This window comes from Leuciscus leuciscus (genome assembly GCF_965113295.1).
Source record: "Leuciscus leuciscus genome assembly, chromosome: 19".
NCBI classification, from domain to species: domain Eukaryota; kingdom Metazoa; phylum Chordata; class Actinopteri; order Cypriniformes; family Leuciscidae; genus Leuciscus; species Leuciscus leuciscus.
Window position 1 is genome coordinate 25,147,005 of NC_138743.1, and position 144,179 is coordinate 25,291,183.

The following is a 144,179-nucleotide window of genomic DNA, read 5'->3' on the forward strand; positions in this document are numbered from 1 at the left end:
CAGCTTCTATGGCGCCTTTTCGGCAGAGCGGAAGTCGACCTCTTTGCGTCAGACGACAACGCCCACTGCCCGAAATTCTTCTCGAAGAGCGAGGATGCGCTGGCCCAAGCCTGGCCCAGCGTCCCGCTGTACGTTTTTCCCCCAATCTCGCTGTTACCCCTCTACGAGACGGCTCAATGCGTCAAAATGGTCTGTGTTTAACAAGTGGTGCACGGGGAAAAATCTAGACCCACAAACGTGTGGGGTTTCGTGGGTTCTGTGCTTCCTTCAAGAGCTGCAGGTCCCCCCTCCACGCTCAAAGTTTATGTTGCGACTATTGCAGCGTTCGCCGACTCGGCGCGCGGCCACACATTAGGAAGGAATGAATTCATCATCCGCTTCCTCAGAGGAGCCAGGAGGATGAATCACCCCCGGCCCCCCTCGGTTCCGATTTGGGATTTGTCTTTGGTCCTAGAGGCCCCGAAAGCTCATCCCTTCGAAGCCTTAGACACTGTGGATCTGAAATACCTCACGTTCAAAACCGTTTTTCTGATAGCTTTGTCTTCAGTAAACGCGTGGGTGACTTATACGCGTTATCAGTTAACGCGGCGTACGGGTTCGGACCTAATGATTCAAAAGTCATTCTCAAACCGAGACATGGTTATGTCCCCAAAGTGATGGGCACTCCTTTCAGAGCGCAGGTCATTTCTCTCTCAGCCCTACCGGCATCCGGCAGCGAGGTTGATAGTAACCTCCTCTGCCCTGTCAGGGCTCTGAGGAATTACGTCACGCGCTCCGCCGCTTTCAGGCGCTCGGAGCAGCTTTTCGTTTCGTTTGGAGGGCGCACCAAAGGTCTCGCCACCTCGAAACACAGTCTGTCCAGATGGATAGTAGACGCTATTGCGGCAGCTTATGCGTCTAAACACCTGGAGTGCCCTTTGGGCATCCGGGCTCATTCCACCAGAGGCATGGCCTCATCGTGGGCATGGTCCAGCGGGATTTCCATTCATGACATTTGTACAGCGGCAGGTTGGGCCTCCCCCTCTACATTTGTTAGGTTTTATAACCTGGAAGTTCCCGCCCTGCAGGCTAAACTTCTATCAGTCTAAGTCGTGTGTATGCCCTGCCCAGACTATTGTGCGCGGGCTACTTACTCGATTTAGCTCTCCTGGTTGAGCTGCACTAGAAAGGGTTGTGTCAGTATCTGTATAGACCGGCCGAGCCGCTCTACTCCCCCTAATGTGTGCTTATGAACATGTGCTGGCCCACTCTGTCGGCCACCTGTTTCCCACTTATCAGTGTTCCCCGGGCTTCCCCTGGGACTCATGTAGTGGATGCTAGGCGCGCACGGCGTTGACAAGGGGTTCCCGTAGCGTAAGCTAACTTACGCAATACGAGAGAACCTCTCGTAAGAGAACGTAATCGGTTACTAACGTAACCTCGGTTCTCTCTAGAAGAGGGAACGAGTATTGCGTAACCCGCCGTGCTCGCGCCACGAGCTCATTTCGCTTCAGTCGACGAAAACCAGGGTATCAGCCTCCGAGCCTTCCTTTTATACGCTAAGCCACCCCCATTCTGGCGGGCTGTGACGCGTGAGGACGCGTGCGCCCTCATTGGGCGTGACGTCACGCCAGGCTCACTGGTAGGCTGCTGCAGTTGCCGCGGAGCAGCCAATGAGCGCGCTAGATAGCCTGCTCTAGGTCTGCTAGCTGCTGCACTGCGTTGACAATGAATAAAAATTAAGGATAATTTTTTGGCTTCATATCTCGAGAAAAGATGACTTTACCCGTAGCGTAAGCTCACTTACGCAATACTCGTTCCCTCTTCTAGAGAGAACCGAGGTTACGTTAGTAACCGATTACGTTTTTCTGGATAAAAACCAAAAAAATTTTACATTTATCAACCGATTTCAGTGGTTTATATGTGGTGTACAAAAAAGTTCCATCTCTAGTTATTTAAAATCTCGATAGTTAGACTTATAAAATATTTTTTTAATAAGGAATGGCCAAAGCTCAGGCTTGTCATGTATTTGGCTTTTTATTCTTGGATAAGAATTGTGAACACCCCCATACTGAGATATAATTTAATTTTCACATTAAATTAAATAAAGTTTTCTTATTGTGGAAAAAGCATATTCTGTCATTGACCCGATTTTAGCAATAACAAAGATAACTTATGGATCCTTTATGGTAATACATATGATATGGTACAACTACAGTGCAATGCAAATAGTAAATATAAGATAAAGTGAGAAGTAGGCTAATAGTAAATAGTTTAGTCAATAAAATAAACAAACAGTATACAGCAAATAAAATATTAATGAAAAGTATAATTATATAATATCATAAGTACTATAATTTAATAATAATAATAATAATATATTGATAATAGCATATAGTTTATGTATAATACTATAATAATAGCAATAGAATATGAAATATCAATTACAGAATATAGACAATAAAAAATAATAAGTTAAATAGTTACTATGAATAGTACAATAATTGAACAGCATAACTATAATAGATTGATAATTGCATGTGGTATATTATTATAATAACAATAATAAATCATGTAAATGTATATATTTGAAAATATTTTTACATACGGCTATATAAAATAAAATGACACAACCCTGTCTCTTTTTGTTAAATTTCAGTTTTTAAAAGGTATAAGAAGCTATACAAGTCAAGAAATAAAGTAAACGATTCAGTCAAACATACAGCAGGCTACAACGTTAAAGTTAAATAGCCTAAATATATAAAGTTATGATACTTCACTTTGCCCTCAGCCAAAACGATTTGCCAAGGAACAAATTATAGATTAATGAGACCAAAGATCGCCGTTAGATATACACAAGACACTAGACTAAAGACATCAGATCCAGCGGCGAACGTCAGAAGCACTAGCCGAGGTAAGGCTGTTCTCGGCAGGGTACATGAGCGCTGAGCGCCCGGTGATCGCTGGATCTCACAACTCCGAAACCGTCAGATAACATTTTTAAATAGGCGCTATCTTTATAAATAAACCGCAGATTTGAGCTTTAAACAACTACATTGTCGACTGAAAAACTCTAAAAACTACATTTCGTGACACAATACCAGTAGTATTTTTAAATTTTGCGGCCTTTCTCCTCTGAAAATAAAAATAGTAAATGAAATACAACCAGAAACACATTTTCAGTTTTGCTTGAAAGGTAATTCCCTGAGACCTGTTTTCAATTGTGTGGCGATTTGTAAAGCCCCAAGCAGCACACGAAATAGGCATTTTTCTCAATTCTCGTAATGAGAGGTATGGGAAAGTTGCCCTCCGCAGTATGGCGGCGCCGTTGACGTACGATCCAGCGGCCAATAAGGCGTCTATGTATTATGTCTATGTTTAAAATTGCCTAGTCATTAGATTTGTGAATTCTTTTTCTGAAAAACAAAATTATATCATTAATCTTTTAATTATTTTGGCGAAGTTTTATATCCATAAGACAAAAATAACTCAAAAGAAACCCTCCTATATTACCTTTTATAACACTGATCTCACAATATACTTATATCTTTTAAACATGAGATCACAAAACAAAGAGCTTATAAAAACAATACAAATTTTAAAGCTTTTCAAATACATATAACTGCCCTGATATTATAAACTTTCATTTCTGTATTTATTATTTATTTTATTATTATGTACATTTATACTTTAGTTGTTATTCTTTGGTTTATACATTTTGAATTGTATTTACAGTGCCTTGTATTCATTTAGTTTTTGTTGCATTGTACTTGAAATGTTTGTAATTTAAATAAATAAAGCACAATAGTGAATTAAAATTGACAACCAAGACTCCAGAGAATATTTCTGCACAGGTTTGGTTCTGATCAGGCAAAAAAAAAAACATATGACTAGCTCACAAAAGTAGGCTTTCGTAAAAAAAAAAAAAAAAGAATTTTCACCAGGATGATATCAAATCCAATATGCTTTGTCAAGCATTCCAATGATATAAGACACTTGAGTCTATGACAAATGGTTTGAGTTCTGAGCCATTACATACTTTTGATCTCAGTGGCACCACCATCAGGTCGATTGGGGTGAGCCTTGGTGACAGGGTGGGTATACTACCATCCCTCAAAGTTCTTACTTGGAAATTCTATCAATTACAATTGGGTTTCAGCATACACACTTGAACCCCCAATAAAGCATCCAGTAAGCACCAGAAAGGATATGATGCTATTGAAATGTCCTTAGTGTTGTAATAGGCCTAGCCCCACAAATGACTTGAGCAATATGCCGCCCCTCACATAGAAATAGGCTTTTTGTGGTGCTTATCTGAACAGAAACCATGTAAACTGAATAAATGTTTAAGTGTAGTATTTGTGCAAGTAAAGACAACAAAAACAAATATATTAACAACATTTATTAAGATCACCAGAAGTCGCATGACACTTCTAGTTATTTTTGGCCATAGCCATATTCTTTAACCTCGATGGGGCCGACAGATGCTCTTTCCCAGCGCAGATCTGAGGAACAAATGATTAGTGAGAACTAAAGCCATGCATGACAACAAGTTATCAGAGTTAGTCCAAACCTGTAAGCAGTTGATCACTTCCACTTCTGATGCTACAAGTAGTGTCACAGCAGCCACACACCTGGTCAGAACCATCTGCAGACACCCACCTGACAAAACAAACCCTCAATTAAGTTAAAGCAACTAATTCACCTGTACACTAATCTAGCATGCAACATACCCATTAGCAGAGAATGAACAAGCTTTCTGTTCAGAACTTGGAGAGGTTGCTGCAGCCACCTTCAAAATGCATGTGATGTAGACCTGCAGAGACAATTGTTTGTACACCATGGCAGCATATCATACAAATAGTTATTAGTACCAACTACAAGACATACATACCAGCCCACTGTCTGCTTGCTGGAACCTGAACGCCTCTAGCTGAAACCCTAGCTTATCACCTTGAGTCCGGGGCATAAAGGAAGACGTGGAGCCTGTGAGCTTGGCATCAACCAGACACCTGTGAACAGAACCCAGTAAGAAGTCACGCAACCCTTCTGGAAGCTGGGATACATGAGGTAGCACCTCTTACCCATTATTCTCAATAAAGGAGTATCTGGGGACAGATGCAACATCAGGGACTGCAGTAGCCACGCAGCTGTCCACAAACACACGGACGGGAACATGGCTGTACAAACGCACTGATGCTTCAAGATTTATCATGTCACCCAGGAAGTACTGGTTAGAAGGTCTCTCAAATCTCCAGTCATCTGCAGAGAGAGGAAAAAAAAAAAAAAAAAAAAAATTAGTCTTAACACAGATGATTCACAAGCATACTACAAATCTGTTTAGCCTACACCAACCAGTCATGAGCTTGAGGGAGAAGACAAAGACTTCCTCTGCAACCTTAGTTGAGGCATATGGGATCCAAGTGGGCATTAAGGCATCGCTGCTCACATTATGTGTTCTGTAAGAGTTAAACAAGCGGTCATCTCTTGCCCATGAACGGCAGGGTTAGAACATCCGGTGAGCCTGAATTAATTGAATCCTCACCTTGGATAATGACACTCGATACCAACCACCGCACCACTGCTCCTGACAATAGGAACACCATATGAAGCCTCTTGTGGGGTGTAGATAATGTTGAACCTATAGACAAGCTCATCCTCAGTCATCTAAACAGAAAGGTTAATAGAAGAACAGTCACATGGATGGTTCAAAATACCCATGATTTTCACAACAGAACCTTACCATTGATGTGCTGCTACATCCATGCAGTTCAGACTCAAAGATCAGCACTTGAGCAGAAGAATCCTCTCCAGTTGCAGTACAGCCTCCCAGTGTAAAACCAGAGGACAACACTGGGTGCCCAGTCCCAAAGAAGTCCTTCATCACTTCCACATATACTGAATTCTCTCCACACTGAGCAGCTACACTGTTGGCAGGGACAGGATAAGGCAACTCAAAAGGAACATCTGGCTGCTGTGGTTCCTCTGGTAGACTTGGAAAGCTCCACGTCAGTTTTGCCATTGGACCCTGCAACAGCTCTTTTAATTGAACACCCATAAGATCTTGAGAAGATTTTCCAAAGTCAGTCCTGACTGGTGTCTGGACAGGAAACTGAGCGGGAAACATTTGTGGTGCAAATACAGCGTTACTGGGAACCAAAGACATCCCGGAATCAACCTGTCGAGAAGCTTGATCTAATGTTCTAGACTTAAACTCACTTGGACTCTGATTATGTGCTTCAGAAAATCCAAATGCAAGAATAAACACCAATCCAAATCCAACCTGCCAAAACCCCATCATTGCCAAGCTTGTTTCAATGACACATTAGGGTGCTACCATCCAAATTTATGCAGATGTAAATCCTAATGGCTCCACCTCTCTCGTGACAAGCATAATTTTTCTCTGCACCTGCCAATTTACTCAGTCAATATAACACAGGTGAAAGCCATTGATTCTAAATGAAGTACCATATAAGGGCATGTTATTAGTAGCTAAACCAAATAATTGCTTATTTTAAATATCAAAATGACAGATCAATTTCCTGAAACGCAAACACTCTCAAGTCTTTTTGTGTTTTCATTTTTTATTATTTCAGAAACATGGCCACAGACAGAATTGTACATTATTCAAAATAATACAATTTAGTAAGTTTCAGGTTTAGATTGTAACAAACGTTCTTCCCTCACATCAACAGCAATCTTCACAAGGGACTGAAATGGAGAAATTTAGTTCAGAATCAAAGGAATGCAGGATCATAACATTATTTTATTATAGATTCACTGATATGTTTTCTCCCCATTACAACTGTTATGTTTAGGTTGATCAGAGTGTTTGTGGATTCATTGTAGACTTCATTCTTTCTTGAACTATATGCTGGTCAGCACCAAAAGACTATGAACAGTCTACTACAAAAACTGAATTTAAAATAATAAAAAAAAATGTTGGTGTTTAAAGCATGTTTAACAAACTCCATAGATTTTTATATCTAACTATATGAAAAACATGGCCAATGTAGTAAATCCAGATTACATAGGCATACACATATTCATACATGGGGTGAGCGGAGCTAGTTGTAACACACATGGTTTAAAACTTTACACACATGCTTGCATGACAAAACTTGGTGTATTTACTAGTTGCCATATCAACACTATAGAGAATTATTTTTAATTTTTATTTCAAAATTAAAAAATCTTTACCTTTAATCTTTAAGATATCACTGAACATTTATTTAACCATAGCAAAAGTAAATTTATCACTGAAGTTGATTTTTCATCTCTGTTTTTGTGTTCATTTAAATTCGACAAAATCTGATATTATTTTAATCTTATATATGTTATAAAATCTATTGATGATGGATGGAAATAGATTAATTAAGACTGAAAGTCAATGTTCAGAAATGATTCATTATTATTGTTTTGAACCATGCTGTATAGCTGTGTTTTGCTGTCAAACTCAAAAATCGGTTTATTTTTAATTATTAAATCCCATTATTTTATATGAAAGCGTTAATAAATGTATTTTATTGATAAAATATTTTAGTTTGTCTTGTTTTTTTGTTTTTGTTTTTTTTAGATCAAATAACATTTTAATCTGTCATATGGTCATGTTACAATGTGCCCCTCACATGTTACAACATACCCTATCTATGGGGCAAGTTGTCACATTTTACTTCCATTATTTCAGGGTAAATCAAGAAAAAAGTATACTCTGTATTAAAGAAACAAAACCACATAATTGCATGTGTGAAATTAATGTGGAAAAGAAATTCCCTGAACCCAAGTGGATTTACACAAACTGAGAAAGTCAAAAAGTGTTAGGTTGTGCCCAGCTCTCCCATACTCTCTAAAAAAAAGATGGTTCTTTAAAGGTTCTTTACACGTAGTAACAGTTCTTCTATTTAGAACTGTATCATCCTAAAGAACCATATTCTGAAATGGTTCTTAAGGGTTTCTTTATTTCCTGCCTTTTTGTTTTTCAAATCTGTAACTGTCAAAGGCGTATGTGTGGCAATGTATGAATGAATAAATAAAGTAATTATATAGCGCATTTCCTGTACTACTGTACACCCAAAGCGCTTTACAATCATGTCTCTCCTCAACCACCAGCACCAGTGCAGAATCCACTTGGACAATGCAAGGGCAGCCATAGTAGTAGCCTAAGCTGAATAATAGAATATAAAAACACAGCCTTCACAGTATTAATTAAAAACACTACAGTTATTTAGTCAAGAGCAGTGAGTCATTTTTTTTAATTTGCTATGTTGTTTGATTAACATCCTGCTGTCTCTTTAAGACTCAATGCAGCAAGGGCATAGGCAAACCAATATTTGATCAATTTCATATTTTATGTTTTATTTATTTTGTGTTTGTTAAGCAGACTCACATTGACCTGGTGTAAGAAATTATTTATTCACAGTTTTGTTCAAACTTTATAGTTTGGGGCTAAGCTCCAGCGAGCCTCTCGCTGCTCGCATCAAGTTCAAGGCACTGACGCTTGCTTACAGAACTATCACAGGCTCAGCTCCCTCCTACTTTCACTCACTCCTACGAGTCTACATCCCTACCAGACACCTACGATCGGTCAACGAGCGACGTCTCGTGGTTCCATCACAGAAAGCCACAAAATCACTTTCCAGAACATTCTCATTCACAGTTCCATGCTGGTGGAACGCTCTCCCCACCCTCATCCGGAATGCAGAATCCCTGACAACATTCAAAAGACAGCTGAAAACCAATCTCTTCCGTGAGCACTTAACCTTATAGAAAAAAAAAGAAAAAAAAAAGAAAAAAATTCCTTTCCCTTTGAAACATCACTTATCAGGCTTATGCTACTCTGAATAATACCTGAACTTCGTATTTTGAGCACTTCTTGCGTTGTTGTTGCTTTTGCCTCTTTATGATGACTCGCTGAATTTTGTCCTAATTTGTAAGTCGCTTTGGACAAAGGCGTCTGCTAAATGACTAAATGTAAATGTAAATGTAAATGTAAACTCGCTAAGACGGCCAAGGTGGTTCTTTTTTGTGGTTTCAAGCAGTTCCCGCTCTGTCATTGGTTCTTTATTGCTTTAACATGTCGAAAACTATATTTTAGCGCTGACACAAATTATATAATTAATATCAAATGTAATTTGATTTGAACTCAATCATTGAATTTTTTGTCAGACAAAAACACGGTTTGGAAAATGGATTCATGATGTACACATTTTTTAATTTTTGTAAAATTTGAAAACAAAAAAAAGTTACATACAGCAGCTTTAAAGTTGCAATTTAAAAATTAAATGAAAGATTTTGATCACAGCATTGTAACGTAAACGACTCGGGGTAAATGTGAATTAGCTCAAGACTATAGGGAATATTAATATTTATAACGCATGGTCATAATTCATAAGTCGCATGTACATTTATTTTATCAATTATCGAGATTACCTTGTTCTGTACTGTCTGATCATTACAGTTAAGAAGGGGTATCCCTTTTAAACTCCACGAAAGTTTTATCTTCTGGCCGCGAATATCAAACTTTCTGAGTTTATGAATTAAAACTACTCAAGGTAGTCAATATCGAGCTTGTAGCTTAGATCTTGAAGTTTCATTGACTTTTATAAGGTGGGTTTTCAAACACAGAGACAATTAAAAGTATAAATGGGTTTATTAATAAAATGGCACACACTAGAGATTATATAAACTACAAACATAAACGTACGTAAAAATGCAAACACCAATAAACATTTAACCGAACAAAAACATGAAATGAAAGAAAGAAAGATATAGAGGGAAGATAGAGGGTAACTTAGTCCACAGACCTAAGACCTAGACACCTGGAACAGCTTTTATAGGAATCAATATACTTGCGAGTGCTCTTTTTGGTCAGGCTGAAGCTGATGCAAGAAGCGAGGATGGTGTCCTGTTTCTGCTGCGTCTTCCGGTGTCGCGGGAAGCTTGAAAGGCTCACTGAATGTGATGTTACCGAGAAAGTTCAGATTCGTCTCCCGGGATGGGAGAGGCTGGAAATCTTAGTTGCAGAGACCGGCAGCTACGACTGGAACATGGGTTCGTTCGATGGAGAAGGCCAGGGCCTCCTTCAGATGTTCCTTGGAGAAGCGCTGCGCCGGGGAGGAGGGTCCAGAGAAGTTGGATGAGTTGGAAGCGGAAGGATGAGAGAGAAGAGAAGGTTTTGGACTTTTATCAGTGTCCCAGGTGCCGTCCCCTCCTTCGTGTAGGACGAATCAGCTGTCGAGATTTTTCGAGCGGGAAGATTCCTTTGTCCGGTTAGACACGCCCACTCGAATGAGTCATGATTGACTTTAACTGGAGAGGATTTTCTCCAGACATATGAACTTATAAAACAATGCGCATCACTGAATTCTGTTATTGGAATTCAACTCCGTTAGCTGGAGAGGATTACAAAGATATCAAAAATAGAATCTAGGCGTTGTAGCCATGCAACGATACATTATTATGCATTTGTATAGGCAATAGCAGTTCTATTAAGGTCACAAATAGGACATATGCTTTCCTATGGGTTACACACACCTCTTAACACACAAATATATATATTTAGTACCTTTAGGAGTGACTTTATGGGTAAAAGTCCTTTTCTGAAAGGGGGTTTCTGTTTCACAGTCCAGAGTGTGTTTGTATGTGTGTGTGTGTTGGAATGTTGCGACCCTGTTATCTCATGCATAGGGCTGGATAGCTCTGTGGTCAAATTTTATGACCTGCCAATGAGCTCGGGTTACGGGATGCGATTCTACTGGGAGAACATTCTTCAAAAATACATTTCAGATCCAAACACTCGAAGATCATAACTGTATGATCACAACACATTAATCACACATACATACAGGAAATTCAGATACCAGTCTGAGTTACACACATTTTAAGTTAAACACAAAAGGATGTTGGTGTGTGTGTGTGTGTGTGTGTGTGTGTGTGTGTGTGTGTGTGTACGTGTGTGTGTGTTCTGGAATGTCACGAGTCTGTGAGGTTGTAAAAGTCACAGGGAGTCCAGAGCTGAAATGGGGGTTTTAGAGGGGATTCTAAGAAAACAGGGTTTCCTTATGTGACTCAAATGTCCCTCGGGGGAGCCACAAAGATGCAATTTTGACCGTTCAAGCAGACTTGGAGATCAGGATTTACTAATTTGAACAGCATGTGACCGCATGTCATAGTCATTGTCGTTACAGCATGATTTGAGAGTAGTTTAGGTGCCATGACAAAACCAGACAGTAAGTGATAATTAAAATTCAGAAACAAATAGATTTGCACTGTTTAGAGAAGTTTATTTCAAGAAATCAAGTCAAAAGTGCCTCTAAATGAAGAACCACTCCAATTTTGTTAATTTTTGTTTGATTTAAAGGTGCTCTAAGTCAGTGGTTCCCAATCCTGGTCCTGGGGACCCACAGCTCTGCGCAGTTTGTATGTCTCCTTTATCTGACACACCCAGTTCAGTTCAGAGCTCTTTCCTAACGAGATGATGATCTGAATCAGGTGTGTTAAATGAGGGAGACATGCAAACTGTGCAGAGCTGTGGGTCCCCAGGACCAGGATTGGGAACCACTGCTCTAAGTGATGCCACTCGTTTTTTAGGCCAAAACATTTTTTGTCACATACAGCAAACATCTCCTCACTATCCGCTAGCTGCCTGTCCCCTGAACACACTGTAAAAAAAACGCGGTCTCTCTAGACACCGCAGGCTCCACAAACGGCAACAAAAACAAACTGGGCTCACCCACACCACGAAACACAACAAACAGTGCTCCAGCCAATCACCGACAAGAAGTATTTGAGGGGTGTGGTTTGGGGGTTAGTGAGCGTGGACATGAAGGGGGTGTGGAGGAGAGACGAGAGAAGCATGAAGAGGGAAGTTTGAATTATGGCCGACACACGACTAAAGAGACGACGTTCCGATGAACAAATTGTAAAGAAGAGGGACAAGGATAAGGAACGCGCGAAGTCCCGAATTTACATCGGAAAAACCCTCGAAATGTGGCGAGAACTCCGCCGGCAGAAGGGCTTCCAATCAGACATTCAGTTGCTCTGTTTTTGCAGAACAGGTAAATCCATTTTTCACCCACTGTTTGTTATGGACTTGAATGTTCATTTATAGGCTATTGACAACTTTGACTAAATTTTTTTACGACGCCGCCGTTGTTTATGCTCACTGGGAAACGCGAAGCTAACGTTATCTTGCTATTATTGCGTCCTTGTATGGGAGCTATAGTTATAACCTCAGGTGGCGAAACGATTTTAAGACAATGTTTCTCTTTTTCTGCATTCTGTTCTGCAATATATTAAAGCATTTATCTAACTTGGTGACATTACACATTGAATGAAGTATCAGTAAAACTTAACTTTGTTTTTAGTGACTACTTTGACTTTCCTTTATGCCTGAAGGGAGGGGAGGAGGGAGGAGACGGGATGAGGAGGAGGGAGGGTCTAGCTAGCCTCCGTTTTGTTTGACAACAATTCGAATGTCAACACTCCCAGCATCACTTAGAGCACCTTTAACATATAGCTCCAACTTCCGAAGTCCTCCCTGCTGCTGAGGAACAGCCAGAGCAAGACGTCCTGGTCAAGGGTAAGAATAAATCCATGAGATGTAAAAAAAAAAAAAAGCTTATAAAACAAAATATATATAACTGAATTTCATACTATGATTGTTTCTTTTATGGAACCCTATTGTGTTTCTCAGTGGTGTCTCAACACCATCAGGTTGATTGGGGTGAGCCTTGGTGACAGACAGGGTGGGTATACTACCATCCCTCAAAGTTTCAAGTTCTTACTTGGAAAGTCTATCAATTACAACAGGGTTTCAGCATACACACTTGAACCCAATAATAAAGCAAGAGCATCCAGTAAGCACCAGAAAGGATGATGCTATTGAAATGCCCTAGGGTTGTAATAGGCCTAGCCCCACAAATTACTTGAGCAATATGCCACCCCCCCCCCCCACATAGGCCAGTAGAAATAGGCTTTTTGTGGTGCATATCTGAACAGAAACCAAGTGAACTGAATAAATATGTTTAAGTAAAGTATTTGTGCAAGTAAAGACAACAAAAACAAATATATTAACAACATTTATTAAGATCACCAGAAGTCACATGACACACTTCCTGTTATTTTTGGCCATAGCCATATTCTTTAACCTCGATGGGGCCGACAGATGCTCTTTCCCAGCGTAGATCTGAGGAACAAATGATTAGTGAGAACTAAAGCCATGCATGACAACAAGTTATCAGAGTTAGTCCAAACCTGTAAGCAGTTGATCACTTCCACTTCTGATGCTACAAGTAGTGTCACAGCAGCCACACACCTGGTCAGAACCATCTGCAGACACCCACCTGACAAAACAAACCCTCAATTAAGTTAAAGCAACTAATTCACCTGTACACTAATCTAGCATGCAACATACCCATTAGCAGAGAATGAACAAGCTTTCTGTTCAGAACTTGGAGAGGTTGCTGCAGCCACCTTCAAAGTGCATGTGATGTAGACCTGCAGAGACAATTGTTTGTACACCATGGCAGCATATCATACAAATAGTTACACAACTACAAGACATACATACCAGCCCACTGTCTGCTTGCTGGAACCTGAACGCCTCTAGCTGAAACCCTAGCTTATCACCTTGAGTCCGGGGCATAAAGGAAGACGTGGAGCCTGTGAGCTTGGCATCAACCAGGCACCTGTGAACAGAACCCAGTTAGAAGTCACACAACTCTTCTGGAAGCTGGGATACATGAGGTAGCACCTCTTACCCATTATTCTCAATAAAGGAGTAACTGGGGACAGATGCAACATCAGGGACCGCAGTAGCCACGCAGCTGTCCACAAACACACGGACGGGAACATGGCTGTACAAACGCACTGATGCTTCAAGATTTATCATGTCACCCAGGAAGTACTGGTTAGAAGGTCTCTCAAATCTCCAGTCATCTGCAGAGAGAGAAAAAAAAAGTAGTATTAACACAGATGAGTCACAAGCATACTACAAATCTGTTTGGCCGACACCAACCAGTCATGAGCTTGAGGGAGAAGACAAAGACTTCCTCTGCAACCTTAGTTGAGGCATATGGGATCCAAGTGGGCATTACGGCATCGCTGCTCACATTATGTGTTCTGTAAGAGTTAAACAAGCGGTCATCTCTTGCCCATGAACGGCAGGGTTAGAACATCTAGTGAGCCTGAATTAATTGAATCCTCACCTTGGATAATGACACTCGATACCAACCACCGCACCACTGCTCCTGACAATAGGAACACCATATGAAGCCTCTTGTGGGGTGTAGATAATGTTGAACCTATAGACAAGCTCATCCTCAGTCATCTAAACAAAGGTTAATAGAAGAAAAGTCACATGGATGGTTCAAAATACCCATGATTTTCACAACAGAACCTTACCATTGATGTGCTGCTACATCCATGCAGTTCAGACTCAAAGATCAGCACTTGAGCAGAAGAATCCTCTCCAGTTGCAGTACAGCCTCCCAGTGTAAAACCAGAGGACAACACTGGGTGCCCAGTCCCAAAGAAGTCCTTCATCACTTCCACATATACTGAATTCTCTCCACACTGAGCAGCTACACTGTTGGCAGGGACAGGATAAGGCAACTCAAAAGGAACATCTGGCTGCTGTGGTTCCTCTGGTAGACTTGGAAAGCTCCACGTCAGTTTCGCCATTGGACCCTGCAACAGCTCTTTTAATTGAACACCCATAAGATCTTGAGAAGATTTTCCAAAGTCAGTCCTGACTGGTGTCTGGACAGGAAACTGAGCGGGAAACATTTGTGGTGCAAATACAGCGTTACTGGGAACCAAAGACATCCCGGAATCAACCTGTCGAGAAGCTTGATCTAATGTTCTAGACTTAAACTCACTTGGACTCTGATTATGTGCTTCAGAAAATCCAAATGCAAGAATAAACACCAATCCAAATCCAACCTGCCAAAACCCCATCATTGCCAAGCTTGTTTCAATGACACATTGGGGTGCTACCATCCAAATTTATGCAGATGTAAATCCTAATGGCTCCACCTCTCTCGTGACAAGCATAATTTTTCTCTGCACCTGCCAATTTACTCAGTCAATATAACACAGGTGAAAGTCATTGATTCTAAATGACGTACCATATAAGGGCATGTTATTAGTAGCTAAACCAAATAATTGCTTATTTTAAATATCAAAATGACAGATCAATTCCCTGAAACCAAACACCCTCAAGTCTTTTTGTGTTTTCATTTTTTATTATTTCAGAAACATGGCCACAGACAGAATTGTACATTATTCAAAATAATACAATTTAGTAAGTTTCAGGTTTAGATTGTAACAAACGTTCTTCCCTCACATCAACAGCAATCTTCACAAGGGACTGAAATGGAGAAATTTAGTTCAGAATCAAAGGAATGCAGGATCATAACATTATTTTATTATAGATTCACTGATATGTTTTCTCCCCATTACAACTGTTATGTTTAGGTTGATCAGAGTGTTTGTGGATTCATTGTAGACTTCATTCTTTCTTGAACTATATGCTGGTCAGCACCAAAAGACTATGAACAGTCTACTACAAAAATTGAATTTAAAATAAATAAAAAAATGTTGCTGTTTAAAGCGTGTTTAACAAACTCCATAGATTTTTATATCCAACTATATGAAAAACATGGCCAATGTAGTAAATCCAGATTACACACATTCATTCAAGGGGTGAGCAGAGCTAGTTGTAAGACACACATGGTTTAAAACTTTATGCATGCTTGCATGACAAAACTTGGTGTATGTACTAGTTGCCATATCAACACTATAGAGAATTATTTTTTATTTTTTTCAAAATTAAAAAATCTTTACCTTTAATCTTTAAGATATCACTGAACATTTATTTAACCATAGCAAAAGTAAATTTATCACTGAAGTTGATTTTTCATCTCTGTGTTTGTTAATTTAAAATTCGACAAATCTGTTATTATTTTAATCTTATATCTGTTATTTAACCAGCAGAAGACACTAGCAGGGTTTAAATTAGTTGCGCAGGTAGGACACAACCCTATTAGAACTATTCTTTACTTTTATAAAAATCTGTTGATGATGGATGGAAATAGATGAATAGGCTTTATGCACGATCGCTTCCGCGTTTTGTCTCAGCCCAGTTACATCCGGTGCTGCATTGGAACACGTTTTTGCATTCGGAGGAGATAATGGTAAATTACACCCGCTGTTTACGAGAACTTAACGTGAATGATGTTAACAATATTGTGAGGCAGTTAGCTGTCACACCTAAGAAGAAAGAGAAGGGCTTTAAATGATATATTTCAAGCTACATCGACAACTTTGAGGGTGAGTATTCTCTCATATCATGTGAAATCCGACTAGCGAATCGGTTTCTAAAATCGTTGTCTCCGTTTCTGAGAAAATTAATTCTAAGAAAGTTTTGGCGCTAGTACACTTCACTATAGAACGTGCTATGCGGAAGTAAAGATGCTGGCTGAGATTCTACCGGAAATACGTCAGCAGTGTTCGTGCATAGAGCGTAAGACTGAAAGTCAATGTTCAGAAATGATTAATTATTATTGTTTTGAACTATGCTGTATAGCTGTGTTTTGCTGTGTTTTTGTTGTCAAACACAAAAATTTGTTTATTTTTAATTATTAAAAAATCCCATAATTTATATGAAAAAGTGAATAATTGTATTTTATTGATAAAATATTGTAGTTTGTTTTGTATATTTTTTTTATTAAATCAAATAACATATTAATCTGTCATATGGTCATGTTACAATGTGCCCCTCGTTGTCACATTTTACTTCCATTCTTTCCGGGTAAATCAAGAAAAAAGTATACACTGTATTAAAGAAACAAAACCACATAATTGTACTAGACATGTGTGAAATTAATGTGGAAAAGAAATTCCCAGAACCCCAAGTGGATTTACACAAACTGAGAAAGTCAAAAAGTGTTAGGTTGTGCCCCGCTCTCCCCTACTCTCTAAAAAAAGATGGTTCTTTAAGGGTTCTTTACACGTAGTAACAGTTCTATTTAGAACTGAATCATCCTGAAGAACCATATTCTGAAATGGTTCTTAAGGGTTCTTTATTTCCCGCTTTTTTGTTTTTCAAATCTGTAACTGTCAAAGGCGTATGTGTAGCAATGTATGAATGAATGAATAAAGTAATTATATAGCGCATTTCCTGTACTACTGTACACCCAAAGCACTTTACAATCATGTCAGAGTCTCTCCTCAACCACCAGCACCAGTTCAGAATCCACTTGGACGATGCAAGGGCAGCCATAGTAGTAGCCTAAGTTGAATAATAGAATATAAAAACACAGCCTTCACAGTATTAATTAGAAATACTAAAGTTATTTAGTCAAGAGCAGTGAGTCATTTTTTTATTTGCTTATGTTGTTTGATTACCAATATTTTATAAATTTCGTATTTTGTGTTTTATTTCGTGTTAGTTAAGCAGACTCACATTGACCTGATGTAAGAAATTATTTATACACAGCTTTATTCAAACTTTATTGGGGCTATACTCGCTATAAGACGGCCAAGGTGGTTCTTTTTGTGGTTTATTAACTCTCAAGCAGTTCCCGCTCTGTCATTGGTTCTTTATTGCTTTAACATGTCGAAAATTATATTTTACCGCTGACACAAATGACATATCAAATATAATTTGATTTTAATTCAATCATTGAATTTTTAGTCAGACAAAAACACGGTTTGGAAAATGGATTCATGATGTACTCGCTCATTTTATATATTTTGTCAATTTTGAACACAAAAAAAGTTAGACAGCAGCTTTAAAGCTGCAATTTAAAAATTAAATGTAAGATTTTGATCACGCCATGATTTGAGAGTAGTTTAGATGCCATTACAAAACCAGACAGTATGTGAGAATTTAAATTCAGAAGCAAATAGATTTGCATTGTTTAGAGAAGTTTAATTCAAGAAATCAAGTCAAAAGTTTCCCTAAATGAAGAACCACTCTAATTTTGTTAATTTTTGTTTGATTTAACATATAGATCCAACTTCCAAAGTCCTCCCTGCTGCTGAGGAACAGCCAGAGGAGGACGTCCTGGTCAAGAGTAAGAATAAATCTGAGACAAAAAAAAAAAAAAAAAAAAATTATATTATAGCTTATAAAACAAAATATATATAATTGAATTTTATATATGATAGTTTATTTTATGGAACTCTATTTTAGTTTATTTTATGGAACTCTATTTTGTTTATCTCAGTTACGCCACCATCAGGTCACTTGGGGTGAGCCTTGGTGACAGACAGGGTGGGTATACTACCATCCCTTAAAGTTTCAAGTTCTTACTTGGAAATTCTATCAATTACAACAGGGTTTCAGCATACAACGAACCCCCAATAATAAAGCAAAAGCATCCAGTAAGCACTAGAAAGGATATGATGCTATTGAAATGCCCTTAGTGTTGTAATAGGCCTAGCCCCACAAATGACTTGAGCAATATGCCACCCCTCACATAGAAATAGGCTTTGTGGTGCATATCTGAACAGAAACCTTGTAAACTGAATAAATGTTTAAGTGTAGTATTTGTGCAAGTAAAGACAACAAAAACAAATATATTAACAACATTTATTAAGATCACCAGAAGTCACATGACATTTCCAGTTATTTTTGGCCATAGCCATATTCTTTAACCTCAATGGGGCCGACAGATGCTCTTTCCCAGCGCAGATCTGAGGAACAAATGATTAGTGAAAACTAAAGCCATGCATGACAACAAGTTATCAGAGTTAGTCCAAACCTGTAAGCAGTTGATCACTTCCACTTCTGATGCTACAAGTAGTGTCACAGCAGCCACACACCTGGTCAGAACCATCTGCAGACACCCACCTGACAAAACAAACCCTCAATTAAGTTAAAGCAACTAATTCACCTGTACACTAATCTAGCATGCAACATACCCATTAGCAGAGAATGAACAAGCTTTCTGTTCAGAACTTGGAGAGGTTGCTGCAGCCACCTTCAAAATGCATGTGATGTAGACCTGCAGAGACAATTGTTTGTACACCATGGCAGCATATCATACAAATAGTTACACAAGTACAAAACATACATACCAGCCCACTGTCTACTTGCTGGAACCTGAACGCCTCTAGCTGAAACCCTAGCTTATCACCTTGAGTCCGGGGCATAAAGTAAGACGTGGAGCCTGTGAGCTTGGCATCAACCAGGCACCTGTGAACAAAACCCAGTTATAAGTCACACAACCCTTCTGGAAGCTGGGATACATGAGGTAGCACCGCTTACCCATTATTCTCAATAAAGGAGTATCTGGGGACAGATGCAACATCAGGGACTGCAGTAGCCACGCAGCTGTCCACAAACACACGGACGGGAACATGGCTGTACAAACGCACTGATGCTTCAAGATTTATCATGTCACCCAGGAAGTACTGGTTAGAAGGTCTCTCAAATCTCCAGTCATCTGCAGAGAGAGAGAGAGAGAAAAAAAAAAAAAAAAAAAAGTAGTATTAACACGGATGAGTCACAAGCATACTACAAATCTGTTTGGCCGACACCAACCAGTCATGAGCTTGAGGGAGAAGACAAAGACTTCCTCTGCAACCTTAGTTGAGGCATATGGGATCCAAGTGGGCATTAAGGCATCGCTGCTCACATTATGTGTTCTGTAAGAGTTAAACAAGCGGTCATCTCTTGCCCATGAACGGCAGGGTTAGAACATCTAGTGAGCCTGAATTAATTGAATCCTCACCTTGGATAGTGACACTCGATACCAACCACCGCACCACTGCTCCTGACAATAGGAACACCATATGAAGCCTCTTGTGGGGTGTAGATAATGTTGAACCTATAGACAAGCTCATCCTCAGTCACCTAAACAGAAAGGTTAATAGAAGAACAGTTACATGGACGGTTCAGAATACCCATGATTGTCACAACAGAACCTTACCATTGATGTGCCGCTACATCCATGCAGTTCAGACTCAAAGATCAGCACTTGAGCAGAAGAATCCTCTCCAGTTGCAGTACAGCCTCCCAATGTAAAACCAGAGGACAACACTGGGTGCCCAGTCCCAAAGAAGTCCTTCATCACTTCCACATATACTGAATTCTCTCCACACTGAGCAGCTACACTGTTGGCAGGGACAGGATAAGGCAACTCAAAAGGAACATCTGGCTGCTGTGGTTCCTCTGGTAGACTTGGAAAGCTCCACGTCAGTTTCGCCATTGGACCCTGCAACAGCTCTTTTAATTGAACACCCATAAGATCTTGAGAAGACTTTCCAAAGTCAGTCCTGACTGGTGTCTGGATAGGAAACTGAGCGGGAAACATTTGTGGTGCAAATACAGCGTTACTGGGAACCAAAGACATCCCGGAATCAACCTGTCGAGAAGCTTGATCTAATGTTCTAGGCTTAAACTCGCTTGGACTCTGATTATGTGCTGCTCTTTCTTTCCATCGTGCTTCAGAAAATTCAAGTACAAGAATAAACACCAATCCAAATCCAACCTGCCAAAACCCCATCATTGCCAAGCTTGTTTCAATGACACATTAGGGTGCTACCATCCAAATTTATGCAGATGTAAATCAGAATGGCTCCACCTCTCTCGTGACAAGCATAATTTTTCTCTGCACCTGCCAATTTACTCAGTCAATATAACACAGGTGAAAGTCATTGATTCTAAATGAGGTACCATAAGGGCATGTTATTAGTAACTAAACCAAATAATTACTTATTTTAAATATCAAAATGACAGATCAATTCCCTGAAACACAAACACCCTCAAGTCTTTTTGTGTCTTCCTTTTTTATTATTTCAGAAACATGGCCACAGACAGAATTGTACATTATTCAAAATAATAAAATTTAGTATGTTTCAGGTTTAGATTGTAACAAACGTTCTTCCCTCACATCAACAGCAATCTTCACAATGGACTGAAATGGAGAAATTTAGTTCAGAACCAAAGGAATGCATGATCATAACATTATGTTATTATAGATTCACTGATATGTTTTCTCCCCATTACAACTGTTATGTTTAGGTTGATCAGAGTGTTTGTGGATTCATTGTAGACTTCATTCTTTCTTGAACTATATGCTGGTCAGCACCAAAAGACTATAATCTGAACAGTCTACTACAAAAATTTTATAAAAAAATAAAATAAAATAAAAAGGTTGGTGTTTAAAGCATGTTTAACAAACTCCATAGATTTTTATATCTAACTATTTGAAAAACATGGCCAATGTAGTAATCCAGATTACATATAGGCATACAAATATTCATACATGGGGTGAGCGGAGCTAGTTGTAACACACATGGTTTAAAACTTTACACACATGCTTGCATGACAAAACTTGGTGTATTTACTACTAACACTATGTAGAGAATTATTTTATTTATTTTTTTATAAAAAAATCTTTACCTTTAATCTTTAAGATATCACTGAACATTTATTTAACCAAAGCAAAAGTAAATTTCTCACTGAAGTTGATTTTTCATCTCTGTTTTTTTGTTAATTTAAAATTCGACAAATCTGATATTATTTTAATCTTATATTTTAATCTTATATCTGTTATAAAATCTATTGATGATGGATGGAAATAGATGAATTAAGACTGAAAGTCAATGTTCAGAAATGATTCATTATTATTTTGAACCATGCTGTATAGCTGTGTTTTGCTGTCAAACTCAAAAATCTGTTTATTTTTAATTATTAAATCCCATTATTTTATATGAAAACGGTAATAAATGGTTTTTATTGATAAAATATTTTAGTTTGTCTTGTTTTGTTTTTTTATGAGATCAAATAACATTTTAATCTGGCATATGGTCATGTTACAAAATGCCCCTCACATGTTACAACATACCCTATCTGTGGGGCAAGTTTTCACATTTTACTTCCATTATTTCAGGGTAAATCAAGAAAAAAGTATACACTGTATTAAAGAAACAAAACCACATAATTGTACTAGACATGTGTGAAATGAATGTGGAAAATAAATTCCCTGAACCCCAAGTGGATTTACACAAACTGAGAAAGTCAAAAAGTGTTAGGTTGTGCCCCGCTCTCCCATACTCTCTAAAAAAAGATGGTTCTTTAAGGGTTCTTTACACGTAGTAACAGTTCTATTTAGAACTGAAGAACCATATTTTGAAATGGTTCTTAAGGGTTCTTTATTTCCTGCCTTTTTGTTTTTCAAATCTGTAACTGTCAAAGGCGTATGTGTAGCAATGTATGAATGAATGAATAAAGTAATTATATAGCGCCTTTCCTGTACTACTGTACACCCAAAGCACTTTACAATCATGTCTCTCCTCAACCACCAGCACCAGTGCAGAATCCACTTGGACGATGCAAGGGCAGCCATAGTAGTAGCATAAGTTGAATAATAGAATATAAAAACACAGCCTTCACAGTATTAATTAAAAATACTAAAGTTATTTAGTCAAGAGCAGTGAGTCATTTTTTTTATTTGCTTATGTTGTTTGATTAACATCCTGCTGTCTCTTTAGGACTCAATGCAGCAAGGGCATAGGCAAAGCAATATTTTATCAATTTCATATTTTATGTTTTATTTATTTTGTGTTTGTTAAGCAGACTCACATTGACCTGGTGTAAGAAATGATTTATTCACAGCTTTGTTCAAACTTTATAGTTTGGGGCTATACTCGCTAAGACGGCCAAGGTGGTTCTTTTTTGTGGTTTCAAGCAGTTCCCGCTCTGTCATTGGTTCTCTTACGAGAGTACTCTTGTGTTGCGCAAGTTTAGCTTACGCTACGGGAAAAACTCCTTTTTCTCGAGAATACTGAAGCAGAAAATTATCCTTAATTTTTTATAATTTAAAACGCATTTGCTACAGCAGCAGACCTAGGCTAGGCAGCTCGCACGCCTATAGGCTGCTCTGCGGCAACTGCTGCAACCTGCAACCGCTACTGCTGCAACCTGCAAAACTGCTGCAACCGCTACGACGGTGCTCGACGAGATGGACGGGGATGTCATGGAGGATGACAGCTGCTCTCTCATCGCGTCCGGGAGCGAGGAATGGTTGGGAGTCCAGCGTCAGGGCTTCGGTTGACGCTGAGCTTCTCCGCCTCCTCACGAAGGCCGTGGAGGACCTCGGCCTTGAGTGGTCCGCGGCCCAGGAGCCTGCGCCCAACAAGCTGGATGGCTGCTTTCTGCCTGGACGCCGCTCTTCGCCTGTTCTGAGGCCTGCTCCCTTCCTCCCTGAACTGCACAATGAGCTCTCCAGGCCGTGGGGAGCTCTGTATTCGGATAGGCTGAGATCCTCTGTTTCCTCGACGCTCTCTGCGGTTGACGGCGCCAAAGAAAGAGGATATCTCTCAGTTCCTCCAGTCGAGGAAGCGGTGGCGACTCACTTGTGTCCGCCCTCTGCGGGATGGCGGTCCAAGTCTAGCCTGCCTACTAAAGCCTGCCGGACCACTTCGGCGTTGATCGGCCACGCTTATGCTGCCGCCGGTCAAGCCGCTTCTGCGTTACACGCTATGACGATTTTGCAAATACACCAGGCCAACCTTCTCCGCTCCCTGGACGAGGCTGGCCCGACTTCGGAGCGTGTGACGGACCTGAGGAGTGCGACGGATTTGGCTCTCAGAGCTACCAAAGGCCATTGGACATAATATGGCCTCCCTCACCGTTACAGAGCGTCATTTGTGGTTAACGCTGTCCGACATGTCTGACTCTGACCGCGCCACTTTCTTGGACGCTCCTGTGTCACCGTCGGGTCTCTTCGGTCCCTCGATGAAGGGCTTCACGGAACGCTACTCTGAGGTACAGAAGGCGTCTAAAGCCATGAGACATTTTCTGCCGCGGTGTTCCAGTTCCGCAGCGGGCCGCGTTAAAAAGCAGACGTCCGCTCGGAAACCAGCGCCCCCACCGCCTCCGCCGCCTGCCGCACAGCATCACCAGGCTCGGGAGGAACATCAGCGCTCGCGCTCCACTAGCCGACGCAGACCGCCTCCTGCCCGGGGTCCCAGGCCCAAGATCGCGCCGAACTTTGAGCCTCCTAAGTCTTCCTAGCCCCCCTAGGAAGGCGCCGATGGCTAAGTCCCGCTGCGGCCGGACCGCCATCGAAATCGGCACGGCCCGCTCTCTCAGTCCCCTCAACAGAGGCGATTCGAAGAGTGTATTCAGCAGCCAACGAGCCGGTTCCTCAACTCGCTCGCCTGCACACAAACGCCGTTCTCATGGCGACCCACATAAATCTCAAAAAGAGCATTATGTCTGGTCATATTCCGGCTCAGGCCGAAGGTGTTTTGTATGTAGGAAATGTGCCCACTACCCAGTGCCCACCCCTACACATAAGTACTACCCTCTCTGTGTGTCACACTCATCCAGGGTCAAAAACAGTAAAGCTGGCTCATGCCGCTCGACCGCTAAGTGTAGGAAAAGTGCCCACTACCCAGTGTTCACCCCTGCACATAAGCACTACCCACGCAGTGTCTCACACCACCCCGGGGTCCATATCAGTCAAACCGGCTTGTGCCGTTCATATTTCACATGTAGGGAATGTGCCCGCTGTACAGTGCTCACCCCTACCTATGAACACGACTGTATCTGTGTTATTAAGCACCCCGTGCCTCGTGCCGTGAGCTCACACAGCCTCGTCTGTAATACAACACCTCCCCGTTTCTACGGCCGAGATGTTAGTTACAAAGCCGCCGCATGAAGTGCCGACTGCCCCATTGAATATGAACTTGGTGAACAAAGTATGTCATCATGGCCGGGTTCCCAAGTCCCTGAATATCAGCGACCGGAGCCCAGATTTCATTCTACCCCTGGCCATTCACGCGAAAGCATGGGAATCGATTCCAGGGGTGCAAATGAGTGCTAGAGATAGTGAAACGGGGCTACTCGCTACAATTCGCTCGCAGACCGCCGCGCTTCACAGCCCGGGTCGAAACCTCTGTGAATCAGGAAGTAGCACACCTACTTCGCACCTAGATAGCGAATTTGCTAAGAAAAGGGGCGGTAGAGACCGTCCCCTTGGCAGAGAGCGAGTCGGGGTTTTATAGCCGTTACTTCTTAGTCCCGAAGAAGGACGGCCATACTAGATCTCAGGCTTTTGAACAAAGCTCTTATGATGCGCTCGTTCAAAATGCTCACAACCAGACAAATCCTCGCTCGAATTCGACCGGGGGACTGGTTTATATCAGTGGATCTGAAAGATGCCTACTTTCAGATTCAAATAGCAGCCCGTCACAGGCCATTCTTGAGATTCGCCTTCGAGGGCCAGGCTTATCAGTACACCGTCATTCCGTTCGGCCTGTCTTTAGCACCTTGTACATTTACGAAATGCATGGACACAGTGCTCTTGCCCCTCAGACGGAGGGGCGTGATAATTCTGAACTATTTGGACGACTGGCTGATTTTAGCGCAGTCGAGGGAGGAATTGGTATTGCACAGAGTGCTATTTGCTGGACCATCTAAAACAGTTTGGTCTCAGAGTCAACTGGGCCAAAAGCAATCTATCTCCCAGCCAGGAAATGTCTTTTCTGGGGATAGAGTTGGAATCCAGGTCGATGGTGGCGCGCCTAACGCGAGAACGCGCGGCAGTAATCCAGTGCCTAGCAGAGACATTCTTAGTGGGGAGGAATCTCCCCCTCAGAGTATTTCAGAGGAGGATGGGTCTTATGGCCTCAGCCTCGACGGTGCTGCGGCTGGGTCTGCTATACATGCACCCCTTTCAGCTATGGCTGAGGCGCCGTGTTCCGGCGCGAGCATGGACGTCAGGCTTGCTGCGTCTCACTGTGACTCAGACATGCGTGGCAGCACTGAAACCGTGGACGAGGGCCGACTGGTACCAGTCCGGCGTGAACCTGGGCTTACCCCCAGTAGTCTCGACAGACGCCTCCAACACGGGTTGGGGCGCCCTTTACGAGGGGAGGCCATCGATGGGCCTATGGTCAGACGCCGAAAAGCGTCTACACATAAACTGTCTAGAGATGAAAGCGGTCGAGAATGTCCTGCAGTTTTTCCTCCCTGTGCTGAGGAGTCAACATGTTCTAGTCAGAACAGACAATATGTCAGTGGTGTCTTATATAAACCGCCAGGGTGGCCTCAGGTCCCGGAGCCTGTTTGCAAGAGCAAAACACCTCCTTATATGGGCCCAGCACAATCTGTGCTCGCTGAGAGCAGCACATGTTCAGGGCGTCCTGAACGTGGGCCCAGACATGCTGTCCCGGGCCAAGATTTCCCCAGGGGAATGGTCCCTGCATCCCCTAGTGGTACAAAACATATGGGACATCTTCGGCAGAGCGGAGGTAGACCTATTCGCGTCACAGGCCAACGCTCATTGCCCAATGTTCTTTTCAAAAGAAAGGGACGCGCTGGCCCTAGACTGGCCCAGATGCCCTCTCTATGCATTTCCCCGGGTCGCCTTGTTACCACAGGTAATCAAGCGAATCAGGGAGTGCAAATGCTCAATAGCTTTGGTAGCCCCGCTCTGGGAGAATCAAGTTTGGTTCCCAGAGTTGATGGAACTGGGGAGCACAGCTCCATGGCTGATTGCGCGGATGAATTTGGCACCCATACCCCGAGCTGTGGGCCCTACATGTGTGGGCGATCAATTACTACCATTTCACCTCCCAGAGGGAGTGATGAACACGATCACACAGGCTAGAGCTCCGTCTACTAGATGGCTCTACGCGTCTAAATGGTCAGTGTTCGCTGAATGGTGTTCAGCTCATGAATCGGACCCGCTACATTGTGAGGTAACGGTGGTGCTTTCTTTCTTGCAAGAGTTGTTGGACAGCGGGAGAACCCCATCCACACTCAAGGTGTATGTGGCGGCCATAGCAGCATTTACAAAACCTGTAAATGGCCAGTCGCTGGGAAAGAATGACCTCATAATCCGTTTTCTCAGGGGTGCTAGGCAAGGCAAGGCAAGGCAAGGCCAGGCAAGTTGATTTATATAGCACATTTCATACACAATGGCAATTCAAAGTGCTTTACATAGAAGAAATTAAAATAATAAAAAGAAATAAGAATAATTAAAACAGTTTGGAAAAATAAAATGAAATACAGTACAGTACAGTCGGACGAACAGCGGCACAGTGCTCATTCAGTAAATGCACAGCTAAACAGAAGTGTTTTGAGTCTGGATTTGAATGTGACCACTGTAGGAGCACATCTGATCTCTTCTGGAAGCTGGTTCCAGCTGCGGCTGGCATAATAGCTAAAAGCAGACTCACCATGCTTAGAGTGAACCCTTGGTATTTCTAGCTGATATGATCCTAATGATCTGAGTGATCTGTTGGGTTTATATTCAGTGAGCATATCTGCAATGTATTGAGGTCCTAGGCCATTGAATGACTTATATACCAGTAATACAACTTTGAAATCAATCCTAAATCTAACTGGGAGCCAGTGTAAAGACCTGAGGACTGGTGTGATATGTTCATATTTTCTGGTTCTGCTCAGAATCCTCAGCTGCAACTGTCTTATGGTCTTTTTGGGAAGGCCAGTGAGGAGTCCATTACAATAATCCACCCTGCTGGTGTTGAAAGCATGCACAAGTTTCTCTAAGTCTTGTCTGGAAACAAAGCATCTAATTCTTGCAATATTTTTTAGATGATAGTATGCTGATTTAGTTATTGCTTTGACATGACTACTGAAACTAAGGTCTGACTCTAGTGTCACACCAAGATTCCTGACTTGATTTTTAGTTGTTTGACCCCTAGAGTGAAGGTATGTGTTCACCTTGAGAACTTCATCTTGGTTTCCAAATGCAATGACTTCAGTTTTATCTCTTTTTAACTGAAGAAAGTTTTGGCACATCCAACTGTTGACTTCATCAATGCATCGGCACAGGGAGTCAATGGGGCTGTAATCGTTAGGCGATAGGGCTAAGTACAGCTGTGTGTCGTCTGCATAGCTGTGGTAAGCAATTTGGTTATTTCTCATTATTTGGCTCATTGGGAGCATATACAGGTTGAACAGGAGTGGTGCAAGAATTAAGCCTTGAGGGACTCCGCATGTCATGAATGTGCACTCAGACTTATGGTCTCCTATACTCACATAATAACCTCTCCCATCTAAGTATGACCTGAACCATTTTAGGACTATCCCAGAAAGCCCCACCCAGTTTTCCAGCCTGTCGCGAAGTATGTTATGATCGACAGTGTCAAATGCAGCACTGAGGTCGAGTAGTACCAGCACTGATAATTTTCCTGAATCAGTATTTAAGCGAATATCGTTTATTATCTTTATGAGCGCTGTCTCTGTGCTGTGATGCGGTCGGAAACCAGATTGAAAATTGTCAAAGTATCCATTCGAGCATAAGAATTTGTTCAGCTGATTGAAGATAACTTTTTCAATGATCTTGCCTATGAAAGGAAGATTCGATATCGGTCTATAGTTGCTTAATATGGTCTTATCCAGATTGTTCTTTTTCAGGAGGGGCTTGACAACTGCAGTTTTCAGGGAGTTTGGAAAACTCCCAGAGAGAAGTGAGGCATTTACCACTTCTAGAAGATCTGCTTCTAAACTGTTTAACACACTTTTGAAAAAAGATGTGGGAAGTGTGTCAAGGGCGCATGTTGATGTTTTAAGGTGCTGTACGGTTTCTACCAAAATTTTGCCATACATTTTTTTGAAATCAGACAAAGTTACTACTTTTTCAGGTGGTCTGATCTGTCTGACCCCAGCACAACTCAAGGATGTGCTGATCACCTTTCTGATATTATTGATTTTGTCAGAGAAGAAAGAAGCAAACTCACTGCACTTACTGTTTGAGAGCATTTCACTGGGAATCTGGCTTGGGGGGTTTGTCAGTCTCTCTAAAGTAGCAAAAAGAGTGCGTGTGTTGTTTAAATTGCTGTTTATAATATTTGAGAAGAAAGTCTGTCTAGCTTTGCCTAGTTCCATATTGAAAGCATGAAGGCTGTCTTTGTAGATGTTATAATGGACTACAAGTTTTGTCTTCCGCCACATGCGCTCTGCTTTTCTGCATTGTCTTTTCATATTTTGCACTGCTGTTGAGTTTCTCCAAGGTGCTTTTTGTCTGCCACTCTTCTTCCTGACTTTCACAGGAGCAATATCATCAATTGCACTTTTAACTTTTGAGTTAAAAGAATCAAGGAGAAAATCAACAGAGTCAGCTGATATGCTTGGTGTTAAGGATATAGCCTTCATACATAGTACACTAGTGTTCTCATTTAAGCATCTCTTCTTGACAGACACAGATCTAGTTTCAATGGCAGGAGAGATCAATATATCAAAGAAAATACAGAAATGATCAGACAGTGCTACATCCTTAATAACAATCGATGAAATGTTTAGACCCTTACTGATAAGTAAATCTAGAGTGTGTCCATGATTGTGTGTGGGTCCATGTACATGCTGAGTCAGATCAAAAGTTTTTAAAACAGTTTTGATTTCTTTTGCCATATTGTTTTCTGCATTATCTATGTGAATGTTAAAATCTCCAGCAATGGCAAAACAGTCAAACTCTGAGGTAAAAATTGTTGATAACAGTTCTGTAAATTCCTCAGCAAAGGCTGGAGAGTATTTTGGAGGCCTGTAAATAATGATGAGTAAAATGCGTGGAGCACCTTTTAATACAATACCCAGATATTCGAAAGACGTGTAGTTCCCAAATGATATTTGCTTACATTGATAGATATCTTTAAAAAGAGCAGCTAGACCCCCATCTCTTTTAACAGCTCTGCAGACACTCATAAAAGTAAAGTTAGGAGGGGATGTTTCATTTAGGATTGTTGCACTGCAGCTGTCTTCTAGCCAGGTTTCATTTAGAAGCATAAAATCCAGGTTGTTTGTGGTTATTAAGTCATTGACTAGAAGTGATTTATTTTTAAGTGAGCGGATGTTTAAAATTGCTAACTTAACAGTCTTACTTTTTTTTCCCCTACACCAATCTTAGTTAGACGTGCAATAGGCACCAGATTAGTTGAGTTTGCTGTACGGCTATTGAAGGCCTTAGACTTTCTATCTTGTAATAGAACAGCAATAGAGAAAGATACAGGCACACTGGGTTCCCGCTTGTTCTGTAAACATTTGAGAAAGTTACTGTTATCAAAGCGGGGACCCGACACACATCACTGAGAGCTGGTATCAGTTGTTTTTGGTTCAACTCGAGCAGATGGAGGAGGGTGTGGGCCCTGGCGTTGTGGCAGAGGCCGAAGAGCTCTCACAGAGGCAGGGGGAGGGTGAGCTGGGCCCGCAGGCTTTGGTGGTAGCGGTGCCCGGCGTTTTTTGGTTGATATCTGGGGGCTTGCAGCAAAAGAGTGGGATAGTCTGGTTCCAGCATGCACCAGTTCTTCCATTTTCTGTGAGAAGCACAGAAGTGGAGTTGCTGGTGAGAGGGAAAAAGTGTCTGGTGAAAGGGGCTGTTGTTCCGGTGTTATCGGAGGCTGTAATATGCTGTCCTGGCTTCCCTGGCTGTTTTCCAGGAAGTCGTCCTTGGGTGCTGAATCTTGGAGCAGTTCTGATATGTCTGTCTGTAGTGAGCTCTGTGGGCAGGGCTCAGCTGAGATTGTGTCCGTGAGCAGAGGTTGTTGTGGCTCAGTGGTGTTATCATTGTCCTTGTGTGAAATGTCAACATCATGTCCATTCTGAAGTGAAGTCCTGTGGTCATTCATACTGTGTCCAGGTGTGTGTGTGCCGTTCTGATTGAGTGGATTGGCACACACTGCAGAAGGATGATTGAGGGAGAAGTAGATATTGTCCTTTAGCACTCTTGAGCCAAGTTTGTTTGGATGGCGGCCATCCTGATGAAACAGTTGTCTCTGACTCCAGAAGAGATTGAAGTTGTCAATGAAGTTTACTCCTTTTATATTGCAGGTTTTTTGCAGCCATGTATTAATCCCAAGAAACCGTGAAAACCTGTTTGTCCCTCTTGCTGGGAGTGGTCCACTGATGAATGTCTGAACTTTCAGTTTTTTAAGTGTTTTAAAAAGTTCATTGAAATCCTTCTTAAGGAGTTCTGACTGCTCTTTATGAATGTCATTCTTCCCCACATGAATGATGAGTCGATTTGCAGTCTTATGTTTCATTAGAATGTTCTGAAGTTCCCTGTTTATATCAGAAGTTGTTGCTTGTGGAAGGCAGCATTTATTTCTGTGTTCGATCACATTCATCACGTTTGGGGATTCCTCATTTACATTCATTAGTGCTTCAAATCTGTTCTCAAGATGTATAGGTGTTGGTAGGAGACCAGTGTTTGCAATCCTTGTCAGAGCTGTATCTGGGGTAGAGGATGCTACTGCGGTAATATGTGAAGCTCGTGACAATCTGATGTCTCGAGTGCCTTTGGGTCTCGCTCCCTGTTTGTGCCATCGATTTGTAAGTCGATCGGCTTGTTTCTCTACCTGTCGAGGAGCACTAGTTTCATGGGACTCACCGGCTATATGCTGAGGGCGTCCGTGATGAAGCTCTGTTGTGTGTTCCGTCTGGTGGTCCCGTAAATAACTTTGTTTCAAGAACTGCAATCCTTTGTAAAAGTCTGTGGCAGTTAGTGCAGCAAGTAGATTCCAGAAGAGGCATTTTCTCTCTTATCCTTGTAGGCAGTTGTGTTTTCCTTTCCCCGGAATGTAAGCTGGTCGGGTAGAAGAATTCTGCGTTTTTGTAGTAATCCAAACTTTGTCGTTTGAGCACTGTGCTGATTTGCTGAAGTTAAAATTAGGTAATAAAAGGAGCTAAAATTATAAAAGTATAGAAGATAAAATATAAAAGCGATAGAGCAAAGCGCGGAGCAGTAAGCAAGAGCGTCCGAAAAGTAGCTGAGCAGGAAGAACAATGCTAGGAGGCTGAATCCTCCTCGACCCCCCTCGGTTCCAGTTTGGGACCTTTCTACGGTCCTAGAGGCCATGAAAGGTAGCCCATTTGAACTTTTACATGCGGTGGAGCTAAAATACCTTTCCTCAAAACCGTTTTTCTGCTGGCAATGGCCTCAGTAAAACGGGTGGGCGACCTACACGCGCTCTCAGTGAGTGCTACGTGTCTGGAATTTGGGCCTAATGACAAACCAAGGCATGGTTATGTGCCGAAGGCAACTCCGTCCAGAGCGCAAGTTATTTCCCTGTCAGCCCACCCTGTACCCAACAGTGAGGATGGGGTTAATTTCCTTTGCCCAGTTAGGGCCTTGAGGATTTATGTGGTACGTTCTGCTGCCTTTAGGCAGACAGAGCAGCTTTTCGTTCTTTCGGTGGCCGTGTTAAAGGGCTAGCCACCTCGAAACAGACCCTGTCCAGATGGATAGTTGATGCTATTGCGTCAGCTTACGCCTCCAAGAGCCTGGATTGCCCCTTGGGCGTTAGAGCCCACACAACTAGAGGCATGGCCTCGTCGTGGGCATGGACAAGTGGGGTCTCACTTCACGACATTTGTATGGCAGCAGGCTGGGCCTCACTGTCTACATTTGTAAGGTTTTATAACCTAGAAGTGCCCGCCTTACAGCGGCTAAACTTACTCAACACGAGAGTACTCTCGTAAGAGAACAACACTCGGTTACTAACGTAACCTCGGTTCTCTCTAGAGAGGGAACGAGTGTTGCGTAACCTGCCGTGCTTGTGCTGCGTTATGGTTTCGCTTCCAGTTGACTGAAATCATAGTGCAACCTAAGCGATGGTTATTTATAGGCTTAGGCCACACCCATATTGGCGGGCCATGACGTAGCGCAGGGAAAGCTTCCCATTGGCGCTGAAGTCATGGCAGACGCACTGATAGGTTGCAGCAGTTGCCGCAGAGCAGCCTATAGGCGCGCGAGCTGCCTTGCCTAGGTCTGCTGCTGTAGCAAATGCGTTTTAAATTATTAAAAATTAAAGGATAATTTTCTGCTTCAGTATTCTCGAGAAAAAGGAGTTTTTCCCGTAGCGTAAGCTAAACTTACGCAACACTCGTTCCCTCTCTAGAGAGAACCGAGGTTACGTTAGTAACCAGGTGTCGTTCTTTATCGCTTTAACATGTCGAAAACTATATTTTACCGCTGACACAAATTATGTAACTAATATCAAATATAATTTGATTTGAACTCAATCACTGAATTTTTTGTCAGACAAAAACACAGTTTGGAAAATGGATTCATGATGTACTCACTCATTTTATCATTTTTGTCAATTTTGAACACAGACAAATAAAGATACAGACAGCAGCTTTAAAGTTGCAATTTAAATTAAATGAAAGATTTTGATCACGGCATGATTTGAGGATAGTTTAGCCATTACAAAACCAGACAGTATGTGAGAATTTAAATTCAGAAACAAATAGATTTGCATTGTTTAGAGAAGTTTAATTCAAGAAAACAAATCAAAAGTGCCCCTAAATGAAGAACCACTCCAATTTTATAAATTTTTGTTTGATTTAACATAAATCCAACTTCTGAAGTCCTCCCTGCTGCTGAGGAACAGCCAGAGCAGGAGGTCCTGGTCAAGGGTAAGAATAAATCTATGAGATTTAAAATATATATAATAATAATAAAGCTTATAAAATAATATATATAATTGAATTTCATACTATGATTGTTTCTTTTATGGAAACCTATGTTTCTCAGTGACACCACCATCAGGTCGATTGGGGTGAGCCTTGGTGACAGACAGGGTGGGTATACTACCATCCCTCAAAGTTTCAATTTCTTACTTGGAAATTCTATCAATTACAATAGGGTTTCAGCATACACACTTCAACCCCCAATAATAAAGCAAAAGCATCCAGTAAGCACCAGAAAGGATGATGCTATTGAAATGGCCTTAGTGTTGTAATAGTCCTGGCCCCACAAATGACTTGCGCAATATGCCGCCCTACCCAACATAGGCCAGTAGAAATAGGCTTTTTGTGGTGCATAACTGAACAGAAACCATGTAAACTGAATAAATGTTTAAGTGTAGTATTTGTGCAAGTAAAGACAACAAAAACATTAATAACATTTATTAAGATCACCAGAAGTCGCATGACATTTCCAGTTATTTTTGGCCATAGCCTTTAACCTCAATGGGGCCAACAGATGCTCTTTCCCAGCGCAGATCTGAAGAACAAATGATTAGTGAAAACTAAAGCCATGCATGACAACAAGTTATCAGAGTTAGTCCAAACCTGTAAGCAGTTGATCACTTCCACTTCTGATGCTACAAGTAGTGTCACAGCAGCCACACACCTGGTCAGAACCATCTGCAGACACCCACCTGACAAAACAAACCCTCAATTAAGTTAAAGCAACTAATTCACCTGTACACTAATCTAGCATGAAACATACCCATTAGCAGAGAATGAACAAGCTTTCTGTTCAGAACTTGGAGAGGTTGCTGCAGCCACCTTCAAAATGCATGTGATGTAGACCTGCAGAGACAATTGTTTGTACACCATGGCAGCATATCATACAAATAGTTACACAACTACAAGACATACACACTGTCTGCTTGCTGGAACCTGAACGCCTCTAGCTGAAACCCTAGCTTATCACCTTGAGTCCAGGGCATAAAGGAAGACGTGGAGCCTGTGAGCTTGGCATCAACCAGGCACCTGTGAACAGAACCCAGTTAGAAGTCACACGACCCTTCTGGAAGCTGGGACACATGAGGTAGCACCTCTTACCCATTATTCTCAATAAAGGAGTATCTGGGGACAGACGCAACATCAGGGACTGCAGTAGCCACGCAGCTGTCCACAAACACACGGACGGGAACATGGCTGTACAAACGCACTGATGCTTCAAGATTTATCATGTCACCCAGGAAGTACTGGTTAGAAGGTCTCTCAAATCTCCAGTCATCTGCAGAGAGAGAAAAAGTAGTCTTAGACAGATGGGTCACAAGCATACTACAAATCTGTTTGGCCTACACCAACCCGTCATGAGCTTGAGGGAGAAGACAAAGACTTCCTCTGCAACCTTAGTTATTTTATGGGATCCAAGTGGGCATTAAGGCATCGCTGCTCACATTATGTGTTCTGTAAGAGTTAAACAAGCGGTCATCTCTTGCCCATGAACGGCAGGGTTAGAACATCCGGTGAGCCTGAATTAATTGAATCCTCACCTTGGATAGTGACACTCGATACCAACCACCACACCTGACAATAGGAACACCATATGAAGCCTCTTGCTGGGTGTAGCTAATGTTGAACCTATAGACAAGCTCATCCTCAGTCACCTAAACAGAAAGGTTAATAGAAGAACAGTCACATGGACAGTTCAGAATACCCATGATTGTCACAACAGAACCTTACCATTGATGTGCCGCTACATCCATGCAGTTCAGACTCAAAGATCAGCACTTGAGCTGAAGAATCCTCTCCAGTTGCAGTACAGCCTCCCAGTGTAAAACCAGAGGACAACACTGGGTGCCCAGTCCCAAAGAAGTCCTTCATCACTTCCACATATACTGAATTCTCTCCACACTGAGCAGCTACACTGTTGGCAGGGACAGGATAAAGCAACTCAAAAGGAACGTCTGGCTGCTGTGGTTCCTCTGGTAGACTTGGAAAGCTCCACATCAGTTTCACCATTGGACCCTGCAACAGCTCTTTTAATTGAACACCCATAAAATCTTGAGAAGACTTTCCAAAGTCAGTCCTGACTGGTGTCTGGATAGGAAACTGAGCGGGAAACATTTGTGGTGCAAATACAGCGTTACTGGGAACCAAAGACATCCCGGAATCAACCTGTCGAGAAGCTTGATCTAATGTTCTAGGCTTAAACTCGCTTGGACTACAATTATGTGCTGCTCTTGCTCTCCATTTTGCTCCAGAAAATCCAAGCACAAGAATAAACACCAATCCAAATCCAACCTGCCACAACCCCATTATTGCCAAGCTTGTTTCAATGACACATTAGGGTGCTACCATCCAAATTTATGCAGATGTAAATCAGAATGGCTCCACCTCTCTTGTGACAAGCATAATTTTTCTCTGCACCTGCCAATTTACTCAGTCAATATAACACAGGTGAAAATCATTGATTCTAAATGAAGTACCATATAAGGGCATGTTATTAGTAGCTAAACCAAATAATTGCTTATTTTAAATATCAAAATGACAGATCAATTTCCTGAAACACAAACAACCCCAAGTCTTTTTGTGTCTTCCTTTTTTATTATTTCAGAAACATGGCCACAGACAGAATTGTACATTATTCAAAATAATAAAGTTTAGTATGTTTCAGGTTTAGATTGTAACACGTTCTTCCCTCACATCAACAGTAATCTTCACAATGGACTGAAATGGAGAAATTTTGTTCAGAACCAAAGGAATGCAGGATCATAACATTATTTTATTATAGATGCACTGATATGTTTTCTCCCCATTACAACTGTTATGTTTAGGTTGATCAGAGTGTTTGTGGATTCATTGTAGACTTCATTCTTTCTTGAACTACAGTATATGCTAGTCAGCACCAAAAGACTATAATCTGAACAGTCTACTACAAAAATTGAATTTAAAATGAAAAAAGGTTGTTGTTTAAAGCATGTTTAACAAACTCCATTGATTTTTATATCCAACTATATGAAAAACATGGCCAATGTAGTAAATACACACATTCATGGAGTGAGTGGAGCTAGTTGTAACACACATGGTTTAAAACTTTACACACATGCTTGCATGACAAAACTTGGTGTATTTACTAGTTGCCATATCAACACTGTATAGACCTTATGTAGCCCCGCCCCTTTTTAGCGCTGCAGTCGTTGTCTTTTGACTTCCGGTCTGTATTTTCACAGCGATCTTGCGTATTTATGAATGAACGGCTCGTTTTAAAATCTTCCCGGTCTACTGACATTTGTTAAGACATCTGCTTTAAACATTACAATCCTCATGATAACTTTCGTTAACTTTACATTAAGTAAATCCACTTCAAAAGCTAATTACTCCTGGACAGTAATGCCATAAATATACAAAACGACTGCAAAAACGACACTCGGTTACTAACGTAACCTCGGTTCTCTCTAGAGAGGGAACGAGTGTTGCGTAAGTTTAGCTTACGCTACGGGAAAACTCCTTTTCTCGAGAATACTGAAGCAAGAAAATTATCCTTAATTTTCCAAAATGTAAAATGCATTTGCTGCAGCAGGCAGACATAGGCGAGACAGCTCGGGTGCCCATTGGCTGCTCTGCGGCAACTGCTGCAACCTATCAGTGCGTCTTGGCATGACTCCAGCGCCAATGGGAAGCCTTCCCGCGCTACGTCATGACCCGCCAAAATGGGTGTGGCCTAAACCTATAAATACCCATCGCCCAGGTTGCACAATGATTTCAGTCGACTAGAAGCGAAACCACAATGCAGCACAAGCACGGCAGGTTACGCAACACTCGTTCCCTCTCTAGAGAGAACCGAGGTTACGCTAGTAACCGAGTGTCGTTCTCTTACGAGAGTACTCTCGTGTTGCGTAAGTTTAGCTTACGCTACGGAAACCCAATGTAAAACGCTGTGCGTGCTAAGATTCCAACACCAATCTCCCAAAGGCAGTAAGCCCGGGGCTCATGTAAAGTGGAATAAACACGAAGCGGCAGAACGGGGAGGGACGACTCGGTAATGTGAGATAGGTGCGCACACATATATACAGTTAGGGCAGTACATCAATCTTGAAACTGCATAAGCCCACAGGACGTTGCAGCATATCAACAGTCTAACCAAACTGAGTTGGGTAGACAATGTTAATATGGTATAATCAGACTGAGAACAGCCTGGCCTGTAAGGCGGGCACTTCTAGGTTATAAAACCTTACAAATGTAGACAGTGAGGCCCAGCCTGCTGCCATACAAATGTCATGAAGTGAGACTCCACTTGTCCATGCCCACGACGAGGCCATGCCTCTAGTTGAGTGGGCTCTAACCCCAAAGGGGCAATCCAGGCCCTTGGACGCATAAGCTGACGCGATAGCATCCACTATCCATCTGGACAGGCTCTGTTTCGAGATGGCTAGCCCTTTGACGCGGCCACTGAACGAAAGAAAAGCAGCTCCGTTTGCCTAAAAGCAGCAGAGCGCTGCACATAAATCCTTAAAGCCTTTACTGGGCAGAGGAAGTTAACCCCAGCCTCACTGTCGGACGCAGGGAGGGCCGAAAGGGAAATAACCTGCGCTCTAAACGGAGTCGCAAGCACCTTCGGGACGTAACCATGCCTTGGTTTGAGGGTGACCTTAGAGTCATTAGGCCCAAATTCCAGGCACGTAGCGCTCACTGAGAGCACGTGCAGGTTGCCCACCCGTTTTACGGAGGCTAGTGCCAGCAGAAAAGCGGTTTTGAAGGACAGGTACATTAGCTCCACCGCGTGTAATGGTTTGAATGGTCCACCTTTCATGGCCTCTAGGACCGTGAAAAGGTCCCAAGCTGGAACCGAGGGTGGCAGAGGACGGTTCAGTCTCCTAGCACCCCTGAGGAAACGAATTACGAGGTCATTCTTTCCCAGCGACTGGCCATTCACAGGCTTCGTAAAAGCCGCTATAGCCGCCACATACACCTTGATCGTGGATGGGGTACTCCCGTTATCCAACAGCTCGAGTAGGAAAGAGAGCACCGCCGTTACCTCACAATCTAGCGGGTTTAAGTCGTGAGCTGAGCACCATTCAGCGAACACTGACCATTTAGACGCATAGAGCCGTCTAGTAGACGGAGCTCTAGCCTGTGTGATCGTGTTCAGCACTCCCTCTGGGAGGTGAAATGATGATAGTTGATCGCCCACACATGTAGGGCCCACAGCTCGGGGTATGGGTGCCAAACTGCGCCCTGGGCCTGGGACAACATATGAGGAGGCTATTGCACGAAGGTTCCGGGACTTGAGGCCGCCCTGGCGATTTATATAGGACACCACTGACGTGTTGTCTGTTCTGACCAGAACGTGGTGGTTCCTTAACACGGGGAGGAAGAACTGAAGGGCGTTTTCGACCGCTTTCATCTCTAGACAGTTTATGTGTAGACGCTTCTCTGCGTCTGACCACAAGCCCATGGAGGGTCTCCCTTCGTAAAGGGGCGCCCCAGCCCGTGTTGGAAGCATCTGTCGAGACTACTTTGATTTGTGAGGCGGCGCCCAGGTTCACGCCGGTTCTCATCCACGGTTTCAGAGCTGCTGCGCATGTCTGATTCACCGTGAGACGAAGCAAACCTGACGTCCACGCTCGCGCTGGTACACGCCGTTTCAGCCACAGCTGACCCAGTCGCAGCACCGTCGAGTCTGAGGCCATGAGACCCATCATCCTCTGAAACACTCTGAGGGGAAGATTCTTCCCTATAGTGAATGTCGCTGCAAAGCGCTGGATCGCTGCAAAGTTCTCGCGTCAGGCGCGCCACCATAGACCTGGAGTCCAACTCTATCCCCAGAAAGGATATTTCCTGGCTGGGGGATAGAATACTCTTGGCCCAGTTGACTATGAGACCCAGCTGTTCCAGATGGGCCAGCAGTAATGCTTTGTGTAACACCAGTTCCTCCTTTGACTGGGCTAAAATTAGCCAGTTGTCCAGATAGTTCAGGACTCTCATGCCCCGTCATCGCCGCATCCATGCACTTCGTAAATGTACGAGGTGCTAAAGACAGGCCGAACGGAAGGACGGTGTACTGATAAGCCTGGCCCTCGAAGGCGAATCTCAAGAATGGCCTGTGACGGGCTGCTATTTGGATCTGAAAATAGGCGTCTTTCAGATCCACTGATATAAACCAGTCCCCCAGTCGAATTCGAGCGAGGATTTGTCTGGTTGTGATCATTTTGAACGAGCGTATCATCAGCGCTTTGTTCAAATGTCTGAGATCTAGTATAGGGCGGAGCCCGCCGTCCTTCTCTGTAAAACCCCGACTCGCTCTCGGCCAAGGGGACGTTTTCCACAGCCCCTTTTCTCAGCAAATTTGCTATCTCGGTGCGAAGTAGGTAAATGGTAAAAATGGTAAATGGACTGTATTTATATAGCGCTTCATAGACCTATGGCCACCAAAGCGCTTTACATAGCCTCACATTCACCCATTCACACACCGACGGCGGTGTCAGCCATGCAAGGCGCCATCCAGCTCATCGGGAGCAGCTGGGGTTAGGTGTCTTGCTCATGGACACCTCGACACTTGGTCAGGTGGAACCGGGGATTGAACCACCAACCTTTCGGTTTGTAGACAACCTACATGAACCACTGAGCCACTGCCGCATGAGTAGGTGTGCTACTTCCTGATTCACCGAGGTTTCGACCCGGGCTGTGAAGCGCGGCAGTCTGTGAGCGAATTGTAGCGAGTAGCCCTGTTTCACTGTCTTTAGCACCCAATTTGAAACCCCTGGGATCAATTCCCATGCTTTCGCGTGAATTGACAGGGGTAGAATGAAATCTGGGCTCCAGTCGCTCGTATTCGGGGACCCGGAGACCCAGCCATGATGACATAATTCGTTCACCATGTTCATTTCGAATGGGGCAGACAGTACTTCGTGCGGTGGCTCTGTAACTGGCACCCCGGTCATAAAGACGGGAAGATGTTGTATTACAGACACAGCTGTGTGGGCTCGCGGCGCAAGGCACGGAGAGCTTTTCACAAAGTGTGTGCGCTGAGAGGCAGACACGTGATCTGGACTTAAAACACTGCCAGCTCAAGCTGGGTTCATACGCTGAGGCGTTACGTGTGTGCGTAGCGCAGATACAGTCGTTTTCATGGGTAGGGGTGAGAGCTGTACAGCGGGCACATTTCCTATACTTAAAACATGAACGGCGTGAGCCGGTTTGACTGATATGGACCCTGTGGTGGTGTGAGATACTGCGTGCGTAGTGCTTGTGTGTAGGGGTGAACACTTGGTAGTGGGCACTTTTCCTACACTTAGCGGTCGAGTGGCCTGAGCCAGCTTTATTGTTTTCGACCCTGGATGAGTGAGACACACAGAGAGGGTAGTGTTTACGTGCAGGGGTGGGCACTGGGCAGTGGGCACCTTTCCTACATTCAAAATACCATCAGCCTGAGCCGGAATATGACCAGACATAATGCTCTTTTTGAGATTTAAAAACGTAAACGTAAAAACGGCGTTTGTGTGCAGGCGAGCGAGTTGAAGAACTGGCTCGTTGGCTGCTGAATACACTCTTCGAATCGCCTCTGTTGAGGGGACTGAGAGAGCGGGCCGTGCCGATTTCGATGGCGGTCCGGCCGCAGCGGGACTTAGCCATCGGCGCTTTCCTAGGGGGGCTAGGAACATTTAAGAGGCTCGAAGCTAGGCACAAGCCTGGGCCTGGGCCCCCGGGCAGGCGGCGGTCTGCGGCGGCTCGTAGAGCTCGAGCGCTGGCGTGCATCCCGGGCCTGGCGCTGTTGCGGGGCGTGTGGAGGAGGCGGTGGGGGCGCTGTTCTTCGAGCGGGTGGCTGCTTCTTAGACGTGTGAAATTAATGTGGAAAATAAATTCCCAGAACCCCAAGTGGATTTACACAAACTGAGAAAGTGTTAGGTTGTGCCCCGCTCTACCCTACACTCTAAAAAAAGATGGTTCTTTAACCCTTTCGCACGTACGATCACACCGGTGTGATCAGTCTTGGCTGGTCCCTGGAGCGTACGATCACACCGGTGTGATTAGAACGGTCAGTGCATGACGTGATCAACTGCTAAATTCAAATGTGCTTTCGCACGTTGGCTGGCGCTGAGCCAGAGACAGGCGCGCTCAGAGCTGTCATAAATCACAACTTTTCAGTGTTTTCAACTACATAATGTTTATTTTAGGTTCCAGACATATAAGTACTAAAAAAACTATACATTAGAGTTCGTAAAATACACACTGATGTCAAAGGAAGAGGCAATAATTTGAAAAACTCACGCTGGGGGGTCAGCCAGAATATTTTAAACTTACGTGTGAAAGGGTTAAAGGTTCTTTACACGTAGTAACAGTTCTATTTAGAACTGTATCATACTGAAGAACCATATTCTGAAATGGTTCTTTTATTTCCCGCCTTTTTGTTTTTCAAATCTGTAACTGTCAAAGGCGAATGTGTAGCAATGTATGAATGAACGAATAAAGTAATTATATAGCGCATTTCCTGTACTACTGTACACCCAAAGCGCTTTACAATCATGTCAGAGTCTCTCCTCAACCACCAGCACAAGTGCAGAATCCACTTGGATGATGCAAGGGCAGCCATAGTAGTAGCCTAAGTTGAATAATAGAATATAAAAACACAGCCTTCACAGTATTAATTAAAAACACTACAGTCAAGAGCAGTGAGTCATTTTTTTATTTGCTTATGTTGTTTGATTAACATCCTGCTGTCTCTTTAAGACTCAATGCAGCAAGGGCATAGGCAAACCAATATTTTATAAATTTCGTATTTTATATTATATTTATTTCGTGTTTGTTAAGCAGACTCACATTGACCTGGGGCCTGTACCATGAAGGTAGCTGAACAAACTCGGGGTTACAGGATTAGTTTTGAGTTGACAAAACCAAACCGATGCAATCAGGCTTTATTGGTACCATGATGCAGCTCATCAACTTTCTCTGTCAACTCAGGCTTTGATCCTCAAGCTATCTTACTCCACGCGCGCGTGCACATAAAAGAGTGACGTCGACACTGAACAACCAATCGCGGGTAGAGCGAGAGCGATATATTTGTCCGCGGAGGAGCAAGAGATAATCATTAATAATTACGATGAATTTAAATATGTATTTCAAGCTCGAAACAATACGGTCTCTGCTGCCAAAGCAAGAGAAGACTGTTGGAGAAAGATTGCTGATTGTTAATGTGTAAGTTAAACAATTATACGTTCTATATTTATGTAAAATTATGTATATATGTATGTGTAGCCTTTATGTGTAATATAGCCTATAGCCTATTTTTATAATATATAAAAATGTGCATGTACTAAGAAAGATTAATTGATTTTTAGATGCAACCCAACTCCAAATGTTCTTGGCAGCAGATAAAGGCAAAATATAAAAAATATAATTCAAAGTGGTGACGAGTATTTACCACAACCTTTTATTACTTTTGTGAACATTTTATCACAAAGACTTGTTTGCAGCAAACAGAAATAAAGAGTTAAATTCAGAAAACCAGAATACACTGTGGCAGAGGAGTTGGCTCTGAGTAGGCAATAAGGGACGGCCGATTATGGATGGGATTACAGGTGCTGTACAATCTGACCCTGGTGCTGGCTCCTCTAAGCAAGTAACACTGGGTACGTGTGCAATACGTTACTACTTTTTTAAGTTTTAAATATGGCTGACTGTATGTTCTGCAGTAGAGGGAAATACAGTGTCCCTGTTGAAGCCAGCACACATACACACAGTCTCCCACACAGAGGTCAGTATGCAGCAGATAGAACACCAAACATAACCTGCTTTACAACAGTTATGCTTTACATTGGCCTATTTTTATTTATTAGGGTGGAGGAAATGATGAAGACACTCTGTCTGTGTTCTGAGACAGTTGCTGAGGTGAATGCACTGGGCTTTTTATTATGGCAAACATTTGAATGTGTGGCATAAAAAAGGGACTGGCCCTTACACATCTCTTTTATTGTAGGATTTTTCACAAACTGCCCCAGAAACTGAGGCCTCTACCTCAATGGGCTTCAGAAGAAATGTGAACAAGGTAAGGATTTAAAACCCTTGACATAAATTACAGTCAGTCCTGTGTTTGTAGGAAGTCAAGGAACTTTTTGTGATTTAATGAGCCTCCAGAAAACTTGTAATGATCATGTTTGTGGTGGAATTATGTTTCAGGTGGAAACAGACTCAGTCAGGGCCCTGTACAAAAGGAGTCTTGAATTAGACTGCACACTAAAGGAGTCTTGAACTAGACTGCACACTAAAAGAGTCTCAAACTAGACTGCACACTAAAGGAGTCTTGAACTAGACTGACATTGAAGCGGTGCTGTGGCCCTGTCTGAGGGTCATGATAGGGGATTATTGTGTAGGTTTTTCTATCTCAGTTCAAATTAACAGTGTTTTGTACTGTATCAAATTTAACTTGCTTTCCTCAAAGCGCTGACACAACAAAGACTCACGGAAAATTTGTGTCAAGCACTGGAGCCAGGCCATTTGGCATCCAAACTTGTGATCATACGTTCATGACCACAAGTCGTCTGCAGATGAAATGTTTAGTAGATCATTGTTATATCTGTTAATGTTACTATTAATTTAAAGATTCATCTCACAGAAAATAATCATCTCACATATTCACATCATCTCTACCTGAACATTAAGGCTGTGATAGGACTTCCTATTAACATAATCTGCCTCATGTTCCCCTAGAGCAGTGGAGATTGGAGCAATAGACTGCATACATGTTGCATTGACTCTAGGGAATCATAAGATTAACAGAATAATAATAAAAAAGATTTAAAATAATTCTTAAAATGTATTGTATAGTACATTTTTTTTTTTTTTATGTGTTCATGTGATGTCACCCTATCAATATATCTTACCGGCAATTTTATAAAAGCCCTCTTTTATGGACATGGTCAATAAATTTCCGGGGAACACTATTAATGAAACTATTCCTGCAGAGCGAGGACCACCTTGCGAATGGCTCGACAAACCGTGTTTTCCCCTAGCTTCTGTGCGTCACCGTGCAAGTATGTACCACTTGCAAAAAAACGCAACGCAATATTTGCGGTACAGTAAGTGCATGAATTCGACGTGTTAAATTATTTATGTGCGGCTCAAGAAGTTCGCAAAGATAAGACATTGCTTCCGCGGAAAATCTGTATCTTTCATACAAATACTATCAGGAAAGGCAAGGGGATTTTGTCATGCTAAAAACTCTTTCTTTACGAAGTGCTCCAGACACTGGGAATAAGTTACGTCACCTACATGTTTCTTTGCTCTCAGCTGATTGGTCAAACTTCAGTCTGAGATCTTGAATCCAGAACATAACCTGCCCCGGAGCAGGTTAGCCGTGCAGCGTAAAATACCATGGCGACGAACACCGATTAAAGCCAAGCTACTTTCATAGTACCTAAAACCCAGGGTTGGCGGAAACTAAACTGAAACATAGCTGGCTAGCCACCTAAACCGGCTTCATGGTATAGGCCCCTGATGTAAGAAATTATTTATACACAGCTTTGTTCAAACTTTTTAGTTTGGGGCTATACTCGCTAAGATGGCCAAAGTGGTTCTTTTTTGTGGTTTATTAACTCTCAAGCAGTTCCCGCTCTGTCATTGGTTCTTTATTGCTTTAACATGTAGAAAATTATATTTTACCGCTGACACAAATTATATAATAAATATCAAATATAATTTGATTTTAATTCAATCATTGAATTTTTAGTCAGACAAAAACATGGTTTGGAAAATGGATTCATGATGTACTCGCTCATTTTATAATTTTTTGTAAATTAACAAAAAAAAAAGTTACAGACAGCAGCTTTAAAGTTGCAATTTAAAAATTGAATGAAAGATTTTGATCACATCATGATTTGAGAGTAGTTTAGACACCATTACAAAACCAGACAGTAAGTGAGAATTTAAATTCAGAAACAAATAGATTTGCATTGTTTAGAGAAGTTTAATTCAAAAAATCAAGTCAAAAGTGTAAATGAAGAACCACTATAATTTTGTTCATAATTTGTTTGATTTAACATATAGCTCCAACTTCCGAAGTCCTCACTGCTGCTGAGGAACCGCCAGAGCAGGAGGTCCTGGTCAAGGGTAAGAATAAATCTGAGATTTAAAAAAAAAAAAAATTGTAGCTTATAAAACAATATATATATAATTGAATTTCATAGTATGATTGTTTCTTTTATGGAATCCTATTGTGTTCCTCAGTGACGCCACCATCAGTTGATTGGGGTGAGCCTTGGTGACAGACAGGGTGGACTGGGTATACTACCATCCCTCAAAGTTTTAAGTTCTTACTGGGAAACTCTATCAATTACAACAGGGTTTCAGCATACACACTTGAACCCCCAATAATAAAGCAAAAGCATCCAGTAAGCACTAGAAAAGATATGATGCTATTGAAATGCCCTTAGTGTTGTAATAGGCCTAGCCCCACAAATGACTTGAGCAATATGCCGCCCCTCACATAGAAATAGGCTTTTTGTGGTGCACATCTGAACAGAAACCATGTAAACTGAATAAATGTTTAAGTGTAGTATTTGTGCAAGTAAAGACAACAAAAACAAATATATTAATAACATTTATTAAGATCACCAGAAGTCACATGACATTTCCAGTTATTTTTGGCCATAGCCATATTCTTTAACCTCGATGGGGCCGACAGATGCTCTTTCCCAGCGTAGATCTGAGGAACAAATGATTAGTGAGAACTAAAGCCATGCATGACAACAAGTTATCAGAGTTAGTCCAAACCTGTAAGCAGTTGATCACTTCCACTTCTGATGCTACAAGTAGTGTCACAGCAGCCACACACCTGGTCAGAACCATCTGCAGACACCCACCTGACAAAACAAACCCTCAATTAAGTTAAAGCAACTAATTCACCTGTACACTAATCTAGCATGCAACATACCCATTAGCAGAGAATGAACAAGCTTTCTGTTCAGAACTTGGAGAGGTTGCTGCAGCCACCTTCAAAATGCATGTGATGTAGACCTGCAGAGACAATTGTTTGTACACCATGGCAGCATATCATACAAATAGTTACACAACTACAAAACATACATACCAGCCCACTGTCTGCTTGCTGGAACCTGAACGCCTCTAGCTGAAACCCTAGCTTATCACCTTGAGTCCGGGGCATAAAGGAAGACGTGGAGCCTGTGAGCTTGGCATCAACCAGACACCTGTGAACAGAACCCAGTAAGAAGTCACGCAACCCTTCTGGAAGCTGGGATACATGAGGTAGCACCTCTTACCCATTATTCTCAATAAAGGAGTATCTGGGGACAGATGCAACATCAGGGACTGCAGTAGCCACGCAGCTGTCCACAAACACACGGACGGGAACATGGCTGTACAAACGCACTGATGCTTCAAGATTTATCATGTCACCCAGGAAGTACTGGTTAGAAGGTCTCTCAAATCTCCAGTCATCTGCAGAGGCAGAGAGAGAGACAATTAACAGAGACAGAGAGAATTAACACAGATGATTCACAAGCATACTACAAATCTGTTTGGCCTACACCAACCAGTCATGAGCTTGAGGGAGAAGACAAAGACTTCCTCTGCAACCTTAGTTGAGGCATATGGGATCCAAGTGGGCATTAAGGCATCGCTGCTCACATTATGTGTTCTGTAAGAGTAAAACAAGCAGTCATCTCTTGCCCATGAACGGCAGGGTTAGAACATTCGGTGAGCCTGAATTAATTGAATCCTCACCTTGGATAGTGACACTCGATACCAACCACCGCATCACTGCTCCTGACAATAGGAACACCATATGAAGCCTCTTGTGGGGTGTAGATAATGTTGAACCTATAGACAAGCTCATCCTCAGTCATCTAAACAGAAAGGTTAATAGAAGAACAGTCACATGGATGGTTCAAAATACCCATGATTTTCACAACAGAACCTTACCATTGATGTGCCGCTACATCCATGCAGTTCAGACTCAAAGATCAGCACTTGAGCAGAAGAATCCTCTCCAGTTGCAGTACAGCCTCCCAGTGTAAAACCAGAGGACAACACTGGGTGCCCAGTCCCAAAGAAGTCCTTCATCACTTCCACATATACTGAATTCTCTCCACACTGAGCAGCTACACTGTTGGCAGGGACAGGATAAGGCAACTCAAAAGGAACATCTGGCTGCTGTGGTTCCTCTGGTAGACTTGGAAAGCTCCACGTCAGTTTCGCCATTGGACCCTGCAACAGCTCTTTTAATTGAACACCCATAAGATCTTGAGAAGATTTTCCAAAGTCAGTCCTGACTGGTGTCTGGACAGGAAACTGAGCGGGAAACATTTGTGGTGCAAATACAGCGTTACTGGGAACCAAAGACATCCCGGAATCAACCTGTCGAGAAGCTTGATCTAATGTTCTAGACTTAAACTCGCTTGGACTCTGATTATGTGCTTCAGAAAATCCAAATGCAAGAATAAACACCAATCCAAATCCAACCTGCCAAAACCCCATCATTGCCAAGCTTGTTTCAATGACACATTAGGGTGCTACCATCCAAATTTATGCAGATGTAAATCAGAATGGCTCCACCTCTCTCGTGACAAGCATAATTTTTCTCTGCACCTGCCAATTTACTCAGTCAATATAACACAGGTGAAAGCCATTGATTCTAAATGAAGTACCATATAAGGGCATGTTATTAGTAGCTAAACCAAATAATTGCTTATTTTAAATATCAAAATGACAGATCAATTTCCTGAAACACAAACAACCCCAACCTTTTCCTTTTTTATTATTTCAGAAACATGGCCACAGACAGAATTGAACAGTATTCATAATAATAAAGTTTAGTATGTTTCAAGTTTAGATTGTAACAAACGTTCTTCCCTCACATCAACAGCAATCTTCACAAGGGACTGAAATGGAGAAATTTATAGATTCACTGATATGTTTTCTCCCCATTACAACTGTTATGTTTAGGTTGATCAGAGTGTTTGTGGATTCATTGTAGACTTCATTCTTTCTTGAACTATATGCTGGTCAGCACCAAAAGACTATAATCTGAACAGTCTACTACTACTACTACAAAAAAAAAAAAAAGAAAAGAAAAGACAGTTAGCTAGGGAGAAAATAGTTGCTCGAGTCAATGCTACGTTTACATTTTAATTACTATTATACAGTGATGGGTGTAATTAATTATCAAGTAATCTAAATACTGTAATTTAATTAAAGGGATTACTCTTAATTCTTCTGTAATTTAAAGTAAAATCTGATGTAATTGCATTAGACTATAGAACAATTCTGTATATTTAACATACATTTTTTAAAGGTATATTTTTAATGTAACCTTCTCCCTCTAAACACTTTGGTCAATTCAAGAATAATTCATGCAATTGTATATTGTTTATTTGAAAGCAAGTGCAGTTTCTTGTCCCTCCTTGTATTGTTCAAGTGGTTGAGGTTGATATGGGATTTAGTAGACCTAATAAGTAGACCAATACTTTCTAAAGATAGTCATTATTACATTAATCTAAATACACTGTTGAAGATGTCATTTGTAGTTAGTAATACAAGTAACTTACCCAACTGTTATAATATCAGAGGTGAAACTGAAGAACAGTATGTTATTCAACCTAATTTTAATTTTCATGTGCAATCCTGCAGGTATTAAAAGAACATGGCAGCAGCTGAAAATTAAACATAAAAAACATAGGCTAATTCAATCAAGTAAGGCTTGAGCATATCATGAGTGTAGGCTACCCGACTTTACATTTGACATATTAAATAACTAAATAGCATCCAGTGTCTAGCAGTGCAGCAGCATTTTTGGCTGAGGGAATTCCTGGAGGGACTTCAGAGCCAGTCACTCCCGAAGATCCAAGGGCCTTCATAAAATGGTTTTACATATGTAAAAAAGGTTTACATATGTGTTATTTTTTATGTAGGCTATTTTTGATATTTCCATTTATTTTACTTTGGTTTGGGTTTTCTGTTGGTCCCAACATATTCTGAAGGTAATATCTGTCTTTTGGAGCCTCCTGTCCCAACAGAACCTGCAGGCAGTTGTAAGTCGCCTACTCAAAACACCAGAAATTATGACAAATAGTGTTATAAAGTGTACTCGACCAAATGCTCATCTTCACAGGACGATGGGGATAAAGAGTTTCTGCTGCCACAGAGAGGCCTACAGAGGTAATGTTATTATATGTCTACACATCAAACAATCTACACATTCAGATTTTTTCACATTTTTATGTGGAGTAGCCTATAGAATCAAAGTTTAAATCTAAGTATAAATGGGTATTCTCATATCTCCCCCCGCCCCCAGAGTGTGGAAGAACAGCAGGAGGACGGTCCTTCAACTTCTGGTGCACAGATAAACACAGTTCAGTGATTTTCAGTAAATGCCACAGTTTAATTCTGTAGAATTTGTTTAGAACTACATTATGTAACTCTAATCTACTACTGTATTTTCAGTTGCCAGTTAAGGAGTTATATATACTTCATCTTATAAAAAAAATTGGGGGGAAAAAACAGCAGTAAAAATAGCAATATTTTATTTATTAATAAAAGATAAATTTTATTAATAAAAATGTACTGAAAGAATGAATGAGGTGTTTAAACACCGCTTCCTCTTTAAAAAAGGGGAGGAGACCGAAAGAAACTCTGGGTTTACCGAAGAAAACCTGCTCCCGACCAGGTTAGGTTCACAGAGTAAGTTACCATGGTAACTGACTCTGAATATAAGTTACCTCTCTTTCAGAAACGGGCTTGACTTACTGCTTTCTTAGGTTTGACATACCTCCCATTCTGAAACAGAAAACCCAGAGTTTCCCTCATTTCAGGGTTAAGATAAGATATTCTGAGTTTTCACTTAACCTCCTTTCTGAAACAGGCCCCTGATGTAAGAAATTATTCGGCCTGAAATCGGCCTGACATTGATGGCCAATAAGGACCACCGGGTTCCTCAGATAATTAAACTGCTGGACTGGGAGGACAACGCAGACCACTATTAATTTTCTGAAAAACATATTTTGTCGAATTCCTCCTAGGCCTCGAGTCAGATCTTCACTAAACTTTGCACACATCTAGACCAAGCTGAAAACATATTTGTCAAGTGGCCAAACATGACAATGTATTGCTGTCCAATAAAAAGAGAGTTTATACTTTATTATGCTTGGCACTGATTCCTACTGTCTGTATCTGTACTATCTATGTTCTTTTGTATAGTCAAAAGAAAAGGATATTAATAAAGAATAATAAAGTAGTGCATTGTATTATATGTCATTAATTTACTAGTGAAGTCCAGTGCCATCCTAAGGATTTTGTTATTGTAATTAATGTACATAATACACTCACCTAAAGGATTATTAGGAACACCATACTAATACTGTGTTTGACCCCCTTTCGCCTTCAGAACTGCCTTAATTCTACGTGGCATTGATTCAACAAGGTGCTGAAAGCATTCTTTAGAAATGTTGGCCCATATTGATAGGATAGCATCTTGCAGTTGATGGAGATTTGTGGGATGCACATCCAGGGCACAAAGCTCCCGTTCCACCACATCCCAAAGATGAGATCTGGTGACTGTGGGGGCCATTTTAGTACAGTGAACTCATTGTCATGTTCAAGAAACCAATTTGAAATGATTCGAGCTTTGTGACATGGTGCATTATCCTGCTGGAAGTAGCCATCAGAGGATGGGTACATGGTGGTCATAAAGGGATGGACATGGTCAGAAACAATGCTCAGGTAGGCCGTGGCATTTAAACGATGCCCAATTGGCACTAAGGGGCCTAAAGTGTGCCAAGAAAACATCCCCCACACCATTACACCACCACCACCAGCCTGCACAGTGGTAACAAGGCATGATGGATCCATGTTCTCATTCTGTTTACGCCAAATTGTGACTCTACCATCTGAATGTCTCAACAGAAATCAAGACTCATCAGACCAGGCAACATTTTTCCAGTCTTCAACTGTCCAATTTTGGTGAGCTTGTGCAAATTGTAGCCTCTTTTTCCTATTTGTAATGGAGAGGAGTGGTACCCGGTAGGGTCTTCTGCTGTTGTAGCCCATCCGCCTCAAGGTTGTGCGTGTTTGTGGCTTCACAAATGCTTTGCTGCATACCTCGGTTGTAACGAGTGGTTATTTCAGTAAAAGTTGCTCTTCTATCAGCTTGAATCAGTCGGCCCATTCTCCTCTGACCTCTAGCATCAACAAGGCATTTTCGCCCACAGGACTGCCGCATACTGGATGTTTTTCCCTTTTCATACCATTCTTTGTAAACCCTAGAAATGGTTGTGCGTGAAAATCCCAGTAACTGAGCAGATTGTGAAATACTCAGACCGGCCCGTCTGGCACCAACAACCATGCCACGCTCAAAATTGCTTAAATCACCTTTCTTTCCCATTCTGACATTCAGTGTGGAGTTCAGGAGATTGTCTTGACCAGGACCACACCCCTAAATGCATTGAAGCAACTGCCATGTGATTGGTTGATTAGATAATTGCATTAATGAGAAATTGAACAGGTGTTCCTAATAATCCTTTAGGTGAGTGTATATAAAATAGTCAATACTATCATACTACAGTTCTTGACCAATAAGAATGTGATATCAGTTACAGAATAAACAGCCAGCAGCAAGCAGTTTTGAACCCATCAAGACAAAAAAAGCTTAGACAAAAAACAAAACAAAATAATTATAATAATACAATTTCCCTATGTGGATTCATCAGTTACTCTTATTCATTATCTTAATTATCTAACACAAACTGCTTAAATTAATAGAAACTGTTAAAAAATGTTCTGAACTTCTTGGTTATGCAAAAAGCTGGTAAATGTGTTGTCAACACAGTCCAAACTGCTTACTCCATGCAAATAAAAAAAAAAAGTGTCAAATCTCAAAAACACTGGCATTTACCCTTAAGTGTAATATTTTCAGCAATTCGTCAAAGACGACGTGTAACTTTGACTTATAATGACCAACGAATAATTGTATCCTAGATATTAAAGATTCAAATTCAACAAAAAAAGCACAACAGGTACTCTTTTATTGTTCGTTCAAATTTATGTGGCTAACAAGTCAATAATTACAAAGATTTCAACCTGTGATTCTTTTTTTTTTTTTTTGAAGTAAAAGCAGTAGTGTTCTGAGGATAAACTTCCATCTGATGAAGCGGACAAGTGAAGTATGGGAGGGGAAGGAGGTACAGGTAAAACCGTTCACACAAAATTATTTCCTTGGACTAAAAAAATGTGCAAGTGTTTTACAGTATTTCAGAAGGGTGGGGGACAACATAATACATTACCGTCAGCCTCGTCAAAACCACTAAAATGCTTTAGCAGACAGTTTATTACTGAAACGGAAGTTGGCACTGAAGGCACACTTGAGTGATAATGGATATGCCGGCCATGCATGCGGATCTCAAGCATGTCAACACACAAACTCATATCAGCGTTCCGATAGGAGTCTTTAACAGTGACGGTCCCACATGGCTGCTCGCATGTGTCAAACATCATAAACCAGAATCAGAGCATGGCTATGGTGAGATAACCTTATCACATATATATTTTTTTACTTTTATTTTTAAATAGAGCACACAAAGCAGCAGTAGCAGCTTAAGATGAACTACTGAAATCCTATGAATAGTTGTAGCTGTGTGCCGTTCTCTTTTGCATTCTTATTAAAACACTTATCTATATGTAAAGTCTTCATTTTTGTTGCTTTCTTTTTTCTCCGGGTGATAAGCTGAATTAGATATCTTTGTGGGAAACATCTAAGTTAAAACATGAATATTATAAAGGCTGGTTTAAATGAAGAACTGGAGAGAGAGAGAAAGAGGAATTATATGACAATAAAAGTGCCCTCTGGTTTGGCTTTGAACCCTAAAGTCTCTGTCACCGATCTATTGCTCATATGAGATGAGGCGAGACGTTTCACGGGTCTGTGGCGAATCATGTTATGGGTCCAGTTGGTTTATACAAGAAAGTCACAGTCCTATATCATCCTCGGTTCCTTTCTTCCTGATACGCTCCTCTCTTCGGCCCCCTTGATGAGTGTTCCTGATAATATACATTTAAAAACAGCATAAGAAGTCTCTTTCTGAAGGGAAGCTACGAATCCAGAAGCAATTCTGACACAGCAGATGTAATGCATGTTCATTTACTAAAGTAAAAAATTGCAATTAAGATTTAAAATAAAATAAAAGTCCATTATACTGCTAATCTGACCCAGTTAGTGTAATACCATGACATTTCCACCAGGGGGCAGGCTTTAATATTGTATTTTTTTTTTTCGGTGGCTCTGACACGCTCAGGTGTTTTGTCTAAGCCTGCCAGCACAAACCCAACACCTTCCACTTGTGGCGATTGATGCGTCTACCCAGCAGCAGGATTTAGGGTAAACCTTTGGCCCTTGTGTTGAGTGAGCAGGTGACTTGGAAGAGTCTTGGCACTTTTTAGTGAGTCCTAGCAGAGCGGATTGATAGTGGGGGGGTTGGGGTGGTGTGCAGGGTGAAAAAGAGGGAGTTGTCCTTTTTCAGCCGTCCAGTGATTGATCCAGGCTGTCCAGAGTGAGCTGACTGCGGTGGGGAGAGTTGGGGCTCGGGGGGCTGCTGGGGTTGGAGCTGTTGGAGGGGGTGGAATGTTTGGTCGAGTCAGAGTCGGGCTACAACAAGGATAAAGAAGAAAACAAGGAAAAAAAAACAAGATTAGCAGATCAGTTTCTTGTTAACTAGTTAGTTTTCAAATTCTTGCCAAGTATAAAATACCTGGGTGGATTTTTACAGATGTGTTGCTTTTGTTACCTAAAACTAAAACTATTAATTAGTTTTAATTAATTAAAATGCTAAATTTTATATTACATTGTGGGTGTAAATAATTAGGCTTGGACTTGGTGTTGGTAACCCAATGCACAGGACAATGTTGACACTGGAATACAAATATTCATGATTCTGAAGCTGAAAATACACAATTATTTTAGACGCATATGCTTGCATTCTGTCACTGACTAGACATTTAAAATAAAGTAGGCCACTTTTTACACAATTATTCCCCAATTGCATTATTATACATTATATTCAACATTATATATAGTAGTTTAATGTAGTACTGACACTAAAACTCTGAAAACTTTAAATTTTTATTTTGGGTGAACTATCAATGATACATATGGTCACTATCCATGATACATATATTTGCATATTTGTATTGCGTTATATTGTTACAATATATTGTTACACCCCTAAAAGCACAACCAATTTACTAAATCTTATATTTAAATGAAGACTGAAAAATATAAAAAAATGAAAGCCAATTCAAAATATTGAAAATAGTGCATAAATACTACTAAAATAACACTGGTTTACAGCTGTAGTATGTATTACTGTGAAAACTGGGGCAGTTATTACAGACCACAAAATTAGGACAAGAAAACTTGCTCAGTAGCCGAAAGCTCCTCTAACCATCCATCATGTCACCTCAAGCAGCGAGTGGGGAGATCATTAAATTCGTACCTCTCTGTCATAGTCTTGATCTTGATCAGAAATACTGCGAGATGACCCTGCTCCTCCAAAATCTCCTCCTCCTTTAAACAAAGTACACATTTCAGGCATTTAGAAGGGTAAGCCAGTGTGTGTCGTCTTGCCTGTGCTAGTCAGTGTGTTTTTAAGGAATGGCACCCACCTGAGGCAGTGCGGGTGATGTGGGTCTTACTCCTCTGTTGCCGTGAGATGCTGGACAGAGGCCGTGGCTTGTCTTTAGATAGGTCGTCCTGAGAAGAGGGCATCACACTCTGCAGCAGAGGTACAAGAAGTCAGACAGAGTAGGCCACAGTAAGAGCTACTGTATGTAATCACTCTTTTTTCTTTCTTTTAAACTAGACTATTTTTAGCGCTTTAACTTTTTTTTTTTTTTTTCTTCAAAGGAATATTTTGTTAATTATAAGTTAACCTCAATCAAAGGCATTTTTTAGCATTATTCAGAATCATGGGCTGTCGCAATATATCAGTTTTGTCAATGACCGCAATAATATTGTTACCGTGAATATTTTACCCACAAGAATCGTGTACGGAAAATCGTATATTTTAACAGCCCTAATTTGGAAACAATTTTACTTGGATTTAGGCCTGGTTTCAGACAGGGCTTAGATTAAGCCAGGATTAGGACTTAGTTCAATTAGTAGCTTTTATAATGGTGTGCATCCTGAGAGTGCATCCGCTAATTTACATCAATAAGTTTGACATAAGATAATAGCACACACAAACATTATTAGAATGATCGATTTTAGAATTTTTTTTTTTACTTAAGATCAGAGTGAAAATATGTAGTCAAATTATAAACATGAAGTATTACGTTTTATTAACCCCCTGAAATGGCTCATTTGAAACATTTTCACTACCCAAAAAAACAGAGTTCAGCAGGACAGGGATGGTATAACACAGGAGAAGAGGGAGGAAAGGAAGTCCAGGGCCTGGAGGGTGTGGTGGGGGAGGGATGGGGAATTGGGAGGAAGAGGAAGTGGGGTGGGGAGGGGTGTTGCTAGCCTACCCTTCCTAGGGAGGATGTGGAAGGAGAGGAGGAGGAAGAGGAGAACTGAAGTAGGCTCTGCTGGGAAGAAGGCTCTTTCTGCAGATAGAGCCCGGCAGATACGGGACTCATGTGATAGACGTGCTCAAAGTTGATCGGAGGGGAGATCAGGGCATGGTGGCGAGAGGATGAGGGGGAGGGAGTCTCGCTCTGCTGCTGCCACGGCAACCAGAGGACAGAGCGAATCCACGACCAGAGCGAAAACAGAAAGAGAGACATGAACAGGAAAGAGAGACAGAGAAAAGGGTGTGAGGGTGGAAGAGTGGGGCTGGCTGGCTTTGAAGAAGAAACATGCAGAGAGAAGGGAAAGATTTTGGCGCTGTGCAGTAAAATGAAAGAAAAGGATGTTAGGATGAGTAATAAAACCCTAGAAGTCAATGGTGTGTCCAAATAGCACTTCTGTAAATTATCACAAACCCAACTGTACAAACCTCCACCACTGAAGAGCATTCAAGACTCAATTTGACTGGCAGAGACTCATTTATTAAATAAACTTTACCTAGTTCTCTCATTTAGGAGGCCATAAAAAAAAAAAAAAAAAATTATAGTGAATCAACTGTATAATCAGTTTTCCTGGAAACCATAAGCTAAGATCATTTTGAATATAAGTATTTCAGAGGTGGCAAGATTGCGGTCTACTGATTGGCCTTAATAATACAATAACTAAATAATGTTAAATCTATACATATACACACTAAATAATAAATTATACATTCAATTTTAACTACAAAGTACAATATTATGTATATCTTTATCATATCTTTGTATATCATGTATATCTTTATCATACTGTAACTCAACCAGTTAGTAAGTAGACTGAATCATGTCTCAATCTAACAAGCGTGTTTCACTAAAAAAAACTGTCTGATTAGAGTCATTTGCTCAGGAATCGTTTGGACTAATCTGGACACACTGCATGTTTTTGATTCACTAACAAGAACGACTCGTAAGAATAATTTGTTCAGAAACAGTAATCAGACTGCAATGGCTGTGCTGTAAGTTTCGTGCTGTAGATTAATTAGCGGTGTTATTGTGACTGAAGAGTAAAAAAAGAAGTGAAATTATGTTCTGTTCCATGGTATGAATAAAAATGAAAATGGTCTAAATAAAAGGTGGTTCTCGGATTCCTCCTGCCCTAATTAGAACAGTGTTTCTTAATTTTGCTCTCGGGGACCCCATAGCGATGCGCATTTCGAATCCTCTAGCTAAAACAACTGATTCAAGTAACTGGCTCATTAGCAGCGGCTCCGTGACCTGAATTAGATGTGTCAGGTTACTGAAACACCTGAAGAGTGGGGAGGACACTCAGGCAGCAGGGTTTAGAAAGACACTTCCTTATAGAAACTCAAGGGCACATTGTTGACTCTGGTATTTGCAGGATGAAGATTTCAAAAACTCTTCAGCTGATGGGTCGCCCCATGCAGATTTGACAATGGCATCTGTGTATTTCCGAGCAATTCCCTAAGCTTTTAGCACCAGGTATGTTTATTACCAGAGGCAGATCCATGAGGACCTGCATGCCGTCGCCTGGGCCCATGTGAGCAACATGGTTGAAGTTGGTGGGGTTTGAGATCAGCTTGGATCTCATTTCAGGATCCCTCAGCATCTCTCTATATATATAACGAAAAGAAAACAACATCACACGGATTAGGAGAAATGCAGGAGTGCGGCAGTGTGAGAAATGTACACCTGAAGCCACCGTACCTCCTCTGTTGCAGCCGCTCCTCCTCAGGAACTTTAAAAAGGAACTTCCTCTTGCTGCGTGTCCTCACCATCAGCTTCTTGCTGCTGTCTGAGGTCTCGGGGATGGCTAGGTCACAGCCATCTGTGGAAACAGTGTGAATGAGGTTTAAAAAAAATGGTTATGTTGCAAAAATATAGCAGTCCTGGGTTTCTGAGCTCCGAGCCACTGTTTCTGAACGCACTGTGGAACTTGTTGGCAGTGAGCCTAGAGGAGGTGTGACAAATGAGGTCATTTTAGTTTACCAAACAAAAGCGTCTTTATCAAGAGGGCAATCTGCCAGAGTGGGTAGGGAGTGAATTGTAAAGGCACCACAAAGGGTGGAGCCGTACATTTTATTACCTGGGCTGCTCTTATGGATCAGTGTTTCTTACGAATCAGTTTTTGAACAAATCTTGTAAATGAACAAATCGTTCCCATTCACTTCTATGTAGTGACTCATAATCCGTGTTTTTGAACAAATCTTGTAAGTGAACAAACAGTTTTCTTTCACTTTAATGTAGTGACTCTTAATCAGTGCTCTTAAACAAATCTTGTAAATGAACATCATTCTCTTTACTTTTATACACTCCCTCATTCAGTGTTTTTGAACAAATTTGTAAGTGAACAAAATCAAATCTTTTTCACTGAAGGCAGGAAAACGTGTGCTTTGCAAAGAAGAGATTTCAAAGTATGACTATTGAAAGAGCCAAGAGCATTCAAGAGTGGGATGTGAAGAAATATTTCAGTGGTTTCAACTGTACTGAACAAATAAGTCCCCTTACTAAGCTTCAAGTCTGAATTAGACTTAGAACAGCACTGAACAAGACATCTAATTAAAGACATCTTATGATGTTTAAAACCCCTTTTAAAAAGTCTCTTAATAGATTAATGTTTTTAACAAATCAGTTGAGTGAATTCAGTGACTCATAACACTCATTTAATGATTCATAACGTTCAACTCAATCGGCAGAAAGGGCCACTGAACGAAACAGTGAACAAATCATTCTGGTGAACCGATTCAAAAGACTCAAGATACTGAGATGAATCAAAATCTCCACCACTACTGAGCTCTAAGCATGTGTGGGCTTGCTAGTATTTATATATGCGTGCGTCTGTGTCTGTGTAGGTGGGAGTGATTGACATCACTGTGGAGGACTCGTATCTTCACAGGTGGACTATTGTGATCAGGGAAAGAAATTCGGCCTCAGCAGTGAAGCAGACGCAAGGTTCAGTGTGTGGGAGATGTGTGTTGACATGGTGAAGAGTGTGTGTGGTGGGATCAGACCTGAGGAGTTGTTGCTGAAGTAGATGAGGTGGGGCTGCTCAGAGCCCAACAGGTTCAGACTGCCCTCCACATTCAGGGGCCGAATCTAGACATACATTTTAAAGTCAGATCAGTTTTATCTCATAAATATTAATTATATTAAACGCTGCTTTCACAAACCGTAAAATTAGGATACTCCACTCACCCTTCTTAATGAGATGGTCTGGACCCATTCTGTGGAGTGGACGTCAAACACATCTACACCATAATCGCTGTACACCGTCAGGTAGTTAGAGTTTGAGCCTGAAAATAATGAATATGGGTTTGAGATCTCATGCACATGGTCAGAAGAATGCCAAGGCAAATCATTCATGATGCCATTCTCAAAGGATTGCCTGACATGCAGTGAAACTGGGTCATTGGCCGGAGAGTTCCGTGGCTCACTATACTGGCTGAAACATCTGGGGCCTAATTCTCAAAATACTCTAAGTATTCTTAAGTACCATTTTCTTCTTATTGTCTGACTTCAGAAAAAAGTGGAAGGGCAAGTAGTGTCTAAAAGATTTATTAATGATTTGATCTTTTTTACTTAACATCATTCCTAAGAAAAAATTATTGTAAATAACTTAAGTAAGGATAACCAGTAACACTTTACAATAAGGTTCATTAGTTAATGTATTAACTAACATGAACTAACAATGAGAAACACATTTGTTACAGCATTTATTAATATTTGTTAATGTTAGTTAATAAAAATAGAGCTGTTCATTGTTTGTTCATGTTGGTTCACGGTGCATTAACTAACGTTAACAAATACAGCCTTTGATTTTAATAACATTAGTAAATGTTGAAATTAATATGAACTAAGATTAATAAATGCTGAAGAAGTATTGTTCATTCTTAGTTCATGTTAAATAAGGTAGTAAAATAATGTTAACTAATGAACCTTATTATAAACTGTTAACTGGATAACCTTAATGGATTGATTGGATTTTTATATACTAAGCTTTGCAACATTGTATAATACTAGGTACATACAACAATATTGCCCTTATCTGCTCCCTTGACCATTCTGCTTCTTTCCGTTTACTGCTGCCCATTTCCCCCCCACTCACATCCCTGAATGGAGTTGGCCAGAGCTTTACAATGGCCGCCTCTTACTTTACGGCATGATATCAAGGTTCTCGAGAAGAACTTTCTTCTTTGCACTAATTCCCTTAATGAGAATTGTCAGCGTTTGCCTACTTTTGAATTTTCATACTGTACATAATCTAGTGAAGGCTAAATGTACTTGTTCATTCAAAATGATTGATTTTAGTTATAGTGCTTTTTTATTTACTTTTTTAATATCGAATTTTTATATCTGTCAATTATTGGTCATAACATGAAATTGGTATGGACAAAAATCATTTGATTGCTACCGGTCATTTAACTCATAAGCTTATTATTAAAATAAACTATTTGAGATTTTTTTAAATTTTTTTTTTATAATGAAACCAGCTCCTGGTTGTTCATTTGTTTCTCTTTTAAGCCACACATTCTCTTCTTTGTCTTTTCTACCTCCTCCCTGCTTTGCTGTTTCTCCTCTGTTCTTTCCTACTCCTCCCTTCCTCCAAGTCTACACATGAAAAACACTGGAATTTCAGGAGGGCTGAAAACATGAAAACAAACACTGTTGCTTAGGAACTTTCAACAATTATTTCTTCCTGCCCACACAGTCTTTAAAAACACTTACTGCAGGCAAGTGGTGTGGAAGGCCACATCAGCTCCTGTGTTCGAGAGCGTCGTCCTGTCGCATCCACGTACACTCCCAGCTGACTAAAGCACAACAGCAGTTCATTTGCCCCCACCTCCATGGCGTGCAGCGCGTCCAGGGGCTGCTGGGCCAAAAAGGCTAGCGAGGGATCTGCTGGGCCGACCAGACTCACCGGTGACGACTCCCCCTGCATGGCCAGCAGAGCAAAGCCTGATGGGTAACCCACGCACAGCCGATCACGAATAATCCCCAGCCACTGGGCGATACCGGGCGCCTGCACCTCCCACAGCTTGCGGTGATGGGGCTTTGCACGTGTGATTTCATAGCAGATGACCTGGCGCTTCACGCCTGCTAGGAGACATGCTGGGCCACCGGGGCGTAGGGTACCTATAGTCATCGCCTGGCAGCCTTTCGTTTCGGTCAGCTTGGTATCGAAACCACCCTCTGCACCCTCTAGTGCCGCCCAAGCATATAAATGGACGTGCCGATTACGGCCAGAAAGCAGGGCCACCATCTTCTCTTTGGGGATGAGCTCAATCTGGCAGACTCTTTTACAGTCGGCAGCACGAACAATGACTGAAAAAGGATAATGGGAAATTAGTTAAAGTGAAAACAATGGCAAGGAATTAAGATAAGAACTAAATCTGTGTAATACAGAATACTCATACTATCTCTGGTGAGCTCGACTACAAACAGGCCATCTTCTGTCCCCAAAATAATTCGTTCTCGATCTGTAGAGACAATAGCAGGACAGATAAGATTTGAGAAGGGTTTCATCACCCAAAAATGAAAATTCTGTTGTCATTTACTCATCCTCATGCCGATACAAACCCATAAGACTTTTGTACTTATTCAAAACACAAATGATTTTTTTTTTTTTTATGAAACCTGTGAGATATCTGTCCCTCTATTAAAAGTCCATTCCTCAAGTTTATAAAGCTACTCCCAGGTAAAACGGTCTCTGAATTGCCATTTTTTATTACTGAAAATATTAATGCTAGATATTACTATTAAAATATTAATACTATTACAAGAAAACATGTACAAATGGACAAATGTAAATGGAAGACATATCTATAGAGGAAAAGAAAAACAAATGATAATAAAAAAAAACTAAATTCAATAATGAAACTGTATGCTTATTTGCACAACCGGAGATGAATTTGAATTTAAAAGTTTACATTTAAAAGAGACTTCAATGATGAATTTAAAAGTTTACATTGAAAAGAATTCAATGATGAATTTAAAAGTTTACATTTAAAAGAGAAGGTTTTCTCTTTTTTCCTGTTCTAGTTGATTTTAAATGGTCCTTTGGTATGACAAATTCATTTTAAAGCACAAATATCCCATGTAGTCTCTCAATTAATTAGTAATGTGCCATAGTTATGCAACAATTAGAAATGCTGTCAAATTCTAGCATGTCACAGGAACAACTTCTGAAAGGCATTTCATGTTAACTTCACAAAAAAAGTGCTGATTAAAATCACTTTGAGCTAAATAGGGATAATGGACAAAAAGTGGAATACACTGATTTCACTGAAACGGTCTCACATTTACAAACTCAAATATGTGAAAATGATCAAGTATTCAGAAATGCTCATTCCTCTCTTAGAAAAATTGTGAAAGTGGTACATTATATTGATTTGTTTGACTAATAAGTAGCAATCACAGAGGTTAACATCCCCGCCTCCCAAACACTGTACTCGCCTACGATGGCGGCAGAGAGTGTAGTTTTGATGGCAGGCAGGCTGCTGTCGTAGGCCTCGTGCAGGACATGCACCACGCGGTTCTTCAGGCGGTTCTTGGCCAGGATGTTCTGCAGGCCCTCTAGGATGCCCACCCACTTCCTCTTCTCTGCCTCACTCTCAGCTAACACCAGCAGAGGCACCGGTCGGATCGGGGAGTTCAGAGTGGAAGATGATACCTGCGCAGTTCAGGGAAAATATTGACAATTATCATGATGTATGATTAGGCAGACATAGCAATGGAGTATTTAAAGAACAGGAAACATTTCAGAGCGTACCCGGAATATGCAGGGAATGTCTTTACGACTAGCATGGATCACATCAGATGCCAAAACAGAGCTTACAGAGAACTCCTCGTCTCTGTGAGGAAAAGAACGAAAATGTCACACAAATAAATAAATAAATACTACTTGCTATTTCCAAGTCATCATGTCTGGGCTTATTTTGTGATAATGACAAAGTATTATTTATTTACACTACTGTTAAAAAGTTTGGGGTCAGTATGTTTTTTTTTTAAAACAGTTTTTAATGTCTTAAATTGATCAAAAGTGACATTAAGGCATTTATAATGTTACAAAAGATTTCCATTTCAAATAAATGCTGTTCTTTTGATCTTTCTATTCATCAAAGAATCCTAAAGAGAGAAAAAAAAAAGAAAAAGAAAAAAGTATCGCAAAAAATATTTCTTCAAAGAATCCTAAAGAGAGAAAAAAAAAAGAAAAAGAAAAAAGTATCGCAAAAAATATTTCTTCAGGATAATGTGACTCTGGAAGACTGGACCAATAGCTTCTGAAAATTCAGCTTCACCATCACAGGAATAATTTACATTTTAAAATGGAAAACAGTTAAATGGCAATAATATTATGCAATATTATTGATTGTACTCTAGTTTTGATCAAATAAATGCAGCCTTGGTGATCATAAGACTTGAATCGTAGTCTTTTGAATGGTAGTGTAGCAGACATCATTCATTGACTGTGTGTTGAGTACATGCCATTTGAGAATGTGACTAATCCTAACCTCAAATCGAGGACCTGACTGGCCATCACAACAGGCTGAGTGGACTTCCCTTCTGGCACCTCATAGAGGAAGAGTTTACAGTCACACACTACAGCATAAGCCCTCTGCCAGCCCTTCTTCACTCCAGTGGGCTTCGGGATCTGAAAGAGCAGTAAACGCACAAGGCAATTTAAGTTACCAGATGGCATTTAGTATGAAATATCAGTTCAATGCAATTGTTCAGGTAAAGTCAATAATAAGTGACCAGAAATGTTACTACATTGTCATTCTCACCCTGACAAAGCCTTTGTAGGCTGTGCCAATGCCCCTTTGCACATCAATACCCAGAGGCCTCTTGGCCTGCTCTGGAGGAATAGGGCAAACCTGGGGCGCGTTGTCTTTACAAGACACATGGCAGATGAAAGAGCATACTAGAAGAGATGCAGTGAGGAAGAGAGAATTACTAAACATTCACATCACTTTCTTACACTGACAAGTGAAACTTGCATATAAATATTTCATCTTAGTTCAAAAACTCCTTATCAACTCCACCATTTTAAAGACACTGTCTCTGATCTTTTTTTATCACTAACACTTAGCTCACCCTCGCAGGCGTAGCCTTGTCGGATCTGACCCACCATCAGTGAGGTACAGTGAGTGCACTGGGTCGGGCTGGAGAAGGTCTTGATGCTCAGCTGATGAGCTTTAGGCTTTTGACGAACAAATATTAACAGTCAGAGCAATGAACTTATGCTGAAGGCTGAGAAGCCAATAGGAATATGCTGACAAACAAAGACCTAAAGGAACAGGCTAATGATGAGTCAGACACATCCTATGGCGGTTTTACCTTTGGCGCACAGAGAGTGGGCTGATACATTGGAGAAGGTGCAGCAGGGGTGGTCGCTTGAGGCTTGACTGGTTCCTAAAGGATTACAACAATTCCACAAATAATAATTCTAAATTATTTTGTCACATAAAAGCATACAGCATTTTTTATTTTTTTTCAAGCTTCGTCCTATCCATTACTATTCAGGAAATTACTCAATCAATGACCAATGTATCAGACAGGAAGTCTGACAGCGGCAGAATGTAATAGGAAGTGTTAGGTGGACACTCACATCCTGTTCTGAAGCCACTGATGGGGAGGAAGAGGGAATGTCAGTCTTCTGGGGTGTGGCGTCCACATCACCGATGGAGCTTGTCTGAGGGAAAAGACCACATTTGTGAAACTGCTCAAAATGTGTATGAATCATTTGGTGGGGGTTATTTTTATTCCATCGACTTGGCTTCTTTATGGTCAGTAGATGAGGTCAAAAGCTTTAAAAACATCCTTTAATTTCCTCAAAAAGCTACATTAACACATTTAAGTCACGCAAACATCATCACAACGTGACTGATGACATTTGTGAAATGTATTATGTCATAACTAATAATCACACAGCAGTCATGTGCTTACTCATAAAAATCACGAGCAAAAGGTTTACCGGCACCTATTATAGAATATTACATTAATTTTGGATATACAAGTTAATGTTTTTTTATGCTCACCATGGCTCCATTTATTTGATAAAAATGTACAATTATTACAATTTACAGTTTGAAAAAAGTTGTTCTGTTAATATTTTTGTGGACACTAAGATTATTTTTTTTCCAGGATTCTTTGATGAATAGAAAAGTTCAAAAGAAGGCTTTTTTTAATAGAAATCTTTTAATGAAAAAGTCTGACTGGCTGAATAAAAGTGTTACTATTTTACTGAAAAATCTTACGGAACCCAAACTTTAATAAATATATATAATGCTTTTGGTTTGTTTAAGTATTTCATCTCATGTGTAAGCAATCAGCAATAAGGCTTAGCAAACACCACTATAATTCAATAAACGCCAATACTATAATTCAACTTAAGATCCATTAGAAAACACTAAAGCACAATACTTGACTGACATTATCTGTAATTAAACCCTAAAATGACAAAAACAATACTTACCAAGCACTGTAAAACAAAAGATACTGATATGGTCTAATCTATGCAACATTTAAATAGACAACAGTGTCAAGGGTGATGCAGAATTTTAGGATGCAAAAAGAATGGCGGGTAATTAAAGAAAATTAAAATGACATCACACTTTTTCCTCAGAGAATTACTGTCATATTCAATTAGCTTACAAGCACATACTCACCATCACCTCCTATATTGGTAAGTTATGAATAATTGTGAAGCATCCTCACAACTTAATCATATTTCATCATTTTATTTCATCCGATTAATTTTACGGCTGGTTGCCTTAGTCATTCTAAATTATGGATGTTTATTGTCCTAGCAGGTTCCAAGAGTTAACTAACGGCTTAGTGCATTTGTAGACTTGACAAATGAAGAGTGACGTTATTCACATTAGCCGTTTAAGAGGTTAGAAGGCAATGGGGAGGTGGTTAATACTAATTGTGAGTCTCTAACCTTTAGCACCTACAATTAGGCTGAATTGGATCTAGGGTCTGATTGCAATTCGACAGAGGAACGCAGTCAGCAGACAAAATAGACGAAGGGCATGCTGGTTAGACTAAATGTAAGTTGTATAGTCAATGTCTGGCCTTTAATGGGGAGTCAGGCATTGTTAATGCAAGTATAGTAAGTGCCACTTTATTTTGACAAAGCAAAGGAGGAACTACAGTATGAACTTCTTGACCATAATGCAAACTTTTGAGATACTTTGTCTGCTGACAGATCACTCCTGCCGAGGTTAAAGGTCACAGAGGGAGGAGCTTTGTTTAACAAACTTACTTCATCCCAAAATGCAAGCAGAGAAGATGCGGATGAGGAGGAGACAGAGTCCTTTTTTTGAGGGGGACAAAAATAAGATGACAAGTAACAGCTTTTGTCTTTATGAACTTACTGTCACTTTAGGCCTTTTCCCTACAATCCAATGAGTGTTAAAAGTGTAGCTTGGCTACATCGGTAGACCTGGTCCCTACTTTAAAGTGACACAATAGGGCTCCTCTCAGATCCTCAATATGGAAGCAGTTTTGTTTAACTGAAAGATAGGCATCAGTCTTGCAAAACTCTCAGCTGCCTTTGTCTCGACTTAGGCAATCAAAGCATGATGGGACATCTGGCCCAAAGTAGAAATACAGCGACTACACTGGTTTCCCTCTGTACATCAAGCAGTCCTATGCTAATAAACACCACTTTTTTGGCATTATACAGAGGTAGGATGAAAAGGAAATGCCATCAAAACTTTTCTGAAGACAATCAGGAGAGGGGAACGAGATTGGCAAAGGACCTTGAGCCAGGAATCGGCACAGTTGTGCTTATGTCGAAGTGCTGCCCATGAGGCTATCGGCTCTGACTACAATCATTTTACAAACAAAAAAATCATGAAGAGCTGAGGGTTACGCATTACAAGTAATGCAAGCTTTGCAATCAGATTACTTTAAGTAACTAGTAAAGTAACACATTACTTTTAAATTTACACCAAAATCTGAGTAACTTTTTCCTGTCCCCATGTAGAGAGAAATTGGGAGTAAGGCACAGAGGCCTTCTGTAAACATGATGGTTATTGTAGTTGCATTTTATTCATCTCACTTTCACAAAAACAGTTTTCCTCAAAAGGAATAAAAACAGTGAAATGCAATTATTAATCTCACTTTAACCAACGTCTTTCCCACTGGCCTTCGATGATCCAATTCAATCATACCAATAAGCAAAAATGACTTTAGATAAACATCACATTTGTGTTTCTATCTTTTCTTTCTTTTTTTTTTTTTGAAGTAAGAGTGTTAAACCTAACTTTCTTCTACGTCTTATTCTTCTGTGATCCAGATTAGCAGCACAGCTGAAAGGTTTGTTTGAGCTGCAACTGTACAGGCGTGAATTTGGATTTCCTTCAGCCTGAGGCTTATTCATTTCACTTTAGGTGTGAAAGGGCCTTTCCAATTGCCAAAAACATAACTTAATTTTTTTGGGAGGGGGGGGATGGGGGTATTAAAAAACAGTAAGTAAGTCCAGCCAGGTGAGAAGTAGTAATGCGTAAGTAACAAAATGCATTACATTTCCTAAAAAGTAACTGAAAAATGGAATTAGTTACTTTTTGGGGAGTAACACAATATCGTAATACATTACTGCGAATGACCAATGACAAATGACAAATTTCCATTGTCAGAATGAAATGAATAATGGGAAGCTTGTTACGGCATGTAACGCAGTAGCAGATGGCCAGATACTTTCAGAAACACTCACTCTGAACGTCAGATCATGGGCGAGGGGAGAGGTATTGAAGTATTCAAAGATGGAGTCCTGGAAGTCCGGAAGTTTCAGGCCTACAGTTAAAAAAAACATTTTGTTAAGAGTAATTGTTAATTTCAAATAATAGAAGAATCCATTGTTAAGAGTAATTGTTAGTTTCAAACAATAGAAGAACCCATTAATTTAACAATCAGCAGCAGCATTTATGAAAGGTTCCCTTCAGATGTTCCTTCACAAGGTGACATAATATGCTCATGGTTCAAGGACACTCAAGTCTATTAAGGGTGAAGTAATAACATCTGTATCAGCATTTTCACCTTTGTCTGATCGTGAGCGGCTCTCCTCCATCTCTTTCTTCATGTTCTCAAGCTGTTCCTCTAACTCTCTGTTCTTGGCATCTGTGTCTTTCAGTTTGCTGTAGGTGTGTAAGTGAGGGAGTCAAAAAAGTAAGGCTATCACAAAAAGCTACATAAGGGGTCAGCAAACTATGGCATGTATGTTATGTTGCCAAATGTAAATGGAACAGTTTTAACAAAACGGATATCTATCCGATCAGCAAAAACGCATGAATGACCAGGTGTAAATTGGCCCATTGGAAATATGTTCTTCAAAATCTAATTTAAACCTGAAAGCCAACAAACTAAAGGACGTTGACAAAAGTATAAAAAATATATTTTTTAAATGCTAAATTGCTTCAGAATTATTTATGATTCCGCACTGTTTCTATGTTAGTCATTATGAAATATGTTTGTGCGTATTTATACAAGGGGGGTGGCAGTGATTAACACGGAAACTTGAAAAAGACACTTAAATGGCAAAAAGGTTGCCAATCCCTGAAGTAGATAATTTTAACTAATAACATGCACCCATTTGTATTATGCACATAAGACTGAACCAATACCATGCAACACACACAGCGAGCGTGTTTATTATGCATGTATGTATCTAAATAAACGAAAAGGCTGCTTATTAAAGCAGAATCAAAGACTGACCTCTCGAAAGAGATGTTGGCAGCTTTAACCTTGCGCAGCTCATCCTGAACCAGTTGCTTGGCACGGATTTCAGCTTCCAAGGCCGACTGCAGCTCCAAACGGGCAGACATGTCCAACTTTTGACTGCGGCGCACCTTCCACAAAGGATCCTGACAAGGAATGGAGATGCAAGTTTTGAAAAGAAACCAGAAAAAGGACCATGTGTACACTGAATCATGACGTTGTCACCTTTAAAACATCATTTGGTTCATTGGTTGCTGGGTTTTTAATTTCAAGCAGTTATTACTTAAAGACAGATCACATTGTGTTTGTTTAGGAACTTTCGTGGGTTGTCTATAAGAGCTAGGGACCATAAAATATTGTTTCTACAGTGTCAAGAAGCAGTGCAATGAAGTAGTTATTCAATATCACAAAACAATCAAAAAACAAGATGCTTTTCCTACAATAGTACAATGAAAGCAGCGTGCATGGAAAAAAACGCATGCCCAACAGACTACATCACATGACATAGATACTGTAAATCCTCTCTAGCACACGAATGAAATCCCTTAAGATGCATTTTCCATAAATCTGATGGCTCACGAGGGCTTATCTTAGATCTCCAACAGTTTAATAGCTATTGATCTCAGCTGTCACCAAGGCTCCACAATTTACACGTGTTGCTACAAGACAACATTTGTCTACATGACCTATGTAGTGACTAGACTAGACAGTCATTTACAAAAAAGAGACCGTGAACGGCTGCACGACAGCTGAATATTTGCAATGAAAGAAGAGGATTACATCCATTTCATTGATTAAACAGAGTAAGTGACTGCGGCTCATGTGCGAGCTCCCACAGCTGATGGGAAGTGAGGCAGTGAAGGGCATTCATGGGAGTGTTCCTGGCCGAACTCATCAGCTTTACATTAGAGCTGCTGGTATTTTCCAGTGCGACTCTCAAAAACGCTCACGATTAGGCATAATGCTGTGGCACTCACACTTTTGTTCAAGCTTATCAAATTAGTGACTTCTCAGCGCAACTGATTTGATGTCATACAATAGCGTGCAAGCGGAAGGTTAAGGGTATACATACTTGACCTCATGAGAACAATGGAGGCAAGCTTATCCAAAATGTTTTCCATGTTTTGTGAATTATGATCGGTAATGAGGAGAGCTGATGCAGCGTTTCCATTCATCTGCCCTCTGAAACTTCAGCTGTAAATTCGTTTGCTATTCACAACCCTGATAGTTTTGCAAATTAAGTAAGCAGACAGATGAATGATAGATTGATTGGCCAATAGCCCAGATAACAATCTTGTGCTCCGCCTTCTTTTTGGAGCTGCTCCACACTGATTGGAGGTTTGATGGATAAACTCACCCGCTTGGTGACCCGAGGTGCCACCATTGACCTCTGGGTTGGGATGCTTACTCCAGGGCCTTGCTGATTTAGCAATTAAAGTTTACACAAAAAAATAATACATTCTCAACAAATCTATATATAAAATTGTATAATAAATATGTATTTTTAATATAATATTGACAAATATTTTACTGTATACATTCATACATACATTCATAAGTTTGGGGTCAGTAAATTCAGTCTCTTATGCTCACCAAAGCTGAATTTATTTCATAAAAAAAAAAATACAGTAATATTGTAAAATTTGTTGTCCAATTTAAAATGTTTGTCTTTTTTAATATATTTTTAAAATGTATTTATTCCTGTGATGCAAAGCTGAATTTTCAGCATCATTACTCCAGTCTTCAGTTTCAAATAATCCTCCAGAAATCATTCTAATATGACGATTTTGTGCTCAAGAAACATTTTATTATCAACGTTCATTTTTTTCAGGATTCTTTGATGAATAGAAAATTCAAAAGAACAGTGTCTTTAGTAAATGTCTTTACTGTCACTTTTGATCAATTTAATGCATCCATGCTGAATAAAAGATTTAATTTCTTAAAAAAAAAAAATACTGACCACACACTTTTGAATGGTAGTGTATTTTATATATATATATATAATAATATAATATAATATATAAAACTGAACAGCCTATTAATTACATTCCTTAAGAGACATTTGAGCGGGTATGAAGTAATGTTGTCATATTTGAACAAGAAATGTAAATTTTGTATTTACAGAAATTATATTTAAAATCAGAAAAACCACAACATGGCATTTTAATGAATTCAATCTGTGATTTTATAGCTCTATGACCCAAACACAGGAATTTTATGGCATACTTTGCATACAGCATTCACCAATTGCCAAACTCTATTTGTCCCATATCCTGTAGCAACCCTGTAATTAAGCCAATTAGTTCAATTTGAGAATAAGCAACGTTGACCACATCTTTGGACGATGGCTTCAACCCAAACCTTCAGGGCTGCAAATCAATAGCTCTCATCAGCAGATCCCACTATGGCAATAACAAGAGGGGGAGGCACTCATGCCAATGTACTACAGTCTGTCCTTAACCTCCTTAGAAAAGGATATTAAATCAAATGTGACCTCCATCACCTACAACATGTCACTTCCCTTCAATCAATTTCCATTAGATTTGCTATTTAAAGCAAATCTAATGTTACTGTGCTACGGCTCAAAGGAGTTAGAGAGAGCTTTCCACTCACTGACAAAATTAGAAGTCTCACTCTATCATCACAGATGCCCTATATATCCCTATAAACTAAAAAATGGAGCATAATAGCAGATCAGCTGTTTAACGAAGTTCAGAGGTGAAAGCCTGATTATGCAGTTGTGGAAGTAAGGCTGGATATCGGCACTGATTTCTCAAATCAATCATCGGTTTTATCCTCGGATCAAAATGTAACCTCCCCTCTATTAATTTGAACTTTTTTAACTGTTTACCAGAGTTCTGGATCCCAGACTGGAGCTTCGCAGAGACTCCAACTCTTCCGTCATCTTGGAGGCCAGAGCCTGAAGGTAGCCACGGGCATCTTTCTCGTCGCTCACCCTACAAAAACACACACATTCTCACATTCGGCCATTTGACTGCAACGGCACCAAACCAAGATTTCCATTTTAGTGCAAAGTTCACCCCTATTTTAAGATTTTTTTTTTGTGGACTACAAATGGTTATATAGATAACACTGTATATAGATTATAGATTATCTCACCATTGGATAATCTCAGCGATCTGTGCTTCCCAGTGTGCTACACTCTCTTTCTTTGATGCTAGATCCTGGAGCTCATCCTCCAGCTGCCTGTTCTGAGCTGTCAGCTTGTCCACAAAAGTGCAGAGCTATAGGGGAGGAGATTTCACGATCAGTGTCAAGTCCTGAATATTACTCCTGATATACATGCAATACGGTGTCCTACCCTGTCTGTTTCTGCCGTGAGTTTACGGTTTTCATCACTCAGGAGGTTGCGTTCACGTTCATACTTCTCCTTCAGAGCACCCATGGACTCGTCCATCTCGGTTTGCCTGTGGACAAAGAAATAGGGCTGGAATTAGTGGTCAATATGAGTTGTTTTTGGCTGATGACAGTGATGCATTAAAACTAAATTGTTATATTAAAGTTTTGACCTAATTAAAAATATTAATTAAATTTAAAGTGAATGGGGTGGTGCTTAGTTCTGTAAGTAAAATATTTCAAACACACAATGATTCATAAAATGGGAGTGCAGTGTTTTTGAACATTGTTCATTTCACTGGGCAACATGTAAATGCTCCACACAAATCCCATCTCAGATTTAAATCAATGTTGTATGTGCTTTCAGCATGCATTGAGAAAATGAAGAGCTCCAGGTTTATATCCTGGGAGGAGTTAATAGCATTTGACCATGTGTTAAATGAGGAGAATATTATTAAAAAGCTAATGTCTACTATCCATGCAAACTCTTTGCTTGGTTTTATGCCCAAATAAAGGCATGAGCATTCATTATGATTGTATAACAAAAATGTATAATATATTATAATATAATTAATATAATATAATATAATATAATATAATATAATATAATATAATATAATATAATATAATATAATATAATATAATTCAAAAGTTTGTGGGCAAGTAAAAAATTTTTTTATGGATTTTTATTTATGCATTAAATTGATCAAAATTGATCAGTAAATACTTTTCAATCATCAATGAATCCTGGTGACAAGTTACACAGATTTTACAAAAATGCTGAAAATTTAGTTGACATCACAGGAATAAATTACATTTTAAAATATATTAAAACAGTAAACAGTTATTTTAAATTATTAATAAATAAAAAAACGACCTCAAAAGTTTTAAAGCAGGGCTATGTAGTTTCGGGATTTCTTCGCTGTATTCTCGCTTTTTGCTCGCAGGTTTCTCTCTAGAGCTCCCCCCACAGCTTCGGAATAGATATTTGACAACACTGTTGTAAAAACTCGTTGGTGATTCTCAGACACCAGAGGCTATAGATCAACGACATCAAAGCAGATGGGACATTCTTTAAAACGTCTTCTTCATTCGGGTTCGAACAGCGTGAGGGAGCGCAATAATGACAGCATTTTAGCAGATTTCTTTTGGCCGTAAAGCAATTGTTTACATCGCGAGACCTGATATCACGCGATACTTCCTGACGCGCCCGCCGGCTCAAAGTTGCAAGTGTGGATTTTCCGCTCACGGGCACCAGGGGGGTGCGAAACGACCACCATTCAAAGCGAAATAAGTAATATAACCATTCCAATGACTCCGAAGCTGTTCAGTTAAGGTAAAAAAGTTACTTAGATCACCTTTAACTGTAGCGTAAATTTACTGGGTAAGTACATTTCAAAGTACAATGTGCATGGGTTTCTCTCAGATTTAGGCCAATGCTGATAACCTCATAAAAGGTTAAATATCAGTCAGATAATCAGCCTGGCCAATATCAGTCGCTGGAATCGCAACCCGGACCTTTGACAGAACAGCTTACCGTTCTCTCTTGGCCTTTTCCAGTTTGTCTTTGAGCACCAGCAGCTCTTTGTGCAGGGACAGATGTTGACCCTCAGTGTCATGAAGCTCCTTCCTCAGATTCTTCAGCTCTGTAGAGTGGCTGGCATCACGTCTCACCAGCTCCTCCTCATAGAATAACACCTTCTTATCCAGCTCTGACTTCACCTTGGTGAGCTCTTGCTGAGTCTCAGAACTGAGGCTTGAGGAACGACCTGTTCCCTGCTTCACCTGAAAAAGAATCAAACAATCTAAATCAGATAAAATCCTGAGACTTTAATCAATTCAGGACAATAATTAATAATTAATTAAAACCCTAATACCATATAAAAATAGAAGCATATCAATGGAAAGCAAAGGAAGAGGAGGAGTGAGAAAGGAGGCAAAGGAGAGAGCTTGACTTTCAAGCAGATGGAAAAAACATAAAACATAGCAGGAACATCCTGCTAAAAATAACCCCTCAGGATATCCTACACAAGGCAGGAGGAAAAAAGAAAGATGGGAGACAAAGTAAGGCGATGTTTGAGGTTAACAGGCTGAAAGGCACTAGAGAGGTAGATAAAGATCAGATGAATGGAAGAGGAAAATAGTGAATCTCAGAGAAGCTGTCAAGAACATGCCATATTTTAGCCAAACATCTGAAGAAATTAGTAAGATATCATATTTTGCTGAAAATTAAGCATGCACAATATATTGGTACAATAGGCCTGTGTGTTATTAGACGATATTAAAGATCAGTATCAGTCAATATAATTCCTTTATTTTCACATTTAGATTATCTTTGCTATCATCTTACGCTCACTTAAAGTTCATCTTTAAAAACACTAATTTAATAACTGTTAAATGTAATGTCCAGCAAATCTAAAAATGAATATATATTTGTCATACAGAACATAATGTTGTGATGCCTAGATTCACTTGTATTTAAAAAGATTTTAGTTTTGATTTTTTTTCTTTTTTTTTCTTTAGATAAAGTAGTATCATTTATGGCAGGACTATCTGTAAACTGACCAATGGCAGACGGGGAGTGTTCAGGAAACCTGTATCAACAAATGCGTTATTTTTGCAAAACTATTCAATGATCATAGTGATGCAGAAACTACACATTTTACTTTTAAATGAAGAAGTACATAATAAATAACATTATTACAATAAATAAGGTATTTTTTAATCACAATTTATTTTTATTTATACCATTTTAACTCTTTAACAGTATTTTGTTACCATGAGATTCACCACTGAAATATTCACAAGTAGGCTTAAGTCAGTAGAGAGGCAGTGTATGAATGAGTGCACTCTGACCTTGAGTGTCTCCAGTTCACTCTCCAGTTGTTTAGAGTAGACTTCACTGTGCTCTCTGAGCTTACGCTCCTTAGAGGCTTCGGCACGCGCATCCTCCAGCTGAGACTCCAGCTATCACATACACACACACACACGAAAAACAATCAATATGGAAAAAAACAAAAAAAACAAGGACTCGTATAGACATTCTAATAAACCCTTCAATCTTGACCTAATTTCAACCGCACACGCCCCGTGTGAAATTCAAGCACTGAAATGTCCTTGAGGCATGTCTTTCCTTGACGTGAAGACTTCACACACAAAAAAAATAAATAGTATTTTTCCCCAAGACGAGTCCACTTAAAGTCTAGTGCATGGGAGAGACAGAAAAGAGACAGAAAAAAAAAAAAAAGTGTATAAAAAGGGGGAGGGTCTGAATCCAGCTGCAGTCAACAGTGGGCCTGCACTGCGGTCAGTGTCGCCCATCTGGCTCGAGTTAGACACTGCGGTCCAGAGGAGGTCATGGGGTCCGTGAGGCTGGCCTGCAGGGACAGGAGGGGGCTGGAAGGGGTGTGAAGACATTCCTGCTGTCGTCTAGGGAGATCTGGAGCTGCCGAGCCTGCCTCTCTCTGGAGCGTGACTGATGAACTTCAAAAATGTGGCGCATTCCAAGGCCTTGTTTTCATCTGTGCCCTCAGTCAGCCCCGGGGTGTTAACATGATGACGATGGGTAATAAACACCCGGCGGGGGCCGGACGGCACCGGTTCGGAATCCCAGGATGACACATGCAGCGTGGATACGATTTCCTAATTGAAAGCCCCTGGCAATTCATCTCTATTTACTTTGAAAACACACCCAAAACAGTCATAACATTACAAGAGAGGGTGCATGACCCCCTTTCAATCATGCTACTCACCTCCTTGCGGGCCTTCTCGGTTTTGCGGATGTCCTGGCGCATGGACTCGATCTTCTGCATCACCACCTCCATCTCCTCCTCCTTGTCCCGCAGCTGCCGCGACAGACGCTGCTTCTGCGAGCGCAGCTCGGCCATGCGCTCGTTCACCTCGGAGAACTCCTGCATGGCCAGCTTCCTCTGCTGGTGGGCGTCCTTCAGCTCCTTGGTCTGAGACTTCAGGCGATCCAGAGACTCCACCAGTTGCTGGAAAGGGAGAGCAAGAGAAATGGATCAAATGGGATTGAGGTTGAAGATATTAAAACGTAAAACGATAGCAGGGAAACAGATGCGCGGGTACAACTGTGAGAGAGGAGCAGTGGAAGGAGAGAAAAAGAAAGAGCAGCCGCGCCTGGAGAGAAAGGACTGAAAAAGAGGCTGAGTGAGAAATAGAAATCATCAAGAGAATTGGGAGTTATGCGCTAGCTAAGAGAACGGGACACACACTCGTAAGGACGATATCAACTGGCACAAGTGAAATGAACAAACTTTACAGGAAGTATTTCGACTGAAAACAGACTCGTATGGATCTCATACAACAGCCTTGCAGAGCTTCGGCGGGTAATAGCCAATCGGGGCTCAGGGTCAACAGTCAAGTGGAACGGCCCGACAAATGCGATTAGCTAAAAATGTGATGCACAGTGAGGGAATTTTGACCTGCCTTATGTGAGGGGGTGATGACATTAATCTTGATGAACGAGCCCAGTGTTTATGAACTTCCTGATTGAATAAGGCTGAAGAGGACATGTTATCTTCAACACGAGGACAGGAGAGATGAGGAAGAACCATTCTATGGCCGTTTTTTTTTTTTTTTTTTAAGTATATGAAAACACTAATTCTGAAGGTGTTCATAGGATTTTAACACCTCAGTATCACTGTACAGCAGGATAGAGAACTGAGAATCTGTTCTTCTGAACAGCTGTATTATTATTTATTTTTTTACAAATAATTAATTTTTGTGAACCAAAACTATACAGAATGACCAATGTAGTCAAAACGATTCTCGAGCATAAATCAAACACACAGAGTTACTTAGTCATCCTGGAACTGAAGTAGTGGCAGATCTTTTCATATTGTGATGTTCATCCGAGTATAATAGATTATAAAAAAAGAAAAAATAATGTACTAGGGTGGGACAAATAAGATCAATAAATATGGATTTTAAAAATAGATACAGTGAATCTCTTTAATCTGCATTAAAGGCTTTTAAGACTGCATCTCATCACTTGCCAATGAAATTGCATTATATTCCCAAAAATGTCTTCCTCGAAGTACAAAAATAACTGTTAAATGGAAAAGCTTTAGGGAACTAGAATCGTAAAGAGGAATCAGAAATGTTACATTTCTTTTTGATTACCATCCTCCCATCCAGAAAGGAACTTGATCTAATGTTTAGGGGGCTGAATTTATGGGCATTATTTCTCTTACAATAAGAAAGTAGTTCTTGCACACAATAATACCAACACTCATACATTTTGGCGGGTAAATAAGCTCTAGTCAGTCATACCTTATGGATATCCTCTTTCTCCAGCTTGAGGGCTTTGACTTGCTTGTCCAGGGCCTTTAACTTGGAGGAGGAACTTTCAAAGTCCTGTCGAAGAGTCACTGCCTCCTCAAGTTGGTGCTCCAGCCTATCAGAGTCTGAGGCGCGACAAGTCAGAGTTAGATGGATGTGATTAATTAGCTGACACAAAATGAACAGCCAAATAATCAAATTATGATAAGTGGAAACAGCAATGACTCATAATCTTAAAAATATTCTTATCGAAGCACTTTTCTATGAGTGACCATAGTTAATCTATAACGCAGGCGTGCGTTTAGTGCTTTGACATGACTCATAAGTTAACTTACTAGACTTTATCATATCATATATCCACTGACAATGATTGAGAGACCCATTACCTGCCAGTTTCTTTTTGAGCCGATCGATTTCCTCATTAAGTTTTTTTATCTCTTTATCACGACCTAATGTGCCGGCCCCACGCCCAGAGCCATGGAGGGACTGAACAGCCTGAGTGGATTCTAGGAAATCACATGTGGAATAAACAATCATTATATACTCAGAATACAATTTACTGATGCATTTACAAAAATGAAACAGAACTGCTGAAACTACTAGATGTTATTTACAAGGGCTTAAGGTCATAATTCACCCAAAAAATAAAAAAAAATAATAAAAAATAATCATAATTTTCCAAACACTTAAGACTTCCGATCATCTTCAAAACACAAATTAAGATACTTGAATGAAATCTGAGAGATTTCTGTCACTCCATTGAAAGTCCCAATTCACCAAAACACTGACGCTTCAAGAAGTTCGTTAAGACATTGTAAAAGAATTGAGCGGTATATTCCAAGTGTTCTGAAGAGAAATAATCACTTTATAAAAGGAACAGATTTATTTTAGTCTTTTATTAACATATAAATACTGATCAATACACGTACATACAGCAAATCGAATATGGTAAATGGAAGCTTAAACGTACTTGCATGATAAACCTTAGTGGTTCTCACACGTCAAGCAAGCACGTTTGAGAAGCCACTCAATTCAAATTACTGTTACGATGTGTATATTAACTTTTTGAACCATAAATGTTTTGTTGGCATTTACTTTCAATGGAGGGACAGAAATCTCTCAGGCAAAAATATCTTCATTTGTGTTTTAAAGATAAACAAATGTATTTTGGGTTTAGAATGATGTGATGGTGAGTAATTGAGAACAGAATTTAAATTTTTGGGTGAACAAACCTTTTAAGTGAATGTTTTCTTTAGATATCAGGTTATTCATTACCCTGCAGTTTACGGTTGAGCTCCTGTTTCTCCTGCTCCAGGCAGCGAATCCTCTTTTCAAAGGCCTCCACCTGCAGACCCCCATCCGGGAGATCCTCCCCGGCTCCTCCATCCATCAGCGAAACCCTCCTCACACTGCCACGGTCCGAGAAACAGCTCTCTGTGGTGTAGGTGAAGCCCACGAAGGGTAAGTGCTGCCCGGTGAAACCCGTGTGAGATACTGGGGGTGCAATGTCCTGCAAGGTAGAAAGGGAAGTAGTCAAAGGTCAAATACGAACAAGCGAGCACGAATATAATCAAGGCTTCAGGTTGTTCTTGATGTGGCATGTAACAAAATAACTTTTCCTTCAATGATAAAAGCCTTGAGTTAAACCAACCGGGTTTTTCAGGACATCATCGTCTACATCAAAGTTGGAGGTGTCCGAGGGAGAGCTGACGTCAGGGATGTACGGTGCCTCCGTGTTGCGGATGTTCTCCCAGTCGATGCCGGAAAAGAAGGGGTGCTTCTTGAACTCCTCGATGCCTTGCTGACCCAGCCGACGCTCTCTACTGCAGATCAACCGCTGGATCAGGTCTTTAGCCTCCTCGGACACATCCGTGATGTGGGACGGGAACTGGAAACGCTCCTAAATAGTGCAAATTAGACCAGTTTACATTCAACATAATTTTTCCAGATTTTCCACTTTGGTTAAGGAACCAAACCATAGACCAATGAAAAGAAAAATACTACTCTGAGTAGTGGTTTAGGGGTGACCAGATGTCCCGATAAAATTAGCGCAGTCCTGATTTTATGAGCCATTTCATGTGTCCCAACGGAGTTACAGGCAGGATGTTATTCATCATGATAATTACCTTGAGCTTTATTTTTTTTTATTGGCTATAAATACATTTTTAACTGTGTTTCATGCTTTTTCTAGCATGAGAAATCCCCAAGATGCAAATATGTGACTGTATATGGGTCAGTGGTGGTGAACATGTAAACTGGACAAATACCAAAAATACACAATGATGGAGCATCTCACCTCGTGGTTCATGATCTTCCCGTAGGTCTCCACCAAGGATTCGGCGTAGAAGGGCGTCTCGCCATAGAGCATCTCATACATACAGACGCCTAGAGACCACCAGTCACACTCCGGCCCGTATTTCCCCATGCCATCCTCCATGGCCTGCAGGATCTCTGGAGAGATGTAGTCTGGTGTGCCCACAGCCACTGACGACTGGACCTGCACAGGGGATGACAGGAAGCAAAATCACAAACGAGACTGGATAGGTTTTCATTTGCAATTAAATGCGACTAAAGCAGGGGACACTACCGTTCACAAACATTTTATCAGGATTCTTTGATGAATTCAAAAGAACGAGTATCGTGGTTTCTACAAAAATCTTAAGCATAACTGTTTTCAACACTGACAATGTTTCTGAGCAGCAAATCAGCATATTACATTTTAACATATATTAAAATAGAAAAGTTATTTTTACAGTATTTCAAAGTATTACTACTTTTACTGTATTTTTGAATAAATAAACGCAGCCTTGGTGAGCATAAGAAACTAATCAGACTTTTGAATGGTAGTGTACTCAAATGAGTTATAGACACATTAACTTTGAAAATTGCACAATAACAATACTATAAAGAACAATCTAGATACATCAAATTCACCATGCCAAGTCTTGCTCAATCTCACTCATAAAACATGTGAGCACTCAAAACATGTCTTGACCTCCGGTTATTTTTGTAATATTTAATTGCTGAGAAGACAAAGACTGTCAGCTGATGATAACACTGCAATATATTGAGAAAATTCTATTGCCTTAAAGCGATATATAATGATCCCAATCCCCTATTTAAGGAAAATATTAAATTGGTTTGCTCTGCTTATTTGTAGGGCTGCACAATTGGGGTAAACATGTGATTATATACCTATACCAATATGACTAATAATTATTATTACTATTATAATATCATTTAATAATAATCATTTTATAATGAGTATTTTTAAATCTTTAGGTTTCAGTGCTATAGAGAAACAATGGAAGATCCAAAGCTCTCATTGGTTTTATGGTGTTTATGCAACAAAAATGGTAAAATGATGTGCCTGGGTACTTGTAATGGGATGGGCATGGGTATTCATGAATCGAATTACCGTACTGTGTGCGCGTTTCAAAAGTGTGATATAATATATAAAAGTGTGTTATATCATCAATGATGTGGGCGCAGTAACCTGGTTCCCTAAGGATTCAACCCCAATCCCAATGAAGACGAAAACGTTATTTTTCTGGTTGTCATACTCATTAAGTTACAATTAAAGTTAGTGAGTCCATGCGTACAAACCTAAATAGCTAACTGTTCTCACGTCATGTACAGTGTAGGTCAAAAACACCCGATGGCTCAAAAACAGCCATCTGCGATCGTGCCGACCGTAACATGAGGCTACTCACGCTTGCATTGTGATCTGTAAACCCCTCGCTTCCAAATTAATCTTTATTTCTACCATATTTATTTTAAAATATTTTATATATCCCTCCATGGTATATTTAAGTCCCACTTGAATGCTCCTCGACGAGAGGTCTTGGGACAAGGTTTTCATTCTGACAGCTGTCATTGTAAGACAATTAGCAACTCCGTTTGTTTGTCCGAGATAGCAACAGTAACTAAAGGGGGTTGTGGGGGGCTTACCGATAGGTCAATTGCAGCCTTTGTGATTTGATAATTGCACTAAATATCACGATTTGGGTTTTATTTCGATTAATAGTGCAGCCCTACAATCTCTACTAATAATAAAAGAGTAACATCCACAAGTATACAGGGATCTGCTCAGTTGGTGGAACACAGGACATGTGCAGCTGAAAAACTAAAGCCCTGTTCTGCCCTTCCACATACTGCTGGCACAAAGGACACACACACACGCACACACCAGTAGATAAAAGCAGTTTTGGCCTTGGTCTTGTTATCAGTGCACTATGGTGACTCATCAGTCTGTGAGCCAGAAGGGTGGGCAGTGACGGGCCTTTCTAATTAGCCCTCCCCTTCAAGGCCAGAAGGGCCAAAAGCAGCTCTATTAATGTCAGAAGCAGAGAGAGGAGAGGGTAGGGGCAGTGCTTTCACCAAACAGATGGAGACCACCCTGCAAGGATGACAAACAGGCTCTGGTTTTAGACTGACACTGGAGTTCAAAGATGGGACTTTCATCACATACTGACCGTGCCATCTTGCATCATCTTCAGACAGGAGCCGAAGTCAGCGAGACGGATGTGACCGTTCATGTCCAGTAGCACGTTATCTGGTTTTATGTCCCTGTGGGAACAGAAAACACAACACATAATTCAAGAAAAGCTTTAAAAAGCAGCGGTTCTCAACCAGTTTAGCTTTACATCAAGTGATGACCCAACTCTGCACCAAAATTTTTAGCTCACAAAAAAGTTATTAAAGATCGGTAATTATAATTGATTATAATTAATATAATTAAATGAACTGCATGAGCCCACTAATATGTAAAAGTACTAAAGTGATATATAAAAAAAATATTTAAAAAAAGTGCATTTCAGCGGTTTCATGCTCTCAGTAGTTACACAAACACAGTGGGGTCAGCACAAACTGTGTTCATCCTCATTGCATCTTAACTTGTATTTAATAAAGTCTGGGTTGCATAATTTTTCTTTTAAACCATTAACCACAGATTTGTTTTTTGAGGATGAGAGGATATCAGGTCGATATTTGCCTTATTTGTCTAGATTGGCAGATGAATCCGCTCCAAAATAATGGTTCATTCATAGTCTCATTTGTTAACATGGGTTAACTACATAAACTACTGGTTAACAAACTAACAATGATCAATACTTCTATGGCTACAGCATTTATTCATTTTAATTATTTAATGATAATTATTTTCTAATACACTTAAAATAAATTAAAGTTCTGTTAACATCACTTAATGTACTGTAAACTGATATGAATGAACAACGAACAATTGTATTTTAACTGACATTAACAAAAACTAATAAATGAGATATATAAATATAGATATACATATAGATATATAGAAATAGATATAGATAAATAACAAATAGATATAGATAAATAACAGTCGTGGTCAAAAGTTTACATACACCTTTGCAGTTAATTGTTAATGTTAAAATGTTAATTATTTCAACAAAATAAGAGGGATCATACAAAAATGCATGTTATTTTTTTTTTATTTAGTACTGTTAAGTGTTAACATAGTCCACAAGACAAAATAAGAGTTGAATTTATAAAAACTACCCCATTCAAATGTTTACATAGCCTACAATTGATTCTTAATACTGTGTGTCGTTACCTGGATGATCCACGGCTGGTTTTTTTTGTTGTTTTTTTGATGGTTGTTCATGAGTCCCTTATTTGTCCTGAGCACTAGTTTATCTTTTCACACTGAGGACAACTGAGGGACTTATACGCAACTATTACAAAAGGTGAAAACATTCACTGATGCTCCAAACGGAAAAAATGCATTTAGAATCGGGAGTTTACATTTTTTGAATTTGAAAATCAGGGTAAATTGTACTTATTTTGTCTTCTGAGAAACATGTAAGTATCTTCTGTAGCTTCTGAAGGGCAATCAACATGTGATCAACTGCAAAATTCAAATCTGCATTTGCGCTTTGGCTGATATGCTGAGCCAGAGACAGACATGCTCAGCGCTCGTGATCAGTGTTCTAAACCATGTTTTTGATTGGTGAGACAGTCCAAAATTTAACAAAATATAAATGTATAGCCCTCTGTTAAAATGACAGAACTCAGCATACGTTAGGTAATGGAGGACGCCAGGTTTGAAGGACTTAGTTCAAAGAACAGCCTCTGATTCACAAAATGTGCTGTCAAACGCCTTGTGGTGTCAGTGCTTATAAGCTTTAAATTTTTTGTTTCTATAAGCAACAAAATACGTGGAAGACCGAATCAATGCAGGACTTAGGCCTATTCTCAATGTTCTGGAATAGCGACAGTAAAAGCGTTAATAATGCTATTGCTTCAATAATTCAAAAGTATAATCGGATATGATGGCATTGCTGTAATTATTACACTGAAAGCTTAAAGTTTTATTATAAATATTAATAGTTATTTTTATTTGGGGGTTGTTTTTTTTTCAGTTCTGCTGAAAATAACATGGAGCTTGATTGGATGCACATTCATGTCTACAACAAAATATGTTATATGTGGTAGGTTGCATATTATTTGCATTCAGAATTCAGAACAGACCTGCCACAACCCACCAGTTGAGAACCACAGAGGAGAAAAAAAACATGGCATTCTGTGCCGTTCATCACACAGCTGACGCAGCCCTGCACTGTGAGGTGTTATTACACCAGTGGGCAACCCACCCTGACAGCAGCTCTCCAGGGTGGCTGTTTCTCCATGCCCAGCCATGCCCTGCTCTCCATGTAAACAGCCTGCCTTTGTTCAACATCCCCCTTTCACACACACTCAGTCCCTGTCTATCGACGACTGGGCCACACACACAGTGCCCTCTGATTCACAGCCCTGGCACCATGGCGAGCACAGCGGGTACAGAGTAAACATGGTGTCAAAACTCATCACGCACACACAAACCACACCATTCACAACCTCACTGGGTGTCAGTATAAGCAAGAAGGGTTGTACCGTGGAGACACGTGTATACAAGCACTTTTATTTTCATTTCGTCAGTCGCTTTGGCCTGGCAGGGTGGTTACTATCTGTGAGAATAATGGGATGAGTTTAAAAGGCTTCTGTGACTTAAAAGCATAGCTGATCCATCAATATAAATTAAATTAAGTCATAATTTACTCATGTCATTACAAACCTGTATGACTTTCTTTCGTGAAACACAAAAGGAGATGTTTTGAAGAATGTTCACGCAGTTATTTTCCATACAATGAAAATGGAATGGAGCTGTTACCCCAAAAATGACTAAATAAATAAATAAATAAAAACACACCATAGAAGTAGTTTGGATGACTTACACTATAATCAAAGTCTTCTGAAGTAATACGATAGTTTTGTGTGTTAGTTATTTACTAAAAATATTGGTTGACAGCAGTACACCCCATTCATATCAATTGTAGGGAAAAGAGCAGAGTGAACATTCTGCTAGGGCCGCATGATTTGGGGGAAAACCTAATTAAGATTTTTCTAATAAAAATGCAATTCCAATTTCAAATGTGATAAATGTTCAAATAAACCTCTAGGCTTGCTGTGCTTGTTTATTGGGCTTTTGTGTTTGTTGTAATTTTGTGATTACACATCAATATGAGAATAAAATATATTTATATGACTACAAATAATAATAATAATAATAAAAATAATAATGGTTGTTACTGTCACTTTTGTGGGTCAGTCACATGGGTTTGTAAATCACATGAGGGTGAGTAAACTACCCCTTTAACGTCGCTACTGTTTCAGAGGAGAAGCCCTCATAAGCTTCCATAGGAGGAAGGAAGAGGGGGCTCAGCTGGACCGGATGGCAGCCCAGGACAAGCAGCCAGGAAGAGGCCCCTGAACCTGAACAGATCTGCAGCCCAGAACACCACAGTCTACTGCAGTCATTTCATTAAATGTTTAATCTGGGAGTGGACATGTGGGTGGGGTGCTGTTGATCTCCAGTGTGCCCATCACTCAAACAAAGGCAATGACCACTCTGTCTTGATTGTGAGTACATGTTCAAACATAAGTGCATATCTTGATTGAAATCTAGTCTTAGACAGCCCACTTAGACAGGAAGAGGCAATCAGATATTTGTGACCAACCACAGTTTGCTTTTTACAACTTTTAGGGGCTGGTAAATATAATTCTTAGAACAAATCAAAACCATGCTGAAAAGACCAGCACAAATGTCCAGGTATTGTTTTATCATAGCTAAAACATCAGAACACTGTGCTAGCAATGCCTAGGTCATGGGTTCGGTTAATACAATGTAAGTCTCTTTGGATAAAAGCGTTAAAATGCATACATCCAGGCTGGTTTATGCTGGTTTTGTGCCAGTCTACCAGCATGGTCTTTGTGGTAAACTGGTTGACTATGTCTTACTGGTAAAATCCAAGTAAGAATCCAGTCTGGGTCTAATTCTCATTTGTTCTTTAATTCGCTCTTTACACATACAAACACACAGTCATGTCACCTGTGTACATAGCGTTGCTGATGGATGGAGTGGATGGCGAGCACCATCTCCGCCACGTAGAACTTGGACATGTCCTCTGGAAGTCGGTCTTCAAATTTACTAAGCAAAGTCAGCAGGTCCCCGCCCACATAATAATCCATCACCAAGTACTGTAGGAGGAGACATTATCATCTCTTATCACACAATACCATTTCATTACACAAACACTGACTCAGCACTTCATAATATCAACCGAAAGACATCAATGAGTTGCATTATTAGTAGCATATATTTATCACACAAGCACAAGTCGTAACATGCAGAACTCTGGATCAGTGTGTTTGAGGATTGCACTTTTGCTCAACTGAGGATTGCATCAGAGGTTGAGTTACAAATAATCATCAGTCACTCTGATAAACTTGACATTTTAATCGTGGTCAATTATTTTCCATAATTTCCTTGACAATTATTTAAATATCACAAAATGATATATTAATTACATTATATAAGCCATTTTATTTATGAATGTAGTTAAAGTAATTAAATAATTCTATTAATAAAAATACTTAATTTCATAGCCTACATGCTTTCTCTGGATAGCTTATCTTGGACGTTATTCTTGGAGTGGATGTTATTTATGCATTAGAGGTGTTATTTTTACATAAAACTAAAATCTTAAAAAAAAAAAAATAATAATTTGAAAAATAAATTAAGATAATAATATATTATGAACTTAAGCTTATTTTATTACAGGCAAAAATACATACGCATACGTACATACATACGCATACGTACGTACGCATACATGCATACGCATTCGTACATACGCATACGTACATACGCATACGTACATACGCACATACGCATATACGCATACGCACACACATACATAATTATTTTTTTTTTATTTTTTCTATTAAATATGACAAAACGTCACAAACTAAAATTTAAAATTATTAATTTAAAATATCAAGAAATATTATAAAAGCATACAATTAATAGTAAAACTACTGTTAAGGTTTTAAAATATGACAGTTTAAGTTTTACAATGTGATAAATGATGGCTAAAGTTCAGTTACGTGCTATGAGAATAAGTGCATGTAGGGACAGAGATGCACACCAGGTAGTTGTCATCCTGGAAAGCGTAATGCAGGGTGGTGATCCACTGGCAGTCTCCATTCACCAGGACGTTCCTCTCTTCTCGGAAACACGCCGTCTACATAAGTTGCAAAGAGACTTGTTAAATCAAAATATATACAAAAAAAATAAAACCTTTGAAAACCTTATAAAATCAAACTGGCACAGCAGCCCATTTCCTTTCATAATGCACCTGAACTTGGAACATCATCATTGTTCTATAGAATTGCATTATAAAAAAATAAAATACATTTATGTTACCATGAGTTATTTTTAGGAATTGTAGTAAAACCTTAAGGCCTCTTTTATGGTTTAATACTGAAAAGAGTTTGTGTATTTCAATATGTCCCTCATTTATTTTATTAATTGTGCAGCTCTAGTTTTTAGGGGGTACAGAAAGATTGGGTAACTCATTCAATGAATTAAACTACATCCAGTGCAGTAATGATGTACATGGCTTTCCCATTTCAGATGTTAGTCTTAGATCTGGTATCTGTTTGAACTGGGACTCTGGACATGTGAGGAGGAATAAAGAGAGCCCAGTAAAGCTCAAAGAGGATTACTGACAAGCCAAAGAGACCAGAGTTCTCCTGACATGCCTCTGGGAGGCCCGTGGGCACTGTCAGGACTGATCGGGCTGAAACTGGGGCAAGAAAGAGCAGGAGTAGAAAAGAAAATGACCTTGCACTTCTATACACTTCACTAGAGAGGTTTGATTGCAGTCAATAAGCCATTAGGAAGAAGCTTGATACTGACTAGAAGATAGTGTTGCAAAACATATCAATATTTCGATATGAATCAATACTAAAATATCTGAAATGGTTCCAATACTCCTTTTCTGCAGATTAGATACACCGATGCCAGCTGTGCATTCACTATCTTCTCTCCGACAGCGAATTGACACACACCCGCCTACTATCACTTCACAATGCAAACGTTTTCAATTCATTCCACAGGAATTGATAAACCCTCACTTGTCTCATTCGCTCCGATTGAATTAATTTACAAAAACCTTAGAAACCATATAGTTAAATTTTTCCCATGTTAGTGAGGTGCTATATGCATGGTTTTAACTGTGGTTATGATCTAAATTGATGCTACTATTGATTAATTATTTTTAATAAAACTCAAGCAGTCAGAATATTGAAATTTTACCATATAAAAGTTTGGCTGTTACAATTTTTACAGATGTTATTGTTAATGGACATAAATTTACATCTGCATCCAAACACAAGCTACTACCACTGTCAACTCAAGCTACTGTCAAATGTGCATTTCTAAGAGACAAAACAAAAATGTATATATTGCATGCACTAAAAACTGTGCCAAAGATACATGTCAAAGTCAGGCAACAGAAACCTGTTTCATGATTTGATACAATATCACCTGTTAGAAAATGCAGAAACTAAGAAATAAATTTTTCTATTAAGATATTTATTTTGCTAAGGAAAAATGACAGGAAAAGTGTAAAAAAATCCAAAACGAGAAGTGTTTGACATGCTCTGACAAAATAGTTTAAAACCACAATTAACAGTCTGGTTTCTACAACTTTCACTTAAGAGCAAAAATATGCCTTTAAACTTGAAAGAAAAAGATTTAACATTTATATCACTGATATGAACAAATAATTACGATAAAATTTGTCCATATCACCCAGCCTCAGATGGATTGTATTTTTTTGGGGGGACAAAAAGTTGAGTATAATTTAGTTAAATGCACATTGTTAGATACATAATCAGTCAATAATAATACTATTAAGTCTGACGAACCTAAAGTACATGGTTCATTTCAAAATGGACATAACCAAAAACAAACAGTGGTTCAGTGAAGGACACAATAACAGATCTGAATGATTCACTGAATGGAGTGAGTCTGGTTGAGTGCTAACTCCTTTGCAGGTTTGAGCTTTGTTAATCATTTTGATTGACGTGTTAAAAAGAACATGTAAAAAGAGTCATTTGTTTTTGATATTTGCAACCATTTTAGTTGAAGCCCTGAAAGATCTAACAAATGAAAAAGACCCATGAGCAGAAATCTCTTTACCTCGGCTCTCTTCAGCATCTCCCACTTGTTTAGGATCTTCATGGCGTAAACACGCTCGGTGTGTTTCATCTTCACCACAGCAACCTAGACAGTTGAGATGAGGAGTTAGCCAATGCATACAAACAAATTAAAACTCAGCATGATTCAGAGGCTGTGGGGAATTTGACCATTTTTATTTCCCTCATTTATTCATCGTATGCACTCGTGGCCCACTTAGACTGAAAGCCCACAGGGAAAGAAACTCTGAATGAGATGCTTTTGATCTCTGATGCCTCTGAAATCAGAAAAAAGGAAAAGCTGAGACTTGAGACAGCTGACTTTTTGCCTAAAAAGAGAGACGGCACACAAGAACTGGCTAATTTAGGCCACAAGTCTGCAGTGCACCAAAAATGACAAAAGAGTGTGGGGTCTTCCCTTTAAGGAAAGTGACTCAATGTTAGGAAAGGGACAGTTTGGAGGAGTGTCCAGTTGGAGGTTACTCATGTGGGGTGGGGAAAGCAAACACCCTGCCGGCAGGAAGACACATCAGGCAGGGAGGAGATGTATTAATGCAGTGATAACGCAGTGAGGGATTGTCAAATTGGTGACTGACATTAGTAAACAACTAACTTGTTACCAAGGATCACAAGTTTTAAAAACAGATTTTCACTGTACATTATGAATTGCTTCGGCCTTTAAAATTAGTTAGCAATGTATGTTAATGTCATGATTTAAAGGGACACTTATAGGGAGAATTTTTGCTCATTTCCATAGATTGATTTTTAGTTATTAAATTTAATTAAGCTCCAAAAAACAACAACAACAAAAGCACTAAAAATGACCCCTATCATATTTTGATCAATTTAATGCATTCTTGCTAAATAAAAGTGTTAATTTATTTAAAAATTAAATCTTATTGACCGCAAACCGGTAGTGTATATAGCACACAGCATAGGGTGACCAGACGTCCCGTTTTCCCCGGGACAGTCCCGTATTTCAGCTCTATTTTTAGTGTCCCGACTGATTAATTTGTCCTGTATTTCTTTATTTCTAAACTCTATTTGACAAGTGATCATAAAAGCGAGTAATAGTCTTCTGTCACGCAAGAATATCCTAATTAAAGGTAGCCAATCTCGTCATAGTATATTTTGGAGAACAAAATTATCATCCAATCACAATGTGTTATCGATTAACTTGCAGTTAGTGAAGGCAGGATATTAGAGAACGCGGAGGAGATCAAGTCAGACGTGAAGATGTCCATCCCGTCCAGTATTACACCATGAGAAATCTGGTCACCCTACATATGGACCACCTTTTCTTTTTTTCCCTTTAGAGACCCACTAAATAGATGAGAGCTGTGAACATTTCTCAAAACATCTTTAGAAGAAATTAAGTTATATGAGTTTGGACTTGAGGATAAGCATATTTTTTTTTTTTTATACGCCTTTAAACCGGACAGGAGCCATTCATAAAACTATATTATAAATCTCTCTGTGAGATCCAAGTCTTTGCTCCATGACTTATGTATGCGTGACCTTTGTTATTCTGATATCTTCTGTCCACTAGCTACTTGTGACCGTCCAGTCGGCTAATGTTAAGTGGAGTCATGAATTTCCCTGTACTTTGCCTCGCTGCTCGGGACACATCACATGATGTGTTTACCCTCAGTGGAGGAACAGTGTCCCCCTCACGTGGACTCGCATACCTGCCCAAAGCACAATGTGCTGCTTCAGCAAAGAACACAGCACAAACTGTAACTTTGCATAGTAAGGGCAAATTAGGAGCCCTGCTGCTGTTTTTCCGCTTTTTTCGACCCTTTGATGTTCTCTAGAGTGTGTTTGTGCATGTAACAAACTCAAACAGTCTTAAATCACACACATGCTTCTTATCTGTAAGGCTCCTAACCGCAGAAGATAACGGACCTCATTACAAAAACAAACTGAACCCTGAGTGCTCAGAAACCCCCAATTCCTCCTCCCACAGTGTCTCCTGTCCTCTTTCCCTCTCTCCTTTTTTAGACACACACTTCCACAAAGGCAGCTTGACCTGATTGAAAAGGCAAGGGAGGTGCATGAAGGAGAGAAAGCGGGTGACCAAAGTGGACGCTGCGATGCGATTGTCACCAACACACTCAAGTCCAAATAAGAGATCATGTACGTAAAGCCAGAAGGTCGAAGGTCAGAGTGTAAACAGTAATTCTGATGTAAATATCTATACAGTAAGACGGGTGCTAAGCAACCGCGCAAACCCGAGGATATGGAAGGGGTTGCTTCATTCTGAATATGCAATGTAAAATTGCACAACTTAAGAGTGTGATGCAGGGCTCAACATTATAAATCTGTGATACTGGTACAGTTGAATCAGTAGTTCAGATTTTAACTTGCCAAATTTTCACTTTCCCCCTATATATTATATAGAAAATCAACATTAGTTCTCTGTAGTTTTGCTGCTTGCCTGTAATTTTAATGTATTTGACTACATCATAAGTAAAACAATACTTAAATTCCAAAAAAAAAAAAAAATGGTTTACAATTTCCAGCCCCTTCTACCAGAGACTTCCAAGACAGTCATAAGCTACTTGCGTAAATTCACAAAAAAGCTGTAAATAAAGACTGTGATTTTAACAGTAAAAGACTGAAAATATTACAGTAAAAACCTGTTCATTGTTTGTACGTTTTCTTACTATATATGGTGAATATTAGGGCTGGGACGATACACCGATCTCCCAATTCGATACTATCACGATACTTGGGTGCCGATACGATATGTATTGTGATTTTTTTTTAAGAATTGCGATTTTACAAGTATTGCGATTCGATATTGCGATTTAAATTTTTTTATATTTTAACGCTAGACCAGGGTTTCTCAAACTCGGTCCTGGAGGGCCAATGTCCTGCACAGTTTAGCTCCAACCCTGATCAAACACACCAAGCTGTGAGTTTCTAGTGATCCTGAAGACATTGATTAGCTTGCTCAGGTGTGTTTGATCAGGGTTGGAGCTAAACTGTGCAGGACATTGGCCCTCCAGGACCGAGTTTGAGAAACCCTGCACTAGACCATTGGGAAAAGTTCAATCATTCACTTATACAGACTGTACAAATCATGTATAAGTAAAATTCAATATCGGTAAAATTCTAAATAAGTCAGTCAGTCAGCAAGTGAATAACTAACTCAATCAATAAATGTTAAATGCACTTAACCAAGGAACGCAACACTGAAACAAGAATGTAAATGTTGACCCAATAGGGCAAGAGCGTCCAGTGAATTGTCACAAAATCCTGTCACACCAGTCCCGGATCATTGGACCATCCTTAATATTGAGCCCTGTAACAGCTGGAAAACAGAGTTTCATATCTTTAAATCCATAATACAATTTTAATTTTTTTTGCTAGGCTCTTTGAGATAAATTACAGCCCTCTTTTTGTTCTATACCAGATTTGATATTGGACAAGTCAACACCAAATAATAACGCTATTCAAGATGCTTTGGGGACAACAGGAACCCTGCAATAAATAAAACACTGGACTTCTGCCAGGACTCTGCACTAGGACCAGCATGTGGGTCTGTGAATCCGTCTCCAGCTTGTTGTTGGCAAACAATCTTAATTATGTCAGTGTACCTTGAGAGAACAGAAGCGGCCATCTTCACTAAATCAATATGAAGGACAGGGTCTGCGTGTACTTTGACCTAACCATTCATTACATGAGTGATTCACTCAATTGAACAGATAAAGAGCTCAACGCTCGGCTCAACCTCAACACGTAGAGTGTTCTGACTCTGTAGTGGTCATTACAGGCTGTTTTGTTTGCTATGTAGTGACTCACAGTGACGTTATGTAAAAAATGTCTGCTTCAATCTAGTTCTCCTTGATTCCCCTCCCTGTTCCATACTTTCTTTTTTATTCTAGTCAAAAGAATTATTCTGAATCTGAGTAAGTCTCAGGTGAGGCAAAAGGGAGTGCCATTTAAGTACGTCAACCACGAGACTGTACTGCAAAAAGTTAAGTCTTTCAAAGGGTTAGTACAGTCAAAAAAATACAATCATGTAGTTACAAACACTGATGACTTTCTTTTTGGACACTGATGGACATTGTCAAGCAAAAAAATAAAAATAATAATCACAAAAGTACCATAACAAGTAGTTAATATGACTATTCAAAGTTTCCTGAAGTCATACATTCTCAAATCTCACTCACTTCAACAAATTGTCTTGCAGATCATTTATTGGTATCAGTAAATATTTCATATTGAGAAAAATGTAGGTTCCCATTTTTATTTTATTTTTTCAAGATTCACTTAAAGCACTAAAAATTATTTTAGTCTTTCATGGTTTATTAATTTATTTTTTTATTTAAACCACATTTTTCATAATTTCGAAATCAGCCATTAATCTGTTACCTGAACATTTTTGGCACAAAAACTTAACATTGGGTACATCCCTACAAAAGTGAGATTTGAAAGATAATCAGTATAAAACTATGACTTAAAGTGACAATGAAAAATGGAAGTGACATATTTTCCTCCTTTTTGTGACACATTCGAGTAAAACTGATTTTCTAAAACAGACTTGATTCTATCCATCAGTTGTTGACTGGATGAAGGCAGGTCTGAATGCAAGCCTGAGGTCAATAGTAAGAAAGGGGAGGGGTTTAAGAAGACTAAATGATTAGATAAGTCCTTTATCCTTTATCAGAGAGATGTAAGTAAATTTACCAGATGACATTTTGATTAGGATTGCAAGATTTAAAAAATTAAAAACAGAAAGAAAAATATGCTTGGATAAATTGTTTGCAATAAGATCAGTAATTATTTTATGACTTCAGAATCTTGGAATATAGCTCAAGAGTCGTATGGACTCTTTTGATACGGTGATGGTGCTTTTGCAAAAGACTGAAAGTTTCAGCAAGAAAGAAAATGAAGCTTAGAAAAAGTGTCTGACTGAACTATTCTTTTAAGCAGTCCCAAATTCCAGGCCTTCAGCTGGGACCACAACATCAATCATAAACAGGAAATGCAAGAGATTTTTCTGGAAGTACATCCTGTAATGTTAGAGCCACAGGAAACGGCTGGAAAAGGGAACAGAACAGCAGCATCATGTTCACACATGAGCCTGAATGCTCTGAAACCGACACAAGCAGCAGCACAGGCAACAATAGCCTGGCTTGATGATAACAGAAAAACTGCAAAATCCCCCGAAGATCTGAGTCATCATTAGATCCACATGACAAAAAAGCCCAGCGACTGAGAAGGAAGGGTTATTGAGGTCTCGGCGGCTGAAGAAGGGACAATGAACCGCACAAATTACATGCGGAGTGAGACACTATTTTTACGAAAGTCACTCCTTAGAGACGGTTCTGGTTTCCGGAGCCTTTCCTGACAGCTGCACCGTCCTGCCCTGCTTCCTGTGCCACCACTGCCATTCCTGACAGGAATCTACAGTAAGGAGGAGAACTATGGACAGATCTCTCCCCAAAATAAAGTATTATTCAGCTTCAAAATCAAGCGATGAGACACCCTATTTGTTTTGTTTAAGCAACGTTAACTTCTGCTTTTTTTTTTTTTTTCAGATGAACGGAAATACTGAATTGTATAAATTTGGAAATGAGTCAATTGTACATTCATTTACGAGGGAGGTGTAATGACAGAGCAGAAAGGTGTGACACAGCAAAATGTTTCTCCTAATTCAGAAATGATTGTTAATATTAACTGGGAATTTTCAGTTTGCTGAAATCGTACCAGTCCGTTTTTTTTAGTAAAGTCGACCTAACAGACCTTTTTTTTTTTGTTGTTGCTTTTTTTGCTTGAAAATCTGACAAAAAGACTTCATACTTAACAAGTATGTGTCCTTAACAGCTTTAATTAGGGAAATAACTACAATCCCCTGAAGCACTGTGAATGAAATAAAAAACAAGAGGAAAAAAAAAAACTAATGATTTAAAGATTTAAGGTATTGTTAAAAATCCCTGTGAAGAAAATGAATAAGATTTTTACTTCGAGAACCCAACTGTTGCACTGTACCATGATTATAATTGTGCATGTAAAAATACTTATAGATGATGCAAACTTATTGTGATTTAGTTCCAAAAAAACAAATGGGTTGGGGTTGAAAACAAAGGGTCTGTTCACACTTGTAGTTCGGTTCCCGAACTTCAATCTAATTCAATTGTGGTGAACAGGAGGATGAGAAAAAAGAAAAGAAAAGAAAATGTAGGCGAGAAACAGTGATGGAAGGCAGATTGGTAAAGAAAAAGAAAAGTGAACCGTGCGTGTAGTGAATAGTCCAAGTGTTATAGTGCAGGAACGAGTAGCACATTCCCCTGTAAAACAAATGATTAGTCTAAAATGCCTAGATTTGTGCCGGCCCAAGAATAGCAGTGGAACGCCAGGCCAAGATCCCTGGGGAATTGGCAGGGGGGAGAGAAGGGAAACTCAGAGGAGAGGAAGGGGTTAGGTTTGTGGCTGCTGATAAGATTCTTGAGGGGGACATGAATACTTCACTGATAGTTTGGGGTTTTCATTGGACACACAAAATGGGTCATGAAAACAAACCACACAATATGGCAAAGGCTGGAGAGATTCAGAGGTGATTTCCCTGCACTTTTAAACATGCCAAAAAGGCAGCAAGGGTTCACTGAATTCCTTACAAGGGTTCACTGAATTCCTTACCTCTCCAAAGGCTCCCCGGCCGATCACTTTGAGCATCTCAAAGTCATCTCTATGAAGGCGCATCTCCTTCACAGTGGTTGTGAACGGCTTCACTGCAAAGAGAGACAGAGATCGTTAGTTATGATCTCTACTTTTAAATGGTCGTCAATAGAGAAAGATGCTGACACACCAAAATAGCCAAAATTTGAGCCACTGATATAGATGCACCAATATTAAAATGCTGGCATACAGATAAGCTAAATATTCTGTTATGGCCACTATTTAAAAAACTCACACACACACACACACACTTAAAACAATCATAAAATGCTACAACTGCATTTAGGTAGTAAAGCATTATAATATATAGTATGATAAACGAATATTAATTTTGCTTAAAGATTCAACAGTGCTATTAAATTATAAGTATTTTTTAAATATCATCTTAACACTGGAAATGAGCATGCACAATAAAATGAACAAAATGTACATAAAAAAAAAATATATATATATATATATTTTACATGAATACTAAATAAAGTAATACATAATACTTTTAATAAATAAATAAAAACAAACGTAAATAAATAGAAAGAAAACTGATATGGTACAAATATATTGCCCTAAATAAATAAATAAATAAATAAATAAATAAATAAATAAATAAATAAATAAAAGTGTTTGTATATGCTACTAAATGGAGTTTGATCTCAATGTCACCACAATCTGAACACAAGCGAAGCTTCGGTGACACCCGTCAAATGCAGCAGTAAAGCGATTAAAGAGACAATGTAACCTAAACAGTGTGTGATACATTTCATGTTGTCCAACTGTCGTCCCAGTTTTTGCCTTTACGAGGCACTGCTGGGGGCCTGGCGAGCACCCAAGATACCGCTAAACCAGCTTGAACGCCTCGCCATATGAGGACATACGCCGAGTCACATGTAGTTACAAAAGGCATTTATCACTCATAAGGGCTCTAAACTCTAAACACACGCCAGGCCTGCGCCTCAGCCGTTCAGACAGAACCGCACGCTCGAAGCTGCATGGAAAGAACATCATCTGCTTTTAATGAGAAGATCCCTCAAAGTGGCCCAGCATCTATTGACAGCTTTATAGCCCAGAATGCACGAGGCCAGCTCACTGGTATGTCCCTCCCAAGACAGCAACAACAGAAGAAAAAAAAAAAAAAATCAGCCATTATCGCTCATTTAGGAAGCTACTAACAGCACCATTGACAACAGGAGTTTATAATGTTGACTCATGAACTGGTGCTGATCCACTACATCAACCCATTGACCACGCAGTGTTTCTTCCTGTAACCTATTCTTAGCCTCAGACGCTGTGGGCCATACATGGAATTATATGATGCAAGTTGTCATCTTCTGAGAATTAGGATGTATACTCAGCTTAAGGAACTGGACTGTGTATGCATGAGGCATGCGATTCACACACTATTCTTCGCTGTTGATAAATCTGAATAGTAGTCGACCAATATTACATTTTTGAACTGATATATTTTGCTTTAGATGGCAACTTCTTGATTCTGTAATCCCATTACAGTATTTTTCACAAATAAAAAAAAAATTGTTTAAAAAAAGATATATGAATAAAAAGGAAGTGTAACCAACAGGGCACTCTAATCTGGTAAGATTGTGCGCAATGAAGCATTTTTTTTTATTTTTTTTTTACAAAAAAAAAAAAAAAAAAAGACAAGGTAGCTACATTTTACATACAGCAAACAGTGAATATGACATGAATATAACATAGTGGGCAACTGGATATAGCTTGAAATCAAGGGTGTAAAGTTTGCCGATCATGTGTCTCCAGTGAAGCTGAACTCTTCAGGAGTCTGCATTCAATTCACACGGACCGTCTGACGGTCACGCTCAGAGTAACACACGTTCATGCAGGCTACAAACGAATGCTGATAGTAAATGAGGAAGTATTATATAGTGTTTGCCTTTCTATTACTAATAAGATAAAAGCAAACACTATAATACTTTTTCTTATACAGTTTACTTTGTTGAACAGTTTTATCTAATAACGTATTAGACAGAACTGTTAAACAGAGACCGTAGATTAATAAAGACGGTGAAGGAGCGCTGTGTGTGCTCAGGTGCTGGCGTTCTTAGCGCAGTCAAAATAAAAGTCTGTTGTGGCATCTGTGCCGCCTTCTGATGTATATGGCACACAAAATGGGAAACAATTCAGGAGTTAAGTCGTCGTGTGTGTCATGTTCTTTAACGGTCTGCCTAGAAACAAAGCCGTCGTGACGCCAAACCCCTCATCGAAAAAGAAAGCAGTTGTGTATGATTTTTGTGTATGTGAAATTCGTGGCTCCAACGCTCTTGAATGAATAATAGAGATGCACGCAAGTCTGTTATTATAGGGACTTCACATTTTCATGGCCCGAAATGATGCGGAACAAAGTGAACTGTGATTGGTTGCTTTACATGTCAGTCAGACATCCTCTTGGGAGGGCCGTGGCCAATGAAAGCTGTGATGGAGTCCAGACTGTCAGCCGTCAGGAAGGTCTGGCTACGCGAGACTAGCTGAGAAGTAAATCATTACAAATAATGTTAATCCTCAGTACAAAAACCTGTACACTAGCTTACACAATAATTTTAGAAGCACTCCTTGGGGACAAAAACAGCTTTTCATATTCAAAATTGTTTGCTTTGTTTTTCATACATGTAATCTGATAATCCTCCCAGCCCCCAAATATAATGAGGCATTTCTCCAAGTCTCCGGGTCCATGTATTCGCAATTACAATAAACTCTCATCACTCACATACTAAATGATTATGGCAACATCAAAACACCAGCTGCAGGACTGAAAATATGAAAATGAGCTGCTAGAAAAGTTCAGGCGTCCAACAGAAACATGGAGGCAAAAGTGAAAATAACAATTCACTTTGAAGAAAAAGCATTGTGTGTTAAGCTGGAAGCAGAGGCTGCCTGGTTGTCTATATAAATGCACACCAACACACACACTTAATTAAAAAGTCAATAATACTCTTTATAAAAAAAAATAATAATAAAAATAAAAAAAAGTTTACTTTTATTTAGCAAGAAGAATGCATTAAATTGATCAGAATTGATACATTTATACTGTTCACAAGATTTCCATTTAAAACAAATGCTATTCTTTTGAACTATTCAAAGAATGCTGGAAAATATTGGGGGGGAAAAAGAAAATAGAAAAAAATAGAAAAAACGTTTCATTAAAATAGAAAACCGTTATTTTATATTTTATTTTCTAATATTTTTGAACAAATAAATGCAGCCTGTGTGAGCATAAGAAAACATTTAAAAATGTATTCCAAACTTATGAACATACATATATATACATATATATATACATATATATATATATATATATATATATATATATATACACACACACACACAGCAAATATATTTTGGCCCATCTCTAATGCTACGTTCAGACTGCAGGTAAATGTGATCCAAATAAATCCATTCAATTCTGTGCTCGTGAGTCTCATTTTTTAAAGTTGCGAAAGGCATTCAGTGGAAGGACAGTGATGTGTCAAGTACAACACTGACAGCTCTATATTCAAAACATGAGGGCTCGTCTCATAAAATGTTGAAAAAAATTCTGCACAATTTTTTCGCTTCCTCGTCTTTGTTTTTTATATTGCATAAACTGGCTCGATTCCACAGCAGATCACACCATAAATAAACACATAATAGATTACTCAGATGTCCTCCGTGTTTACTTCCGTATGACAGCGTGATGCGTGACGTCTTTTAGAGTTATTTTGCGCATACAAACAACAATGTGAACAGCTATACAAAAAAATATGATGAGCAATAAATCGGAATTGAGCACTAAGGCTTGCAGTGTGAACGTAGCCCAAGAGTTTTTGTCTAAATGGTTCTGGCTGTCACGCTGTATCACTTCCTACATCCAGAAGAGCGGTTAGCATTGCGGTTAGCATGCACGCTCCATTAGACAGAACACTGGAGCACTGTGTACAAAGACTAAACTGTGCTAGATGAAGCACTGAACCGTCATTCTCTAGTAAACCTGTCTCAATGCTACAGACATAGAAACATCACTCACTGTAACTGCTATTCTTAAAAATATCTTCACACACATCATCTTACGATGTTTTCATGGAGGACACGCTTGACCTGACATATAAAAGCTCCAGCTTTATGAGTTTAAAATAGACTGCTTGATCCCATGTGTGTCAGAGCGGAGCGTCTCCAATCAATATGACACAATTAAATATTTAACAATGATGATGGGTCACAGCAAAACTAAAGCCAAATAAAAAAATACTCTTCCCTATTTTATGTCTAGTTGCTTTACCTTGTTGGTAAACACTTTACTAAAAGGTTCCATTTGTTAACAATAGTTAACTACATTTAAAAATGATTACCAGAAATAACCAGTAGCGGAGTGCAGCCTTACAGAGAGACTCAGGAAGAGGTTGCAACATTTAGACGCACTTGGGACGTTTCTGAATGGTTAGTAGATACATTTATGTAGTTGTTGTGAAGTTACATTGATTCATCCGTTTCTGGGTGATTTCCGTTGAAAATAAAATGAATCCACTGCTTTCGTCTCATCTGAGGCTGGGACTCTAAATAGTGTTCTGTGCTCGTCTGTGCAGCCAACCACAGAACAGTTTGCATGCTTTGCTCGAACTTTTGTCATTGCGTTAGAACTGGTTACACTGTAGTCACCTGCGAAAACCAAATGGCGGCGCCGTGGGTGGAAACGTGCAGAGGGGCGGTAATATTATAATAAGATCCCCTTCATACTTCAGAAGGGGAGCGAAATCTGATTGGCTTATTTTTTTTACATGCTTGCAGAGAAAAGCTTACCAAAAAGATATTGGGTTTTCACTTTTCACGTTTTCTGGGTTGGTAGATGCACCGGGGACTCGATTATAGCACATAAACACGGAAAAAGTCAGATTTTCATGATATGTCCCCTTTAAATCATTTAGTAATCTTGGTTTATGTTTAAGGGATAGGTCACCCTAAAATGAAAATTCTGTTATTAATTACTCACCCTCATGTCGTACCAAACCAGTAAGACATTTGTTCATCTTCGGAACACAAATTATCTTTTTGATGAAATCTGAGAGCTTTCCATGTCTCCATTGACAGCTACGCAACTACCACTTTGACACTTCAAAAAGTTCATTAAGAGATCGTAAAACTAATTCATATGAATTGAGCGGTTTAGGCAAAATTTTCTAAAGAGACTCGATCGCTTTATATGATGAACAGATTGAATTTATGCTTTTATTCACTTATAAACATTCATAAACTCGCATCTATTGAGGTTAACGGAAGCTCAATTATGTTTCACTTGACCTGCGAGAACCAATGAGGTTCATTCTCACGTGTTAAGCAGCACGTTTGAGCTTCTGCAAGAACCAATGAGGTTCATTCTCGTTCATGCTCGTTTTGGAGGAGATTTGGCTTTGGAGATGCTCTGAAAGGAGGGTAGGATCTCATGCTTTCAAAGCTAGCTTGCTATTTCTAGCCTTTCCGAAATGACCAACCCTACCTTTAATGGATTAACTAAAGTTGTCCAATGGAACCTTTTTACCATTTTGTTTAATGCCACTCCAATTTGTAAAGGTAGATTTTGTGTCATTAGCCTATCATCGCACTTTCCCCTTCACACAAATAATAGGGATATTTTCCATAAAAAGAGATGTTTGGAGCACCAAGGACATTGATCTTCATTTAGAGTTGGGATGATTTACTGCATCAATCAAAGGAAGCAGACCACTGTATGTTGGCGTACCGCAGAAACAGAAAGCCATTCACTTCCATACAAACAGCGATTTGAATGACTGTGGCTCTCTGGATGGAAATTTTCCCAACAGCACGTCTCTGTAAGCATATGAGTGTATGATTCCACAACACCCGGAAAAGATGACCAACAGGACAATATTAGTTTTACATTCACAACTAACTGAGTCATTCATCTAAGTGATTTTTTGCAACGGGGGAGATAAGAAGGCTATTGTTCAGAGTGAGGCTTTCCTCTGGGTCTGGATAACACAACCCACACTGTTCTGCCATACCCACCAGGTCACAACACAGAGCTAGAGTTGCCACACTTCGATTAAGGGGACAAATAAAATATGTGTAGCAGCATAAGAAAGAGAACGGAAGAATCAAGAGCTTGTTGCCTGAAATAAATTGTGTTCTTAGATGTAATGAAAGAGATATTTGTACATGATCTGTATGAAAACAAATTGCCATCTATGGACGTTCTAAAGAGGTCTTTATTTCCTTTTCCTTTGACCGGATATGCTGCTTGTTCCCTTGGAATTAAACATTTCTAATAACCAATAATTCAGTAATGGTTGCCGTATTTCACAAAGACTTGACCTAGTAGGTATAATATAAGTAGGACAATATTATTAATTTATCATGCAATAAAATGAGTTATAATTTAACTGAATTATATCATTACATAATAAATCAAAAAAGCTGAAGAGTGTAATTTTTTTGTTAAAATACTAGTAAACTCCTCGCACCGGTGTTAGTTAAATAGTATGTTGTCAGGGTAATATAACACAGAATAAAATATAATAAATGTAAACTAAAATTCAAAAGTTTGAGGTCAGTAAGATTTTATTTTCTTCTTAAAAAAATATATACTTTTTTATTGCAAGGATACAACATTACATTGACCAAAAGTGACAGTAATTACATTTATGTTTTCAATTTCAAAAAAATGTTGTTCTTTTGAACTTTCTATTCAAAGAATCCTGAAAAATAATAATAAGAATAATAATAATAATAATAATAATAGTTTCCACAAAAGTATTAAGTAGCACTGTTTTTGACATTGATAATAATCAGAAATGTTTCTTTAGCAGCAAATCAGCATATTAGAATGATTTCTGAAGGATCATGTGACATTGAAGACGCAATATGCTAGTAGTGCAGATATTACACACAGTGCTCAGTTTTCAAGTTTCTGTTTTTTATAAAACCCACCAAGAAAATGAAATAATTTTAAATTCCACAAAAGAAAGAAAGTCATGTGTTTGGGACGACATAAGGATAAATTAATTTTCATTTTTGGTTGGACTCTTTAAGAAAAGTTTTCATAAATATGAAATAATAACTGCTTTGTGTAGGAAGAAATGGTTCCAGTCTATTTTTACTACACGTGTGTCATTTACCTGGTTTTCAACATCCACACACTACTCATTGAGCCAGACACTTGAAAATGACAGACTTTGAGACCCTGATCGGCTCTGGCGCTCAAAGTGCTGCTCTAGACATCACTGATTCTCCCTAGTAACACATCTTTTATTTATTAATTGGCTCTGTGCACATCTTATCAAGTGTGCCATAGATTAGCATATATAAAAAAAAGTTAAATGTAAGATTCTCAAAATGAATGCAAAGTATGACTAACATATGTTGGTTTTAATTAACATTATTAAATATTCCTGCATCCGATCTAAATGTCAGGTCAGTTATTTCTGAGCAGGTGGATAACATTGAACAAATGGAAATCCCAAGCCTCTGCGCCACTGCCATGCTTGGCTTACAGTTTCCTGCTGAAGATGATCCTTCCAGTTATCCAGTGAGTAACTAGAAAACTCACTCAGAGACCAGACCACAGACACGAGCCAGGGAGCAGAAAATGGAGGCTGCTATTATCACAAGGCACACAGTAAGATTCAGAACACAGCCCCTCCAGCTACATTCACAACTCCAGATGATCGTTGCTAACTCATCTTTCATTCAAAGAAAAACTAGGTCGAATACTTAAAATGCAAGAGCAAGTCTGTGCCGTAGCTTTGAACGTGCATCTTAGGAATGATCATAAAATCATCAGGGGACACATTCAAAATCCAAACTAGACTTTAATGGGACACAATTGCAGCGTGAAAGCAAGAACCACCACAGGCATAACAGTGCTTTTTCAAGTAGGTTCCCTTTATGAACTTTATTAACCCTGATCAATTGGACTGAATGAGATACGTTTACAGTAATCCTCTGCTCAAGCCAGTTGGCCAAGGGCAAGCCTGAACTTCAAAGACCTTTCCTGTATCATGCTCTGGCAATGGCATTATAGCAGTAGTAGTACCAGTGTAAACTTTCACTGGAAAAGTCTGAAAGTTTCCATTCCCATATATACACATCTCTTTCTGAACTTTTTAAAGCATCAAAGTGGTAGTTGCGTAGCTGTCAACAGAGGGTCAGAAAACTCTCAGATTTCATCAAAAAGATTTTAATTTCTGTTGTTTCTGAATTTCTTTCTGTCTAAAGATGAAAGAAAGTCTTACGGGTTTGGAATGACATGAGGGGGGTGAATGATCCCTTTAAAACTAAAGAAATAATTTAAAATAACACAAGTGAATTGCTATAAGACGTACACTACCATGCAAAGGTTTGGGGTCGGTAAGTTGATTTTTTTTTTTGTGGTGTTTCTGAAAGTAGTTTCTTATACTCAAATATGCACAAAGGGAGAATTTTTTTAATAAAAAATGAAGTAATATTTTGAAAATAAAATAACCATTTTCTTTTTCTTTTATTTCTTTTTAACCATTCAATTATTCCTGTGATGCAAAGCTGAATTTTCAGCATCATTACTCCAGCCTTCAATGTCACATGATCCTTCTAATAATTCTAATATGCTGATTTGCTGCTCAAGAAACATTTCTTATAATCATTATCAATGTTGAAAACAGTTGTGCTGCTTAATATTTCTGGCAACTGTGATACATTTTTCAGGCTTATTTGATGAATAGACAGTGCAAAAGAACAGTTGTCAATATCCTGAAGAGAGCCATATTGATGTGCTCAATCAGTGAGCAGGCCTGACCGCCACTAAATGGCTTCTTAAACATTGATGAGGAAGTCATCCTGAGACAGCCGCGGAGGGACTGATGGCTGCTGGACGGTTTGGCTGGTCGCGGGAGGTAAAAGCATCAGAGCCCTGCCCCGAGTTAATCCATTATCCTGCACCAGCTGCCACACACTCCCAGCCCCCACCAAAACAGCCATTTACTGGCAGCTTCCTGCTGAGAGACTAACTGACGCACAGACCAGTGCTGGACGCGTGGCTGGATCATCACTCCAGCTCACCTAGTTCTGAGGTGATGTTTCTTATGTGGATACGGAGACAAGTTGGATGGCAGAGAGGCTAACATGGGTTTACAACCAATGTTAACCTTTAAGACTTCCTGGAAATCAAATAACTTTCCTCATTTAAGAGAGAGAGAAAAATAGACTTAACTAGGCTTGTCTTTTAAACGAGTAACACAAGGTTACAGACATGCCCAGAAGCCTTTTACTAAGACTGCATGTCTATCAACCCACATCTTCCAGCCATTACCCTCATCTATCATTTGCTTCCAGTAAATCCAAGTGAAATCTTACTCTTGTGGTAACAGGTTGGAGATTTTTTAAGCTTATTATAATCTATTCAAAATTCACATTTAGCATCTGCTGTCTCTGGTACCCACTCAGCTCATTAACACTGCTTAAACACAGATTTTTGTAGAAGAAACTAAATAGGCCTAAACATCTTCCACTCATCCTGACCCAGTCCTCAACTTCTCCTTCTGTGGGAAAAAAAATAAGCTAATAATATGACACTGTGAAAGCTCAATATTACCACACGATTACCATCATCCTTCCTCAGAGCAACTGCCAGATGCATGTACTACATAAGTCATAAACCTAAAATAATAACTTGAACCAGATGTATTGGTGTCACTTTAGGGTGTATTGAATATACATTACGGATAAAGATTTATGCAGTGCTGCAGATGTGTGAATCGTAGCAACAAAATTAAGCCCTTTGGTCCTAAAGTCAATGTCGCATAAGTAAAAAATAAATAAAGAATACAAATGAACATCAATTAACTAAGGCTGCAACACAATCAATTAGCAATGAAAACTGTGCATTTCATTATCGATTAATGGGGCCTTACTTTTTATGTTTTATGATATATAATAATATAATTAAATGCATTACATGTATATGTGGTGATTTTCTTTTATGCATTACATGCATAGTGTTCAGTATGCACATTAAAGGAGAAGGCTGGGTAAGGAACAGTTGATTAATTGATTAAATTAATCAATTGAATAATCTATTATCCAGATATTTGTGAGTTGCAGCTACAGCTTTCAGGATTATGACATTTGATTTTACGTGGTGATTAACTGTCATTCAAATAATTGGGTCAGAAGAGTTGAATCTCCACTCAGACTGTCTGAGATCATGCATGACTGGACTGGGGAGAGAAACTCAATGTATTTTAAAATTCATCTTTTGGGTGGCAAAATGTGATTAAAAATTCAAATGCACAATAAATTATTTCTCTTAAATCCTCACAATCAGGCGATTATAATCATCACTACTTTTTAAAGGGATACTCCACTTTAAAATGAAAATTCTGTCATCATATACTCACCCTCATGTTGTTTCAAACCTGTATGAATTTCTTTCTTCTGCTGAACAGAAAGGAAGATATTTAGAAGAATGTCATTAACCAGACAGTTTTTGGTACCATTCACTTCCATAGTATATTTTTTTCCTACTATGGAAGTCAATGGTACCAAAAACTGTCTGGTTACTGACATTCTTCTAAATATCTTCCTTTCTGTTCAGCAGAAGAAAGAAATTCATACAGGTTTGAAACAACATGAGGGTGAGTATATGATGACAGAAATTTCATTTTAAAGTGGAGTATCCCTTTAAAGGGTTTTAGTGGCAGTGATGACACTAGAATCGTGACACTGTGAGAGAGAGTAATGCCAAGTAAACTAATTCTATTACCAAGTCACAGACTTATCAAACTGATAAACATCACAAACCTACTAGTCAGGGTAACACAATACAGCTCTTGATTTAATCAGTGTGCACTGAGGGCAAATATAGCCACAAACTTTATTACCCAACAGCAGAAAAACACAATAGCTGATGCTACTAAGATCATTTGATGCAAACTTATTTATTTTAGCACTACTAAAAGTTAAAACAACACTGAAATCAAGATTACAACATTTGTCATAACTGATCCAGCGATAGCCCCCAAAATCCTTACATGGACTTTAAACCAGAATCCAGCTGGTGTTACACAATAATGAAGATGTAGAAGACAGAAATAAAGCCAAGGGGGAAAAAATGTGGCCTCCCACCACAATTGGACTGATGGTAACAGTCACCACCATTGGCATGAATGGGTCAGTGGCTTTCCAAACAGACAATGCAGTGTGTCTCAGGGACGGAGGCTCCGTGTCATTCATTACTCGTGTCTTCAGCTGTTAAGGCAGACCTTTACGCAAATCACATCCATCAAGCAAGACTAGGTGAGTCGCTTAAAGTCTTGCCTAGACAAAATGGTGCACGCATGTAACTTTCAAATTGACTGAAAATCTTTAGTCTTTCACAAAGCTCAAATGTAAAAACTGATCCCACAGTTGATACTGAAAACTGATCACAGTTGATACTGAAAACTGATCACAGTTGATACTGAAAACTGATCACAGTTGATACGATGAGGGGAAACCTGAGCATAAGGACAAGATGACTGTATTGAATCATTTTGAGGTCAATTTTGAATGGAGCAGCTTTTATTCTCCTGAAACGCAAAGCATGTTTAGAAAGGGCTGACAGGAACAGTGTATCTGCAACATGTCAGAAATAGCAGGAATAAAAGACAAACATTCGTCCCTTAGAGGGTTGGCACTTTGACTAATAAGGATCCTGTCCATGCCGTATTATTGCGAAATTCGGAGAGGGAGTGCGAGAACACTTTGGGGATACAATTTTTAAAAAAAATAACCCAGAAGAGTTTCTCTCTGGGTGAGTGAAAGAGCTTGGAGGAGAAGAAGAAAAAAAAAACATTTATTGGAGTAGTATGGGCATGACAGATCTAAATCTAGAAAATAGTGGGCTGTGCCCTCCGTTCACCTTCACCCTCGATCAGATCGTCAAAAAGAAAAAGCACTGGTTGATGTTCCAGAACAATTTGTGACAGTTTCTAGAACAAAACAATGTACATCTGCAATAAGCTTGGGGTGCACAATATTGGAGGAAAATGAAATTGACATTGTGATCATCAGTTTTTTCTGCAATATGAAAAGATACAGGAAGTTCCACCAGATTACTTGGATAGCTGTATTTGGAAATAATTAATCATATACTGACTGGGGTGATTTTGTTGGGGAGTGCATCTGCATAGAAAAATCATGTCTGATTGGTCTTGACACATCGTCCCTACCCACCATACACACACCCACCCACTACGGCTGTCACTTTTGTGGAAAAATCCTGTTAGATTTAGACATAAGTGTTCATTGAATCCATTGTAAAATCAATTTTCCAAGTCTAAAGACGTTTCCATTTTCAACGCCAAATATAGGCCAATCCACAGACACGTTGTGTTGGTTGGTCCGATCGATTGGTGCAATCGATTTTCGGACGTAAAGTGACAGCCCTAACACCCACCATGACCCAAGATCAAAGGCATTGTAAAACACTGCGTCGTGATTGTGATGTGATCAGATTACCTGAAGCCCTATAGCTTTCGCCAAGCAGCATGTCCTGTCACTCCGTGTAAGATTTTCTCAAGATCTTTGCATCATGTTATGTTGAGTGTAGGCTCTTTTGAACCTGCTCTAAATAAAAATGTGTGATTTATTATGGTTTACTAATGTTTCACAAAGTTATAAAGCACAATATAACGTGGCACAAAAGCCTTATTTCTATACTGTTCACGTGCACATCGACGGCGAATTCTTATGGTTTTACAGCATCATATATAAAACAAAATAATATATCCAATTAATTGTTACTGCAAAATAAAGTAATAAAAAAACATTTATTTTATAGTAAAATTACAATACCATTTCTTCATTCAAATGGTATACCATAAATTTTTTTTTTTTTTTTTTTTTTTGAAGGGCTGTCAGGAAATAAACAAATGCACTGCCGTTTTCAGAGTAAAGGCTCTGTATGTTCATTTACACGTGTGCAGCTCACAATGTCTCAGAACGGCTTGACTCGCAGCAAATTAACCAAGCCGTTTTGACACTCTGAAACACTGTCATGAACTACATGTGTGCAAATGACACGCTTCACTCCTAAACTGGTAGCACATACATTTATGATTTGACAATTGCACTAAGCCATATTGATTTTATTTTGATATACCGTGCAGCCCTAGCACACGTCTAACGTTAACGTACGTCACAACGTGGCGCATAGGCCTCGTGCCTATAGGCTAGGCTTTACAGGAGAGCTGAGCGGCTAATCTGTGTCATGCTTGCGGCCGAAGGCCTGAAAGCGGAGGAGGGGAAGGAAGGGGGAGGGGAGATCACCCACACATGCCTCGTGTTGGGGGAGGATATTAACAGGAATGACTGGAATTCACTTTAGTCCAGCCACCGCTTTGGGTCAGGTGACCAAGTCCTGAGGGACACAGACTTTTCAACGTGCAATCCTCTAATATATTCATCTCACAAACTGTGAGTGGTGGATCACAAAATATTCATCACGGCCCATACATCTGTAAAGATCGGAAGTGAACAGCGTTTGTTTTGAAAGGCATTCCTGACACAAGCCCTGTCCTGACTCCGCACCTACAGCACGCCGAGTGCATGTCAGAGTGGTATGCAACGATTCAGGGTGGCCTGTGCTGTGAAAAGAGAGATGCCTCACAGTATAGACCATTTGGCCTGTTCACGGGCAGCAAAATAACTCGTTCTGGACATACCAGACATTTCCAATGTAATGGGAGTTGCAGCTTGCTCATTTCCTCCTGTTTAGAGTGACGCGTATCAGGGCTGGACTTGTCTGTTCAGCCAAATTAAAGAGGGTGTCTCTTCTCAGAATTTAAAGCGGGTGAAATTTATTTAGATGGGGGTTTTTTGTCACAGAAAGAATATGAAAGTGGAACATGAATATTTTGTACCTTTTGCTTTTGTGTTTGAGTGCGTTTTTGTCCTTTTAAATGAAATTTAAAGATTGAGCTTTGCCACCACAGGAATAAATTACATGTTAAAATATATTTAAATAGAAAATATATTTATTTTAAATTTAATTTGATTTCATATTATTGTTTTGGCTGTATTTTTGAAAGAGACTTTTGAACACTACTGCAACTGCATCAAAGAAGATGCTGGTTAATAAAATATTGAATAGGATGAAAAAGATTTAAGCAGTGTGCAGTTCACCATATGGGAACATCTGTGAGAGTAAACAATAAAATGAACCATCTAAAACCGTGAAAAGTTTACTAGTCTGCCTAATTAGCATATAATTGCTGATCTTGCTGTGTTGAGTAGCGGTTTAATGTATAACGTTATGAGGGTCTAAATTAGGAAACACTATAGAACATACACAAATGGGATGATAATGATATTCAACATATAATAAAAACAGCAAAAAAAATGCTTGGCAAGGACTTTAAAACTGTGTGCGTGTCAGAACGGCAACCAGGAATGTCATGAAAATGAGGCAGAAAGAAAATCTCAGCAGGTGCAGACTTAAAGAGTTGCAAAGCTGCAAAGAGTGCCTGTAAACAGAAAGAACGGCCAAAACCCAAGCTTACACAGCTCGATCTGAGCTTACATGGCAGGGCGCACAGCTTTTCACCTTCTCTCAGACTAGCAGTTTCAAACAGTCTCTCCAGCCACTGCAGTTTATTAGGTTATTTGCTGCTTGTTGCGAAAGTAGGCTAGTCGGAGGCATCTCCCACCAGTAGGAATAAGGGGCAGCAGCGGCTGTGAATAAGGACATGTGCACCGTCTGCTGTACGCCGCATCAAACAAGATGATTCCTCCATCAAGATTTGCCCAGGTGACATGTCAAAGATCCGTCTTTTTGAAATGCAGGCTCATGAGGGGAGTATCGACTGTTTAAAGCCCCTGCCGGCACACATACGCTTGATAACAAGCAACTATGATGTTTGAGGCAAGAGCCAGTTGGTAAGTCAAGTACAGTTGAGTTTACCAGCCCCACTTGATACTGCTTCATTAGGACAGTTAGGTGAACACTACGGCAAAAGGCTGTCTGTGTACAAACACAGGGAGTAGGCAGAGGTTCTGAGTGCTCCTGTAGCTCAACAGCTAGCAGTGGTTCTCAACTCCAGTCCTCGGGACCCGCTGCCCTGCACATTTTGTATGTCTCCCTTATTTAACACACCTGAACCAGATCATCAGCTCGTCAGGAGAGACTCCATGAACTGATTTGAGTGTGTCAGATAAGAGAGACATACAAAATGTGCAGAGCAGCGGGTCCCGAGGACTGGAGTTGAGAACCACTGAGCTAGAGCATGGCTGGCATCGCTAATGTCACAGGTTCGATTCCCAGCCAGCACAGATACTGAAAAATTGTATGTCATTTTGATAGGTATGCCAATAACAAGGCCTACCACAGGTTTCGCGATTAGAAAGCGGGATACTCCTGCAAACATGTATGCACTATTACTATTGCATGTAGGTTGAATCAGTAAATGAATCCAAAGAGATTATCAGAGCAAAACAGATTTGAAAACTTTCTGCGAGACATAACTTTTACAAACAGTTTGAATGATTCAGCGGTAATGCGTTTTCTCTTTCTCAAAATGTGCAAATGGCTTCACAACAGCACATTGCGTCTGCACTGCAAAGTGAGCTGCGATATAAGATTTCCACTTGCGGAGCGGGAATTTCTGGACGAAATTTTCACTTGCCCAATTGGGCCAGTGTCGCACCATCACTAAAGTTTATCATTTGCACGTGTCGTTTTGAGTCTTGTTCATTTAAATTTCAATGTCAATTTCTGTGGTATTTCTTACCTAAATCCTACTTTTACACCACCTGAAAAATGTAAAGGGCTGTTTATTTCATTTGTATCTTTATTCTATTGTATTTATTTGTTCTTTTTTAACTACTGACTCTTTACATGTGTTTTTTTCTTTTTTTATTCAATTCATAGTTTGAAATTAACCTTCCTTATACTGTCTGTAAGCTTTTTTTTTAACAAAATTACCCCAAAGTAAAAACACAAATACATTTAGTGAGCAAACATTTAGGTGAGATAATTGTCATTCAATGAGGGAATTCATGCATTCAGGCATCACATTATAAATGTACAGTATGAAAAATATTCATTGTAAGAATTGCTATAGATTTCATTAAAGATTAAATTTAAGTGAGCAATAGATGAAGGAATCCTAATGTAAAAGGAAACAAGTACGCACAACAAAACATACAATTTGGCAAATTACAAAAATCTCTGATAACGGATAAACAATAGGGTGCCAATATATTTTTAAAAACTCTCAAAATATAAATTTTTCATACCGTCATGATGCCTAAATGAATTCGTAAAATGTAAACATTTTATTTATTTTATTATGAAACAATTATTTATTTTATCTAAATAAATAATTGTTTAATAAATAAAATATATGTTTTTTTTACAAATTAATAAAGTACTGAATTTTACTATCTGCCAGTTATAAGACAGAATTTTAATATTGTGCATCTCAACTTTGGATAAAAGTATGCCAAAATGTGTAAATGTAAAACATTATTTGTTGTATTTGGTGAGAAAATTAGATTTCAAAACTGTGCCATTCCGAATTTGGACCAAATAAACAATGATTTCATATATGGAAACATATATGCCTTTCATTTAACAACAATGGCAAATACAATATATCAAATTGCATGCTACCAACATTGTGCGAGAGGGAGCAGTGCAAGCCTGTACATCCAGCAAATGCAACCACATTGACAGTTCACACCAAAACCTGCCAAGGAGGGTAAATACTACAGTCGGTGTTCATTCTGCTTAATCTTCTCCTTTAATTAGCCTTCAGTCTGCTGTCGAAGAGGAAGTCAGGCATAAACACCTGCATACTGCTCTCTCTCTCTCTGTCACCACTGACCTTGGCAAGCTGCGTTTGAGAAATCAAGCAAAGGAGAAAGACACTGCAATGATTAATATGTGCTCTGCTTGTTGCTTTGGCAAGAGAGCGCGATCATAAACTCAGTTATTAGGGAGAGTGCGATAAATTCATGGACTAGCCAAGCTTGACTTCCTGTCAGGCTCTTACAACAAAATGGATTCATGTGCACTAATTCAGGTTCATTAGCATTTCTTGTGCAACACTGAAGAGGAATTTCTCCAGTCAGAGCTCGTCCTTTCTTGGAAAATTGCCCCAGTGAAACAAGATGGACTGAACTAACAGATCCGGTCAATAGCAGAATGTGAGGCGCAGTCAATATGTCTGTCAGTGATAATGAGGTGCAGATCCCGTAGGGATCTCAGGCACAAAAATGTTTGTGAATGGCGAAATTTTGAATCATGTTACTTATTCTGAAAACAGAATAACAAAAAAAATAACAGAAACCCAAACATAACCCCTATAGTAAGTACTTGAAGTCAATTATTACACAGTACTTTGTGTAATTACACTAACAATGTTACCTTATAATAAAGTGTAACATTAAATTGTTCAAATATCCATTGACAAAGCTGTAAAAATTAACTGAAAAATATTTACAGCTGCATGATTAATCATTAAAAGATTGCAATCTAAATTCAAACAAAAGAGTAAATCACCTTTTGAAAGTAACTTTTCTAATTAAGATTGTATCTATAACAGGGCTCCAGACTAACTTTTTTTTTACTAGGAGCGCTGTAGCCCCTGACTGAAAATTTTAGGAGCGAAAGCAGAAAATTTAGGGGCACACCTTAAAACAGCTTGCAATGCAATTATTCAAATTTCCCCCAAAATAACTGTAATACTGACAAATTCTTCAATAATAAATAGACTTAACGTACAGATATTACAATGTGCAGTTTTATTTTAAGTTCACAGGGCTCCAGACTAACATTTGAGGGCAGCAGCACCGGAGCCACTGAGTTCTACAGAAAATATCTGGAAGCACTGGGGCTGACAATAAAGCACTAAGCTTAATTTAGGGTGTAGATGAAATGAACTCAGGCCCGGAGTGGGTAATCGGGAGAATCGGGAGAATTCCCGGTGGGCCGCTTCACTTTTAGGCCGGTCGAGGATATATATATATATTTTTTTTTTTTTCACATTTCAATGTCACGTTAGTTACATTAGGCTACACACGTTCCGCATTCTGACACCGCAGCACGCAGCCTCTCAATGGGTTGTACCATGTGAGGGAGTTCTCCCCTCCCCTCCTATAGAGTTGGTTGGGTCCATTACACGTCTTTTCCAAAACGTTTTCTCAGGTAGGCTACCGCGGCACCGCCGGCGCCTACCGAGCTGGGCCGGCCCTACCGTAACGGTACGCGTCAGGGAGGATGGATGGGAGGAAGAGGCCAGGAGGTATGGAAGCTTTGTTTCTGCCACAGAATAAAACATTTTAAAAGATAATTGCGACTTTTTATCTCACAATTGCGAGTTTACAGCTCGCAATTCTGACTTTATTTCTCAGAATTGCGAGATATAAAGTCAAAATTGTGTGAAATAAAGTCGCAATTGCGTGTTATAAAGTCAGAATTGCGAGATATAAAGTCAGAATTGCCTGAAATAAAGTCGCAATTGCGTGTTATAAAGTCAGAATTGCGAGATAGAGTCAGAATTGCGTGATATAAAGGCGCAATTGTGTGTTATAAAGTCAGAATTGTGAGATATAAATTCAGAATTGTGTGAAATAGTTGCAATTGCTTCTTATAAAGTCAGAATTGCAAGATATAGCCTAAAGTCAGAACTGCGTGAAATAAAGTCGCAATTGCTTATAAAGTCAGCAAGATATAGAGTCAGAATTGTGATATAAAGTCGCAATTGTATGTTATAAAGTCAGAATTGCGAGATATAAAGTCAGAATTGTGTGAAATAAAGTCGCAATTGCTTCTTATAAAGTCAGAATGGCAAGATATAAAATCAGAACTGCGTGAAATAAAGTTGCAGTCGCGTTATAAAGTCAGAATTGCGAAATATAAAGTAAGAATTGTGTGATAAAGTCGCAATTGCTTTATAATAAAGTCTAAGTGAATTATCATTTAACCTTTACATTATTTGTTGAACCATGGTATTAATACAAACTACACAATAGCTGAACTGTTGCTTCATTTATCCAATTTAAAAAAAGTGCTAATTTGGAATTCCACCATGGAAAAAGTGGGCCGGTCTTGGGCCTGAAACTCCCGGGCTGAAAAGTGGCCCCACTCCGGCCCTGAATGAACTTTAATTATTATCATTCATAATGTCTTAATATTCATTAAAAAGCAAAATTAGTGAAAAAATGTATATTAGGGAGTGAAAATAGCCAATAAGCATCCTACTGTTTACAATGAGTTTTGAAGTGCTGGAAAAAGATGTTTAGTACTTGTAAGCGTTTGACTATTGTATATGTAGCGTATAACCATATAGTTATGGTTAGAGTTACTACATTAGGCTAAATCCATGGTGAATGTTGCTGATTTGTGGACTGAAAGCCTTCTATAAGTGTTTCTCCTGGTTTTCACGTCAGCGCTGTTTGATCTGATATCTATGGTTTATAACAAGAGAACTCTGCGCCGAATCGGAATGTTTCTCACTGGATCTCGCAGCGATGATGTTATTAATTCTGATGCGAATTCAATGGATTTCTTCATTAGATCTCCTAGTAACAGTGTCGCGTGATCGAGCTCTGCCCGCGAGTTCGAGGCTCTGCGCTGTCTATTATTGGTCTGAACTAATAAACTAATGAAGCATAAATGAGTAGCGCATTTTTGTTCCGCTTTCATTTTGTTTGCATTCGCTGCTCGGCAACGTTGTGGTCGCAAAATGCAACCAATTGGTCGCAGTCTGGAGCCCTGTATAACATCATTACACCAGTAGGTGGCAACAAGTGACTAAACATTTTTTTATTCAGCATCATTTTTGGGATGCTGAAAAAACTGATTTCATGTTGAAAATGTTGTGCGATATTAATATTATAGGGATGCACCGATACCACTTTTTCCAGAACGAGTCCGATACTTTCATTTTTGGTGCTGGCCGATAACGATTCCTGTATTTTCACTGTATTTTTATATATTGGGTTGAGAAACCAAAAGAATATGAATTATATTAGTTGGCTTAGTCCTCCAGGTTATTTTCTTGCTTAATTATGCCTGGTAAAATGTAGCCTATTGACTGAGCTTCTGCTATTCACTTTTCATTCTTCTATTGCTCTATCATATTTTCAGTCAATAGCAGTGCGTAATTACTTTGTCTTTTGTAGTTTGATTAACAGTCAAAAACACAGCAGCAGGTTTACTGACCGAATGCACGGATCCATTAAAGCCTACCCAACTGTATGCGTTTTCTTTGTTTACGTTCATTATGATATAACTGACCATATTTTCCAGGAAACTCGCCTAGACGGACGTTTTACATAATTTGTGAATTTGTCCGTTCAAGCGCAAGACGTGAAAGAGAATTCAATTCAATTCGCGTGTGTCTGAGGCAGCTTTCGGGGCAAGCACTTCGGATGTTTGCGGTCATGAAACCTCTTGACCTGCAAACGTCCTGTAATAATGTAGGGACACTCGTTACAAATCACGTAACAGTTCATATTTTGCTTACACGCATGTGCGCTGAGTGAATGATCAGCAATCAAGAGCATGCAACAGAAGTGCTCGCTCTTTCTCTCTCATCAGTTAACATTAGTAATACATTAATCGTTTTACTTTCTTTGCCATTGACATATCCGACAGAACTACAAACTTTCCACTGATGTCTGCGAAAGAGGGATGCGCTCAACAAGCTTGCGCATCTGTGCCGCTGCACAGCTTTATAGGCGTTCAAATATTTATTACTATTTCACTAATTAGATTGCTAAACCTTCTCTTTTCCACATTATAGTCTATGTCTCACGCTGCCTGGTATCGTTTGTTGGTATCAGAGCGTTTTTATTAGAACAAGTACCCGAGCGCAGTCTCGGGCCTGATACTAGTATCAGTGCATCCCTAAATAATATACTGCAATGTACTAATGGTGTAAAACATTGAAATAAAGACAATTTAGGCACTTCACCGAAAAAATCCAATACGTCAATAAAAATGTGCTATGCATTTGACTAAAGATGATAAGGATTTGATAGGGTTGATAGGGTTGCTAACAAATGTAACTTTGCTTTCCATTCATTACTTAAATAGCTAATACTAAGCACTTCAATACCAAAGCAAAAACTACAAGACTTAGCCTAACACATTTCAAACATTATTAAAGACAAGTGAACAATCGATAATAAAATAAGAACAAATACATCAATTACAAAGATAAATACAATATAACAAAGTTACAAATAAAGTAAGGTCTAACAATAGTTTTCAGGTACATAAATGTAATGTGTAAAATAACACTGCACAGTGTTCACTGTAAAAATTAAATATATATTTGTTTTGTTAAAGCTGTTTTGTTGTTTGATTACTTTTACATAATTATGTGTCTGCACACTGCAGTGTGTAGGCTACACAACAACCTTTATTTCCCCATAAATCAGAAAGTGTCTCAGAATATTCAGGAATGCTATACATTGTGACATCAAAGTAACAGGCCCACAACTGACAGCCCCATTAGCTCCTCCCCTTTTTGGAGAATTGAGTTCTCTTTCACCTGTTCGTGCACTTGAATGGTTTATAATCGCTTGAAGATTTAAATAGCCAAGTCTTAGAAACACATGCAAATGATGAACTTGATGGTTAAACTTTATAACTAATCTGCGAATCACATGCATGCTGAACCACGGGGCCTGGTCCGTACGGATCAACTACAATCCGTTACACCCCTAAATTATTTATAATAAACACTTCAACATTCAATTAAAAACTAAGATTGTCAATTTTGAATGTGAGGCAGGAGACAAAACGTGAATATCCAAATGGCGTCAAATTGACAAACACTGAAACAAAGTCAGTCAACAGACTGTTAGAGCTTCTCTTATTTTCTAACTATATTTCAACCAAATATGTTTATAGGTCACTTCCAGAAAGCCATGTGTAAATAGAAGATAGGGTACATTTCTTTTACCACAAAAGGTAAACCGGGAACTCCAAGTGGCCATTCTAAGATGAGGAACACTTATACATAAACACATAAAATGGAAAGCAAGTATTGAGAGCAACCACTCTGCCAATACTGCACTTTAGAGTAGCATTCGTGCATTGCTTGTTTAACCGGCAGAGGCATAACATCCTCCACGTAAATCATTAACCTCCACAATCAAGGACGCCATAAGAAAGTGTGTGGCCTACCAGTGCTGTAGTAAGACAAGAACAGAGGAGTTTATGATTCCTGGAAATTGGGTCATACTATGGCTCAGTCACAGTGATGGGATGTGAGGTGGCACCTGCTAGTGACGGGTTGCACGAGGACAGTGGCGGTCTTTACAGGAGCAGACACACTGGGGTGTAATCTCATTACTGACGTCAACCCAACACCCAGGACAGAGAATCTACTCACGGTGAAGGCCAACCGCAACCAACAGGACCAGGAAGAGCCCGAAAAGGGGCATCCCAACTACTGCAGTCCTGTTTACACTGAACTCTACGAGGAAGCGACTGAAGCCACGGTGACTAAAAAAACAATACTGTCAGACTCAGCATCACCCTTATGCAAATGGTGATGGCAATAGCAACAATAAATGTAGCATAAATGTAAGAACATCAACAGGAATCAATGTCCCCAGACTTTATTAACGGAAACATTTGCATTGCCCTTGAAACCAAAGTCCAAGATTTACATTTATCAGCAATATCTGATTAACCCTACAAAGCCTATTGTGTTATATATAGTACATGGATTTCTAAGGTCTCTAAATGATTAACATAACCAAAACTTGGATGAAAAACCTGTTGTACCCAATTTTCTATATGCCTTCCATAGCCTGACTGATAGTCCATAGTTTTTTTTAACAAGTAGACCTTTTAATATATAATTTTTATAAAGTGTGTACGAATATATATATATATATATATATATATATATATATACTGAATTTTTATTTTTTTTATTAGAAAAATCACGTCTGAATGAGTTTTAATCATGGTCCATCAGGCTTTTGATTAAGGTTTATTTGAACATCTATCAGTTATCATTGTATTGCATTATATTAAATATCTTCTCCTCCCACAATTAAAACTACAGAGATACGATTATTCAACTAGTATTTGTTCAAACAACAAGGCCAGGAATTCCAAGAGCAAATGTCACTGCAGCAATTTTGACAATAGCCTGAAGTCAGCTGGGTGATTAAGGCAAATGTAATAACAGATTAACAGCTCTTAAAGGGGCACGCACTGATTTATATTCCCAAATGCAGTCCGTACACCCAAATTCATCAACTTACCCCATTCCAAAAAGTCCGTCACGTGTTTTTCCCGTTTTAAGGGCGAGTTGCTGCACTCGTTGTATAAACATATGAGAATATCCAGCAGTGTCTCCACACTCAGTGACTTCTCGTTCTTCTGATGGCCATCCAGCAGCAACTGCTCCAACTTCTTCAGGCGCACCTTCGCAGACATTTTCTACCAATTTAGCGGCCTGGCTACCACTCCCACAGCCAGAAAATATAAAATAACACTTGTCGATATTAATATAACAGGGATTAGCGCTATAAATATATACAAGTGGGATTTATCTGGCTGATATGTGTGGAGATCTGAAGTCCCAGACTCCAACTGCTAGCCAGCCATCCAGCTAGCCAGCTAGCAAAATGTGCCCAACATTGTGCTCAGATAAACGAAGACCTAATGCGCCTAACCCCGTTGTTGTCCGCTGGCTTCCAGCGTTTCCACCCCCCTCCTCACTCCCGAGGCCCTGTCGGCTCCATTTGCCTTAATCCGGACAAATCTGTACTTTCCACTTTGCGGGATGTGTCGGGGCTTTTTCTCCCGTCGAATCTCAGGATGACTGGACGCTCATTCCGCTCTGCTGTATATCTTCAATAATAAATTCCCTAATGAAGAACTACACACTTCTTTACCCTACATAAATACGCCCTCCAAAAATTGGGAGTGGGTGCTTTTTCTAAGTAGGCGAATCCTTGCGTGTAAGTTGGCGCTAGCCGGTCTGCTTCTCCCTGAAGCCGAATATGGCTGCATTCGTGTTCAGCCTTGTCTAGCGCTCCCGAATGAAGAATCCAGACCGGGATCGCGGAGCCCCGCCCATCGCACCGGAAACGCTGGGGATATATGACGCCATTGTTTGATTGACACCGGGAGGCAGCTAGCACTGACCTCATCAGGAGATCGCATGCATTCTCAGTGAAATTAACGGGAATTTAGGGATTACAAGTTTCAGCAATTATGTTCTTATGTGTTTTACTTTTGTATTTTAATTGCAATTCCATTTTTTTTTTTTCAATATCCTGCTATGTATCTTTTTTATGTCATTTATTAATATTAATAATGTTTAATATAATATGATTAATAATATTATATAGGCTAATATTTTATTAGTCAGATACATATTGAAATATTTTATATTTTATAACATTACCACAACTATTTTAAATGCATATATTGAGAATGCAAATGACTTTGGTTAATATTATAAATATATTCACAAAAAGGTATTTTTGAGAGATAGTTTCTAGTCTAAACTTGTGACAAACAAGCTCAAGTGTGTTTTTTTACACACAGTCCAGGTTTCCAATGTTCAGGTTCCAGGTTCCAGTACAGGCTATTAGCCATTGTGATAATATTAATAATCTTGTGCTATATTTTTTTAATTTTGGGGTTTCAAAGTTTAAAAAGCAAAGGTTTGCACAACAAGACTATCAGTAGGCTAAAGTTCATTTCCAGACGTTTTTATTAGTCCCCTTTAATGGAGGGACGTTTGACAATAATGAAAATACCTTTATCTGAATAATTTTTAAATACCTGCTTTCTGAAAATACCTAATAAACATACTGATTTATTTGTAAATCATGTTTTCAAGTAGGCTATTCTAGCCCCACACAAATAGATTAACTCAAACATCAGTTTTTCATGGAAATGTACTGTGGTCAAAAGATACAAAATTGTGCTGACAATAATGTTCCAAGCCATCTGCAGTGTAAGAGTCACACCTATGACCTCTCGATAGCCTCTCATAGCAATAACATTTACTCAACGCAGATTATAATTGCCTGGTCATTCACTAAGCCATTAGTCAGTGACCTTTTCACTGCCACTGCAGTCTGCTCTCATGATCCAAGAGCATAATTTATGATCAATATTATACTATTATAGTTATTATTCATTTGTTGAGTGGTTAGTGCAAATAACACTTTACAATATAGTTAACATTTGTATACCTTAGTTAATATGAACTAAGAATGAACAATACTTCTTCAGCATTTATTAATCTTAGACTAGTTAATATGAATTTCAACATTTACTAATACGTTATTCAAATCAAAGGTTGTATTTGTTAACATTACTGTAACAAATGTGTTGCTCATTGTTAGTTCATGTTAGTTAATGCATAAACTAATGTTAACTAATGAACCTTATTGTAAAGTGTTACGTGCAAATAATATCTACATATTTATTTAGCCATTCAAACCTAGCTGTAGCATAGAAATGTCACATCCTGATCTCGGTGAGTTATATCGTTCCTGAGTCAACATACTTTGTTGATCCTGGAACAACTTTCCTGTCTGAAAATTTAATCAAAACCCTATGACCCCTATATTTAGAGGGAAATGATAGGTGAATAACACTGATGTAAAAGCACCTACAGCCCTGGTTGTAAACTTGATATTAACTGTAAACTTGTCCCACAAATCTGATCGGCTGATTGGAATGTTGTTCCAGGATCAACAAAGATATTGTTCCAGGAACATGTTGCACTTGGTGAAATCAGGTTCTGCCACAAAATGTTTTCAAAGAATCGACAGTAGGATTACTGTCAATTCTTTGAAAACATTGACCTCTGGTGGTGAGACTGAGTGGCCCTTTTATCACTCTCTGCAGTCTTTAGCACCTCCCATCGAGCTTTTTTTTTTTTTCCTCCGAGATGAATTGCAGACAGCTCTGAAAGACAGAATTGTGTTAGTGGCTGTTCAATATTTTATAAGCACAGGGCTTCAAATCTCTGAGGGAGCTTGTAAGTGTCAGGACGGATTATTTTTACTGCCTCAAGCGTAATTTCTGCCTTTTGCCTACATTTTGGTGCCCTGGGGTGTTTTGGGGACACACAAGCTAGGAAAATAGGATACCCTGTGGAGATTATTTGAAGTCTTTGCTTTTCCCCTCTTTCTGGTCCGTCGTTCTCCCAATCCGTTCTGACTGATTGAAGGTGGGGGGAAACGGACCACATGCTACACTCATTCACTGATTCTTGAATGTCACGCTTTAGCTTGCATTCCTCTCCTTCTATCACCCTGAAGCCTAACAGCTTCTGTTGCCAAGTGATAAGGATTCATAGAGGGAAGCACCTCTAATATATAAAAAAAAGTCGAAGTAAGTTACTGTTGTTTTTATGTGTCACACTGGAACGCTGGAACTTTCCGGGGGTTAGGCCTATGTAAAAATTGCCAGTTCTTGTTTAGAATATTACAGTAAACTCTGTCATGTTGCATTGAACATGTAAGACATGCTAATTTTCTTTTAGCTTTGTTACATTCATTGTGCAGCAGAGGGAGCACCAGGCCTTCGTATCTGCTCTCTGCACAAACAGTGTGACGGATTCATTCATTCATGTTCTGGGATTGCCCACCGCCACTGAGTGCATCTCACAACACAGCTTGGGCATCATTCATACATCAAAGCTAAAACTGGCCTTTAAAAACATGAGTTGGTTAAGGCCTTAATGAAGATGACCATATTGACTGTCCTTAACATAATTTTTTTTTTCATTTACCATCAGTTCCTTAAACAACGTCTTGCAAATTAACATGATGTGGATACGCTTTAAAAGCATGCATGATTATTGTAACAGTTTAAGGGTATTGTAGTAGTCTAATAGTCTTTCTTCATTTGGCAGACACCTGTCATATGAAGGACTAAAAATGACAGAAGGAAAAATAAATAAATAAAAGTAGAAATAAAAATGTAAAAATACAGAAATAGCCATTTATATTACCAAAATGTATTTATTTTCACTATTATTTCTGCATTTATTTATTTATTTCTACTTTTATTTATTTATTTATTTTTCCTTCTGTCATTTTTAGTCATTCATAGTCATAGGCTACTGTGAAATTAAAGTATAGGCTTACATCATACATTTCATGAATATGTGTGTTCACTAGAAAATAAATGATTGTAGTGTTAATAGCACCATCTAGGCTACCAGTCAAACTTCATGACATCCAATTATTCTTATGTCTTAAAGTCCCCCGGTGGTGAAAATCAAGCTTTTAATGTTGTTTATATGTCTATGTGGTGTTTTTAATATGCTTTAAGACAAACCATGTGCAAATTCATAAGTTGACACCATTGCTGAGTATTTTCTCCTTAAAACTCTAGTGAACCAAAGACAGTCTCAAAATCGCGCTTTGAAATCGCTGGTGTTTCTGACTTCACAAACTACCTTATCACGTAACCAATCACGTCAACGTGTGATCGTCAACGAGTGGCTCTCTGAACTGGTGCGAGTGAGTGGAGGCGGGGCTAATTTACATATTCATAGAATGAGGCAAGGGAGCAACATTCAAGCTATTTTAAGGCATGAAGAATTATTTTATTTTTAATAAATATTTTTAATAATATTTATTAAAGAAAAAACGTTTAAATATGTAATTTTGGTGATCAAAAATGAGTTTTAAAGGAACACTCCACCGTTTTTTGAAATAGGGCTTATTCGCCTTCTTTCCCACATTTAGATAGGTGGGCAAATGCATTTTTGTCTCAGTGCATGCATTGTTTTAGTTTGACAGGGTCGGCGTGAGCTTAGCTTAGCATAATGAATGGAATCCTTTGTTGCCAGCTAGCATGTCCTGAATAAAAGTGATATAAAAAAAAAAAACCCCTACCTAATTACTTCTTGTGGCCTGCGTATTCACAAGTACAAATAGTGATGCAGATTAACACTAGGCGATTTCCTAGGCAGATATTGACTTATATATTAAGGACTATATTAGGGGGAAGCACAGGCGAATCACTGCTACTTGGGCGTGATATCTCTGCGCCCAAGTAGCAGTGCTTCGCCTGTGCTTCCCCCTAATATAGTCCCAAGTCAAAATCTGCATAGGAAATCGCCTAGTGTTAATCTGCATCGCTATTTGTACTTGTTGTGAATACGCAGGCCACAAGAAGTAATTTTTTTTAATTTTTTTTATATCACTTTTACTCAGGACATGCTAGCTGGCAACAAAGGATTCCATTCATTATGCTAAGCTAAGCTAGCGCCAACCCTGTCAAACTAAAACAATGCATGCACTGAGACAAAAATGCATTTGCCCACCTATCTAAATGTAGGAAAGAAGGAGAATAAGCCCTATTTAAAAAAACGGTGGAGTGTTCCTTTAAGGGATACAATTATTGACTACAGGGGGACTTTAAAAATAATAGGAGGAAAAGTTTGATCCCTTTGGGAATGTCTTTCAGAGTCCTTTTTGTATCTTTCCACATATTTGCTTTTGAACTTTCACCATAAAAAGAATGCTAATGACTTTACTTTTTGTAAATGTCTGGATAATGGATTTATAAATCACAACTAGTAGATAGTTTCCACCTGTCCAAACTTTTTCACCAACAGATGCTTTTTAAACAGTAGCCTACTTTAAATATTTAGATTGTTGGCTTCATTATCAAGTTGAACTCATTCTTTAAAAAAAGAATGAGATCAATTTTAGTTTTTTAAAGAAATTCATGTCACAATTTATTACTTTAACACCATATGAAACTCAGTAAAGTGCTTTGAAATGTTGATTGTAAGCATATAAAGTATTAGGCTGTATTATGGTGAATACGATTATGTGAATAATTATTCCAATTATATAACTTGATGCCACTCAGCACACCAATAAGATTTATATTAATTCTTTAATCAAACATCACGATCTGATGTTAGAGATTCCTCTTCAGTCGGAGGACATCAGGATATTGAAAAATTACTTATTTTCCTCAGAGGTGCTTTCAATCTGAGACTTCTACAAAAGCTGAGGGAGAGTAGGCAGATGCATGAAGTGCTAATTGGTTGAATGAATAGAGAATGTCAGAAAGCAGGCCTGAAGTGAATTTATGCGAGATGGCAAAATTACTGAAAGGTCACTCTATTACACTCCTCCACATACGCAGAGTTCAGAGCTCTTCATTCAAAGAGACACAGCAGTCATATAAAAGAGTGAAGAGGAAAGGAGAGGAGAAGCTCTACATTTCAATTACTCTAGAAAAGTTTGCAAGCCGGTTTCACTGTCCCAACCCTGAACCTCTTGAACTTGTTTTGGAAATTGCATTTCAGATTGGTGTGAGACTAGAGACACTTTTCTGGTCTTTTTAATGAGAAATAAATGTCAGCAATACAGTGGCCCCAAAAAGTATTTGAATACTTAATTGTGGAATTGTCTTTGCACTTTGTAAAAAAATATTATGGCATTTATTTAAGAGAGATAAAGCACAAGCAAAAAAAAACAAAAAACAAAAACAAAACTTTTCTTGTTAAAATTTGCTATTTGTTAAACGCTGTTAAGAACCTCATACTTCAGTGACTAATGATGATATTGACACTAGTCGCTTAAATTTCATTGCAAAAACTAGCCCAGAAAAGAGAAAATGTCCTTTTTAGCTGACAATTTGTTGATTAATTTTAACACAACAATATTCCTATATTTTTAAGTGTAACTTGAGTGTAGAAAGGCATCCAAATACTTTTTGGCAATCATAACTAAAATTCTTTTATCTTTAGTGCAGGAATACATGACCATTGTGCTGAACCGACACTGACTCTTTCTGTTTAAAAATTAACATCCACAGAGGTATATGTGTCAAAATGGATACCTTTCCTTGTCAAGTTACAGAGCCACTGGAAAAATCTGCCTGCCAAGAGCTGAGGTCTGGGTTTTACTGGATCCTGAGCTGTGAGATGATCGCCCAAAGCATCTATATGAACAGCAGCATCTCCTTTCACTCGCTACTCACTGTGACATCATCATCAACACTATCAGGGTTGAGCCAATAGGAATTTGAGGTGCTAGAACCTCTGACATTTAACTTCTCTCCCTGTTTTCCATCACGCTGTGTAATTTGACACAGAAATGCCAGCACATTAGGTACCAGTGTGTGTGTGTGAACTCCAGAGGTCTTGACTTTTTACATCACAAATACAATCTCTTGCTAACTGGTTTAAATAGCCACTCACTCATTGTTCATTTTCCAATGTTGACATATCTTACTAAGATGCGATTATATATAGTTTATTATCTTTATTATATACAAAAATGGACCATGGTGAACATATTTAGATAGTTTGTGAACCCTGTTTTTTTTTTTTTAGACAGTTGAATATAACTTTAAAAAAAGGCAGTACAAACGTTACTGCCGCTCGTCAACGGCAGCTGTCACAGTTGGTAGCGACAAGAACAATCCTCTGCTTGACCGTCCCATTTAAAAACACTCTGTCCGACCTTCGTGGCCTTTGAAGACATGGCCTTTGAAGTTTGCATCCTTTGAAGGATGCAGCCTCTGAATTGGGACCCGGCTACACAGTCACATAGATTAATGACTAAGAAGATAATGCAACAAAGTGCCCTATGCCATAAGAAGGTATGGATTGGATTTAGGTTATATGGTGTTGCAGCTGTGATTAAAGTCAGTAAAAAGTACAAAAACAAAAGTCTAGTCAAATATGTACTTTAGTGAAACTTAAAGGTTTCACAAAATTGAAGTATTTTATAAATGTTTTCATTAATGCAAATTTGAATTTGAATTTTCTCAATGTTTTGATTATATAACCCAATGTTACCTGAAATTGTTAAGCGTTAAGGTCATGCAGTTAGTTATTTGTTAGACTTCTGAATAAAGTTGTTTAAAAAAGTAATTGCACTACTTAATATACTTCTTATGGAAAGCAATGCGCTTCAACAGCAAATAAATTGGTTAATAAAGTGAGATTAAATACATATTTGTGTAATATACTTTTGTACCTTTTAGGTAAAAAGGTAAAAAACATACTTTTGTACCTTTTTTCTGAGAGTGTATGCGTAAAATTCTGAGGATTAAGGCCTTAACCCTTAAACCTAAGTCTTAAACCCAGGCCTAAACCTAGTCCCAGCATGTTTGAGCTGTTTTAACTGAAAGCAACTTGCACTATTATCTTAAAATATGTCTGTGCCATTTTTTGTCTCAAGATGCAAACCAATAATGTTTTTTAAGGCATGTTTATAAAATGCTATAATTGAACTAAAGCTTAATCCTTGGTTAATGTAACCCCTGTCTGTAAAACCAGACCTAAATCTGTTTTTGTGCAAGCAAGATGAGTAAATGCATGCTCACATTTAGTCTAGAATTAATAAGCATCATGTTTACACAGCGCTCATGATTTCTCTCAACATGGGGACAGGAGAGGTCAATAAATGGGAAAACAAAGTAACTTGCATTACTAATTTTAAAAAGTAATGCATTACTTTACTAGTGTCACATATATAGGTGTTTAGGAAATGTATGATGCAGAGGAATAACAGGCAATACTAATAAACAATGGGTAGATACACATGGCAAAAAAATACACTAACACCACTTAACACACGGCAAGAAATTAACAGACCAGGGAGTATATATACACAGAATAAGCAAGGGAACTTAATGATAAACAGGTGAACATAATCAGTAACAAGGAGACAAGACACTCTAAAGACTAAACTGAAAGGGTAAAACATGAAACCAAGACAACAACACAACTAAACAATATGAAACACTGACAACCATTTACTTGAAAAAAGTTATCTGATCAGATACTGTACTTACCCACAACTCTATTTATAATTATATATTGTCGTGACTAAAATGGTGAGGAGAAATGCCTCAGAAATGTTAAGAATAAAAGTACAAATGTTCAAATTATAATATCCAATTATAATAAACTAATAAAATACAACGATTAAGTAAAAATCCAGAAAATACTATCTACAAGAATAAACTATATTTTTTACTTGATCCAGCCCTTAAAACTAATTTTGTTTGTGTATTAACATTGAATAAAAACAATTAGCTCACGTGTATATTTTTAGAACAATTATTTAAATTAGTGAAGTCATGATTTTCAGAGGATAAAATGTGAAAATGTGACCATTTACTTTTAAAAGCACTGCTGGACACGAGGAGAGATTCAATATTTCATAAACCATTATTATATTTAATTATAATTCCTACATAGGCCTAGCTATACATATTTTAACAAGGATTGCAATTAGACCATATCCAACATCTTAATTATGGCAAATGTTTAATAGTAATGTACACACTAAACTCTCTGCATTTTAAAACCACCGTGAATTGACAGAGGTTTCTCTCTCCCGCGCGCGCGTACACACACACAGACACACACACACACGTGCTCTTGTGACTTGGGTGAGTGCGCGTGAAATTACAGTCGCTATATCTCAGTCGCGCGCTCTGAGGTAACAGAAGCAGCGCTTCGGTCTGGGAGATTCTGACTTGAGTGAGTCTAGCACACACATCCACTGGAAAGAACAGTCACGAGCTTTACACGGAGGGACAACACTTCTGAAGGCTACAGGTAAGCACTTTACACATCAGCCGTACAAATGCTGTGCACAATGTGCGCTTGAGCTTGAACTCAGAAACTGTCTGACGAACACTCAAAGGATTCATCAGCATTAAGTGGTCCAGGTTTACTGCACGATATGTGAGATATTTTCGTGTTTTGAGAAAGATGCATTGCCTTGTGCGATTGATCAAATTGATATTTCCTACTATTGAAAGCAAGTGTCTGAGGTTACGCTTACGCAATATTTTAAAGAATGAAACGAAACCCCGCATTTCTTGATTCTTGTACTTCATGTCAGTGCTATTGTCACCAATTGTGTGTTCTAATGAAAAGAACTGTCAAATGTAGGCTACTACTTTTATTTCTATTACCATTATGCATTCAGATTTAGTATGGTATTACCAGCAACTGCTTTAGCATGCCTTCTGATTTTAAAGGGATAGCCTACACTTTATATGTACTGTAGCTATCTAAAAAATCAACATTTTAGGTTCCCTAAATGACCTTTCAGGGAATAGTTCTTAAAATAACCGATTTTTTTTTTATTATTTTTTTTATTTTGTGTGTGAAGAACATTTTAATAATCTAAAGAACCTTTTTAAACTTTAAATAACCTTTTGTGCAATGGAAAGTTTCCATGGTTCTTCCTGGAACCACAGATGCCAATAAAGAACCCTTATTGTTAAGAATGTTCTGTCATCATTCACTCACACTCATGCCATTCTAAACCCGTACTGTATTATTTCTTCCATTTACGGTGTTACGTTACTGATTACACATTACACAAGTATCTCTGAAATCAAATCAGTACCATAATCTTTTTAAATTGCCTTTTTATAGGCTAGCCTTATCTCATACTTTGTTGGATAAAGTGGTCTATCTACAACAGAGAGATCCGGTCTGGATGCTTATTGGTCAATAATTGTCCAGGATATTCAATTCACATTCAATTAAATTCAAATCACATTTATTTGTATATTGATACTTGGATCATTAATTTGTTGCATAACAATGTTCTGTTATGCAAGGGACTATTCTAGTGGAGGAATGGTATTTTGGTTGGTATTATCAGCTGGTCATTTGGAATGATAAATTCAGTCATAAACGGTCAATACAAATAAAAATAATAAAAAGTTTTTTTTTTTGTTATTCATATTTTTTTCAATTTTAAAAGGCACCTGGGCCTTGCTATCGTCACAGGTGGCTGTTGCAAGGAAGCGCACAACAAAGGAGAATTCCAGGAAATAGTCTTTTAATCCAAACACTCGGGAAACTCCGAAAATGCCCACTTCAACATAGACGAGACAGGACCAAGAACTGAACAAAACAGGGAGTACTTATACCAGAAAATAATTAGGGAACCAATGAGTTAATTAACGAGCAACGGGTGAACTGAATGAAAGTGACACAGACTAGAAACTAGGTTAAGGGGCTGTTTACATGACAGTTTTCAACTAAAAACGTAAAAAATGTTATCCGTTTTGGCCGCTCGTTTATACGACAACAACTTTTTGGGTGCCTGAAAACGCAAACTTTTGAAAACGAGTTTCAAAGTGCAATTTTTTTTAAACGGTCTCCGTGTAAACAACAAAACGCGAATTTCTAAAGACGATGACGTCATGCATATGCATATTACGTGTTCAGTCTATAGTTTTTCATCGCCATCTAATGGCCTGGCAGCAGAATACAGCGTTTTTAGTCCTTTTCACGGATCTGTGTGAATGGGGATCGTTTTGTCAATGGCGTCGTCTGTACATGGACAACTCAATGGAAAAACGTATCCGTTTTAAGGATACCGTTGTCGTGTAAACGTACCCTAAGACAGGAAAAACACAATGCAACAAAACCTGACAGCTATATTGTATGGAAGCTTGTTTTTATGTCACAGAATAAAAAATTAAAATTGTGATTTCGCAGTTGTGAGAAATAAAGTCAGAATTAGGAGAAATAAATTCAGAATTGTGAGATATATGTCAGAGTTTTTCATTTTTATTTTAAAAACAAGCTTTAATAAATAGTGTATAACAACGTGCCTTTAGTCGTAACTCTCAGTATGGCAAGATCTCTCTTACCTTAATAGTTAATTCTGTGTTTTCACTTGCAAGAATAAGCTTGTACTACTTTGATAAAAATACAAAAATGACTAAGTGAATAGTGACCGAGGGTCTTCTTTAGTGTTGCAGAGAAGAAATTAAAGCTATATGGGTTTGGAAAAACATGAGTAAATGATGTCAGAATTTTGTAATGTGCTCAACGGTCAATTATGTTAAAGCTAGTGTGATATTTTACATGTTTAATTCATGTGTGAGTGGTTTGTGATGGTAACGAGAGTTTTGCAATTGATCCAAGCTGACTGCAGTTCAGTATCGGTCATTTGCCTAGATTTGAGTACGATTTTCCATGTCACCAGGAAGGGGGTGAGGTCTGTCTCTGCACCCAGTCATGTTAAATTATTCAGATGCCATCTCTATTTTTCACAGAAACGCAGAGCGACGCACAGCGAGACACCTTTAATTGGTAGAAAAGTCACCGTGCACTTTTTTTTGGAGCATGGGGTTTTCTTTAAAACAACGGAAACTCAATAGTGCAATGACCCACAATAACACCTGCACCCATCCGAAAATATTTTGATGATCATATGAAGTCTTTGTGCGGCCGCCCACAAAGCCAGTCTTCTACAGTGCTTTGTCTCACTATAAATGGCACCAAGCACACGCACAGCCCTTTGATCCCTTAACTCAAGTCCCTTTTGTCTTTGCCGTTCACATTCACCAATGAAAAAGCCTGTATGCTAACAAGGGTCAGGGGAGCGAGCAGTATTTGTGCTGGTCACCATTAACATAATAGCAGCATGAATAATCAGTCCATTTTCAACCAACATTAAAGGCAGAGAACATAAACAGCTTAGTTTCTTTTTCTGTCTGCCACCCAGCATCTGTGTGGTGCTAATTAATCTGAATGGTGCTTTTAGTTTATTTAAATATTTTTGGATGATTTATTTGCCATGGTCACTCTTTGAACTGCTATGATTTCATAGCAGTGTGTAAGATTGTAGCTTGAGGGTCTGTTTTATCAGGCATATTGGTGCCGTTCTTTGGTCCAAACAGTTTATTTCTTCATCGTTTCATTTTCACTGTCCTTTAATCCTTTTTCTTTTATGGTACTGCTCATTGCTGCTTTCTTTTATCTCTTCACCCTCACTTTTTCCACAGCATCCCTTGTCCTTTGATTCAGTTGAGTCACCCAGTTCCCAAATGGAATCAAGGGTAAACTAAAATGATAATGAATGACAGTATAATAACCCTCTCTAGTCTCTATTGAGGTTTCTCAGATAAAACAAAAATATCTTTAAAGTGGCTGATCTGTAGTAAATGACTCTTTTATTTCACCTGTCAACCGTGTGGCTTTAGAGCATGGATGTTTCTCAATACATCAAAGCATGTGAAGTAACATTGTGGTCTCTTCACAGCCTTATCTCAGATCAGCTAAGCCTGGATACTGGTTTTATCCATGCAAATGATGAGGTGATAGTATGTGTGTCATCAGATTAAAAAAGCAGGGTTTTTTTGGGACGATGAACGTGCAATATAGTGAACGAGCAACATTGAATACATGCACATCTTTAAAGCAGTATAATAATAAAATATTACAGTATAATAAGCAAAGGTTTACATGACAGAATAAATTGTTCAAACACTATGAGAGTAAACTACAACGAACTAACGAATAAAACCCCATTCTTTAGCAAACAAATACCATGTGTTGATTGTGCTAATGCATGTTTTCATGGTAAATGTCCATATTAGTCACCCTGCCTTCGTCATTCACACAGGACGGTGTGCACATGTGCCATGCGGAGGGCTGAGGACCACCAGCTGCTCCACATTACATCAGACCATCAAATCGTGTGGCAGACTTATGCAAGCCAACTGTACTCATGTGTAAATATGACCAGTCTGTCCTGTATATTATCTAATCAGTATCTCACGAGCAATACTGTCATAATAATTCTTAATAAATAACTCAGTACCTTGTATTTTAGATGCAATATGAATGCTCCGCTACAACAAAATGTTTCCAAACGAGGCCATAACAGAGTTTTTGCTTGTTTTTGAGCAACACCCAGTGATGTTTTGCTCCTGAATGAATCGAGTGAATGATTCAATTAATTTTTTTGTTCATAAAGACAGCCAGTTGCATTGTTCCTGATTGAATCAGCGTTTTTGAATGAATCATTTGAGTGAATAATAAATTACGTACATTACGTACAGTCACTTGTCGCCATACACTGGTGTAAGAGTGTCTGTCAGACCACAGTCTGTCTGGAACCAGTGTTGCTATTCTTAAAAATAAAATAAATATGAGATGAAAACTTAGAGTAAAAAAACAAACAAAAATTATAAATGTTGCCTTATAGCAACTAGCTGAAATAAAATAAGTTTAAAGTTGAGGACTAAATTTTAAATAAATTGAAAATAAAATTGAAAATATAAATTAATTCAAAATATTAATAATTAATATAATAGTATATAAAAATAGCACTGTCCAGAACACTGCTCTACCAATCAGATACACATAACCTAATAATAGTAGATAACCTAAAGATTTACTTTATGTGGTTACATTATTAACATGGATTTACTGAAGTTAAAGATATATATATATATATATAATGTCTGAACCAACCTGACTACTTTAGGTTACATTAAACAAAAGTAATTTTATATAGTCAGGGCTCGAATTTCGGCGCGGGATTGTGGGTATTGCGCATCATTTTAATCATTCCCGCAGGTCTCCCATTTATAATGCGGGAAATTCCCGCAAACATTAATTCACTTTAGCATATAGGTTGTATTATTAAATTAATCCACACAGATTATAAAAATCAAATCTTATGCAAAAATTATGTCAATTTCGGTCTTGGTGAGTATCCTCTAAACACAGTCGGTTATGTCTCAAATAAGCATAAAAAGCACGTGACCGTATAATGAAACAGGATCCGTGCACTAGCTCTTAAAGGGACAGCAGCCATATGTGTCTGTCATTAATTTGGTTGTCAAAACAACAAAACATAGCTTTCATTTTAAGGAATCAGGATTAATAGCCTATGTATTTAATTTAGTCAGGACTAAAATACTACCCAGTGTTATTTTACATTTGATTACTTTATTCAGTCCATGTAGTATTTCTGAATACTAGTGTTAGACCTAAGCAAAAACTTTTCTCTTTATTTCTCTTTATTGGTATCTTTATTCTATTGTATTTATTTGTGCTATTTTTTTTTTCAATTTAATTCAAAGATTGAAATCAAGCTTCCTTGAGTTGTGTAAATTCTTAAGAACAAAATTACCCCATTGTAAAAATGCAATGAGTGAGCATACATTTAGGCGAGATAAAGTAAAAAAAAAAAAAAAGTCTAACCTCCCCCCTCAAATCCCCCCCCCCCCCCCCCATTTTCCAAAATGAAATTCAGGCCCTGATAGTATAACTGCCAATTAACGTTTTACAGAGTAAGTTTTGAAAAGTGATGTTTATGATGTTCACCTCAAGAATAAAAAAAAGTATTGGTTCTTTTAATTTTAAACAAAGCTGCCGATCAGAGATTTTGGGACCAAAATTTAATAATTTCATATAGCCCACTTCTCACAATTGGATGCTCAGCACCATTCAATTTGTATCTCCTAGATGAGTTTTGCATTTAGAATGAATCGGAGAACAGCCTTGATATTATTTCTACCCACTGAATGTATCCTTGCTCTTGAATTTAATTGATGAGCGTGAAAGTAATTTCCTTCGAAAATGGTGGAAGAGTTGATTTGAATAACAAACTATGTACAGACTTGCTCTGCATAAAATCATGGTATAGGTGCACATGGATTGGCTGGATGGTTTTGGCAAGATCTTTTCATAGATGAGAAAAAAACCCCAGCTGTGGTTATTGCAGGTGGCTCATCAGAATCAGTCTCTCACTCATTCACAGGCAAATGAGTGGACCGAGCGACGCTGTGCCTATGAGATTCTAAATGTGCTTCCTCCTGACTTGTTGTAGGTGTCTCACTGGGCAGTATGACGGATGTGATGAACAGCTGTGACTCTGCGGTAGGAGACTACAATGTGAGCGGTGCATCTGAGGAACAGAACATCTCTTTACAGGTGGGCTTTCACTCCTTTGGATCTCCCTTGAGATTCATATAAATTATTTTATTCAAGTCAGAGGCTAAAAAACTGCAATTTGCGATAGCGGTAGTACATTAAATTGCTATTTGCCAAAGAAAAAAGAAAGAAAAAGGAAGTGGATGGACATGAAATATTGATCAGTGTTGGGGTTAACAAATTACAAGTAATGCGAGTTACATAATCAGATTACATATTCAAGTAATTGGTTATTAGTTACTTTTTCAAATTAGAATGCAAGTTACTTTTTCCCATTTATTGACTGACATCTCTCCTGTCCCCATGTTGAGAGAAATTGGATGCAGAGGTGTTGTGTGCGCTGTGTAAACCTGATGGTTATTGTAGTTCTCGACCAGTGGTTTCCAAACTGGAGTACGCATATCCCTGGGGTAGGCTACGTGAGGTGACAGAGGGGGAATGCGATCAAAATGCTGAATTTCGCAGTTAAAATAACATTTAAAACCAAGTATGTATTTCCAACAGGCAAAATGCCGTAAAAGGTCAAATACATGACATCCAATCAAATTACCTCATCTTTCGCAGTCAAAACTGACTGCATCCACACAAGCAGCGTGCATATGATATAAAGACACATACCCTGTGTGAGTTCTTGATTGGTAATATATTATAAGAGCAAGAATGAACATTTTCCCAAATATCCATAATTGCACATTTGACATAGATTTTATACAAAAGTTCAACAAACAAAAGGGTAATATTAAGTGATGTTTTAACTGTATCGTTGTCAGTATTGTTTGCTCTATTATGCAGCGAAATAATAGTTTCAACAAAAGCCACAGAAGAACTGCAACACACACCAGTGTTTTGTGAACAAATCTGTGTCTTTGAACGAATCGTGAGAGTCAATGATTCAATGACCCATTCATAAATATAGCCACTTGCTCGCTCGCTTCCTTACTAAATGAATTAATTAATAACTCACTCACTCACTCACTCACTCACTCACTCACTCACTCACTCACTCACTCACTCCTTAAGACAGTGACTTACTGCCACCTACATGCGGTTTTAGTTTAATATTCAAAAGTATTACTTAGTTTTTACCATCATTGCATATATCTCTATTGAACATCTTTTATTTAAAACATTATTTATTTATAAAGGTATTTATAAAGGTAAAAAAATCCACTGGAAAATCAGTCGAAGTCGAAGAAAGGGGGTATGCAAAAGGATGTTAAATGCCTCGGGTAAGCCACTATAAAGAGTTTGGAAACCACCGTTAAACGTGAGAAGGCATTTATTGAAATGCAAACTCAGAATATTATGCAAACATGCAATAATTAAATATTTTAAATATCACAGGTATACTTTATGTATTTAATCTCACTTTATTAACCAATGTCTTTGCTGCTGACCTTTGATAATCCGATTCAACCATATGAAGAAGCAAAATTACTTTAAAGATCACATTTGTGTTTCATTTTTTTATTGCTGAAATAATAGTGTTCTTTCTTCTCCTGCGTCCTATTCTTCTGCAATCCAGAATGGCAGTAGAGCTGAAAAGTTTATTTGAGCTGCGCCCTCTGATGTACAGACTTGAATTTGCACTTCCTTCAGCCAGAGGTTTATTCATTTCACTTTTGGTGTAAAGTGCTACCCTGGAAATCCAGAGTTCTCGCGAGAGCACAATTTGAATTTGCTCAGCGAGTTGCTCTGGCATTGAGTAATGATGCTCATTAACTATGCCCTTGTAGCCGAGCTGCACCAATCACATCGGTGTATCTGATATAGGCGGGCCAGAAGCGAGCTAATCGGATGACGACAGCACTAGTGATAGCGCAGTCACGACAGTGATTGTTCGTAGTGTTATCCAATAGGGGTTATGCGCAACATACTTCCGGGTTCTACAAAACAGATATAACTACTTCCGGTCGTCAGCTACTGAGGTAAACACAATGTAGGAATGGCGACCTTTTATAGCCGGTGTTTACAGGAGCTACCCATTCTATCCATTTCAGATGTACATCGTATTGCCAAACGGATTTCCAGACCCCCGAGTACTCCATTAGATAAAGGATTTAAGTTTTACGCCTCCTCATTTATTCATGATTATGAAGGTATGTAAGTTAGTATGTAGCTTTTGCTAATGGCACCCGATGTAGAGTTAGCTAACTATCAGTAAGTTAGTTTAGACTTGTATGCTATGATAGTAGTTTAACCTTTTATATTTGCTTGCAGACGATTAAAACAATCAAATGAAGACTGCATTTAATTTTTTTTATAAAAATGTTTTTCTGATACTTAAGCATTCGTGACATTTTAATTAAAACAGAAATAAGAATTGTTTTCTAAAAAAGCGAAAAATAAGTTACCTCAGAGATAACCTACTGCTGCAGATGCGTACGGTAGTGCAAACCGGAAATGCTTATACCTGTTTTCCGGTTCGAACGTTGGGCGTTCCGCATAAACCCTATTGCGTGCAGTGAGATTTTCAAATGCATGCTTGGTACCATACCTTGGATTTTCATTACTCGATGCCAGACCCTTAATCTTTCGGATTTGGGTCTGGATTTCCAGGCTAGTAAAATGCCCCCCCCCCCAAAAAAATGTAAAATAAAATAAAATATATATATATATATATATATTACTTTATTTATTTTTTTAATAGTTTTTTTTTATAAAAACAAACAAGTAAGCTCAGCCCAGGTATATATATATATATATATATATATATAATTTTTTTTATTTTATTTTATTTATTTTTTTATAAAAACAAACAAGTAAGCTCAGCCCAGGTGAGAAAAGAAACGCAAAAGTAATGTAATACATTACTTTAAAAAGTAACTTATAAAAAATGATGCAATTAGTTACCTTTTAGGGAGTAATGCAATATTGTAACTCATTACTTTTAAAAATGGCTTTCCCCAATACTGTATTTGGGTTATTTTAAATAAATAAATAAATTATCTTTCATGTATATTAGCTTAGTGTTCTGCTAAGAAATATAGTTAAATAAATATAGAAACTTGGTCTAGCAATTTAAGACATTTTTAATATAATCTGCAATTTAATTTATTCTGCAATCCATTTGACTGTTTTATGGACTTGTTTGCTAAAAAAATTTCAACGAAACACATTTTCAGTTCAGCAGAGACTATTTACACTAAGTGCAAATAGCAATAGATGCAATAGCTTTTGCAAACAAGGGCTATTTGCATAGTGCAAACAGACACTACTTTTATGTTCTCTCTCATACAGCTCTTTAAATCTCTTAGTGATGTTTTTTAGCTTTAACTGGGGACTCCAAAGTTCTCTAGACATCTACCAGAAGGTTTACGTTCTCCATAAATATAATACTGAAGTATTGAATGCTGAAAATATACAGTTAAAGCCTGTTTACACCAAGAACGATAACTAAAACAATAACTGTAAAGGCGGTAAAGGTCACACAACACTTTTCATGCCATTGACTTCCATTCTTTCAAATGCGAATGAAAAATAGGCTCATGCGTAAGTTGAAAATGCGTGACCAATAGAATAATGATACGTCATGGCATGGCCTCTTAGATTAATTAAAGGAATGCATTGTAAAAGCTGTGGTGTGGACGTTACTATTCTCATAGAATTAGAACGGTTATTGAAACTACACTTTTAAAAAAGGTTCCAAAAAAAGGTTTTCGCAGTGATGCCATAAAAGAACCATTTTGGGTTCCCCAAAGAATCGTTTAGTTAATAGTTCTTAAAAGAACCATTTTTTCCCCTATAGTGTAAAAAAACATTCTAATAATCTAAAGAACCTTTTGTGCAATGGAAAGTTTCCATGGGTGTTAAAGGTACTTCATGGAACCATTAATGCCAATAAAGAATCTTGATTTTAGTTGTGGACTGGCCATTAAGCAGCATTTTACAGAAATATTTGAGCTTTAAATACCATGATTGTCAAATCAAAATCCAGTATTCCACAGAGCCAGGTAAATAATAGGTTATATTTTAAGTCATAGTCACGCAGACATACATGCTGAGTGTTTGTCTAGCTCCTGGATAGATGACGGGTCTCCGTGGATCTATTTTGAGCTCCATCATTTCAGCCTGATTGAAGTCCCTTTTATTTTGCTCACATCGCTACGAAAAGCCAATCGGATGCATGCTCGTTCATACAGCCTGATGCTGGATGAATTCAGATTCCTCTCAGACACTCAAGAGAGACTCAAAAGGTCACCAATCTTTTCAGGAAACGATCATCATTACCCGTTCTTTACCACAGGATAAGCAGTGGCATTATATGCTAGCTGAATGAACCCTGTCTGAATCTGTCATTCACTCTGTCATGTAAGCTCTTTCTGTGCTGTGTAAACCAACATGCCGGTGCACACCCTTTTCCACAGTTGGTACAGATGCTTTTAGTCTTAATACCCGACATGTTGCAAACACACAGATACACACTCAAGATGCTCTTGTTCACACTTCACTGCATCTACACAACATGAGTCACATCCTGCATACTCTCATGAACTCTAAACAAGGCTGCTATATAGCAATATAACTCACACAAGGCATGAGGTGAATGCCAAACACCTCATTAATAGAAATTTTTGTTGAAACTGCTGGGGGGAATCTTTTGTAACCATATATTTACTAATATTATAAGTGATTGTCCACTAAAACCAGATTTCATTCTCCTCCTGCTTATAATGGGAATACACTGAAAACTTCAAGTAGGCATTAGTACTGAATGCTTTCAAGGATAAATGCTATTTCTAAGCATACATAAAACACAATAAATTTACTTAAAGTTTAGATAATATCATGAATTATTTAATTTAGTAACACTTTATTTCGATGGCCCACTTTAGATATTCTGCTAACTATAAGTAACTTTGCAACTACATGTCCACTAACTCTCATTGGAGCTTTAGTAGACTGTTAGGGTTAGGTCTTTGGGTTCCGGTATGTATAAGTTGACATGTTATGTTACTTCTAGTCAATAGAATGTCTGTTGGATATGGTGTTATTTTAATGACAAATATCAAGAGAGCATTATTGTAACACACGATTCTCTTTGCTCGCATGCAAATATCCTTCTCTCTTGCACATAACTGGACGCACTCTCACAAATATACAGTGCTCTCTTCCCTTCTGGATTAAACATTAGTGGACTATCGAAATAAAGCGTAACATTTGTTTTTTCTTAAACTCATTTTAACACAATTTTTTTTTCTTTTAAGCACAAATTTTAATTTTGTAAAGTTTATGCTAAAGTTAGAACTACTGCTTCCATCTGGATGGTTTAGAGAGGTCCCTAGATCTTGAATACAAGAGGTAAATGTGAAATTGTGCTGTTTCATGAGAACTGTCAGGTCATTTTGAGGGCTTTTTCTGACTTTAAAATACATTTTAACACACTGTCATGTAATGTGGCTTCTTATGACCCAATGATATAGATCTTCCCAGACTCCCATGAAAGGTTTCCCAAGCTTTCCAAACGCTTGCCGTCCATCGTGGTTGAGCCCACTGAGAGCGGGGAAGTAGAGAGCGGGGAACTCCGCTGGCCACCTGATGATCTGAGCCCTACAGAAGACCCTAGAGACAAACAGGCCCAGGCTGCAAGTAAGCTCATATAAAGCATGAAAAGAACATTTATTAAGTTTACTTTTGCAACTTTGTTCTCTTAATACTGCAATTTAATATCATATTTTGTTTTCTATCTTTATATTTAGCAATCTCAATTTCTTTTCAATATTTTCTTTATTTTAAAAACTTTGGCTTATTGTCTTAAAAGGCCTATTATTCTCGAAACTTTATTCATGTAATGTTGATCTTAGATTTTTATTTTATTTTAACCCTTAAATGCATGAATGTTTTGCCAATCATTATTACATATTCGGGGTTTTAGTGACCTGGATCTAAATCTAACATGGACGGATCTCTACCTGTCGCAATAACATAAAACTCTCCTGATATTAGAGTAACAATTACAGAAGAATAAATAAAGCATATTTTGTTACCTTTTGGAGCTTGGACGGGTTCAGTTTGAGCAGATGTTTTATACCATAAACACTGTCCTCATCAGAGCTCATTTCCCAGTACATTCAGCATCTGACTCAAATTTGCGATCTCAAACATATTCAAAAATCATCATTTTCAACATCTTCAAAATATTATTATTTTTTGATTGCGGACAGCTTCTACACCAGATCCACCATCACGTGAAAGTGACACTAATATTTTATTGCATTCAGTACTTGCTTTGCTGTAAATCGCTGAGCCATTTCAAGTTTTGCTGATGATCCTTCCTATTATTTTGTTTTCTGCCTGCGGTAACTACAAGCGAAACATCACTTGATCATTGTGTATCAGACATTGCCACCTTGTGGAATAAAGGTGATTTGATTTGATATTGGCGTGCAGAAAACGTCATTATACTGTATGTATACTCTACCGTCCAAAAGTTTGGGGTTGGTAAGATTTGTTGATGCTTTTAAAAGAAGTCTCTTTATGTCCACCATGGCTGCATTTGTTTGATTAAAAATAGAATAAAAATATTGTGAAATATTTTCAAATAAAATTATTAAAATAAATTCCTGTGCTGGCAGAGCTTAATTTTTAGCATAATTACTCCAGTCTTGAGTGTCTCATGATCCTTCAGCAATAGGGTTGGGTATTGGTTGGGTTTTATCCGATACCAGTACCTACTCGGTATTTTTCAAACGGTTCCGGTGCTTAAACGGTTCTTAAACCGGTACTTAAGAAAACGAAACTGCACACACTTTATCAAAAAAATAATATCTGTGTGTGTTTTCTGAAAAAGATTTTCTGATTTCTGATTAAATTAAAAATTGTGCTGATGTAGCCGAAAACACTTAAGTTAAGATAAAAATGTTGTCTTCTAATATTATTTATATATATTATATATATATTATATATCAATTATATTACATATTATATATTATAGACTTTTACAAAACAGAGAAATATCTGACACTGAGCAGAAATATTTAACACACATAGTATAGCCTCATATAAATATACTTGATATACTTCATACTTGATATGCAAGATTTGCAGTTGGCATTAAAATACTAGACTTACCCGAAGAGGAACACTGCAGCTGAACTTGAACTTTAGTCAAGAATGTCAGAGGTTTTGGGTTCTAATCCGCATTCGTAGTTTTTTTAAACCGATAATGCTCATCAGTGGTTGTATATCAAGCAGGGACACTTTGTGTGCATTATATGTTGTGATTTCACCAGAACGAATAGATATGAGGCGCCGTCTAGGGCTTAAATCGAACTTCATTCACGCACACATAAAACGCTTGCATACACATATACTAAGTAGTCACACATACATGTAGCAGTATACTGCTGAATGCTCCAACTATATGAAATGCACAACGTCACATCTAAAGTCGCTCACGCACACACACACACAAACCGCGCACATACTCATCTGAGACGCGAGCACACACACACACACACACACACACACACACACACACACACACACACACACACAAACTCGCGCACATACTCACACACACACACACACACAAACTCGCGCACATACTCATCTGAGACGCGAGCACGCACACACAAACTCTCCAAGCACATACTCTTATATAGACGGCGCCTCATAAATAGATCGATCTTGTATTGAAGCGCGCGTCCGAGACGAGTGCGGTGTGCGCGAGCCACAAGAGAAAAGAATTTTCAGCGCTAGATCGTCTCTTATTTAACAAACGAACGAAATGAATGCTCTGCTGGTTAACTGGAGATGTTTTGTTATTGGATCATTCGTGCCGCAAGATGTTTTATAGGGGGCGGTGAAAAAAGTCAGGCACCGAAATCAGGCACCGAAAGTTTCGTTCTTATTCGGTCTGGTTACTACCGTTTACGTCTGAACCGGTTCCCCATTGGAACCGGGTTTCGGTACCCAACCCTATTCAGCAATCATTGTAATATGTTGATTTGATGCTCAAGAAACATTTCTGATTATTATCATCAATGTTGAAAACAGTTTTTGCTTAATATTTTTGTGGAAACTGTGATACTTTTTCTTTCAGAATTTTTTGATGACTGAAGTTCAGAAGAACAGCATTTATTTGAAGTATTTATATAAATATAAATGTATTTACACTTTTGATCAATTTAATGTCTTGGCTGAATAAAAGTATCAATTTCTTCAATAAAAATCTTACTGACCCCAAACATTTAAAGAGCAGTCCAAGTTAAACTTTTTTTTTTTAAATTACATTTCAATTGCAGTTTGACACATTTTGAAATGCAAAAATGTGGGAATTGGATATTGCTCATAAAGTGTTTCACCCTGTTGCAGCTTCAGATACGAATGCATTTGCAGGGATGTTTGAGTATATTGTGTTTGTATTTCAGGTGACAAGCTCACAGAAGACAGCAAAGAGGTCGGACCGGGGACGGAAATCTAAGAGGCGATGGTTGGCACTACTCCAGCCAATCACTGTGAATGTCTTCATTACGGACAGGAGTGAATGGGAGACTCCACCAGTTAGGTCTGCCTATCATCCACACTAGAGCCGCCCACCTGTTGACCTCCACTCCACAAGGTGGAGCCGAGGCCTGAGAGACTTCTTAACTGAACTAGCTCATGTGCCAAACTCTAGTGGTAGTCAGCTGCAGCGATTGAGTTTTAAATGATCTCCAATAACAACACCATGATACCCGTTAGAAGTCACCTACCCTGTATCCCTGCTAAATTATAGATTAGCATTCATTTATGTATTTATTTGCTTTGGACCAAAGTCTTTCATTCCTTCCTATACAAAGGATCTTATTTGATGTACTATATCAGCATACTTTAAGTGAAAATGAATTTCAAATAATATATAAATGAACTAGAGTGCATAATGGCTAGATTTTAAACCCTACACAATGTGCAGTAGATCTCAGTGTGTTTACACATACACACAATATAATAGGGTTTCCTTTTTAACACGCTTTCCAGATATACATATTTGCACATATTCTTTGCCATTCTCTGCTGCTTATTTACAAGTGTTCGTCAGAGCTGCTGTAAATGTAGCTTTCTTTGCCTTAGACATTTATTTGTACTTACACTGCAAGTACGTCATAATTTAAATGGCATTACTGTTTGTATGTATATGTTTGGTCCCTCGTTATTTTTCCCATTATATGTATCTGTTACTTTCCTTAGGCGAAACTCTTTGGTGCTTCAGAGTCTGTTCATCACTGTATTCTATTACAAATCTAATGCTCTTCTTTTGATGTTTGAGTATTGGTCATAAAATATAAATAATCTGTCTGGGAATGGGAATGAATGCAGCACAGTATCACTTAATTTGAGCATTAAAGGCAGTTATTTCTACATCTGTGCTCTGTTGATTCATTAAATGAACATATGTAGGATCCAGCCTTGACACAACACTGATTTATTGTGGGTGGATGTCAAGCACTAGCCAAAGGCTCATTCAGTTGAATGCTGTGTTGACATAAGAACTCGACAGCATCCACAGCTCTGAGCAGTCTGCTAGAGCCCCCTTGTCTTTCATCTCATTCCTCCTAAATATTTTTTGATTAACTGTTGTAACATTTTTAAATCTGTTATAATGTGATCGTTCTGTTTGCAGAAAACAGCGTATGCGGTAAGCAATCTGATTTTAGGAATGCCGTTAAAAAACTTTTTTTAAACTTTCAAACAAGGCTACATTTCAAAGTTCATCTTGACAAACTTTCCTATTGGGGTCATTTGAGTACACTAAAAAGAGCAGGCAGGATCAGAAAGGATCACAAGCTGAGGCTCGAAGGCTCCTATCAATGTGGAAGTGCGCTATTTCCTGTGAATGTGCGTGACTTCCGATT

At 39.0% G+C, this 144,179-nt stretch overlaps 5 protein-coding genes, 3 long non-coding RNA genes and 1 pseudogene across 10 annotated transcripts; 3 read left to right on the forward strand and 6 right to left on the reverse strand.

The window, feature by feature from the left end:
• Positions 1-4,377: 4,377 nt before the first annotated feature.
• LOC309482359 (zona pellucida sperm-binding protein 3-like) lies at positions 4,378-6,145 on the reverse strand (the record flags this gene model as incomplete). The annotated part of the gene is made up of 8 exons (XM_082147709.1): positions 4,378-4,484; positions 4,553-4,641; positions 4,713-4,795; positions 4,874-4,991; positions 5,064-5,241; positions 5,335-5,438; positions 5,525-5,646; positions 5,723-6,145. 8 exons carry the CDS (start codon positions 6,143-6,145, stop codon positions 4,417-4,419), a joined length of 1,185 nt encoding a protein of 394 aa, XP_082003835.1. The 3' UTR covers positions 4,378-4,416.
• A 10,100-nt stretch (positions 6,146-16,245) lies between these two features.
• Positions 16,246-20,501, reverse strand: LOC309482360 (zona pellucida sperm-binding protein 3-like; the record flags this gene model as incomplete). Its single annotated transcript, XM_082147710.1, has 6 exons — positions 19,920-20,501; positions 19,722-19,843; positions 19,532-19,635; positions 19,256-19,433; positions 19,066-19,183; positions 16,246-16,251 (listed from the first exon to the last, which is right to left on the reverse strand). Exons 1-6 carry the CDS (start codon positions 20,496-20,498, stop codon positions 16,246-16,248), a joined length of 1,107 nt encoding a protein of 368 aa, XP_082003836.1. The 5' UTR covers positions 20,499-20,501.
• A 13,837-nt stretch (positions 20,502-34,338) lies between these two features.
• LOC309482361 (zona pellucida sperm-binding protein 3-like) lies at positions 34,339-35,732 on the reverse strand (annotated as a pseudogene). The gene is made up of 5 exons (XR_014211696.1): positions 35,168-35,732; positions 34,978-35,091; positions 34,790-34,891; positions 34,538-34,715; positions 34,339-34,465 (listed from the first exon to the last, which is right to left on the reverse strand). The product of XR_014211696.1 is annotated as a zona pellucida sperm-binding protein 3-like (transcript).
• A 10,274-nt stretch (positions 35,733-46,006) lies between these two features.
• On the reverse strand, positions 46,007-47,955 carry LOC309481837 (zona pellucida sperm-binding protein 3-like). The gene is made up of 8 exons (XM_082146947.1): positions 47,360-47,955; positions 47,162-47,283; positions 46,972-47,075; positions 46,699-46,876; positions 46,509-46,626; positions 46,353-46,435; positions 46,193-46,281; positions 46,007-46,124 (listed from the first exon to the last, which is right to left on the reverse strand). Exons 1-8 carry the CDS (start codon positions 47,915-47,917, stop codon positions 46,057-46,059), a joined length of 1,320 nt encoding a protein of 439 aa, XP_082003073.1. The 5' UTR covers positions 47,918-47,955; the 3' UTR covers positions 46,007-46,056.
• A 4,482-nt stretch (positions 47,956-52,437) lies between these two features.
• On the reverse strand, positions 52,438-119,670 carry cdc42bpb (CDC42 binding protein kinase beta (DMPK-like)). 2 transcript variants are annotated; one of them, XM_082146757.1, is made up of 37 exons: positions 118,883-119,670; positions 95,579-95,670; positions 88,935-89,018; positions 86,875-86,970; positions 85,776-85,924; positions 81,847-81,940; positions 79,668-79,868; positions 79,023-79,271; positions 78,647-78,881; positions 77,758-77,877; positions 77,363-77,496; positions 75,820-76,062; positions 74,924-75,034; positions 73,605-73,852; positions 72,033-72,138; positions 71,831-71,955; positions 71,562-71,667; positions 68,708-68,856; positions 68,033-68,130; positions 67,710-67,789; positions 64,596-64,679; positions 64,325-64,399; positions 64,082-64,187; positions 63,772-63,908; positions 63,499-63,638; positions 62,757-62,838; positions 62,441-62,657; positions 61,402-61,464; positions 60,713-61,309; positions 59,183-59,280; positions 58,999-59,083; positions 57,695-57,815; positions 57,483-57,600; positions 55,952-56,143; positions 55,088-55,196; positions 54,919-54,989; positions 52,438-54,071 (listed from the first exon to the last, which is right to left on the reverse strand). In XM_082146757.1, the coding sequence occupies exons 1-37, from the start codon at positions 119,055-119,057 to the stop codon at positions 53,943-53,945; spliced, it is 5,319 nt and encodes a 1,772-aa protein (XP_082002883.1). In that variant the 5' UTR covers positions 119,058-119,670; the 3' UTR covers positions 52,438-53,942. The 2 variants fall into 2 exon arrangements, with proteins under 2 accessions (XP_082002883.1, XP_082002882.1); XM_082146756.1 differs by lacking the exon at positions 55,952-56,143 and having other exon boundaries at positions 118,883-119,669.
• Positions 54,000-54,897, forward strand: LOC309481861. Its single transcript, XR_014200127.1, has 2 exons — positions 54,000-54,125; positions 54,165-54,897. It is a non-coding gene; the product is annotated as an uncharacterized lncRNA (long non-coding RNA).
• Positions 92,287-94,607, reverse strand: LOC309481856. Its single transcript, XR_014200122.1, has 2 exons — positions 93,035-94,607; positions 92,287-92,977 (listed from the first exon to the last, which is right to left on the reverse strand). It is a non-coding gene; the product is annotated as an uncharacterized lncRNA (long non-coding RNA).
• LOC309481560 lies at positions 107,783-111,987 on the forward strand. Its single transcript, XR_014200055.1, has 2 exons — positions 107,783-110,671; positions 110,871-111,987. It is a non-coding gene; the product is annotated as an uncharacterized lncRNA (long non-coding RNA).
• An 8,355-nt stretch (positions 119,671-128,025) lies between the features above and the next one.
• Positions 128,026-143,685, forward strand: LOC309482290 (protein LBH). The gene is made up of 4 exons (XM_082147622.1): positions 128,026-128,199; positions 134,240-134,343; positions 139,767-139,932; positions 142,716-143,685. Exons 2-4 carry the CDS (start codon positions 134,257-134,259, stop codon positions 142,766-142,768), a joined length of 306 nt encoding a protein of 101 aa, XP_082003748.1. The 5' UTR covers positions 128,026-128,199; positions 134,240-134,256; the 3' UTR covers positions 142,769-143,685.
• The last annotated feature ends 494 nt before the right edge of the window (positions 143,686-144,179 follow it).

Excerpts from the sequence above, each read along its gene's own strand:
- LOC309481837 (XM_082146947.1), bottom strand. The coding sequence starts at position 47,917 with ATGATGGGGTTTTGGCAGGTTGGATTTGGATTGGTGTTTATTCTTGCA. Across the intron at positions 47,284-47,359 it reads GATGTAGCGGCACATCAATG|ATGACTGAGGATGAGCTTGT; the intron begins GTAAGGTTCTGT and ends CTTTCTGTTTAG. Across the intron at positions 46,125-46,192 it reads AAGTGATCAACTGCTTACAG|ATCTACGCTGGGAAAGAGCA; the intron begins GTTTGGACTAAC and ends TTTGTTCCTCAG.
- cdc42bpb (XM_082146757.1), bottom strand. The coding sequence starts at position 119,057 with ATGTCTGCGAAGGTGCGCCTGAAGAAGTTGGAGCAGTTGCTGCTGGAT. Across the intron at positions 95,671-118,882 it reads GACGGACTTTTTGGAATGGG|TGAAGCCGTTCACAACCACT; the intron begins GTAAGTTGATGA and ends CTCTCTTTGCAG. Across the intron at positions 75,035-75,819 it reads CCGAGAAGGCCCGCAAGGAG|CTGGAGTCTCAGCTGGAGGA; the intron begins GTGAGTAGCATG and ends TGTATGTGATAG.
- LOC309482290 (XM_082147622.1), top strand. The coding sequence starts at position 134,257 with ATGACGGATGTGATGAACAGCTGTGACTCTGCGGTAGGAGACTACAAT. Across the intron at positions 134,344-139,766 it reads AACAGAACATCTCTTTACAG|ATCTTCCCAGACTCCCATGA; the intron begins GTGGGCTTTCAC and ends CCAATGATATAG. Across the intron at positions 139,933-142,715 it reads CAAACAGGCCCAGGCTGCAA|GTGACAAGCTCACAGAAGAC; the intron begins GTAAGCTCATAT and ends TTTGTATTTCAG.